We start from the raw sequence: 144,179 nt of genomic DNA on the forward strand, positions 1-144,179 counted from the left end.
CGCCTCCCAGCCACACAGCCCCTCCTTCCTCTAGGTCCCCACAGCCCCTCCTACCCATACGTACCCCCAGCCCCTCCTACCCACACAGCCCCTCCTACCCATACGTACCCCCAGCCCCTCCTACCCACACAGCCCCTCCTACCCATACGTACCCACAGCCCCGCCCAGCCACACAGCCCCTCCTTTCTATAGGTCCCCACAGCCCCTCCCAGCTACACAGCCCCTCCTTCCTATACACCCCCACAGCCCCTCCCAGCCACACAGCCCCTCCTACCCATACGTACCCCCAGCCCCTCCCAGCCACACAGCCCCTCCTACCCATACGTACCCACAGCCCCGCCCAGCCACACAGCCCCTCCTTTCTATAGGTCCCCACAGCCCCTCCCAGCTACACAGCCCCTCCTTCCTATACACCCCCACAGTCCCTCCCAGCCACACAGCCCCTCCTACCTATATGTCCCACAGCCCCTCCCAGCCACACAGCCCCTCCTTCCTCTACGTCCCCACAGCCCCTCCCAGCCACACAGCCCCTCCTTCCTCTACGTCCCCACAGCCCCTCCCAGCCACACAGCCCCTCCTTCCTCTACGTCCCCACAGCCCCTCCCAGCCACACAGCCCCTCCTTCTTCTACGTCCCCATAGCCCCTCCCAGCCACACAGCCCCTCCTTCCTCTACGTCCCCACAGCCCCTCCCAGCCACACAGCCCCTCCTTCTTCTACGTCCCCATAGCCCCTCCCAGCCACACAGCCCCTCCTTCCTCTACGTCCCCACAGCCCCTCCCAGCCACACAGCCCCTCCTTCCTCTACGTCCCCACAGCCCCTCCCAGCCACACAGCCGCTCCTTCCTATACGTCCCCACAGCCCCTCCCAGCCACACAGCCGCTCCTACCTATACGTCCCACAACCCCTCCCAGCCACACAGCCCCTCCTTCCTCTACGTCCCCACAGCTCCTCCCAGCCACACAGCCCCTCCTACCTATACGTTCCCACAGCCCATCCTTCCTGTACATCCCCACAGCCGTCCCATCCACACAGCCCCTCCTTCCTATACATCCCCACAGCCTCTCCCACCCACACAGCCCCTCCTTCCTATACATCCCCACTGCCCCTCCTTTCTATAGGTCCCCACAGCCCCTCCCAGCTACACAGCCCCTCCTTCCTATACACCCCCACAGCCCCTCCCAGCTACACAGCCCCTCCTACCTATACATCCCCCCAGCCCCTCCCAGCTACACAGCCCCTGCACCCCTCCTACCTATACATCCCCACAGCCCCTGTGCCCCTCCCAGCTTCCGATCCCTACAGCCCCTGCGCCCCTTCTAGCTACACAGCCCCATGCCCCTCCCAGCTATGCCACCCTACAGCCCCTGCAGTACTCCTAGCTATACATCTCTACAGCCCCTGCGCCCCTCCCAGCTATACCGTCCTACTGCCCCTGTACATCCCTACAGCCCCTGCGTTCCTCCTGGCTATATAGCCCTATAGCCCCTATACAGCCCCTGCGTTCCTCCTGGCTATATAGCCCTATAGCCCCTATACAGCCCCTGCGCCCCTCCCAGCTATATAGCCCTACAGCCCCTATACATGCCTTCAGCTCCTGTACCTCTTGTAGTTATATACCTCTATAGCCCCTATACATCCCTACAGCCCCTATACCCTCCCTCCTATACATTGTCACAGCCCCTATTCCCCACCTCTCTATAGATTGGTATAGCCCTCCCATCCAAACATTGCTAAAGCCCCTGCACACCTCCGTCTCCTACATCTCTACAGCTCCTGTACAACTCTCTCCCCTACCTTGCTACAACCCCTGTACTCGGCCCTTCTGTACATCATTACAGCCCCATACACTTCCATCCCTTACTTCGCTACAGCCCCTATACACCCCGCATCTACATATGCAATGCCTATATGCTTCCCTCCCCTACATCTCTACAGCCCCAGTACATGTCCCAGAACATGTCACTACAGCCCCTGTACGACTCCCTTTGGTCCTGTATGCCTCCCATCTATACGTCGCTACAGCCCCTCTATGCCTCCCATCTATATGTCACTACAGCCCCTCTATGCCTCACATCTATACATGGCTAAAGCCCCTGTACACCTCCCTTCAGCCCCAGTATGCCTCCATTTGCTGCATCGCTACAACTACTATACACCTCCTTTCCACACATATATCACTACAGCCCTCATACGCCTTGTTCCCCTGTATCACTGTGGCCCCTGTACACCTCCCTTTGCTGTAGCTCCTATATGCCTTCCTTCCCTACATTGCTACAGCCCTTGTGCACCTCCCATCAGCCACTATATGCTTCCCATCCATATAGCACTTCAGTCACCTACATATATTGCTTCAGCTCTATACCCTCCCCTCAGGACATGGCTTCAGCTCCTCTACACTTCCCATCCATGCACTGCTTCAGTCCCCTATCTGCATTGCTTCTGCCTAATACATCTCCCTCCTGTACATCACTTCTGCCCCTATCTACATCACTTCCGTCCCTGCATGGTGTAGAGGCTTTGACCACTTTATTTTTCATGTTTCAGTCCAGTGACTAGGTTATCCACAGTACAGAGCAGTCTCAGCCCTGTGCTAGTTTGCTTTGGCCTTTTCAGGAGCAAGCCCCAAAAGTTTATAAACCCAGGTTAAAAGCAAATAGAAAACTCACCTCTTTGCTTAACCTTACCTGCCCTAGAAAGCTTACCCTGGCTTTATCAGAAGCCCACTAGAGATGCCACAGTTAGTCAGCACTGATGATGTAACCTTTTCCGGTTCTCCACAAACCATGTTTGGTCGCAGCAGTAGTGCAAGCTTCCAGCAATATGTCCACACTCCTGACCTTGAGGCCCTATATCTATGGGATAATGACAGTTCATTCTCCATTCCTTCCGAATTTTTGGGTTTAATGCAGAGACTGACGACAAGAGTATGAATTATGGCAGTGATTTTGACACATGACTTTTGTCCACTGGGAGATAGATTGAACCATTTCTTTACTAGTAAGTACATCTTCACATACATACACGAGCTGTCAAATGTTGTTTCACTAAGGTAAGTATCATCTCATTGTCTCTAATGCTTCACTCGTGCACTCAGTGGCAGTGGGAAGGCTGCTGGAACTCCACAGCCAGGCTTACTCTGTTGGGAGATTTTAAGACTGGAAGGAACCATAGTGATCATCTAGCCTGACCTACATAGCACAGGGTGTGGAATTTCCCTCAAACGCTGCCACACCACTTGCATAGTGATGGAAGGACCACCGGCTTACTCTACCCTTCTGTGAATAATGACGAGAAGCTTTTGTGCATGTACCGAGGTTGACTCTGGAAGTAGCAGGGAGGATTTCTTCCCAGGATGAACTGCACAAGAACACACCTTGACTGAAGCTAGGGAAGAAGACAGGCCATCCTATTCTTCCCATCTCACCAATCAGCACTAGCTATTTCTTCCTTGCAAAGGCATTCTTTTCTCCTTTGGGGGCAAGCTCAGGGATCTAACACACTCCCTTTCTTCCATTTTGTTGCTGTTCCATATGGGTAACAGTAAGAACCTCCATTATTCCAGCATAGAAACAAAGTGAAACATCTGAGGGACAAGGATCTTATTTCCTCAAACTCCGGTATGACTTCGATATATGGTGATGGATACTGTAGATGAGCTCAAGCACAAAGGCCCAGATCCTCCAAGGTAGTTAGGTACCTACATACCTTCAAGGATCTGAGCCTAAGACCCCAAAAAACATTGTGGATCCCACCTGGGTCACTTCAGCCCCATACTCACATCAGAGCAACTAGGCTCAAAATAAGGGCTTGTCAATATTGAAGAGTTTTAACAGTTATTCCAGTATAATCCTATGTTTACACATTTTCAGGTATAAGAATTTTTGTGTGTTTTATTTAGCTTAAACCCCTTCCTGAGCAACATAAGCTAACATGAAAAAGACATACTGGAATAAGAGTCAACAACTATGTTTAGACTGGTATAACTATATTTGTTTAGATTCATACCTTAAGTTATTTTTAAAAAGGATAAATAAGGCCCAAGTCAGTTTATTGAGGCGCTGGCAAGCACAGGTATGAAGTGTTTGTAATCCTACATAAAAGCTGTACTAGGATTGGGCTCCTGTTAAGTATAATTTCAGAGTTCTTGGCCACTCCTCCTGCTATAAGGAGTCCTCAAAAATATAGTGGTGAAAGAACTTCCTTAAAATACTTTAGGCATCTTTGCATATGTATCCTGTAGTTACAGCACATGCAAAAATTGAACATTCAGAGTAAAAGCAGAACTAAAATGTTTTGTAAGAAAGAGATAAGGGCAGTTTTCAAGAATTACTGAAGTAAAAGCTCAATGGATACCAGTTTCTAAAATACAGCTCTGCTAAACACATTTTAATGCTCAATTGCATTGGAAATGTAAAAGATATACAAAGAAGTCATTTAGTAGGCTGTGGTGTGATAAAAGATTGTGGGATAACTTTATTTTTGCTGTCTGGTATTATCAGTTCATCCCTTCTGATATCTCCTTGTGTGCAAACAGTTTGCAAGAAAGTCACTTTGTTTTGGATGACATCAGAAGTAAGACTCTCAGCTAAACTCAAAACATAAGTAGTTTAAAGAATATACTTTATTATGTTGTAAAAAGGTGAAATTATCCTTAAAATTGTATTAAGCAATAAACTTATAGTACAGCCATTGGAAGGAATCAAATTGAAGTATTCTGTTCTTCCTTTCATGTTCACATCTTAAATTAACAGAAGTAAATAAGCATACTTTACAACTAAATTAACATACACCAGTAGAGTAACAGTAACTTCTCCCAAGCTTACATTAGTGAGTTGTCATTTCAAAAGATTTATTTTTTTTAAAAAAGTTAATGTAATGCATATGCATGTAAAGTTGCCAAAACAGTCAGAAATGAAAACTTGTAATCCAGATCCATTTTGGAAATCCACAGGAAATACATTCAACATGAGAAGATGGTTTTGGATATTAAAATGAAGGGCTGATTAAAAATGGTAATTCTGCAATGTTTAGAAAACCATTTTCAGCAAGTCTGTCGCTGTGTACAATTGGATTGACAAAATACATTGTAACAGCAATATTTTTAAAAGAAGAAAATTAGACTTAGAGGATATGTAGCGAATGTACTGTCTTTGAAGTTAGTCTGGCATTAAGAAATAGCCTAAAGCACTGCCTCTGAAACCTTATTCATGCATGCAAAGCTTCTTTGTGATCCACTGGTATCTGTCAGTGGAGTTCACTTAAGTATGATGGATAATTTAATACAGTAAGCATCTCTGTCAAAGGGAGAAATGAAAAATTATGAAGTTTTATGGATTTCACAGGACCAAATAGTTGAGTTCCTATGAATGTTAGAATTTATGAAATTCATAACTACTATGTATAATTAAACACGCTTTGTGACAAATAGTCAAAAGCCAGGAAATTTAGAGTACATGATGATATAGTGTAAATTAAAGCTTGTGAGGGAAAAAAGCCAGCATGAATTAATGACTTACTGTCAGCAGTTGAATTATCTGGCTTGTATCACAATTTTAAATTGCAGGGAAAGTTTTTGTATTGATATCTTAGTTTATGGGATAAGTAGGGTCAATTTCTGACTCCAAGCATCTCCAAGCTAGCATACTTGGGCATATATATTATATTTAATATATATGTCAGTGGGCATATATATTAAAAACACGGGTCTCATAAGCCCCACATCAAATGTTTTGTCTGCAGAGAATCTGCAGAACAGTAGCAACTTGCATTTGAAGGGAGCCTTATTTTGGGGTTGGTGGCCAGAGAGGAACAAGCAAGTTGAAACTGACATTTTGGTTATTCAAGTATGTAAAGTCTAAATCCACTCAGTCGCCAGGTTCCATCAGCAGGATGTCCGCTGTGAGTCCTTGGCTGTGTTAACTCTGCAAGGAGAAGGGTTACTACAGCCATTGATAACTGAAGGCCTTACTCCTTGTGGGACATGGATTCTGATTCAAAGGCCATTGAAGAAAATAGTCTAACAATTTCAGTGGGCTCATTGAACACATGTCCTAGTCAGCCTCTGCAAAACAAGCCTTATAGGAAGATCTTACTGTAATTTGAAGTTGCTTTCCCCTCTATGGCCCCACAGCCTGATGTATGGCAGCAATTCTATCCACTTGCTCTCCCAGGGAGAGCATCCCCCTCCATTGCACCTACCTTCACAGGTAGGTGCTATCTGTGTAGACATCCTGTGCCAGGGGGAGCAAAGATGGCTCCAAGTCAGAACTTGGACCATAATTATTTAACCTGAAAAATGGGGGTAGCTTCCTGCATACTGTTGACTTAGAGTACAAACCACTTACGCGTGTGAGTAATTTAAACAGAACCATTTATTGGCTTCAATAAGACTATTTGGGCAACCCTAAGTTATTCACGTGTTCCCCAATTCAGCAAAGCCCATGTTTAGTTTCTTTGAAGCCAATGGGATTTAGGCATATGCCTAAATGCTTTGCTTATTCAGGGCCATGCAAAGGTGTCTGCAGGATTAGGCCCTATGATGTATCTGCATTTAAGCTTCTTTTTTTCTTTTTTAAAGCTTATGTTTATATTTTGTACTTGCATTTCAGTTTTTCATGAGACCAGAAGTGGCAAGGTATATACATATTTGTTATTCCAATCTATAGAGTAAGCAGATTGGGCAGTTTAAAAATTGTATTGTACATTATATGTGCAAGTAAATCAGTTTTCAAGTATAATAGCATCTGTTTACATTTTTTTCAAAATACTGTACCAAAAGCAATGAGATTGTGTTATGACCTAATTTGTTGTCAATATCAATTTCAGAAATTTAAACAGTTTGAGATATCCAATAAGTTGACATGGACTGTAGTTGACTATTCATATAATTTTGAAAACCCCAATTATTGAAGTTTATATTAACAGTAATTATATTAATATTTACTCCTTGGAAGAAAGTTTCTATGTCATAAATTATGGTCAGTTTATAAATCCCTGAAAATAGGGGATTTAGAACATAATCTCATTGCAATATTACACTGAAGACCTATGTAATATTTCTTAAAATGATGTAACAGTTTCCAGATACAGATTTCTGGAATGCCTATGCTAGAAATCAACATGTATTTTAGGGCCTTTATCTTTAGTGAGAAGTGTCCTAAAGGATGAACTGTCTGTTTTGACAAGAACATCTACTTGTCTAAAGTATCTTATAAAGATAGCTTATGGCTAGCAGGTCACCATGAAATGGTAACGTCAAGAATATTCAAGTCTACATTTTTAAAGGCTTATACATGCAGTATTGTCTTGTTACACATTGTCTAGTTGTTTGCACCAAAATGCATTGTGCCTCAAACACTAGCAAACCTAAAATCATACCATATAAATATATATATGATGCTATATATGTATAGTACCATAGTAAATATCATTCTAACTAAATGGCACAATAGATATGTAGGACCAAATTTAATTCTAATTAAGAAAAAGTATCTTAAATTCATTTTTAAAATTGTATTTCACAGTAGAAGGAGGCAATTCTTCCTTGTTGAATTCCATCCTCCCCTTCAGGAAGAAAAGTTTTTTGTAAACATCATAGCTATTACTATATCAATATAATTGGATATTTTATTCATAATGGTAAATAGCTAACCAACATGAATAAAGTATGTCATAACACAACAACACTTTCAGACAAAACAGGTATTTATTAAAAGAAATGTTTATAAATATTATGTCTTGCATTTTAAACTACATTTTCATAAACAACAATATTTAAAAGTGCTGAATATAGTAGGATAGTCAGCAACGCCACTGTAAACAGAATTTTGTTTTCTGCCTTGCAGAATTTGTTTAAAATCCCATTTTGTCATACACTACAACATTTAAAATATTTGCATAGGGAATAAAGAATAGCCCTTTTAATAATATCCTGAATTCTATATAAGTTACAAAACCAAATGAGTTTAAGAAACAATTCTTCAAATTGTTCATATTCATCCAGAAAAAAACACACAGATTTCAAGTAAAAATGATAATTTAAAAAATTCCCCAAACTGGCTATTTGAAACATATTCTATAAATAAAATAATAATAATAATAATAATTAATAAGTGTGAGAGAGAGGTAGTAAAAAAAGGGAAAAAAGTAACCCGCAGAAAATAAACATCTCCAAATCCTGCAAGTTATTCCATGCAAGCAGATCCCTGTGCCTGTATGAGTCCCATTGACTTCAATAGGGCTCTGTACAGAGGTCGGCCCATCAGAAGTAATTTACAGACTGAGAGGAAGGGCTCAACATTTCAGGGCCAGATTCTGCTCCATTACAAAATGGTATAATCTGTCAACTCCAAAGTTAATGGAGTTACTCCATATTTATATGCATGTAAGGGAGAAGACTCTTGCCTCTCTCTAAGCCTTAGTATAAGGACGATGTTCCCAGTAATAAGGGCATTTTAAACTTCTATTCAAAGTCATTCTATCATTTGTCTTTCAGGATAGTTTGCAGGGGATGCTAGCACTCAGAATATAGTTTAGTGTGCTGTAAGTATGAAGATGGTGTTTTGTAAGTTACAAGTTATGGTATCTTTAAACATCAAAGTGCATATCAAAATAGGACAATTTTTTTAAAAAAGGCCAAGCCAGATATCTGCAAAAAATAGCCTGGCAGCAAGGTGATTTGAGCACTGTGCTGCCTTCTTAGTTCTGATTGTACTGGGCCCTTAATATTCAGAATTCTTTACCCAGGAAAGACACCTGTTAACTTCAACAGTTTTGCCTGGGTAAGGAGTGTAAGATCACAAGCCCTTGAACATTAATCTCCACAACCCCTTGTTTTCAAGGAGTTTTTCAAAATCAAAGAGACTACAAGCGGAGATAAGTCTTCCTTAGCCCCTCTCCCCCTTTGTAAAATACTACTTTAAAAAAAAACAACATCTTTTCACTGGATTTCTCTTTAAAAGAAAAATATCTTACAGGACAGATGCAATTCCTCAAAATGTTCTAAAATGCTCTAAAATGCTACATGTAGGCAATCTTTTATTAAACTTCTTTATTCAAAAACTAAATTATAAACTTTTTTTTTTTTGCTGAAGTACATAACATTAGACAACAGTGTTAGAACTGGATCGCCAGTCTTTAATAAATCAATTACAGTATCTGACATCTGAAGTGTACATTGAAAAACTTTGTTCTTATAACAATTAAACAATATCAGCGCATAAATCGTGTCACCCAGACATGGATCCCTTTAAGTGGTTTGTGCTTTCTTTTTTTTCGACATTGCAGACGCTAATGAAAATGCCAGTTTTGGCAGTGAACAACCAGAGGAATCCCCACTTTGATTTGTTTTAAATAAACAGTGATAAATAGCTCTTTTTCCTATACAGAAATGTTGGCTTCAAAAAGTCAGTGTATTGTACTCAGTAGAGCATGTTGAATAATGCTACATGTGAAAAATTGGCTTTTTTCTGTGTTAGTGATGTTAAAAAAAAAAATGCAAGCCCCTTCCTGGTTTGCTGCAATTATTTCTATGTACCATAAGACTGTATTGCACAAAAAAGTTCTTAAATACAGATATAATTTATGTTATTGAATTAAATATTGCAACAAATAATTGGTATGTGAAGCAATTTTATCTTGCACATGCAGTGTGAGGATACACAAGGAGACTGTTCATAAAACTACAAATACATCATTGCAATCTTGACTGCAGTTAAGTGAAAGGAGTGTGAAACAAACGTATTTTTGGCAAATCCATCGTTCCCCTCCCCCGCAAACTCAAGCAAGGAGGACCTTGGTAAAAATGTAGACAGAGACCACAATATGTATTTGTTTTCTTCACAGTAGCCTGAGTAGTGCTAAACTGTAGTTCTCCAGGAACTCAGCGCCAGATGTTATTAAACTACTTTTATTCCCTCCCACCCACCACAAAAAAACCCAAATTATTTCATCCAAAAATTAGAACTAAGCTTCAGAAGTAGAGCCTACAGTACTTTCGATGAGAGACTTGTACATCTGAGAGTTCAAAAACCTTGGGAAAGAGTCTCTGTGCATTAAGGTGTATATCTGAAGTTGGGCATCTTCATACATGTGTGGACTGGGATCCAACAAGTTTCTGTTGATCACTTCTCGCACCCGAGAATCAAGACTAACCTGAAGAGAATAGAAAGAGATGTCTGTTAAACAACAGATTTGGAAAGGGCCATATAAATATCTATATTTCATAGATCTTCCAAAAAAAAAAATCTACAGTGCACCAAGAGCTAAGTTTCCTTTTGTCAGTTATATTTTTCGTGTACTCGGCTTCTTCAAAAGTCAATTTTATACAAGTCTGAGTAAAACTACAATCTAAGCCTACCAAACACATTTTGATTTGCCCTGCTGTTTGTGTTCACATGAGGCATTATGAGACAAAGATGCCATATCTCACAGCAAAAATGCAGGGCAGTTAAAGCTATACATTAACATGGATCTCTCCATATATATTTCATTTTACATCGATCATTTTACTTAGTTTTTCCAAACTTAAAGATATTCATCCTCGGAAATACTGGATGACTCATTAAGTGGCTGAAATGCTTTCTCCTAGTTGCTTTTGTTCAGTCTTCTGAAATTTTCTGCTTACTGTACCATGGTTGTTGGGGTTTTTTGTTTTATTTTTGACACTATACTTACTAGTCACAAATTGCCAAAAGTGTTTTTTTTTTTTTATTGTTGTGCTAATGTTGCTATTAGTCTTAAGTCTCATTTTTTTTCTTCCATTCAAGGCCTTTTAGATTCTGGTAATTTCCTCTTTTAGGCAATTTTATATTCATATTTAACTTGGTAGCAATTTTGCAATTTCCACTTGAATTTCTGACATATTCCTTTTGTAATGAACTCTGACAGCTAGGAAGGACAGAGGCACATTGCCCCTGATGTTCTAGTAAAACACAAGATTCATATCAGATTAAATAAAATATCGCTACAATAGGGAAAACTAAATGGGTCCAGTTAGGAAAATATTAGTTGTGGAGAAAAAAGATAGAGCATGGATATGGAAGAGCCAAGAACAATTCGTTGCTTTGATCCTTCTATTTGAGCCACGCAATGAACTTCAACAGACCTATGCTATTTAGATCAGCTGAGGATCTGGCTCTATATATCTGCACTTTACCCATATTAAAAAAAAAATTATATTGTCCAAATATATTTAGTCCATATAAACCCAAAAGCAGCAGCGACACCCTGATGTTAGAAGACCGTTAAAGGTGTGTGGTTAAGCATTAAAAAAAAATCAGGAATGAATATTGCATATGCACTGCAATAAAGTCTTTAAATATATTACCAAATACAATACTGGTATAGTTAAGACAGTAAGCAAGTTTTCTTTACAGCCTTACGAGCTACATGGAGCACCTTGTATTTTTTCCATTTTTTGTGTGCTTGTACTATTGTCATAATAGTCTAATACATCTTGATTGGCTTAATCTTTGTATAGAGTAAGTCCTCTTCTCCAAGATGCATTCTATAGTCTAATCATTTGTTAATCACAAGGCACTATTATGATGCCAGCTTAACTGCAAATATCAGATTCCTATGTATGCCAGCAAGTTTTTCCTATTACTTAATTTATTTACTCTGGAGAATATTTTGTCTTGTTTACTATGTACTTTCATATAAATGGCTGTTGTGAACTCTCTCCTATCATGCACACAGCACTGTGTGATGCAACATGCATAGCTAAAGCTGTAGACGAGATAGTGTATTGAATTATAGTACTGAAGAAGCAGCTGCAAAGGGCAGTATTGCAGCCTTGGAATTTGCTTGGGGCAGATTTCAACTCCTGACCAACTGTACTTCTCTATCCTAGACCTGAAATTCTTAGCTTTAAGTGATTTTCCTTTGGGTGATTTGCCTTTGAGTGCATGAAGTTAACAGCATTAGGGTCTCATTTTATGCAGCTAGAAGATTAATCCTCTTTGTTAGAGAAAGTGGCATCAAGTAGTCCTTATTGAAGATATTTGCTGGTGAGTGTTCTGGTGAAAATTGGTTGAGTTTATAGAATTTTAAAAAAGAGTCACCTTTCACACCTGTAGTCTAGTTTGTCTAGAATTTTCTCAATCACCCTGTAAAGTGTGCAGGCAAAGATGACTGCAGTTTATATGGATAACTGATTGCTGGCTGTGACACTCTGTATCTTGAGGGAACACCCTGCACCTCCACATTCATATGATTGTGTGGTATCCAATGCAAAGTTTGTCATGTTGGGTGTCTTCAGAAGGCTCATGATGCACTGAGCATTGTTGTTATTGTAATATTATAGGTTATAATTTCATGTATATAGTTATGAGGCTGAAAATGTGTCCTCCTGGCTTAAAACAAGCCCAGGCAAAACTCTCCAGGAACAGAGGGGCAGTTCACACCTCATCAGGGCATGTATGGGACGAACTCAGCCCAGCCTCACAGGAACAAAGGACACTGGCCTATGCAGCAACAAAGGATCTGTTGGACTCTCGAGGGAGTCACCCCCCTTCCCTTGGTCAGTCAGGGACGATGATGAGGTAATGCTCACCTGATCCCGAAGTGGGGGGGGAGGGGGAAGGGACAAAGCCAAGAGGGAAGAAAGAACATGATAAAAGGGAGAGACGTTTGCCATGCTCTTCCTTTCTCTTCCACCTCCATCTACAGACATCACCACCAAGCGACTGAAGTGCTGATCAAAGGGGAGAGCCTGGCTGAAGAGCAAACAGCCAGCCTGTGGTGAGATGCATCTAAGTATGTAAGGGCACTGAAAGAGTTAAGATCAGCTTAGAATGCGTTTTGCTTTTATTTCATTTGACCAAATCCATTTTGTTGTGTTTTGGCTTATAATCACTTAAAATCTATCTTTTGTAGTTAACAAATTTGTTTGTTTATTCTACCTAAAACAGTGCGTTTGGTTTGAAGTGTGTCAGAGACTCCTGTTGGGATAACAAGCCTGGTACATATCAATTTCTTTGTTAAATTGACAAACTCATATAAGTTTGCATCAGCAAGTGGGCATAACTGGACAATGCAAGACAGAGGTTCCTAGGGTTGTGTCTGGGACCAGAGATATTGGTTAGTGTTATTCAGTTGCACAATCCAAGCAGCTTTCATGCCAGAGGCTGTGCGTGAACAGCTCAGCAGTGGGGGGTTCTCACAGCAGAGTAGGGTAAGTCTGGCTCCCAGAGTCGAGGATTGGAGTGACCTAGCAGATCACCGGTCCAGATAACACCAGGGGAACTTCACACTGGTCTACACAACCTTTGCATTAAAGTGGTTTGTAAACAGCTATAGTTCAGACAAACCCATAGCAGCATAGGGAAAAGGATGCATAGTAGCTGGGGCAAAGGTTCCCAGCCCACATGCCCCGTCTAAGTGATTTCAAGAGGTCCCCTGCTTGCCTCTTAAGATCTACAGTAATGACAGGAGATGATTTGGGATAGCCATTGAAACTGAAGGGCATCTGCATGGAAAACTTTATGTACACTGAGCATGAAATTTGTCACCATTTTTGAGCTATTAAGCATGATGAAACTCAAATGCTACAGCAGACCTAAAAGCTGGAGAGAGCTATGGGCTACATGATGGCTTAGAAAGCCATCTGAATATTAATAAGTGAAAGAGAAAAACATTATTAGCTTACTATACTGACAGTCGTATCACTCAAAAGCAACATAACATACTACAAGACAGAAGAAAGGCAAGATAATGACAATGGAAGCAATTACCTCTAGAAACCATCTTGGAGGATAAATGTATAGGGCTGAGTCCTCAGCTGGTATAAATCACTATAGCTCCATTGACTTAGAGCTAGAATAGTTTACAAAAGCTGAGGATCTTGTTCAAAGTGTAGGGAAAGTAAAGGAACTTATTGTACTTGACACGATCCAAGCATTTATCTAAAATATTGAGAAAAAACAAACAAACCCCAACAGTGATTGCAGGACATCACTCCACACACAACTTTTTAAGTATTATTAGAGATTATTCATGAACATGTCCCATGGCTCCATTTCCAATTAAACACCAGGTATGGGATGTCACAGTTGTTAATTGGCACCATCTCCTCAAGCCTTCTTCCCTGGCTTACTCCCTATCTCTAAAAGGAATTTTCCACTACAAAAGCAGAGAACAACATACCACTGCTGGCCTTGTGATCACTGAGCCTTGCTTCTTTACCCAGAGATTTGAGAAGCTGGAGTGAATGGTACCAAATGCCCCCAACCCCAACTCTGGCCCCTTTTCATTGGCTGGAGAGCCTCAGTGTGAAGAATCTGTCTGATCTAGCACGTCAGGTATGTTTTCTGACCCCACCACATGAACCTGTAGCCCTGCCATCCTTGATTACAGCAAATGAAAGTTCAGTATTTCCAGCTTTACCTCTTTTGGTGAAAGTATAGAAATATAATCTTCATATATAAGCCTCGCCTTTTCTTCAATAACTTTCTTGTTCTGTTCCTTCTTTAGGTCTTCACACGCAAGCCAGAAAAGCAGGTTCTCTTCGCTGTACTCTGTTCGAAGAAACTCTCTGAAAAGGTTCCTACCAGCTGGTGTTTTCATCATCTTGTCAAAATTCTGAGCCCAAGACATAATTTCATCTGCAGTAGGGTTTTGGCTGCAAAAAGAAAGTATCATTAGAATATGCTTCTGTTTTTGTAACAGTGTTTACATACATTGGGCCAAATTCTCCTCAGTTACACTGTAGTCAAGAACTATGAAAGCAATGGGGCTTCAGTAATAACTATAAAGTTTTGCACTGTGTTCACCTCTGTATTCATAATCCCAATAGCAATTAAATTTGTCTTATTTTAAGAGGCAGGGTACCCTGGTTTTCTATTGATTTTTTGCTAATGTTATTTGTTATCCATAGAACTCAAGAATAAAGTGACATACTGCAAAGACACAACAGAATTTAATTACTGCCTCTGTACTTAAAGGAGATTGGATTCTGAATGGTTGATAATGGATTCTCTTTCAAGGCTGGTTTAGGTGACATCTGATGTCACTGCTTGCTTCTGAAGACGCTAGGACAATCAGGTGCATCTGCATTATTTGGTTCAGCAGGGCTGAGAAGAACAAAGAGGTCCTTGACAGCCAAGGGCATACTAATGAGGCCCAACAAAATACCAATTGAGAGATATTTTAAATTAGCATATGTCTCTAGTACCTAAGAGTTGGTAAGCTTCCCTTTGTTTGGTGCTACGGATCTGAACGATAATCTATTAGTACACGATTTGATGGGTAACACCAGATGCTACTGGCAAAATTGGATACAGAAGAAGGGGAAAAAAACCCAAACCATTCCCACCTTTAGAAGAAAGCTATTCCCAGTTTGTTACACTTTAAGCACTGGATAGGAGATCAGAAGACTACATTGTTTAATATATAAATTATAAACTTGAGGGTTAAGTCGTTCAAGTTATTTAACTACTATTAAATTTAGTTAAATTTAATACTGGGTACTCATTCTGTCCTTCCTGCACGATGGAAGCCTCTGAAAGTTCCAGTGTTTAAGAGCTTTTGAGTATACGTGTCACACAATAAGCAGTATTCAACCATATGTCTCATGCTCAAATCCATTTACTCAACCTTTATTTTACAAGCAATACAGGATACATAAGTTATTTAATATTTATACTTCCAGAAAGCTATCCTGAGCAAAATGGGTATAACTTTTTAATTAACCAATACAGACTCCATATTTTCTGTTTTGTCAGTCAGTGATAATTTCTTGGACTCAGAGGCCAGGATTCTCTTCTCAGAATGGTGAAAATAAGAAGCAACTCCACTAAAGCTAAAGGAGTTTGTGGCATGGATACGTGCAGTGTCCACAAGACAGCACTTCCAGGAAGTACTGAAACAGGTAGAAGTAGGATAGAGAGTCTGGAATTTATTCAGACTTTAGGGATTGAGTAGGGCATTGAATCTGGTTTCATCCATTACGTTCCTTTTTTGTAACCATTAACTCATTGCTCTAAAACTGGACACTCCTTGCTTCGTGAATATTACAGTCTGGTGAAGATATTTGAGCAAGATGGCACTATGCCCCAGAGTTACATTAATTTAAGAAGAGAATAATAAGCAGAATCTCAAGTTCAGTAAGTTAAAGCTAAAATCCTTGCTTCAGCATCTATTCCAAATAACTCAGCTGGATGCTAAGGAATTTTGCAGAGAGAAGGAGAAAAATTCCCGCTCCCCAAGGTCTTGGAACAGCAGCATTTGCACTCCAAGTTGGAGCAGCAACTGCATGACCCTTGAATTTGTGTATATGGAAGGAGGGCCAGAAAATATGTAGTGACAGTTCCTCCACTCCCATCTTCTCTCCTCCCCACATGTTTGGGCAACAATGTTTCACAACCGTTATTTAAACAATTATTTTTGTAGGTAAGATAGGACTTGGAATGCCTTTACTCGCATTTCATCATCATGTCCGATTTTACTGCCTTTTATCCAAAGATTTAAGAAGGGAACATCAGATAAGTTCCTAGAAGCCTCAGATCAAGTGAGGTTCTGATATTACTTACAGCCGAGTTAGAAATACAGACATTTGATTTACTGGATAACTATTGTGAGCACTGGAAGACTTAACGTGAGAAACTTACCATTCCTCTATGACTTGGATACTCTCCATTTTGGTTGTATGTGTTGGCCGTCCTGCATTGTCCCCTCTATCTTCATTCCTAACAGTGAGGCTGCAATGTAGTACAACACTTTATTTTGTCTAGAGAAAGTTAATTTAAAACAATGACTGTAGCAATGCTCCAATGAATGGGGTATGTATATATTTAGGGCTACGTTTTCCAAAGTGATTTCACTCCAGCTTCTAAATATGAACCCAGTTTTGGGAGAGTTTTTTGGTCACAAATTTTTGCATGCCCCAGAACTCAGACTAGGAGGTGAAGATGCTATTTCCATATGCAATTTACTATAAGTTCATAGTTGTGCTCCCAAAGACTGGCATAAATTTAGAGGTCACTTTTGGAAAGATTGCCCTAAGTGGAGTCAGAATAATACTGGTAACAAGTAAGAGGAAAGGAAGAAAAAAAAAGAAAAGGGAGAGAGACTTTATTGGGCACTTATAAAAATGCCCCAGTAATGCTGGGGATTCATTCATTCTTTGAGGAACAAGATTTCCCCTACATTAAGATTATGTTGTGTGGTTTCAATTATAAGATTTAGCATGTAGCTGTCCCATAGGAATCCTTTCCTCTTTAACCAAATTTGTGAGGACTCCTGGACACATTACTTTGAAAACTGACTTTTATTTTTAATGTATTGCCAACTTAGCAAATAGTGTGCTAAATGGATCATACCATTAAGTGGTAAGTCCTTTTGTCCATATGCCAAGTACTATTAGTTTTTCAAACCGATAAAACGTATCGGTTTTTCAGTAGAAAGACTTCCGTTAGCCTTCTGTAACTAGGAGCTGAGAGAAGAATGACTTTCCTTTTCTAAAATAAATAAATAAATACATCTTCAAAGCTAGATGAAAATGTAAAAAAAAATCTTCAAATATTTGTTCCTGTTTTGAATCTCATTTGCTTCATTTTTCTTTGCTTTCTATGAACATACTAGCAGGTGAAATTTCGAGCAGGAACATTTACAGAAACAATTAATTGAATACTGGAAGATGCTTACAGGAAGCAAATTTTGAATGGCATCAATATTTGCATGGGAAATCTGATTGTAAGAGTTAGGCTTGGGAACTGGAACATACCACATGAACAGTTTGTCCAATGGAAAAAAAAACCAACAAATGTAGCTCAGATTTTGAATATCAAATATCCACAATGCCCCTGATCATCTTATGTAGCTGCATGTATAAAAAGTTTAAATAAAAAAGTTTCTCCCTCTTCGACTGAATTGAGTACCTTCCATTCACACTGAAAGAGAAATTCAACTCTGAGTCACTCTAACTGTAAATAAGGTTTCCCTCCACCCCTTCTTCACTCAGGTGCGTGATCAACACTTTTATCATCAGTTTGGCAGCGCTTATAAGTGAACTCAAGGGCTCTTTTAAAAATCCAAAATCCAAAATTCCAAATATTGCAGATTACATATTAAGACTTAAACATTACAAAGATATACACTTTCAAACAAAGCTGCTTGAAATCAGTTGCTTCTTCACTTACCTGCCAAGACCTGAGTTCAGGCCCTTGGTTCTGCTTCCCCTGTTACAGCGTAGGAATGCAGCTCCTGTGCTGCTTAAGGTGTTAGGATGTCATCAACTGCTGCAGGAGAAACAACACATCCTGAACTCTGGGGTTGGCAGGTAAAAAGCCTTTTCCATCTCCTTTTGACCCATTTCCTGTCATTCTATAAACGGAGCACCCACCAAAGCCAATGGGAGTTCCATGTATAGAACAAGAACAGAATATGGACCATCCACTTTTTACATCTTGTAATCTTTAAGTCCACACGTGTAACTGCTTGGGGTCAGTTTGTACCTGGTTAGAGCACAAAGGTTTATTGCGGGGGGGAGAAGATGGCACAAGAAGCTTCCCTCCCTCTGTCATGGCCCCTACACTCCTCTAGATCCCAGGGACTTCAGTGCCCCTGTGGTCACAAGTCACTCCATGGAGGAGATACAGAAAGGCAACTGGCAGCTCCCAGAGAACTCCACTGATTGGTGTAGGGTGGGAGCACAAAAGGATCGTATAACAGATGTGCTCTGTTTTGTACTTCTGTGAGGGATTGTACCCAAGGCACAATCCTTCCCAAAGCTCCCCCGGGGACAATACAGCTTTGCATCACAGACATAATCCTGCTTGCTAGGTACATCAAGCCCTTATTAATTTACGATTGCAAACAGTTTTTTAAAAATAGTTAAAAAGCATTATGATTCACCACATCCTACTCATCTTATTCATGCAATTTTAATGGGAGCGCGCGCGTGATGGGTAAGATGAGGAAAATTCAGCCCAAAGAGAAGGAAATGACCTGTCTTTTTTCTTTTGCGATGTGAGCAGTAGTTAAACTGCACTGAGCTCTTCAGCCTGCCTCAGGGCTGAGCCACTCCAAACCACCCACACCCCAGGTTTTAAATGGGGCTCTAGGTTTCTCAGCCGAGAGGTATAAGATTATACTTAGTTTAAGTAGATATTTGGGGTCAAATGCTGCTTGCTTTGCTCATGCAAAGCTTCTGCTGAAGTATGAGAATCAGGACTGGCTACTGAAGTTGGAAAAAAATGAATAGGGTAGTGAGTACAAAAAAGAAATAGGAACCTAGACACCAAAGCTGTTATTTATCAGAGCAGTAACTGGGACAGGAGCTCTATATTTTTCAGATTTACACAGGTGTAACTAAGAGCACTGTTACTATGTTATTGTAATCAGGTGATTAGGCTGATGTCCTGCCCATTCATGGCTGTCATCAATTAGTATTTATACATGCATGATCTCAGTTATCATCTCCAAACAGTTAAGGTATTTTTGAAATCACTACATACCCATCAATGCACATTCTATACCTCTATCAACATAAAATAAGGAAGTTATTAAAACCCTTTCCCTGGTGTCATTCAGTATGCTGCAGAGTATATGGAAAGTAGACGTCAAACTAAGAGAGCATTGTCTAGTGCCATGGTGGGCAACCTGTGGCCTATGGGCCGCATGCAGCCCACCAGGGCAATCTGATTGTGGACCACAAGACATTTTGCTGATGTTGACCACCCATAGGCATGGCCCCGCGCAGCTCCCAGTGGCTGTGGTTTGCTGTTCCTGGCCAATGGGAGCTGCGTGAAGCGGCGGGCCTCAGGGACGTGCTGGCCGCCGCATCCCACAGCTCCCATTGGCTGGGAACGGTGATCCGTGGCCACTGGGAGCTGCGGGGGGACGTGCCTGTGGATGGTCAATGTCAGCAAAATGTCTCATGGCCCTCAATCAGATTACCCTGATGGAACGCAGGTTGCCCACCACTGGTCTAGTGGGAAAAGCACTGGAGTGTCAAGAAATTCGTATTTTATTCCCAGTTCTGCAACCTGGCGCAAAATCCTATCACCTCTCTGCACCTGTTTCCATCTCATCCTTTGTGTTGTATGTTTAGATTGTAGGCTTTTCATGGCAGGGGCTGTCTCTTACTATGCATCTGTATGAGTAGCAAAATGAGACCCTGATCTTGGTGGGACCTCTGGACACTGCTGTAACATAAACAAGAAATTTATCCTCACTGCGGCCTAAGGACCAGATGAAGCTGATGGAACTTACATGCATCCAAGGACAGAATTTAACCCTAAAACTAGAAATCAGTGTTGTATACATTCAGTATCAAGAATAATGTATATTCTCGGCTAAACTTACTGGGGGCAGACAGACATTCTGACATGTTTCTCTGTAACCTTTTTGTTCTCAGGTAGTGTCCGTTTCTCTGGGGTTAAAATTCATAGTATTCACAGACACTTCCTGCTGCTGGGAAGTCTAATTATCACAGAATTAAGAGACTGGCAAAAAAAGACGGTAAGGTCATAGATATATATATTTTAAAGACAGACGGGACCATTGTGATCATCTAGTCTGACCTCCTGTAAAACACAGGCCCTGAATTAATTTCCACTTCAAGTCCAATAGCTGTGGTTGAACTAGAGCATATCTGTTGGAAAAAACATCCACTTTTAATTACAAAAATCACAGTAATAGAGAATACACCACTACCCTTGCTATGTTTCTCCAATGGTTAGTTACCCTCACTGTTTAAAATATTGCACCTTATTTCTAGTTTCATTTTTTCTAGTCTCAGCTTCCAGATGGAGACCTTTGTCCTCCAGTTAGTTACTAGTTCCTGCATTGGCAGGTCGACTAAGAACTATGCCCTGTAGCAAGCAGTAGCGATGGAATGGTCATCCCCAAATCGAGACAAAACTGAATACATCTCACAAGTGACTAGGGGCCAGATTCTGAAGCCACTGGAGCTAGAGATTAATGTAGTGCCATGATATTGCAGTGCATATGAGCAGATGACTATTGGCTTTTTTTTTATACAGTAGAAAAGAGAATTAACACGTTGTCTGGCACCTTACTTGTAAGTCAGCTGGAAGTTTTGAGCCATAGGCTAGTGAAAACTGGGCAGGACAATGTTTATTTAGGAGCAGAGAAGCATGACAATGTTGCTCTATTATATGAAAAGATCACTGAAATACTAGTAAAATCCATTGACAAAGTTGTATAACTATGAATGATACAGCCAAGCAACCTCCAAGCTATGTTTACAGAACCTAGCTTGTCAATAAACCTCTCTCCTACCTCCCTATTGATCTTTGCCAGAAATAAACTTATCTGCTTGAAATTTCACACACTCAATCTTATACAGTGATAGATATTTTGCTTTTGAAAGTGAGAGGCCATAAGGAGAATACCAGTATTAGGTTTAATTCATTTAATATTTTCTGAACTTTTTTGGCTTGTCTCAGTTCCCAAGACCTAGAGACTCCATGTTTATTTGAACTTCATAAGAATTGGTACCCAGTGCTAGTTTTTTGGGTATAGAGGGTTATGGGTATAGAGAGGTTTCTAAGCAAGATTTAGAAATTAAAGTTAGTTCATGCATGCACTTTGGGCTCTGCAGTATTAAATCCTCATGCTGGCTTTTATGGGACTGCTGAAGCCTGCAGCAGCTGAATGCCAACTCTCTGTATCGTGCACCACGTGGTTTTTTAGAACTCTGTATGGTGCAGCTACTCTGGTGCCAGCTTCAGAAAGCTCATGTTAGAGCAGTTCACATTCTCTTCTAATCTAGGTGATGCATGTAGAGATACTTCTCAGAACCTGCCCCTGTTTTCAGTTGCTTATAACTTTGTAAACTTTAACCATTCGAGCTGAAGTTTTCCATACTGAGTGTCTGCCTCACACTGACTTTTCCTGGAAAGTTTCAGCAAAAACCAGTTTCTCCAAACAATTACAGGGGAAACTATATATTTGCCCATGTTAAAAAAAAATCCTACAATCGTTTCACTGAGAAGCTCTGGCACCTCGGTACGTTGAAACAGGAACTAGAAGTTTAGTGGGTTGTTGATGGTCGGAAATTCCTCTGGTGTCAGGGATGTGCCTTTTGCATTCTGAAAATATGCCCCCTTTTGGGCAAATTGTGAGCCTCTGAAAATTTAAGTTCAGACATGCTCAGTAAAGACTTGTTAAGAGTTCAGCAGCTTAATTTTCTGGAGGGCCTATCTGCACTGAGCATGAGCCAGCTCCTGACAGATCCCACTTGCTGACCAGACTGTGCATGCACCATCCTGGGCTGAGCGAGTCTCTTCCTGGAGTTGCTGCTCTGGAGACTGCAGAAAAATCTGCTAGATTTTAATAGTCTGAAAACTAAACTAGGAAACTTCACTCACTCACTAGGAGGACAGCTGAGCAAAGCATTTTTTAAAACAAAGTGTCATGTATTTCACTCCTGATCAGTTATTTTTGCTTAATTCTTCTCAGGAAGGTCTCTTTACAGGTTATATATTTAAGCTGTTCAGCTTCTTCCCTCTTAACATGAGGTTACCAGTCAGGATACTACCCTTTAATGTACATTCAAGGGCCAAACACTGATGTCCATGATCACTTGGGTCTGTGGCTTGTTGTAGTTTTGTACATATATGTTTTGTCTTCCACAATCACTAGTGTATTATTCAAAAAGGCTTGTTGGCCACCTGCTAGAAGACAGCAATTCAGACAGTGAAATATGCATGAACATGCACATCACCATGAACAGGCAAGTCAGTCTTCAGCATGCAGTTAAGAGTCTCCATGATTTTTAGAAAAGTTTTATAAACTTTAAAGGTCACCTCCTACTAGGCAAAACCTAGCAGGTAGCTTGAGGCAGGTTTCATTGTATTAGCATGCAATTAGTTTTGGCTCATGTTCCCTGAGCAAGCTCTCAAATATAATTTGACTTACTCTTCTCTTCCCATTGAGGATAGTGAGAGATTGTCAATTGGCTTCAAGGAGAGTAGGATCATGCCTTTTATTTCTACATGTCAAACTGAAGTATAGTCTCTATTGGATACCTCCTCACCCTAACAGAACCCACAAAAGCAAGAAGTTTTGTTGAATTGTCTTCCTAAACCTGGGGGTAGGGAGGGGTAATGTGGTCTTGCATGAGATTCTGCAAGTCTTTCAATAAACTAGTTACAATGGAATTAATAGAGGAGAGAGTTTTAGCCTCTATTGTGAATTTCCTTGATTTAGACAGTGTTTTAGTTTTAATATGAAGTCGTGTTGGTACCATATATTTGTTATTGCAGTATACAATCTATGTACTTCTATAGAATATGAGTTTAATAAGAGTGTAGGGAAGAATATATTGCTCGGTACATTCATATGCATTTTCCTACTTAGATAACAGAAATTTATATTATAAGAAAATCTGGTTTTAAGTGGAGCCTTTCATACTCTCAGCATCTCAAATCCATGAAGATGTCATTAGATGCTGGTGGTGCTGCTGCCATGGAGGCAGACACAGCAAACATTATGCACCAAGCTACAGTTAGCAGCCGTAGTATTAGACTGTATTTTACTAAGGAACTTTGATCAAAACTCTGAAATTCTATCTCTTCCCACCTCAGCTCTGAATGTGCTCTGGAATCTCTCTGCTGCCAAGATAGCTAAAGATGTGGAGAAGGGACCCCTTTCTCTGTAGTATGGCACCTCTACACTCAACTTGGTACCATGCTGTCAGGTATGAGCCTAGGTGCCGATGTGGTACAGCATCCTAATAGTTTGTTCTACTTAGAAATATGCACTTATTTTCAGGTTTTGATGTTGTTTTTCCATATGTGCCAGTATATTATTACTTCTTGGACTTCTGGCTAAGGGCAATACGTAGATAAATACTTCTCTGATGTACTGTATTTACTGAGGGACAACCAGTCCTAAATGTTCAATGACTGAGGGACAATCTCCACTCATTGCTATATTTGCTTTCTACAACCAACTCTCTGTAAAACTTTTCATGACTGATGTATCCTAATATTTGGATGCTGACACCTAAACTGTATAATTAAATTTATCAATCTACGTTTGGGTTATTGTTGATTATGTACTATATGTATTTTATGATTTTTAAAGCATACTTTGTACTTTTGAATAATTTAAGCCCTATACCCAGATGTACCAATGCAATTCCCTCAACCTGTGCATTATATAATTTTAACATTAGCTTTAATAAAAATTCAGATTGAGAGTTTAGTCTTTTTCAGGTAATTTACAGTCACTATGATCATGTTTATAGAGAAAGATTTGAGTTAAATGGTACAGTTTGGGAGCTATTTTAACAAAATTTAAATTAAGAAATACCTGTTTCTCCTGGGTAATGGTGGGAGATACATTTTGAGGTCATTGATGACAAGTGTGAACTTGAGGACATACAAAAGCACACAAGCATTTTAAAAGGTCTAGTGATACAACACTGTCCACAAGGGGGCTTTACTAAACCCTGCTTATTTCCTAGTTGTCTTTCTCCTCCCAGAATTTCATAGTGAACACTGATGGAAGGAAAAAATTTTCAACGGACCTCAATCATAAAGAAATCACACTGCTTTCATATGGTATTTACAGCAGAAGCTATTAAATCAATATTTTGGGAACTTTTAGTCTTCTCTCAGAAAAAGCATCCTATTTTAGTCTCAAATGTCGAGTGCACTTTAAGAAATCCACGACCGCAATCTGGTGTGCTAAATCCTCTTATCACTGATTTTTAATGGAATTATTCTGGTTCTATTTCACTACAGCAGGGCTGGCCTCTGGTTCATGCCGTAGGCAAATACTGGACTTGGGGTGCCCTTACCGTACTCTGATCCCCGTCCCACCAACTCACCAAATCAGTCCACTTGTCTCCCTGTCAGTTTAATTTCTTCTTTCAAAATATTGTTGCTCTTTATATTCTGTTGCATGCAGTGGGTATGTGTAGTTTCTAGACATGCTCCAGAGACCTTAGTACTGACTGCAGCTATTCTACAAGTGATTAGTATATTTGAAAGGCATAAAGGCACCTGTCGTCTAGGACCCAGAGAACTAGAAAGGATACTAATTTAAAGGGACACGAGGTGAACAGAAGCTTCACCATCAGAGTGGTTTGGAGTAGTCTTTTGGCAGGTGACTTTAGTGATTCCAATGCTATTCCAACAAGTGCACACTGGGTCTCAGGTCTCTGCTGCCTTACACTTTGTATAGCCACTTACATTTGCTTTGCACAGGGTGAATGACTATCCAAGGTATAAGGCAGTGGAGAATTGGAGCCCATTAGCAAGTTGCCAAGCGCATGACGAGAGTTAGCTTTGCTAAGGCCACCAGCTTGTTACACTCTTGTTGCTTCTTTCACAATGGGGAGATATGACAGGAATGTTCCTGCTAAGCTCTCATAGTTTTATTCAAAAGCATTATTAAGTTTTTGGCTTAGGGAGTCTATGTTTTTTATAAAGATTCCTATTATGATATTGAAGAATATACTTCCTTAATAAATAGGATTAAACTGATTTTGCACAGCATTGCATTCTATTTTGTTATGATTTTGAAATAACAGATTAAATGGTTAAGACAGACTTTCAGTCTTCCACTTCCAGAGATACATATTGAAACCTCCCGTAGGTCACCTACAGAGAGGAGCATATAAAATAGCCACCACACAATTTAGTACAGATAGTCTCTAGAAAGAGAGAGAGGTTCAAGACCGGATAAAAGCAGAGGTGTTGCTATTTAGGACCGAGGTGCATTGGCAGAGTTGAGTATGAGTGTTTATACACCTGCCTATACTCTTTTCAAGGCAAATTAGGGATGTTACCCCTTCATTTTCATTCAACCGTTCATTTTTTATTTATTTTTAAACACACTGCTGGGTTGTGATCATCACAGAAGTCTGTATGGATATAGAGAGAAGTTTGCACTGTTTCACAATGGACTTTAATTGCTATTTTTCAAATTTTCCATAGAGCGAAGAGCCCAGTCTTTGAGCCAGCATGTGCTCCCAACACAGAGATGTCAAAGGGAGTTGAGGGCACCCAACGGAGGGGGGTAGTACCAGTACCTAGTTTATAATCACGAATGCTGCCATCTGGCCACGCGTTTGTATTTTTGAATCATATTAAGATGACTAGATAAGACTGTCATCTCCTTTTTTCTGCCTTGATGAGTGACTGGCCTACTTTTAACAGAAGATTCTTCATCTTCTGGGTTTTATCTACTAGGAGTTAGCCTACAGAGACTCATTTCCATGATCTATCCTCATTTTTTATTTAAAAGCCCTAGACATTTATTCCTGTTTCAACTGACATTTTAAACCGATTTGGAATAATACATAGTTACATGATAAACCTTTACCAGTTTGAAGCTATGCTGCTAACAAATTGACTGGAGCCAGTACCTTTTCCCTTTCAGTTAGGAACCAGTGTCTTATTTGGGTAAGAATTTCTCCTGATAAAACTTAAATATTTAATATCCTGTTATATGCCACTGTTGAATAAAATGGAAAACTTACAAAAATTCCCCTTGCTCCTTTAAGGTACCATACAGAGTGTCCTAGTTCCCATTTTATTTTCAACTTAGGCCTATGTTAAGCCTCTCCCCTTGCAGCAGTTTTGTGTTTTTTCCAGGGTCTAAAGTCAATGCATCTTTGTGTAGCTATATAAAAGTCAGATGTGAAAGGAGAAGACAAAGCTTCTTCACAATATGTTCTGGACTGACATGGGGCCAACACTCCTACCCCCTGAAATTCACACGAACTGCAATGTGAGCAGGACTCAGGTGCCCTAGCTCTCCAGTTTCTTTTCCAGCAACACAACTTTGCTCATCTGTCCTGGTGGCAGAAAGTCCACCCGTGACAGGACTATAACACTTCAAGCCTCCCACAGCCCGTACTCCCCAGTCCTAGAGCTGAATGGCATTGCCCAGAAGGTAGGTGAGGTTGGATGTGAAGAGGGAGGGCTAGGATGCCAGCAAGATGTGCTGAATCAGCACATCTCCCTGAGGGTCTTCAAGCTACCCTCTTCTGATGGAGAGGGTACCTCCACTCCTTGCCTTCCTCTCAGGGTTGCATTTCTCCTCAAGGTCAGCTACCCCTACATGCATAAATGGTGCTGCAACAGGCTGGAATCAAGATCATTTTCTAAAATTAACTTGGTTTAGTCTTAGCTCTCCTTCTAAGAAACTACTGCCAGCAGCTTAGGTGTCGCTGAAGAAGATTAAGGGTCATGTGACCCCACGTATTTACTCTTCAAATCAGGGGGTCTGATTTTTTTGCACCCCAATTTTCCCAGCAATGTCCAATTGTTGGTTTCAAATGGGGCCCATCAGATTTTCATTGTGGGGGATTTCAGCTCTCCCTCTTATTTTCTGGGACTTTGCTATCAGAATGATGGGGATTCTGAATTTAGCACTATTGTGTACATAAAGGTCTTTCCATTTTCTTTTGTGACACTTCAGTTTAAGTTATGGACTACCTGCTAATTTCATATATTTAGGTTTTTCCCCTCAGCCCATCCTTACTGGGTTACCACAGATGGACAAGTCACAGTAAATACAGACACAAACCTCAATGCATCTCAGAACTAATGTGAACTTTTGAGGTCAGAAAAATTAGGTTACAGTTTCAGAAACACACCCCTTCCCCCCACTACCCTAACAACTGGCCAATAACAGTGCAACAATTTCCTAGAGTACTGCATTATAGTGTCTGTTCTATATTCCTATATATTAGATTCCTATTCTTGATTCTCCAATTCATCTGAATCAAAACTCAAATTCACAAGTGGAATAGCTTTAAATGCCCCCCCACCCCCCCAAAAAAAACCCAAATCAAATAATTCACTCTTGTTCTGAAGTTATGGTGGAATAGTTACTTAAGTAGTTAAGTAATGCACTTGGTACCCAAGTGAACACCCATCCCTACCTTGTGTAATCATTTACACAAGCACAGAGTGGATATGAAGTACTACTAGTCAGAATAGTACCATTTTACACCCACATTGCACTGGTGTAAGTGACAATAAGGTGCTGGGCAATGATCTGTCATTTTCTTGGGTGTTATCTTTGAAGTTCTTCAGCCCAGATCTCTCTCTTGCTTAAATCACACATGAGAAGTGTTTGTTAATCTCAGGCTACTAATTGCTGGAAGTTTGCCCTTCTCATTAAACCAGAACACATTCTGGCACAGTATATCAGGCAGGGCCCAGGTCCAAAGGTTTGCAAGGCAGATTGCGATGCCCTAGGAGAGTTGTGTAAACAGTGTGCACAGAGCCACCTGTTTCTAGCCCTGTTACAAGCACTAAATATTCATAAGGCTCCAGTAAAATCAGAAGGAAAAATCCTTGCCCCTGCCGAATGATGATTGAAGAGTGAGCATGTTTATTTTTAATGTTACACTCGAGGATTATACATGTTTTCCCCCCATCTGCTGTTTCCCTTTGTGGTACCCTGTACCCTGTTGTGGTACCAGCTTTCTTTCTTTCTTTCTTTCTTTCTTTCTTTCTTTCTTTCTTTCTTTCTTTCTTTCTTTCTTTCTTTCTTTCTTTCTTAGGACAAGTGTTTGGAATATTGCTGAAGTACCATTAATTTAACCAATTAAGGCACGAAAAGAGTACTCTAACAGTCAGAATGTCTTCTTTTTGGTTGTCCAAATGCTGAAAGTTCAGTTTTCCCATTTTAAGTAGTTTGAAGAACCTTGAGTGGGGCCAGTTTTCAGGTGTTTCAAGTAGTTAAATCTCTGCCTTGTCCCCCAAGTCTTGTGATGCAAAAAGAGAATGTTTGCTAGGCAGCTCTGTCTAGTGACCTAGAAACTTTGACAGGTTTCAGAGTAACAGCCGTGTTAGTCTGTATTCACAAAAAGAAAAGGAGTACTTGTGGCACCTTAGAGACTAACCAATTTATTTGAGCATAAGCTTTCGTGAGCTGCAGCTCACTTCATCGGATGCATACTGTGGAAACTGCAGAAGACATTATATACACAGAGACCATGAAACAATACCTCCTCCCACCCCACTCTCCTGCTGGTAATAGCTTATCTAAAGTGATCACTTTCCTTACAATGTGTATGATAATCAAGTTGGGCCATTTCCAGCACAAATCCAGGTTTTCTCACCCTCCCCACAAACTCACTCTCCTTTGAGTTAATGGATCCAAAGAGAAGATAATTTAGAAGACTGTCTGCACAAGAACATTTTCTGCATAGTGTGAGAATTAGGCCCAGATTGTGAGTTTTATTCAGATTTTACTGGTTTCATTGGGAATTTTGCTTGAGAAGGGAAGCTCAGGTGCACTCCCTTATAGTTACTCTGACACAGATCTAACAAGACTGGCCCATGGAGGTAAGAGGCATGAACTGAACCAGCTAAGCCCATTGTGACCTAGAATGAATTAATTCCCATGGAAGAGAGGTGATGTTTCCATCAAGGCATTAGACCTGATCAAAAAATGGAAAAAAAGAACTGTGAACTATTCTGAGTTTGTTTAGCAGGGTTTGAAATGGAACAATTTCTATTCAACATTTTTTTTTAAAAATCAACTTCTCCCCTTTCCCCTCCCACTCCCATAAAATGGAGTAATGTAATAAAATGGAGTAGTGTCCAAATTTCTTTTCCATTCTAAATCTCCAAAGTCAGAAATGTTGACATGAGTGGTGCCTTTCCAATTTCCAGAAGAGGAGGGTTCGGGAGATACCTTCAGAAGCTGTTTGAATGAAGGCTTTAAAAAACAGATAAGGCCTTTCAGCCTGGGAATTTGTATCAAGCTTCAGGACCAAGGACGGCTTTGTGGCTAGCTTACTCTTTCCTGGGGAAGCCATCTTAGAAGGTCTCCCAACTCATGTTACCAGGTTCTCTTGCAGGAGCAGATCTTGGACCAAATCTTTTGGTTTTGGTGTTGAAGGAAGAGGGATTTGCAGACATCATACTTTGGCAGAGTATCTTTCAAAGGTGCAAGTTGTCCTGCTAAATTCACGAGGAACACCTTTTAAAATCCTTTAGATGCACCTGCCAACTTGGGTAAAACCTCAGCAGAAACCAACTAAAAGTAGAAAGACAGCTAACTTCCGTATATGTGTTCAGATTTATAATGTTTTGAACTACGCAATTTACAAATATTTATACTAACATGACAGAAAGGAGTTGGCTCTGTGACTGCTCTGCTAGGTATTAAGTGGAAACAAGGGACTGTTAAAGAAAGTAGGTATGTAACGAGTATGTGTATTTATTGGCATATAAGGATCCAATACCCTAACTGCCAACTATAGCTAAAAATGATTAGTTAGTATAAGAGCTAGGCATGCAGTTCCCACAGCGTGGAGACAACACCAAAAAACTTAATCTCCTGACAGGGTAAGTTAATCATCCTCAGTCTTTACTTGTTGTAAGTTTTGCATCTCTAGGGCCAGTCGAAAAATGAAGTGGTTTATGTTGGCTAAGCCTTTCATTTCTGGTTCTCCAGGTTTCTTGCTGTGCTACCACCATTCCATAGAGCATTAAGACATTCTAGCTACTGTACATTTGACAACACAGCAAGTTTGCCCACAAAGAATCTTTAACTATCCAAGAAGACAGACTATCCTTGCTGGGGATTCTATACTAAGAAGAATCAAATGAACATTCTGCAAGAGACAGGCATGCACTAGGATGATGTATTGTTTTCCTGGAGCCAAGACATGAGATATCACTCTAAGATTGGATGAGCTTTTGAAGTTGATGGGAAAGGATCCATTTGTGATGGTTCTTATCAGCACTAATGACAGTACATCTCGGATGACTTCAGGCAACAGATGACTTCAGGGAAGGGTGCTGAAGAAAAATCATATTCAAACAATCTTCAGGGAGATCCTTCCTGTCCTGTGAGTGAATGAAGACAGAAGGCAGAAGATTCTGGAAGTGAACCACTGGCTAGGTAAGTGGTGTAGGGTGGAGAGTTTTGGTTTTGTGGAACATTGGTTTCCCCTCCTGCTGAGGTGGAGGCCATCCAAACTATACAGTCCCGTCTCCCCATAGAAGGTGGACCAATCTCCTTGGGGACAGGCTGGCTAGATAGTCAGGAGGGTGTTAAATTAACAATAAAAGGGGACGGTAAAAGGCAGAAAGGTATGAGCGCTCAATTAGCACAAAAATGAGATTTGAGAACAAAATTGATCAAGGAACCAAAGGATATGAAGAGAATAAATTTTTTAATTATGTTCACACCAGTATTAAGAGCCTGGATAGCAAACGAGAGGAATTGCTCATTTATGAACATAAGTTTGATCTAGGTAGTTTCACCAAAACCTAGAGGGATGAGTCACATGACTGGAATGTTATAGCCATCCATTTTAACCGCTTTAGGAAGGATCAAGTGGGTAAAAGGATCAAGAGGAGGAATGACACTATGTCAAAAGTGGCATCATCTGTTTCCAAGTCATTGCTAACTCAGAAGAAAATGTTCTTGAATGCTTATGGATCAATATCCTAACAGATAAAGCACAAGATAGGGTAGTAATTGGTGTCTGTTACAGACCATCAAATCACGCTAGGGAACAGGATGACCGCCTGCTTGCGCACCTAACTATCAAGCATAGGGGAAAAAAGCTGAGTGATTGGGGAGGTGGGATTTCAATTTGAGTGACATATGGGGATCTCATGCTGCCAGTATTAAAACATCTTTGGAATTTCTGAGTGTTATAGATGACTATTTCCTAACTCAAAAAGCTTTGTAGCCAACATCTGTGATTTCTATATTGGACCTTGTCTTGACAGAGAAAGAGAAATTGATTACAGAACCAAACATTAATGGTAGTTTAGGTACAAATGATCATAATTTGATCACATTTCTAATGTGCAAAAAGAATAAAGTCCAAACTAATTATATACATTTGGGACTTTAAAATGGCCAATTTCACAAAGCTGAAATTAATTATGAGAGAAATCAACTTAGAGGAAGAATTTAAACCAGAAAAAGTGTGTGTGATAATTGTGAATTATTCAAGAACACTTTACTAGATGCCCCAAAAGCTATAATTCCACAATCAAGGAAGAAGGTCATACTGGTTAAAAACACCTAACTGGTTTAGAGGAGAAGCAAATGCAGTGATCAACCTACCAACCAAACAACTCAATTACATATATATGTATATAACAAATGGATGAAAGGGGAAGTTGGTAGTAATGAATGTAAATCAGAAGCCAGGAATTGTAGAAAATTCATATGGGAATCAAAGAGATACAAGGAGAATTTGATGGTCAGCAGAATTAATGACAATAAGAAGGAGTTTTTTAAGTATATTGTGAACTGAAAGAATCCTAACAATTGTATTGGTCCATTATTAGATGGAAATGGTAGAATTATCAATAATAACACCAAAAAGGCAGAACGGTTCAATAAATATTTATGTTGCGTATTTGGGGGAAAAACAGAAGATGTAGTCATATCATAGGATAAGATTCTTTCCATTCCAATAGTAACTCTGGAGGACATTAAACAGCAGCTACTAATGTTAGACATTTTAAAATAATCGCACCTAGGTAACTTGCATCCAAGAATTTTAAAAAGCGTTGGCTGAGGATCTCATTGGACCACTAATGTTGATTTTCACTAAGTCTTGGAACACTGGGGAAATTCCAAAAGACAGGAAAAAAAATGAATGTTGCACCTATATTGTGAAGGGTAAATGGGATACTTGGTAATTATAGGCTTGTCAGTCTGACATCGATCCGGGGCAAGATAATGGAGTGGCTGATATGGGACTTGATTAATAGAGTAAAGGAGGGTAATAGAGCTGGTGCCAATCAACATTGTTTTATATGAAGTGGGTCTTGTCAAACTAACTTGGTATTTTTTTAATGATATTACAAGTTCAGTTGATAAAAGTAACCGTGGTGATGTAATATACTTAGACTTCTGCAAGGCGTTTGACTGGGTACTGTGCAACATTTTTATTAAAAAATTACAACAAACACCAAATTAACGTGGCGCATGTTAAATAGTTTAAAAATTGGCTAGCTGATAGCTCTCAAAATGCAATTGTAAATGGGAAATCATCATCGAGTGGGTTTACTTCTAGTGGGATCCCCCAGGGATCAGTTCTTGGCCCTGCACTATTTAAAATTTTTATCAGTGACCTGGAAGAAAACATAAAATCACCACTGCTAAAGGTTGCAGATGACACAAAAATTGAGAGTGGTAAATATTTCAGAGGACAGGTCACTGATACAGAGCGATCTGGATTGCCTGGTAAGCTCTATGTAAGCAAACTACACATTTGAATATGGCTAACTGTAAATGCATCCATCTAGAGTGAAAGAACATAGACCGTACTTACATGACGGAGGTGAAAGAGTGACTGAAAGAGACTTGGGGGTCACGTTGGACAAATCAGCGGTACATGAGCTCCCAGTGAGACACTGTGGCCAAAAGGGCTAATGCAATCCTTGGATGCATAAACAGGGGAACTCCAAGTAGAAGTGGAGAGCTTATCTTACCTCTGTTGGGCACTGGTGCTACTGCTGGTGGAATACTGTGTCCATTGCTGGTGTCCACAATTGAAGGATGTTGGTAGGTTAGAGGAGGTTCTGAGAAGAGCCCTGGGAATGCAGGGGGCTTAAATGATTAGAAAAGATACCTTCCAGTGGTAGATTCAAGGAGGTAAGGGGTGACTTGGTTACAGTCTGCAAGTATCTACATGGGGTATAGATGTTTAATGATAGGCTTTTTAATCTAGCAGAGACAGGTATAATACGATCCAATGGCTGGAAGCTGAAGCTAGACAAATTCAGAATGGAAATAAAGCACACATTTTTAACAGTGAGAATAATTAACCACTGGAACTATTTACCAAGGGTTGTGCTGGATTCTCCATCACTGGCAATTTTCAAATCAACATTGGATTTTTTTTTTAAGAGATGCTCAAGTTCAAGAGGAATTATTTTGGGGAAGTTCTATGGCCTGTATTACACAGGAAGCGAAACTAGATGATCACAGTGGTCCATTCCAGCCTTGCACTCTAGGAATGTGTTTTTATTTGGAGTGAAATGGTTAACAGAAAGGGACAGTTTCTCTCCCACCTCTCCCTGTAACAGCCAGCATTGACAACCCACACCAATGACGCTGGAACACTTTTTATAGTGGGGGTGCAGAGAGTCAGCTAACTGTAAAGCAATGGTCCCCAAACTTTTTACCTCATGCCCCCCTTTACCCTGTCTGTGCCCCAGGCCCCCAGAGCTGGGGCCAGGAGTGGGGCCATGGCTCCAGGAGGGGAGGATGCAGATAGGGGCAAGGGGGCTGAGGCTGGGGCCACAGCTGGGGGCAGCATGGGGCCAGTGGCCAGAAGTGGAGCCCCGGGCAGGGGGCCAGCAGCTGGGCGTGGAGCCCCGGGCGGGGCCAGGAGCAGAGACCTGGGGGTGCTTCAGCACTCCCCGCACCTCTAATTCCTGCCCCTATGACCAGCACCCTTTAAATTGCTAATGCTTATTACCACTAGACTTCCAGTGCTATTGGAAATAGCTTCCAAAATTAACAGGTGCCATTTATTTAAAAAATACATAGTTTAAAAAATATAACCCACAACATAACTAATCATTCTCAGAAGGTACACGGAATAGCTTTCTGAATAAAGACCTAATGCTGCTAACAAGTTCTCTATTAGGAAAGATATTATTTCCACAAACAAAGGTGTGGGTATTTGACTAAGTTGCTATGTAAACAGAGTCTTAATCCTCATTTGACTTTAACACTGGGTGGAATGAAAGAAAACTGAAATATCACATGACTCGCTAGGATATTTTTAGAACTGTAATGACTTGTCCAGAGCTGTCAGCTAATGAACTAGCACCTTGAACAGATACAGCCTTGTTATTGACAAAAGTGAAAGCATTCATTATAAGCTGCGCAAGCCATGCTCTGAGGTGGGCAAGTATTGTACTTATTTTTTAACAGCAAGGAGATTGAGGCACAGAGAGGGTAAGCGATCTGAATTGTCTAACGTCACACATGTTGCTGGCAGAGCTGGAAATAGCCAACAGCATCAGTACTGGCAGGTTCTATTAGAGCATTGTCACCAGTAATGAACCCAACAACGTCTCCATAAAGCCATCTGGTGAGATTCATAATACTCCAGATATAAGAACTGATGGAACTGGGGAGAGTCTGGGTAGGTTTAAGGCCAGCATAGTCTGTTATGATAATCTAATATGACTTCCTGCATAATATGGCTCCAGAGAATTTCTTGCCTGCAACCATAATCAGCAAGTCAGGTTTCTCATGTAGTCTTTTTATATATATAAAAGCTATTAGAGACAGTGAGTGAGAGAAAGAAAGTAGCATGCTGGCTCCTTGTAGCCATAAACAAGCTCACAAGACAAATTCCACACCAAAACAAATATTTCATTTTGACTCAAGTTCTAAAAGGGCCAAAATTGCCTTTCAGAAATGACTCCCCCTCAACCCCTCCCACACCTTCTTTGGGCTTCAATCACAGATTCAGAAGTTAGAGATGGGAGACCCATTAGGTCATCATTCTGCCCGTGCAGGATTTATTTTCACCATTGTATTGTTCAGGTTAGTTTTAAGAATCACAAGCAATGGCATTTCCACTACATCCCTCAAGCTAGCCTGTTAGACTTTACTTTTAAGATGGAAACTAGGCTTACCCAGTTCTTCATGCACAATCAAGTCCACATTCAGAAAAAACGTCAGGATATGATCAGCAATAAACACTTCTACAAAAGCAGTTGAGAGTACACCCAACATTGTAATGCAATGATGGATCATATCTCGATTGACTATGCACAAGCTGTTCAAATGTATGGGAACTGCATACTACCCTGAAGGCTCTCCAAGGGAAACAAAGCTCTAAGGATGTGTGAGGAGAACTGATTATTCAAATATCTATCCCAGTGCAGCCTATAAAGATCCATAAGCAAAGTTGATACTTATGGCCCCGCATACCCTTTACACAGGCCAGAGGAGAGCAGAGGCAGCTCAGTGCTTGTCTTCACATTTAAGAGCCTTCAAGCCTCTCTGTGTTGTATGGAGTGAACATATAGCAAGAAGCAGGATAGCTTCCTAATAGCATGTCCTCACTCACTCTTTCTTGTTCCCATGGATCCTCTGGTTCTGTGAGAGCTGGAAGTTTGTGCTGTTCTGTTCCTGCTCCTGTGGCAAAGAGGAGGACGTGGCAGGGAAGAGGTTCAGAAGAGGCTGTGCCATTGTGATATTTGGTACCCTCTGATGTGCATTTTTAGATGCAGGAAAAGGAGCAAATGGCTGACTTAAGTGTAAAATCGGAGAGATGTACACAGAATGGCCAATCCAAAAACACTCAGATGATTATATCTTTGCATAGGCCCTGAACAATTCTGAGAGTAGCTTTATGCTACATTAGGACTAGCCATGTGCGTAAAGTTAAGCATGTATATAAATTGGAGCCTTCTATATTACGGCAACAGACACCTTAGACATACAGTGCAGCGAAATGATTAACTGAAGTTATTTCATAGACTTAAGCTTCAAACTCCGCAATCCAAGTGTTCCTTTAAGAATAGCTGAGTAGCAATGACTTTCCCTGCTAAAATAGTGCTTTTTGCTAGTTGAAAGATCACAGTGGAAATCCATTTTTTTAATGTTCTCAGACTAGAGAATTTAGTTAACAATTTATTAATTGAACAACTAAATTGCTGCAGCTCTATATAGTTCTCATTTCTGCCCATTTACCGCCCAATGAATGCAAAGACAAAGTGTTCTGAAACATTTCTTATAGTTTAGAGGGAACAATTTAAATACTAAAAAATACAAACTGAAACAAGAGTGTCTTAAATGTAAAATTAAGACATTTTCAAGATCATCTGCCCACCTGAGTTTTACACCCGCTACTTCCTCATTTTATGATAGTAACTTTGGAGAGGGGGCAAAATCAAAGTCGTATTTTCAATGCCCACTCCCTCATCTGCAACACAAGCGGCCCAGAAAGAGCAGAGAACTATTTAATAAAATTCTTGTGTCGAAAAATGAAGTCTGACTTTCAGCAGAGCGACTCTCGGAGAATTCCATACATTCCCAGCAACTGGCAGTTTTCACTCTCTTTGTTTACCTGTGTTGGATATGATACCAAGTACACTACGGGACATACCATGAGCAGCTGCAACAACAGCACCAACAAAAGCAACATGTGTTGTTGGGCCTTTGGTTTCCAGGTGCTTGAGACACGGCAGATGTTCCTTCATTTTGTGACTGCTGCCTTTTTCTCATTTCAGCTACTTCGGTACCCAAGCGGCTACAAGAACACAGACAGAAGAGATTTATAGAATTACTACAGACAAACATGAAGTACAATCACATTTTCTACATTAATTGTATCAAGTCTCTCAAAAACTTTTGGCAATGAAGACAAATACCGGTCATCTGTGCTGCCTAAGTAGTAATTTTACAATACAAACATTTTGCTAAAACACTATATTCCAGGGACATGCTTATGCTGCAGTACTTTAGGGTTGCGTCTGTTCTTGTCACTTTGAGTAGAATAAGAGGCTGCTTGTTAGCCTTGCAATCACTAGCACACACCTCACCAATTGTATAGCACTTTGTTAGCCCTTAAAATATCAACAATGATATGACTATTCAACTGGTTTTTTTTGTTTTTTCCATCTCTCTAAAATTATTGCAAGATGGTAATTCACTTAAACCATGAGCCTGGCTTTGATCTTTGTTATTCCAGTGTGAGCTAGAATTAAACTGCCCTGAAGTCTGAACTGGAACATTACAACTAATGCGCTGCGTCAGTCAGGGCCAATACCTATTATTTACCATTAATTAGTCCAGATTAGCATTACCGTGGGTTTGGCTACTGGAGTTATCTGTGCATCCAAGGAAAAGTAAACATTTCAAAATCTTTCCCAGTGTTAGGCTTTTTGGCTAGGCAAGTTTTTCCTTCCCTCATCACCAGTACTTCCCAGATTTTCTTAAACCAAGCTATTTTTTCCTTCCAGTGGTTTGTACTTATTCCAGACGGAATTAATATTCCATGTATTAGCTGAACTTTTCAAACGAGGAGAATAAGAGTAAAGGGATTTTAGATTTTATTAAGGGATTTTTTTCCACTGGTGCACACAATATGACTCAGTTTGCATACACCAAAACAGCAGCAGTGAAAGTTAAATCTTAAATGGCTTCTTTCTAAAATCACTGAAGTATTTTCAGCACTACATTTCGTAACAGTAGCTAAGGGAGTCTGTGGTTATACAGCCACACATTCCCACCTGTCATGTGACAGGGGTATTAATTACATCGGGTCAGGTTGAGAGACTGGGACTTGGAACCATTTCAGTTTTTTGCCAGAATCGATGTGCTTACAGACTCTTGTACCTTTCTTAAGTGAGTTACTCACAAGCTCCATCCCCTCTCCCAATCCCCCCCCCCAGCGCACAATTGTTTACACCAGCAGTTTTAAACCAGAGGTCTGGGGCTCCCTGAGGGGGCTACAAGCAGATGTCAGGGGTCCGCCAAGCAGGACTGGCAGTAGACTCACTGGGACCCAGGGCAGAAAGCCGAAGCCCTGCCGTGCAGGGCTTAAGTCCAGGACTCTAAGTCCACCAACTGCAGCTGAAGCCGAAGCCTGAGCAGTTTAGCTTAGCTTCACGGGGGCCCCCATGGCATGGGGTCACAGGCAATTGCCCTGCTTCCTACCCCCTAACTCCGGCCCTGGCTTTTATACACAGAAAAACAGTTATTGAGGCACAGGTGGGCTGTGGAGTTTTTATCGCATGTTTGGGGGGCTCAGAAAGAAAAAGGTTGAGAACCCCTGGCCTACACTATTATTTAATACAAGTGATTTGGACTAATACAAGGCTTGTGTTTTGCAGGGGGTCGAGAGCATGGTAGATTGACCACACTTGTGTCTTTATAGTTCCAATATAATGTGCAGGGATCTTGGTGGCACAGAGGGTTAGGGCACTATTTGCCCTCTGCAACCCCATCAAGTTAATTTTTGGTCACAGTTGATACAAGTTTGGAGCCTCAACCTCATTTTACAGTATGTTTATCTGAAAATACAAAACATTGCTTTAATTTGACGTGATTGGCTGTCTGCTCTATCGACGTTCAAGACTAGAATAGCAGAGGGTGTTGCTCCCACTGACTGAGGTGCATTTGCAGAGCTTACACAGCACCTGGCTCAAGTCAATGCTATCAGTCCTACACTTCTGTGAGCATGACATTCCCTCAGTTCCTATAAGGGAAAGTCTACAAGCAGTCAGCAAATCCCAAGGGTGGTGGTGCAAGCCAGACATTCATTTACTGAGCACAGTGGTGCGGGGGTGAACAGGAGTCAAGCTTTTCGTCTTTGCTTGCTTTGGCTGTTAACTACTGTATTTGCAAATATTAGACCTGATCCTATTGTCTTCTCTGACAAAACTCCCATTGATTCATTAAGTGTTTAGGCTGTAGGAGAGGGATTATCAAACTCATTCTTTGGATATATTCAGTGATTGAGCTATGGAATGTAAACAGTGACTTAGTCATATGATGGGGATGCCTTTTGTCTGATCCAGGTTATGAAAATGAAGTTTAGAATTCTAAACTCAGATCAATCTAGTGATATGATGGTTTGACTGGAACCAAATGTAAGGGAATGACAATGGAGATCCAAAATTATGCGACCTGATTTTGAACAGAGATTCTGTGATAGTGATGCAAGCTGGAATTACAAATTTTGAGTTTGCATTTTAGCTTTTGAAAGGTCTCACTCTTCCTGAGATCCCAGAGTGAAATTAGCTCTGTGCTGGGCATGAACACTGTGGATAAGGGGCAAAAGTCCATCTCCCCAATAGAAGCAGCATCTCTTCCGAGCACTACAAAGGAGATTAGATAGACTCTCCTATCCCAGGCAGCACACCGTGGGCCCAATTCCCTTCTCACTGTTTTACATCTGGATATTTCCATTTGCTTCAATTTTATGACTTCCAATTTGTGAGATCAGAATCTGGCTCCATTTTACACAAGAGGTTCAGTTCACTTTCTAGGGGTTATCTAGGTACTCTGGCCCTCATCACCATAGCATCTGAGCATCTCATAATAATCAATGGATTTTATCCTCACAGTGCCCCTGTTAGAACTATCCCCATTTTACAGATGCAAAAGTGTGGTACAGGGTAGATTAAGTAACTGAGCAACATGTACATAATTTTTTAAAGCAGCAAAGCAAGAGAAATGTATGTATCCTTTGTGTGCAGTGAGACCCATATTAGTTTAAGATGAAATGAACAAACCCTGTAAAACTTAGTGCCGTCAACTCCATACAACTGACAATGAGCCTGACTCCAAGTCTCCTACTGACATATTTAGGACATAATTACCAAAAACTTCACTGTAATTAGCACAGAAATCCTCTAGCACTCAGAGCAATATCTTGGGAAAATCCCTCCCTCAAAACGAAGGGAATATATTAAATAACATTTGCTTCATTACACACCTTACAACTGAGAAAGCATAATGAATATTGACTGAGGAGTTCAAACCCCAAATGGTTCATGCTAGAGGATGAAGAGAAGATCCTTCACAACCCCTTTCACATTCCTGTCCCCCACCATCTCACATGGGGTTTTCACTTAAGTTCTTAAATCTCTTTCCCAGAAATCCCCAAGATACAGCATTCTTCACTCTCCTGCCTTTTGGACATTGCACCAGACCCAGGCCACATCAACTCAGTTGCTCTCTTGGTTCCTCTCCTCCGATGCATCAAGATCAAGCTTCTTGTCCGTGCTTCAAAGCCACACAGAACCGCCCCTCCTCATATCTGAGCTGTTTTTTTTATATTGTCTCGTCCCCCATCAATTGTTTTGATACCCCATTTACCTGCATCTCCTATAAGTGTCCCTGCACTTTCTTCCACACTTCCCCTTACATTGGAAAGTCCTTCCTGATTTGCAAACTTCCCCCCCTTCCCCAACCCTCACACCTCATTTAAGTCTGTCCCACATCACCCTACGGCTGCAACATCTACAAGAAGTTAACCAAGACATCCATTTAGTCAAATAAAATCCACCCTCTTTATTCCATCATGCAGTGAAATAGTCCTTGTTTGAGGCAGTGTTTGAGGGAGGTTTAGGTTGGACAGAGGAAAAACTTCCTAACTGTCAGGGTGGTTAAGCACTGGAAAAAATTGCCTAGGGATGCTGTAGAATCTCCATCATTGAAGGTTTTTAAGAACAGGTTAGACAAACACCTGTCAGGAATGGTCTAGATAATACTTAGTCCTGCCATGAGTGTAGGGGACTGGACTAGATGACCTCTCGAGGTCCCTTCCAGTCCTATGATTCTATAATTTTAGTGATGTTGCCCCAACCTTCCCTACCCCATTGTGTCTTGTTTCTCTCTCATTATTGTCTAATTTACCAGAGCTCCTAAGGGCATAGATCACGGATGGAACCCCTGCTCCAGCCCCTTTACGCCTCATAAAAGGTCTAGAGAAGTATAAAGGGGCCCTGAGAGCCCTGGAGCCAGCTTGGGAAGGATTTCCCCTAACTCAGGTACTGCAGAAGACAGCTGTACAGCTGTCTCCCAAGGACCACCTTACAACTCTGGAACATGAGGCATGTAGGGGGCAGCAGGGTCATTCTGGAGCAGGGCACCAGCAAACTACACGGCAGAGATTCTGGGCTGTGCAGTGGGCCCCTTGGGCAGTCCCAGGGAGTTTGCCATATCTTAGATATTTCTGGTGGTCATGGGGTATCTACACTATATTGGGGGCCTCTTCAGCCCCTGGAGCAGCCCAGGATTAGGAGGGCACAAAGATATTTTAAAGTCACCTATCCCCATTCTGCCCTAGGCTGAGAATTCTGTGCTGCAGCTCTCAGAAGTGCAGCAGACACTCTCCTCTCCAATGTCTATTTTGGAGAGGCCCTTATGACATGTGGAGGAGCTGACAACCAAGTCACTTTTCTGTGGAATAGGCAGTGAATGATCCTTCTTTTGTGGTAAATTATGAGCAAAACATTGCAGCTTTCAGGATAGGATTGCCACAGAGTCAGTCTAAGTAACATGCCTTTCTCAAGATGCTGAGGGGGAAAAAAGGAATGAGACAGGTAGCAAATTAGGGATGTTCAAAGGATGTTGAGGGTGCTCAGATCTTTGCAGAGTCACATCCTTAGCCCTGAAAAATATTTTCTTTGAATGATCTGACACACCAGCTCTTCTCCACTGCTCTGCTTCCTTTAACTTTACCAATAAAGGACCAAATCTTCAGCTGATTAAGTTAACATAGCTCCACTGACTTCAGAGCAATGCCAGTTAGTACCAGCCAAGGATGTGGTTCTATACATTTCTTATAGCCACACTTCAGATTATTATTTTGGCCTATTTCATATTCTTTAGATACCACTCTTGCTAATCTGTGTGTATTTCATAACATTAGGGATGTTGTAGTTCTCCCCAAACCCAAGCATTAAGATGCATATAAAGATAAAAAGTGTGCATAGTTACGACACCCAGCCAACATTAACGCCCTACCCTATAGTGACGGCATGCAATACCCATACAATGAATGAGGCATTTTAGGGTTTGTGGTCTCAAAATAAAGTCAAGTCTTAAAGAAAAAACATTTAGATTTTCCACATGTCCACCTCCCTCTTCATGACATCACCACAGGGCAGAATTATTTTATAATGCTTCATTTGGAGATAATTACAAAATTCCAATAGTATTTTGTTACTGATATGTATTCAACTTTAACTCTATTACAACGGTTTGCCTGGGATATTTTTAAAGTGACATACAAATGATGACTAACTACTCAAAAAACCCAACAGAGAACGCCAGCATGCAATATTTCTATTTATTTGCTATCTAGCATCAGTCTTAAAATAGTGTTTTATTTAACGGTGGACCCACTGGTGTATCAGAGCAGTGCAAGCCTGCCAGAGTGCACCAGCCTGTTAAGCTGATTTACAGCAGCTTGCGCTGCTCTTGTGATGCAAAGCAGAACAGATCTGGCCCTTCCTTTACAATGTAGTCATGTTTTTAGGGGGCTGTGTTAGTGAGACCAGTGCTAAGTGAAGGCAGGCAGGAAGAATACAGTCCTAGTGTCTGTCCCTGCACTCCTGCCTCCTTTCCACTAGCAGTGCTGCCTCAATGCACAGTGGAGCCAAGGCCGCATGCCATGGGGAACCTTTCAAGCACTGATGCCCAAGCTAGCATGCAGCTACAGAATTTTTAAAGAGCAGTGACAGTTGGCTCAAGTAATCTACCATCGAGAACTCTAGACTTGTGTCCAGTCTCCCTCACACCAACTCATTACAACCAATAGACTTTGCAAGTTAGTTGTAGAGGAAGCGTTGTTGGTTGAATTACCTTCTATGTCACAATGGCCCCACTTGAGTTATCTCGGCCTAGAAGTTAGAAGCAATTAACTTAGCTTAACTGCCACTTAGTTTCTTAAAATATCAATTATGCATAAGATTTAAATGCATTGCAGTTACATAGAAAGTGTTTGCATTATGCCCTAGTTAAGATCATTTGGGAAGAAGAGACTGACAGATGCCAAGTTTCTTAAAGGACCTCTTTAAATTGCAACTCAAACTGATTAACACATTTACTTGTAAGTTCTCCAGAAATTCATTCTGCACTCCATAAGTTCTGTACATTTGAGGATCCACTATTTTGTACTAACCCCCTCATTCACAAACCAAGAGGTTGAATCCCTGCTTTAAGTGCAAAATTAACTGCTTGAGCTACGGAGTTACAAGCTGCAACTACATAATATACAGTGTTAATGTAACGTACCTGTCAGCGTGTTAACATAGAACAAGAGAGGTCAGTCCAGAAGATGTGTATGTGATAGCTCTTGAGCTAGAGAGACAGGCTTTCTAGCTAAGTCCTGGAGACTAATGCTTTATACTTTGAAGGCCTCTCAGTGTTTGCAAAGATGACAGCCATCATATTATGAAGCCATGATTTTCTTTAGTTTTCAGCGGGGTCATGTAAATACCTCATCCTGCCTCAAATACTTGTACTCCCCCAAATTACCTCTTCTCCATTATGAATGACAGGTCTAAACCTCCTCTGGGTCCATCCCTTTTACAGTTCTATGTTGTAAAATACTTGCTTGTCTCCGAGAGCAGACTACTGCTCCGCCGACAAACTTTTCTTCTGAAGGTGTAGCTCTCAAGTAGCTTCATAATAAGTATTATTGCCTCCCCATAACGATAAGTTTTGACTGCAGCTGCTCTTGCTGCACCTAACCCTTGCCCAAATGAAATCCAAGACATGTGAGTTTTCCGCACATAGAACATCTTTCTAATGTCAGACACTTCTATTCTGGATATGTTTGGCCCTTCATCCTGGCTTTTTTAAAACTGGTTGGAACATGGTCATACAACAATCTGAGGTCACACAGAAACTCCCTGGCAGTAATTCATTTCAGCGTTAGATATTCTCAAAAGCAGAGTATTTTTGCTTTCACGCATCACATTGCATCAGTTTTCACTGGCAGTCATACCGTTTGTAGAGCCAGCTCCTACATCGGTCTAGAATGCCTGATCTTTGGCCCCTATTTTAAATTGATCCTAGCTGCTCTGGTACACAAGCCCTGCAAACTCTTGCATTTAAAAGTCTACTCTTCATAGATTTTTGCCTGTTTCCTCTGTTATAAGAGCAAGCATTTCTCAATTTGTGAATCACTGAATATAATAAGTGGAATTGTAGGGAGAGGAAGAATTGCTCTCAGAGAGTTATAATTTGGTCACATCCTAAGCAAGTCAATCTTTTGAAAAAACAAAAACAAAACTGTTTTCCCTAAATGCTAGCCACATGAAGTAGGCATATGCAGCCTCTTTTCAGAACTGGACCCCTTGTGTCCAGGAGCGAAGACAAAGCCTCCTAGGATATTAAGAAATTATATAGAAGCTGTTCAAATACTTAATATTTTATTGGACTATCTGGGAATGCTAACTCAGCCCTACCAAAACCAGCTTGTGTAATTTGTTTGGACACTGTAGAGACCTTGCTCTGTGTACAACAATCCCTTTTTATGAATCTGCCAGACAGAGTTCATGGTTGAGAGGGTTGACTGAGATGTCTTGTTATCATTTTATGGTGAATTGAGTATCCTTACGACGCCCCACTTAAGTCTCTACATTACAGTGCAGCTATGGATTAATACTTCTAAACCAGACAATATTACCCAGCTACTGAAGATTAAGCCTGACAGTAATGCCTTATTTAAAAGTTTGAGATGGGTACATGCACAGTTTTTTGCTTCAGTGTTTAAAAGGAAGCTTAAAACATTAAACAAGCCGTGCTAAAATTATGAGAAACACTCTGCAGCCTTCAGGAGCATTTTATAAGTGCAGGATGTAAAACTCACCTGGAAGCCTTCCATATTTCCGAAGCATATTTTATATTTGTATGTGCGGCACGGCATCGGAGATTCCCATTTGGTGCTTCACTTATCTGTCCTGTTTCTCTGGCTAGTATGAGTGAAGCTGACTTTGCCAAGTGAAGCCGTTGGTTGCAACTGGTGAAAAAGTTATTTTCCCTCCAGAGAGGGCTTGCAGATCCTGACATAAACATCTTTGGTCAAGTGTATAATGTACTGCACTGAGAGCTCACTCATGGGAGCCTTGAATGACACAGAAAGGAAGCAGCTTCTCCTACATAAGCATTAGATTCTCAGTGCACTAAAAAAGCCAGCTCTCATTTCACAGTTCTACTTAGTTTACTGCTTTGTGACCTGCATACAGCCTGTACAATTTAATCAGAAATTTTACAATTAGAATAAGTAGGCCAGTCAAAGAATTTTGACTAGAGTAAGGAAAGCAAGATATGTGTTCAAGATACTTTTTTTAAAAAACACTGATGCACGATCTCTGCAGCATAGAGAGCCATTTTGGTAAGCTACCAGAAGTAACAGCCAATTGGTGTAGATACAGAATTTTAATCAGATAACTGCACACATCTTTCATTTAGAGAGGTTTAAGTACACTGTACAACAGTACACAGACTGCAAAATCAAAGCATGCTTTGGGAAGGAATATCAATGGGACAACAAACTCTCAAACCAATTGAGGGGGCCATACTTTTTATGCAATGAGAGTTAAAGTCTCAGGTGCTAGGCATTTGATTTGTTCAGAGTAACGTTAGAAGATGTCAATCCACAAATATAAGCACTTCTAGAAACGGTTCAATGAACAGCGTCCCACAAATTTTCCTCCAGGGCAGATTGGAAGAGGCCCTGGGGGCTTTTCGCCTTCCTCTGTAGCATAGGGCACGGGTCACTTGCTGGAGGATTCTCTGCACCTTGAAGTCTTTACACCATGATTTGGGGACTTCAATAGCTCAGACATAGGTGAGAGGTTTATCACAGGAGTGGGTGGGTGAGATTCTGTGGCCTGCGTTGTGCAGGAGGTCAGACTAGATGATCATAATGGTCCCTTCTGACCTTAATATCTATGAATCTATGAAAAAAAAAAGATTTTGTCTCTAGTTATGGATTGTAGTTATCAGAGTTCTCAGCTCTAATGTAAGTATTTATTTCCTCTTCTGTTTCTTGGTTTCAGGCAAAAAACAAAACAAAAAACAAAACAAAAACAGTATCTACAGTCTCATTCTATCTGGAGTCACAGTATTGAAACACTTATCAGCTGTTCCAGTGTTTCCGGCATTATTTCTGGCAACAGCATCTCACTCACTTCTCATTCCCTCAAACGAGGTAGTAAAAAAGCTTTACCCTTATTTTTCATCTTTATCCCTAATGGTCAGCTTTGTATGCAGACTCAGTTCTTGCTTCTATAATTATTGAAGGGATTTGTCTGGAAACCCAGTATTCGTTGTGGCCTGAGTTCTTCCATGCTCTGCTTCTAGTTGCTGCTTTGTTTACCTGTTAATTATGCTTCCTGGCCATGGGTCTTGCTAGACTGATCGCTGCCACCATGTTTCATGTGCTGCATGATGGATAACATGGAAGGACTCCATCCTTCTAAAACTAAATTGGCTCTTTATTAAGAGAATTATTTAAAGCAGCATTGCAACTGTAGCTAGCATTCAAACCATGTGCATGCAGACCGACTAACTAATGCCTCCCTCATACTCTTCACTCCTGCAACCTGTGCACCTCCTAAACTCCATGCAGGTTGCTACAGGCTGTGGGCACAGACAAGGGTTATACAATCAGAGACACTGATGAAAGGTCAGATATCGGAGTTAGTCAGAACCATGACAGCAGTACAGGTTTGAGGTGAGTTCTCTCCTCACTTTTCCTGTTAAGGAGCAAACACCAAGCCGCAAAGAAAGCAAAGGCATAGAAATCAAATAGTGACATCATCAAGAAAATGAAAGGGCAGCAGACATCAAAGGATGAGGATAAAGAAGATATCCTTAGATCTAGCTAGCAGAAGGTAATCACTCACCTTTGTCAGGGAATTAACAATGGACAAGGTACAGACAGCAAATGGGGCTGGTTGATAATTTGGAAGTTTCTGCGTTTGTTATGGTACAATCCCTGCCCCACCTTCCCAAATAAACACTTTCTAAAAAAAAAAGAAAAGAAAAGAAAAGAAAAGAAAAAAGGTTTGTTTTGGTTAAAAGTGTGGCTGGAGAAAACAACCAGCTTTCATGACAAGTCAAAGCAGAGCAAGTAAACCTCATGCTCCTGGCCTATGGAGGCAAAGGATGATGAATAAATACTGTTTAGAAAGGTAGAGTTGAAAACCATGGAAAGTCACTAAGTATTTAAAGCATACCCAGACCTTCTTCAGAAATGCTCAGCTGGGTGAGAAAAAGGAAGAATATAAAGTATGAATACAGGGGAAAGCCGACACTGGCAGAATTGGAGAGGTAAATTTTCACATGGGTATAAATTAGGAAGAAGTCAGTTTGCCTCCTCCTGATTTCTCTTCAATTCTTTCAATATAGGCGCTGCTTTAAGAACACTCTTCATTTATTAGTCAAATGTTGGGGAAGGGGTTGCAAATATTTGGCTTACTCCTACAGGAATTTGTTGGAGACTTAGGGTAAAGTTTTTTCAAAAGTGCTTAAGTGACTTTTGAAAATCTAGGAGTTTAAGTGTTACAAACCCTGGGTGAGGTCCCTGGTAAACACTTACCAGGATGAACTACTGGATCCAACCTTCATGTCCCACATGCTTTTGGCTTGTTGGGGCCAGGCAGAGTTTAGGTACTACTTCTTTGGCCCTGGGCACCTAGACTCTCACTTCAGGTGCAGATTCTGTGTCTGACACTGCTCTTGGTTCTGGGGACCCTGTGGTCCACTTTTGTAGGCCCTGAAACCAGAGCTGGATTTCCCAAGCCTCCCTGGTCACTACTACACATTCCCAGAGTTCCACCAAATCTGTGGATTTACTGTTTCCCTCTTCAGGGATTATGACAGTGAAAAAAAGTAACACAGGCTCGACAAGGAATTTCTAAACACAAAGCGATGTAGCAGCACAAGAGATGTACAGATCTATGGGAAAAACAAAACTTGCATGCAAATCCCTGCCTCTCTTTCCTCACCACTCCAAATGCCCTTTGGGGTTTGGTCAGTGTCTGTTCAGGGAGTCCAGGATTCCTCTTCTTCTCAGCCTTGTTTGCTTCTGGTCCTGGCCTGCTCCCCTGGCTTGAGTGAGTCCTTTTTATGAAGTTGCAATTCCCTTTGTCAGATCACCTTGGTGACTTCAAGTCCCTGGCCAGGTAATCTGTTGCTTGGAACCCTTTCTTCCTGGTGAGCTGGTAAACTCCTAGGCATTGTCCTACTAGTGCAAGATTATTTAATTGTTGATGGTCCTTAACTGTCCTGTTTAGGGGCAGACACCCATGTGCCACTCCCTCTGCCCTTAACGTGAGGGATGATGCAAGGATACAGGCATAATCAAACTGGATTTCATAATTTAACGTGGCCAGATTGAGATTTAGTGAGAGATTTTGGCACTGGAAAAAATCAGAGGGACTTGGAGACTAGGAATAGCATTTTTCAAAAGGGCCTAAAACTAGTCATAAAATGAAAGAAGAAGAAGAAGAAAAAAACCCATAGTAGCTGTCATTATACCCTGCCCCACACCATTTTTCATCACATTTTTGCAAAAAAATTGAGATTTCAAACCAGAACTAAATGAAAAATTCTTAGCTGGCAGATCAACTATTTACTCATTTCTTTGCTTCTCACCAATAACTAAGACCAAAACATATCTTCCCAGAGAAAGCAATAGATGTCTTACTATGGAAAGCTTTGAAAATGGTCATATTTGATAACTTCCCAAGCATTTAGGGTTACTCATACAGCATTTTGTTGCATTTTAAAAGACATGTTCAGGTAGAAAATCAAATCTCTTCTTTTAGGGAACACATTTTTTAAAAAAATACAGAATAAGCACAATTATCCGTATGAGAGAATGATATTCATGGAGCCAAGTTTGGTCCCTACTTCCTTTTAAGGCACCATATTCAACACACTGTTTGTTGCTCAGGTAGAATTGAGGGCAGGATTGGTAGTGATGTTTTTGAAAAAGGTGAGAAATTTGATATCTAGAGAGTGAAAATATCTAAGGCAGGAATATTTTGAAGACCATTTATAAGAGAATTATAAACAGACATTTTTATGTAACATCTCACTTTTGATGAAGTTTAACAGAGAGAACTTGAAGCTACTTTTCAGTGATACCAGTTGTGATATATCAGAATCCATTTCTATATATTGTACCAGTATTAAATAGTTTAATGTTCAGAGGCAAAGAAGGAAGAACATGCTCTCAAAACTTGAAACATAGTCTTTCAAAATCCTTTGGGTACATTTAAATTTGAGTGTGACAATGTTTGCTTAGTCAGATCTGTATGTTTCCCAGTTCTCTAATCTTATCCTAAGCATTGTAAATTGTGCTAATCCCTTAGCTGTATTAACATGCAGCAAACCATTAAGTAGTTCTTCCATTCAACTATGCAATGGAATACTGTGAACACATTTAATTTTGATAAACAGGTCCCTAGTGATCAGCAGATGAAACCTCTTAGAACGTGGTCTTTATAGATTACTGAACAAAGCTTGACATGCATATCTGCCACAGATCTTCCTATAAATTGTGTTCCTGGGCAATTGCTGCTTGTTTGATATCCTTATTTACTGCTGCATAGACTATGAGCTTCCTGAGGGAAGTTCATCAGCGCCCTGTCATCTAAACTACTTTACCTAAACTACTTTAAAGTAGAAGAAGAGTTACATACAGCAGCAGTTCTCAACCAGGGGTCTGGGGCCCCCTGTGGGGGCCGCGAGCAGGTTTTTGGCGGTCCACCAAGCAGGGCCAGAGTTACACTCACTGGAGAAAGCTGAAGCCCCACTGTTCAGAGCTGAAGCCTGGGGCCCTACGCCCTGCCACCTGGGGCTGAAGTTGAAGCCTGAGCAACTTACCTTCGCGGGGTCCGCTGTGGCATGGGGTCCCAGGCAATTGTCCTATTTGCTACCCCCTAATGCCAGCCCTGGCTTTGATATGCAGAAAACCAGTTGTGGTGGCACAGGTGGGCCGTGGAGTTTTTATAGCATGTTGTGGGGGCCTCAGAAAGAAAAATGTTGAGAACCCCTGGCATACAGAACTATTTCCTTGAGCCAATGAAACATGGATGTTTACGTGCTGAATTTTAGAAGAGTAAGTTAAAGAATAAGAAGAGGACCATATAATATACATAACTGAGACACCTATACAAGAGCTTTAGATATCCTGACAATTTAATGTTTTAACATTAGCATTACAAAAATACGAAAATAGGAACACAACTCAGTTTGGTGAGCCAGCCCCCAACCAATGCCTTACCAACCCCTCCCCTGCCCTGCCCCCACTCCCCAAACAAAAAAACCCCTGCCATTAAAAAGTTTAATGACAGCATGGATATACAATTTGGACCAGATGCAGACACCTCCCTGGTGGAGGAGTCTCTGCTGGCAATGTAGCTAATGAGTCTGGTGGAGAAGATGCATGTATAAGGACGAAGTTCTGCTCAGTTATAACCAAGTAACTCCATAGTCAGTTGTGACACTCTTGATTTACACCAGTGAAAGATCACAAGCCAGCTGAATACGCACAGCCCCATGTGGCTCCGATCAACCCTGCAGCTGCATGGCTATATTCCCTACAAGGGTGGGATCTGTGCAAGTTTTTATTCCAGCTATTGAGTACACAGCTGTTCTGTTGCTTTAGGTGTAGTGGTATTGGGTAGGGGTGTGGTTCCCAGTATCTAGCCCAGCTACGTGGGCTAAGGAGTAGGCTTAGTACTACTTTAGTCCATTTGAGACGCAAACACAGACGGCTTGAAATAGAGCCCTTTTAGATATGGTCTTGCTCCCATTACTAGCCAAAGTCATATCTAAAGCTCTCTGCTTAGTGCCCCATACAACTTTAATTTAAGTCTATGAGAGCTTGATCAGGCTATAAAAGATGATTTGTCTATTTAGTGACAGGGAGAGTTGGTAGACTTGCATTTATCTCTGGATTCTCATTTTCTGTAGTCATATATATTTTACAAGAGACCAAGAGTGACTCTGCAGTTTTAAACTAAAAGGCCTGTTTTAGTACCTTTCATCCCAAAGCACTTTACAAGTTATGTATGTATTTAAGAACCATTCAGCCACCTCTGCCTATGCTGAGTGAAATGATAAAAAACTACTTCCATTAAATCCAATAGGAGCAATGTTAAGTGCTTTTTAAAATCCCACCTTTAATGTTTGTGCAGGACAAAGGGGACTTTTGGATGAGAGCTTTAAAATAAGAGATCTAAACACAGTGAACTGCATAGGATTCACTTCACCAGCTGGAGATCTATATGTGTTAAAACACAATACTAAACCCACTTATGGGGATGACTGATTATAACATATGCCTTTAAGTACTATAATGCTGATCAATGGCTCCTCTAGTGCTCTAATTTAAAGTAAAAGGCTATTTTGGACAACCACTCACTGAGCAATAGATAACACTATGCCTTCATACAGCTAATGGAAATTACTTTTGCCTTTTCCTATGTGGCAGAAACACAGAAGTATGGTACAGCCATGTGCTGCATCAGGGATCTACTGTAATTCTCTTTCCATGGCTATGCCCTGTTAGAGTGCAGACTTTAAATATGGGCAAAGGTTTTTATAAAAGGACATAAACATTGTGTTTATCAATAAAAGAGGCCACTGTTTTGCTTCAAAACACTTGAGCCAAGTGATGACTTAGTATTACGTTTTATATTTGACCAGCAGTGCAAGTAGGGCTGTCCGGTCCGGTCCACCATACCAGCAAGATATTTATAGTTGGTATGGTGTACCGGAAAGACACAGGAGGAGCAGAACGGGAGCTCCTCCAGTGCAGCTGGACCGCTCCCTGCCCTTCCACGCAGGGTCTCCTCCATCTGTACAGCAGCCCTGCCAGAGGAGCTGCAGCATGAAGCCACCTGGTGGCTCCACGTTCTGTTTCTTTCACCGCTGCCGTTCCCAAGTCTTTTGTGCAGCGGGAGGAGGACAGAGCTCCCCACCAGGTAAAGCGGGTGGATCACGGGGAGGGGACAAGGAGAGTGAGTGGGCCCCAGGCTGCAGGTGAGGAGGAGGCTCATGTGGAGGAGGTCACGTGTCCCTTGTTAGCTGCTCCCCTCCCCCCCGTACCAGTAAGAAATTGATTCCACTTGCACCACTGTATTTGACTCATTCCTCTTACAGACTTCTGGCATATTCAGTAAATGCACAACTGAAAAGCCAAACTCTGTGCTTTTTCCTAACATGTTTGACACAAATCAGTCTGCCTAACTCCAATCTGCCATTCTTTGCTAATAGAGTTCCACTAAAGCTCTCCTGTGTGGAAGGAAGCCATTTGAAAAGACAGTACTAATGAAGAAGTTCCACTAGAGTTTAGAGACTAACAAATTTATTTGGGCATAAGCTTTCGTGGGCTAAAACCCACTTCATCGGATGCATGCAGTGGAAAATACAGTAGGAAGATATATATAGAGAGAGAGAGAACATGAAAAAATGGCGGTTGCCATACCAACTCTAAGAAGACTAACCAATTAAGGTGGGCTATTATCAGCAGGAGAAAAAAAATGTTGTAGTGATAATCAGGATGGCCCATTTCCAACAGTTGACAAGAAGGTGTGAGTAACAGTAGGGGAAAAAATAGCATGGGGAAATAGTTTTTACTTTGTGTCTCTATGCAAAAGAATAAATGGACACAAATCAGACATCAAGAATTATAACATTCAAAAACCAGTCGGAGAACATTTCAATCTCTCTGGTCACTCGATTACAGACCTAAAAGTCACAATTCTTCAACAAAAAAACTTCAAAAACAGACTCCAATGAGAAACTGCAGAATTGGAATTAATTTGCAAACTGGACACCATTAAATTAGACTTGAATAAAGACTGGGAGTGGATGGGTCATTACACAAAGTAAAACTATTTCTCCATGCTAATTTTTTCTCCTGCTGTTACTCACACCTTCTTGTCAACTGTTTGAAATAGGCGGTCCTGATTATCATTACGAAAGTTTTTCTTTCTCCTGCTGATAATAGCCCACCTTAATCAATTAGTCTCGTTAGAGTTGGTATGGCAACCCCCATTTTTTCATGTTCTCTCTCTCTATATATATATCTTCCTACTGTATTTTCTACTGCATGCATCCGATGAAGTGGGTTTTAGCCCACGAAAGCTTATGCCCAAATAAATTTGTTAGTCTCTAAGGTGCCACAAGTACTCCTCATTCCTTTTGCTGATACAGACTAACATGGCTACCACTCTGAAACCACTAGAGTTTGTGGCTTAAGTGCTATGAGATGACTTGCTGAAAGCAACTGCCACTTGATGCACAGCAGTGCTCACATACATGGTAAATACTGAAAATGTAAGCTACTCGCTGATGTACTGAGACTGGTGGCAGAGAGATGTATGCTGCATCTTAATTTGAAGCCACCTGTACCTTAGGGGAGAGTCCACTGGAGGGAGCGTAAGTTATGAGAAACTTTAATTCTTGATGGAGGAATTTCCTGTGGTGTGGAGAACAGATTTGCTTTGCACTGGAATGGACCTTTGTGTTTATAGTCCCTTGAGAAGCAATATCTCCCGAACAAAGTAAACTAGAAAGTGTAGATTTAAATCTTTAAATCAAGTTATTCGTATTATGGACAGGCCCCTATGGACACCAATTCTGCAGCCTGGCATTCTTCCAACATGCCATGGCTTTTTTTTTTTTTTTTTTTGCTACAGAACTTCATTTGGCTCTAGCCAGGTATTGACATGGTTTCCCCATCTCCCTGCCCTGCTAGGACCCGCTTGCAGCTAGATCTTGATTTCCCCAGAAAGGGAAGTTAGTTGTATTACAGTGCATGACCACTACCCTGTTTCATGGAGCTAGGCAGCAGGGAATCTGGGAGCCTAAGCTGGAGCCCAACATGCAGCCAGAGATGAGGGCACCTAGAAGCATAGACTGGCCAGCCTGACGAACAACACAGCAACTGAGGCCATTTCCAAGTTCCCTACTTCCCAGGCACACATGCAGAGTAGAAGTTCTGAGCCCAGTTGCCTAGGCAACAATACAGGAGCCAAGAGCCAGGTAGTGGAGCCAGACCAACTAGCAAGCACAGAAAAAGACCAGACAGTCAAAAGTAATTGAAAATAGACTAAGTCAGAATATTTTCAACAAGGGTCCGCTATTGCACATGTGCGTGAATGAGAATGAAGGTCATTTCATGGGAGCAGAATAAGTTAATATAGCTGAGGAATTCCAGAAATAGGCATGTTAAAAATAACTCAGCTGTTTTTTATTTGCTAATATTGGAAAATTGCTATTAGCCTGTCAAAATGCCATACATTTTTTTAACTCTTCTAATCATTTTAGATTGGTTATAGCAGTTATTTACAAATGAGCTATCCATTCTGCACTGTTTGTTTATAGTTAGCATCACAGCCTAACCCGATGAGGATAATATTCAGGTGAATGGTTTGAACATAAGAGGGCAAGTGCAATGCAAAGAAGAATTTTGGTTTAACTATAAATACAATATTCAAGTGCAATATGGAACCAGATTCTGAATTTAGTCTGGAATGACAACTGTACCCAAGATCAGAATCTAGCTGATGTAATTCAAACCCTTTTAGGCAAGAACACATTTCCAGACTGCAGTAGATCTGAGTTTGGAGAATGTCCACCAACCATGTCCACTAGAATAACTGTTGTGCTCTATCTCCACTTTAGTTTTTGCAGGGCTTTTTTGGGGGGGGGAGGGGGGAGTTGGGTTAAACCATATCTCTCAGGAACTATTATAAACAGCTGTCCATTTACTATTTAAGATCCCAAGTATTATGATCATGGGGTAGACTGAGGGCAGAAGGGACCATTATGATAACCAAGTCTGACTTCCTGCATAACACAGGCCAGGGAATTTCACCCACCACTTCCACTATCTAGCCAAATCTGTGTTGTCAAGCTCTCTAGCATCTCCATTCTTCCCCTCTCCACTCCCTCCCCACAGGACTAAAGAAGAGGACAAGTCTTGGGAAGAGCACATTTAAGATAACAACAACAGATTGTATGTCTGAGAAGACTGAGACTATTGATGAAGACAAATATTCTTTTGCTTCTTTACACTATACCTATGTTTGTTTGCCTCCAAGTGCTGTTAAAGGATGCCTATTGTACAACCATTCTACAGAAAGTGCCAATCTACGAGTGCTCTTAGGGGACAGTATCTGCAGAAGCAAGCAGTTTACACTGCAATATCACAGTGATTTACTGGAAGTCTGTTAAGATAGGTGGACAGTGTGTTGAAAACCCCAGTGGGAAATATACTGAAATACTTATGATGGTACTTTGCTACTTATTAGTGGTCCCATCCTGGATCCCCTTGGCCACTGACTTCAATGCAGTTGCACTATATAACTGTTCCTCACATCCTTCCTGCAGTGGACTCCTCTAATATTTCCTTTGATTTATCTGACCCTTTTCAGACACCATAGGGAAGGCCAGATTCTGCAACCCCTTACTCACACGAGTCTTCTATACTCATGTCTTCAGTGAGACTACCCCATTTTTCAGGGTAAGTTACTCACACACAGTCAGTGGGACTGTCTGAGTAAGCATGACTCACATGAGTACAGGACTGTGAGAACAGGAATATCAATTGAACAAACTGGTCTTCTAATCAGAGAAAGTGACAAAATAAGGGAGATATTTGTCTGTAAATACATCTACCATCTTCTTTCATATGAAGAAAGGAATGTTTACAATGAGGCACCAAACAGGAAGTAATTAAATGCATGTTTTCAGACAATTTAGTCAAGTTGATTAATTCTACCCCTAATCTGACTATAATTAGGCAAAGTGTTACCGTACACAAGCCAGTACTTGTAGAGTCTTTATAGGATAGTATACTGCATCACTGAAGAGATACCACAAATAAACATTAAAGGCCTCTGATAAGTTATGTAGACACTGTAGGTGGCTGTTTTACTTACTCAGACTGTATTAATTATTCAGTCTCTTATGAATTCTATATTTATCCTATTCTCCTGTGCTTGCAGATTCCCAGTCCACTTTTCACACTTCTGAAGAAGTTGTGATTGTCTATTAATATGCACAAATGCCTCTACAAAAGTCTTCCCCATCATAATAAATCTAGGTTAGACAATCATTAGAGAAGTTTAACTATTGATGTGATAGTAGATAAACCTTCAATATTAAGCAGCATCTGCTTATGGTGCCTGATACCTCATTCTCCCCTATGGGCTGGGCTCCTTCACTATATCTTCCATGATGCACTCTGATCTCCCCTGTTACCAGGCCACATGGTACCTCATGAGGAATGTAGTCCAGGCAGAGAACCTGTCCCAGAGGGGAGAATGAGGCACCAAGTGAAGATTCCATTTAACAATGAACTAATTTAAAACATTTCAATTTGGGGATGTCAAAAAGAAGCATTGACACTTAAAGTTCAAACGCTTTTTGTTCTGCAAAAATTGCTCTTCCAGGTTTTCATCCCAATTCAGAACAAACAAATGTTGAAATATATCAGAATTTCCCATGGGATGGGATGGAAATTCTGATTTCTGCTCAGCTCCACTTCTGATTATGTCAGATCCAGAAGAGAGGATGAAAGTTTCTGTTGACACCTATTCCACTTCTGCAGTCTTTCTCCAGTCACTCTTGTCTGCAAACTATTGCTTGAGTAGGTTCTCCACCCTCACAATAGGAACAGTATAGCTCTCCATCATTTTAGTTGCCTTTATTGAAGTGAATACTTTACTTTCATGAATTGTAGTAGTAAGGACACTGGGCCAGATTCTGATCTCACTTACACTGGGGTAAATTTGGAGTAACTTCATTAACTTTGCAAATTGGGAGCAGCTCTAGTACTGGTGTAAGTGAGCTTGGATTTCCTCCCATGTAATGTATCGACCAACAAATTTGACCACTATAACGTTATTACAGCAGTACAGTTGCAGAAGACCCTTTAACTATGTACCCTCCAGACTTTCATTCAGTAGTGAGAAGATCACAGTATACTTTTCTTTGATTGTCCATCTTCTAGGCATTAGTGTATCTGACGTAAATAAAGCCAGGGCTGGCTTGAGGCCCCAGGGGACCCTGCAATCTCCACGTCTTTCTGGCCTCAATAAAAGCAGTTTGTATACCCTTGTTTACTCTCTGCAAGTTAAGTGTGATACACATATACAATGTGATCTAGCCTCCCCCGGATGAGGGCACATAGCTCTCAATAACAACAATAAGAGCTATGCCAACGAGAGTGCTGTACTTCTGGTTTCATTGGTGAAGGAAGGGGTTCTCATGCCACCTTGTTAAAGAAACAGAGATTTGGTTTCTGTCTCATTTACACCATACAAATCTTGTGCTGCAGCCCCTATTGTTCTAGCAGACTGAGTCTCAAAAGGAGTTCTGTCCAGTCTATGGATCTTTCTCCTTAATTTAGATATGGTACACTCCCTCTCATGAAGAGCTTGTTCCTAGAGGGGTTTTTTTAATGAAGATTCATTCAATATTTTCCTATGTACCTATTTGCATGTTCAAATTGAGCAATCTGTAGTGCTGAATAAATCTCTCACAGATATCTTCTGAGGAAGAGAGCTTTAGGCTCTCTCACTCAAGCTCTCTTCCTCAGAGAATGCATATCTCTCATGTGCTCTCAAGTACAGTGGTCTCATTAACATAAATTATCTACTACCCAAAATGGCTGGGGATAGAAAGCTAAAATTTCAGAAGGAAATAGTTGTCAGTGTTACCTTGCTACATTCTGGTGACAAAAAATTTGTTTTGATTGGACAGTCTGAAGGATTTGAAGACTGAAGTCCCTACATAAGCAGTATCTTCCTTCATGCATTGTGCACTCACGGGGGCAAGGTGTTTTGGTAGTTTCTAGTCAAGAGTTCCAGAATATAGAATTCTCCCCCCTTTAAAAAGGCTAGGTAATTCCATTAAATATTATGTTGTGACAATTAAGCTGTACAATGCACTCTGATTACGTGGTCCCCTGCAGCCTTCCTGCAATGTTGTAACATGCAGCATGTAAGGTGTTTAGCGGGCCTTGCCTCATTCACGGGGGATATTTTATGAAGCACAATGAATACTGGATTGTGACTGACTTTCAGGCAAAATGGGGGAGAATAGAGCATACTAAGAAGCACAAGTTTCCCTCTGCCCCAATACAGACTTATTGGGCTGAGGCAAACTCCACCCATTTGGTCCCCTTGCTGTCACCACATATAAGAGAAATCAGTAATGGTCTGAGTTCCCTATGAAATCTTAGTGGGAAAAGAAGCTCCTTTATGTTGCATCACCTTAACGGTTATGCCCACAGCCTCCAGCTTCCTTTTCAACTCCCAGCTGCCCAAATATCATGTTTCCTTAGCACAGGGTCCAGTTGCCAACCATTTCCTATATCAGTCTGGACATGGAGCCAGACTGCGTATGAACCAGTTGTCAGGGTCTATAGTAGATTAGAACTAGGATAAAATACTCTTAAGATAAGATTTGTTTCTCATTTGCCTATAACTCTCTAGTTCCAGCCATATTCCTCCCCCTTCTCCCAGCCCAATTTACCTATTTTTCATGCAGCTGTGATAAAAATACCTTGAATGTTCACATGGAAGTGGGGAGGAGGACTGCTGTGGCATGATTAAACAGGAGAAGACAACTGAAAGGAAAATCAGATCCTGAGCAGCAGTATCCATAAATATTTGGCTGTGAAAAGGCAAATACATACATTTGTTATTATTAACTGAGTGCCTTCCTGGTGTGTCAATACCCTGGGTTTCTTGAGAAATGAACAAACACTGCCAACCTGGCTGTAATTAAGTGACTGCTACTGTTTTGAAATGCTATTTATAGATAGCCAGGTACAAAGCATTGCCTAATAGCCAGTTATTTATTTTAAGTCAAATACAAATAACAGCTTCTCACGTTACCAAAGTTTCTCCAGCTAATACAATCATTACTACTGAATGATGAACTACACACAAAGTTGTACTCTTTTCTCAGTTGCAGGCAAATCTGTAGTAGCTAGTGAAGCAAATTAGTTACTTCAGATTTACAATGGTGAACCAAAAAGAAAAGGAGGACTTGTGGCACCTTAGAGACTAACAAATTTATTTGAGCATAAGCTTTCGTGAGCTACAGCTTACTTCATCGGATGCATTCAGTGGAAAATACAGTGGGGAGATTTATATACATAGAGAACATGAAACAATGGGTGTTACCATACACACTGTAACCAGAGTGATTACTTAAGGTGAGCTATTACCAGCAGGAGAGCGGGGGGAGAGGGGGAACCTTTTGTAGTGATAATCAAGGTGGGCCATTTCCAGCAGTTGACAAGAACGTCTGAGGAACAGTGGGGGTGTGGGGGGGGGGAATAAACATGGGGAAATAGTTTTACTTTGTGTAATGACCCATCCACTCCCAGTCTCTATTCAAGCCTAAGTTAATTGTATCCAGTTTGCAAATTAATCCAATTCAGCAGTCTCTCGCTGGAGTCTGTTTTTGAAGTTTTTTGTTGACGTATTGCCACTTTTAGGTCTGTAATCAAGTGACCAAAGAGATTGAAATGTTCTCCGACTGGTTTTTGAATGTTATAATTCTTGATGTCTGATTTGTGTCCATTTATTCTTTTACGTAGAGACTGTCCAGTTTGACCAATGTCCATGGCAGAGGGACATTGCTGGCACACGATGGCATATATCACATTGGTAGATGTGCAGGTGAACAAGCCTCTGATAGTGTGGTGAACCAGAAACTGGTCCTTGAACTCCAAGTAGGAGGAGTTTTTTTCTGTACATTAATAGCATCATAACTTACATATTTAGGGGCATTACAATTATTTCAACTCTTTTGCTAAAGGCATCTAGCAGCAGCCTTGGCAACAGGATTCCAGACTACCGTAGATTAACTATTGCTCTGTTCCAGTTTGGTGGTAACTGTGTTCTGAAAAGAAGGTATGCTGTGTAGTTTTAACCACGTCAGTCCTAGGATATTAGAGAGACAAGGTGGGTGAGGTAATATCTTTTATTGGACCAACATCTGTTGGTGAGAGAGAAGACCTTTCTAGCCACACAGAGCTCTTCTGCAGCTCTGAAGAAGAGACCTGAAGAGCTCTGTATAACTCAAAAGCTTGTCTCTCTCTCACTAACAGAAGTTGGTCCAATAAAAGATATTACCTCACCTTGTTTCTCAAAAGAATGTCAGTGTAAGGTAGTTGAATTGGATGTGTGGCTATACACATCCCTGCTTGTGTCAGATGTCTTCTACACACTAACAGCAATACCCCAGGATACCGTTTTGGGGGATGGAAGCAGCAAGAGGATACCATGGAGCCTGGTAATAGGTCTTTCTAATCCTCTCCACTCCATATAAGGTGAGTGGATGGCATGGAATATAACCTTTAGCAGATGCCTTTTGCTTTCCCCCCAAGACAGCTTAATCCACCATGGTCTGAACTAGGCATTTAATGTGGCAACATGCTTTAGTCTTAAATACAAAATTTGCCTCCTGTGAATTGACATCCATTCCAGATTATAAAGATGTCAATGGAGAAGCTGGAGGAAATAAGAGGACCCATTTCCTTTACCCCGAAGGGTCACTAATGTGGTGAGAAGTGAGAATGTGAGAAGATTCTAGGAATCTTCTAAAACGTGAGAAGATTGTCAGCTTTCTAATGTACTAGCAAGTAGAGCCCTGCAGAGTTCTACTCCCACTTGGAAGACACAAGTTATGGGCAAGTAAAATTTTGTTAGTTCTTTCCCTTGATGTGATAATGAAAGAGGTGGCAGGTTGATTTTGTATGCATCCTGAATATATACCAGACGACTGCTTTCTCTTGGATGAGATAAGGCTTGCTCAGAAGTTTGTGATTATCGTGGTCTCTAGTGGCCAACCCACAGAGAGGCTATAAAGCCATATTGTTACTGGCTGCCACCACCTCTGCATTTGGTATCAAATGGTAAGCTCTCTTGTAGTCTATATAGCAGACAAGCCAGACACTGAATGGACCTGGAGACTACACACTTATTCCTGGATATGCTCACTCTAGAGCAGACATTGACAGGGCTGCACACAGAGGCTTGCAGTGTTACTACCTGTGCTTCATATTGCATGACTGTGAAGAGGCTCAATTTCCCCATCAACCTGGCACCTGCCTAGCAGGGGCGCTGGAACAATTTCTATAGTGGGGGAGCTGAGAGCCATTGAACCAAACTGTAAACCCTGTGTATGATTGAAATCATTTCAAACCAGGGGTTGCACCCCCAGAACCCCTAGTTCTAGTACTTATACAGCACAAAGTGCTAGACATTCATTAAGAGCTTTTTTTTATCCCCCAGGATAGCTGCTGCTTACCTGCCTGTTTAAGTTTACCGACACACTTTACATAGTATAACCAAGAGTTGATTAACATGTCTGTGTAGATGTCTCTCCCATGCAAATAGAATAATGGCACATATGGCTACTTCCTTCTATCAGATCTGTAGAGGTTATGACAGTTTACTGAAGATAACATGAGATTGTTTTTTTTCTGGATTTAAATTTGTTTAAGCTGTCTAACAAGATTCCTGTCAGGACACTATTCTACAGCAAGTATGAGTGATCTGCAGGGATGGTCTCCTGAAAGTTATAGTTCAGGGAAAGAAGAAAGAAAGAACTCTCATTTTTATTTAATAAGAGATACATGTCTATTGTTAGCATTGCTGCTTTTTTTAAAGTTGGAATTAAACCTTGAACCACAAATACTAAATGTTTTACCAGCCAATTTGTCCTCCCTGTAGTAAGTATTATGCTGGACAGGCTATCGGAACAAGGGTCTTAAAAAAATGACACGACTAACCAGTGAGGAGTGTTCCATGTGTGATCTGGTATAGAGATGCATCATTTAAACTCACTTTCTTTACTGTTCGGTAGGTTTCCTGGTTTATATCTGTTTGAGCTATTGTAGTACAGCTCTTTGTTCTGTAAAAAAGCAGGATTACACACTGTACTCCATCTAGTATCTTTTATGCAATAATAAGACTTTGCACTTACCTAGCCACTTTCATCAGCCTCAGAGCATTTCAAAAACATTAATGAATCAAGTCTCACAAGAGCCCTGCAAGGATGGCAAATCTTACGTCCCTCAATTCTCACATGCAGATGGATAAATTGTGGAAAAGAGGTAAAGTTTTTTTGTTTTTAGGCAAGGTCACACAGTGAGCCTGTAGCTTAGCCAAGAATAAGATCCTGGCTTCCAGTTCTCTTCTCTGATCATTAGGCCACATTGCCTTTTAGCAATTTGTCAAGTGACGGTTCCACGCAGTTGATGTTCATTACTGAAAAGAGAGAAAATTCCATACACAAAACGAGGGCTAGACTGTGGTTTTGATGATGCAAAGGAGTGAGGGGCAACAAGAACCCCCTCTATACCGTAGAATGGACTACCCATGCCTGCTTCCTTGCCTGTGGAAAAGGGGAGTGCACAGAGCCGTGGGTCTGCACTCTTCACTGCCTTGCCAGTGTGGATGAACCAGCATGGGGCATGCTGCTATATAGACTAGTAGCAAGACTGCTACTCCTACTGAGAGGAAGGTAGATGCCTGGGGGGTGCTATGATTCAGAAGTCCCTCAGGGTCACTCCTGGGGAGATGCAGAGCAGTGTGAATTGTGCACCACCCCTTGCTCAAACTGTCGGCCCATGCCCAGGCATGGGAGTGTGCCTTTGTGGAATTTGTTTTCCATTTTCAAAGACACTGTCTTCTTCTTCCTTCCCCCATCCTACAACCTCCATCTAATCCCACCACATCATCTCAGTCAGTGCTCATGTTCCACTCACAGACACACCCACTGAGGTTCTAGTGAATAATTCACAGCCAGTCAGTAAAGGGAAAGTGGAGCTGTATTTACGCTGCTAGTCAAGAAATCACTGAGTAACTGAAATTCTAAAGCAATGTAGTTTCTTTGACAGTCCAGCCTACAGGTTTTGAGTCATTTTTAAGTTAGCTATCTAAGAAATTATTCCTCAATGTGGTTCCCTGCAGCAGCATTTTATCTTTCTAGTAGCTGAGTTCTTGCCAAGTTCATTAGCTCCAGTGAATTTATGGAGTCTACTCTGCACTTAGATGGAGAACACCATGGTCCTTACCACCCAGATAAAGTCTATTATAGAACTGAGATGGAAGAGATCTAAAGTCTTCCAGTCCATTTCTGCTTGTACAATAGTGTTCTTTTAGGTGTTTTCTGCAGTTAATTCTGTCCAGACAAATATTAATGATCTTATAATTACACTAGTGATTTCTTTATGCCAGTTTGAGGAAAGGTAACTAGTGAAAGACTTTTTTAAAAAAAATAAAAATAAAGTATAGCTTCTTGGAAGGCAGAGTCCCTGTAGTCTAGGTTAGCTAATCCAAGACTTTCCTTCAATAAATAATTATACTGACTCACAAGATGTACTACTTTCTAAGATACCTAAGATAAAAATCTGTTTTTGTCAAATCTAATGGGTTATGTATTAGCCTCCAAATGATACAAAAAATTTAAAACTATCACAGGAAGTCAGACCAGCAACGGATGCAGGACCATATGCTGAAACACTCTGACAGTCATTTTTAGGCAGGTCTGGCAACTTTTTCTGGTCAGTTTGGAAAGTGAAACAGGCCTCATTTTAGTGAAAGTAAGTTCACCCCTAATGGTATCTCTAGTGTAACAGGGTTGACATGGCTCTATTCAAGACAGATGCTCTGTTTTTCTAGTTTTACTATAATCAACTTTATGCTGCTTCTTTCAAGAACCAGCCCCTAAAATCCATTAGAAGCATTTTATTCACTTGACACACATAGCAAAATGTAGGAATTTGTCTTCTGAAAGCTCCTCCACTCAAAAGGACACAGAACACTTATCCCGGGAATTTCTAGCTTTTATAGCTTCAAGCACAAGATGAACACAGTACTAAATAAATAGATATTTATTTATTGCCATTTTCTTTTCCATGCTGTTTTTCACCAAACATATTGCGTACAATGGGAAGGGGATATTCCTTCCCCATTTGATTAGTTTATTCCTGGTTTTGTGCATTTGTGTCACTTGCACAGGAAGCTTGAAAAATTTACCAAAGCCCATTAGCCAGGGTGAAAGACCTCTACCATCATATCATGCCTTTTACTTAAAGGAATAAGAGTTCTGTGCTCCAATTGTGACACTGGCAATTAAAATTTTACTTAAGAGCTGTAGCTCATTAAGTCTCTTTCTTTGTTTTACTGTTGTTCCCTTCCTGAATTCACTCCACCTTCTCTTTCCTACTATAGATCATGGTGCATCTTTTTACAATTTGTCTTCCAGTGCCCATTTCCTCTTCTCTCCCCTTCCACTCCCTTAAATCCAACAGTGTATAAGCTCATTTGGTGGCTATTTCTTTCTGGAGAATCAGCTGCACAAGAATTAGTGTTTACATCTAAAATAACTAGGCTTTGCGAAATATCCCATTGATATGAATGAGGGCACTTCATATCCCTCAGAGCTATTCTTTCACTTTGTCTACATGCTCCAGAAGGCAATACTGCCATGATTCACATTTACCAGTTTGTCAGATAAGACACACTTTTTAAATGAAAAGTTTAAATTTCACAAAAAATAATGACTTTTAAGTGCTCTGCAAACCATAGAGGACTACCTATTTTATTTAATGAACAAGGCCAAGTCAGCATCCTTGGCTACTGGGCTGGAGATTTGAGCTACAGGGACAAGGAAGTTGTTCTCAGTTCAGAAAACATCCCCTCTACAGCTGCTGTGTACCACACTAGGTGCCACGTCTACACTAAGCATTCACATTGCAGAGATATAGACTGTAGTCAGTCATTGGCTGCAACACTGTAGCCTGTCCAAATAGGAACTTAAAAAAAAATGTTTTGGAGCATCCAAGTACAGCATGTGTTGTTCTAGTGTGTTCTGGGACAACTGAAGCAAACACCTATCATCACCACTATAGCTCTCTGGAGCAGGGGCTGATGGAGAATTTTCAAATATTTTGTAGAATTCCCTGTAAGGATCCTAAATCCTCCAGGTACTTTACAGTTGCCAGCATGGACCTCTGTCAAGGTTCCTCCCCCACTCTGAACTCTAGGGTACAGATGTGGGGACCTGCATGAAAAACCTCCTAAGCTTATCTTTACCAGCTTAGGTCAAAACTTCCCCAAGGTACAAAATATTACCCCCGTTATCCTTGGAATGGCCGCTACCACCACCAAACTAATACTGGTTACTGGGGAAGAGCTGTTTGGACGCGTCCTTCCCCCCAAAATACTTCCCAAAACCTTGCACCCTACTTCCTGGACAAGGTTTGGTAAAAAGCCTCACCAATTCGCCTAGGTGACTACAGACCCAGACCCTTGGATCTTAAGAACAATGAACAATCCTCCCAACACTTGCACTCCCCCTTTCCTGGGAAATGTTGGATAAAAAGCCTCACCAATTTGCATAGGTGACCACAGACCCAAACCCTTGGATCTGAGAACAATGAAAAAGCATTCAGTGTTTTACAAGAAGACTTTTAATAAAAAATAGAAGTAAATAGAAATAAAGAAATCCCCCCTGTAAAATCAGGATGGTAGATATCTTACAGGGTAATTAGATTCAAAAACATAGAGAACCCCTCTAGGCAAAACCTTAAGTTACAAAAAAGATACACAGACAGAAATAGTTATTCTATTCAGCACAATTCTTTTCTCAGCCATTTAAAGAAATCATAATCTAACACATACCTAGCTAGATTACTTACTAAAAGTTCTAAGGCTCCATTCCTGTTCTGTCCCTGGCCAAGACGACTACAGACAGACACACAAACCCTTTGTTTCTCTCCCTCCTCCCAGCTTTTGAAAGTATCTTGTCTCCTCATTGGTCATTTTGGTCAGGTGCCAGCGAGGTTACCTTTAGCTTCTTAACCCTTTACAGGTGAGAGGAGCTTTCCCCTGGCCAGGAGGGATTTCAAAGGGGTTTACCCTTCCCTTTATATTTATGACACGCCCCCCAAATCTCAGCTAGGGTGAAACACTGGCTGGGATTTCTTCCTGGAGCTCTAGGAAAACAGAGTTAATAAGACACATGCATCTCTAAATATACTACCAAGTACATAAAGACTAACAATATTTTCCACATCTCAAGGACGATTTTAACCAGTTGATTCTGGGAAACTTTCATGGGAGAGTGCATCAGCCACTTTGTTAGAAGCTCCTGAGATGTGTTGGATGTCGAAATCAAAATCTTGGAGAGCTAAACTCCACCGAAGAAGTTTTCTGTTAGTTTCTTTGACGGTGTGAAGCCACTTTAGTGCAGCATGGTCGGTTTGCAGGTGGAAACGCCGTCCCCAAACATATGGGCGTAGCTTTTCCAGAGCGTAGACAATGGCATAACATTCTTTTTCAGTGACTGACCAGTTGCTTTCCCTCTCAGACAGTTTTTTGCTGAGAAACACTACAGGGTGGAATTCTTGATCAGGTCCTTTCTGCATTAAAACTGCTCCCACACCACGCTCGGATGCATCTGTGGTTACTAGGAACGGTTTGTCAAAGTCTGGGGCCCTTAGTACAGGGTCAGACATGAGTGTCGCTTTAAGCTTGTTAAAGGCCTTCTGACACCTTCCGGTCCACTGAACAGCATTTGGCTGTTTCTTTTTGGTTAGGTCTGTCAGTGGGGCAGCGATTTGGCTGTAGTGCGGTACAAATCGTCTGTAATAACCGGCCAAGCCTAAGAAGGATTGAACCTGTTTCTTTGACTTTGGGACAGGCCACTTTTGGATAGCATCCACTTTGGCCTGTAGGGGGCTGATAGTTCCTTGACCCACCTGGTGTCCAAGGTAAGTCACTCTGTTTAGGCCTATTTGACACTTCTTAGCCTTAACAGTTAGTCCTGCCTCCCTTATGCGCTCAAGGACTTTTTGTAGATGTTCCAGGTGGTCTGCCCAGGAATCCGAAAATATGGCCACATCGTCAAGGTAGGCGACTGCATATTCTCCTAATCCCGCTAGGAGACCATCTACAAGTCTTTGGAAAGTGGCGCTGCATTTCGCAGCCCGAAAGGGAGTACATTAAATTCATACAGCCCGAGATGTGTGATGAAGGCTGACCTTTCCTTGGCAGATTCATCTAGCGGTACCTGCCAGTACCCCTTGGTTAAGTCCAAGGTAGAGATGAACTGGGCCCTTCCCAGTTTCTCTAATAGTTCATCTGTGCGTGGCATGGGATAGTTGTCTGGGCGAGTTACAGCATTTAGCTTACGGTAGTCCACGCAAAAACGTATTTCCCCATCTGGTTTGGGAACTAGAACCACTGGAGATGCCCATGCACTTTCAGAGGGGCGGATTACACCCATCTGTAACATATCCTGGATCTCCCGTTCTATAGCAGTTTTAGCTTGAGGAGACACCCGGTAAGGGTGGACCCTAATTGGGTGAGCATTACCTGTGTCAATGGAGTGGTATGCCCGTTCAGTCAGTCCTGGGGTGGCTGAGAACGTTGGCGCGTAGCTAGTGCACAGCTCCTGGATCTGCTGTCGCTGCATACGCCCAAGGGTCATGGAGAGGTTCACCTCTTCCACACCACCAGCACATTTCCCTTCGTAGTAAACACCTTCAGGCCACTCAGCGTCGTCTCCTCCCTGGGCTGTAAACTGACAAACCTTTAATTCTCTGGAATAAAAGGGCTTTAGAGAATTAATATGGTACACCTTAGGCTTTCGGTTGGAGGTGGGGAATGCTATGAGATAATTAACAGCTCCCAGGCGCTCCTGGACCACGAATGGCCCTTCCCACGATGCTTCCATTTTATGGGCCTGGAGCGCCTTTAAGACCATGACCTGGTCTCCTACTTTGAAGGAACGCTCTCTGGCATGTTTATCATACCAGGCTTTTTGCTCTTTTTGAGCATCCTGTAAGTTTTCTCTAGCAAGGGCTAAAGAGGTTCGGAGGGTGTTTTGTAGGTTGGTTACAAAGTCCAGAATGTTAGTTCCTGGAGAAGGTGTAAATCCCTCCCATTGCTGCTTCACCAACTGCAATGGCCCCTTAACCTCACGGCCATATACAAGTTCAAATGGGGAAAACCCTAAACTGGGATGTGGTACAGCTCTGTAGGCAAAGAGCAACTGCTGCAATACTAGGTCCCAATCATTGGAGTGCTCATTTACGAATTTACGTATCATGGCCCCCAAAGTTCCATTAAACTTCTCCACCATGCCATTTGTTTGATGATGGTAAGGAGTGGCAACCAAGTGATTTACCCCATGAGCTTCCCAAAGGTTTTTCATAGTTCCTGCCAGGAAATTAGTCCCTGCATCTGTGAGGATGTCGGAGGGCCAACCTACCCTGGCAAAAATGTCTGCTAGTGCCTGGCACACACTTTTAGCCCTGGTGTTGCTTAGAGCTACTGCTTCCGGCCATCGGGTGGCAAAATCCATGAAAGTCAGTATGTACTGCTTTCCTCTGGGTGTCTTTTTCGGAAAAGGACCCAGAATATCCACAGCTACTCGCTGAAATGGAACTTCAATGATGGGGAGTGGCTGGAGAGGAGCTTTGACCTGGTCTTGGGGTTTTCCCACTCTTTGGCACACCTCACAAGACTGGACATAGGTAGAAACATCCTTGCCCATTCCCTCCCAGTGGAATGACCCCCCCAAACGGTCTTTGGTCCTGTTCACCCCAGCATGGCCACTAGGGTGATCATGGGCTAAGCTCAAGAGCTTGGCCCGGTATTTAGTTGGAACTACCAACTGTCTCTGAGGATGCCAGTCTTCCTGGTGTCCCCCAGAAAGAGTTTCCTGGTATAAAAGTCCTCTTTCTACAACAAACCTGGATCGATTAGAAGAGCTGAGAGGCGGTGGGTTGCTCCGTGCCGCCGTCCAAGCTCTCTGGAGGCTTTCATCTGCTTCCTGTTCGGTCTGGAACTGTTCCCTTGATGCTGGAGACATCAGTTCCTCATGGGATTGTGGACCTAGGCTTGGTCCCTCTGGAAGCGATATAGGGGATGGAGCTGTTTCTGTTGACTGTGAACCGCTCTCCGCTGGTGCACTATGTTGGGATTCAGGCTCCGGCTGAGCCTCTTGTGTAGGGTTATCGGCTGCTGCCAGTTCAGGTTCGGTGGGGCCCTCTGGTGTTGAGGTTGCAAGTACTGGATTCAGTGCTGACACGGGGTCTGGTGTTGGTTGTTCGGCTGGTTCCGGTTCTGGGACTGGTTCCGTCTGGGTCTCTGGGACTGGATCCACTACTGCTGTTGCAGACATTGGCCTGGGGTCCAGGTCCATCACCTCTGACTGGGTCCTGATAGAAGTTTCCGGAACAGAGCTAGGCCTCACGGCTTGTTTAGCCTGGTTGCGGGTGACCATTCCCACCCTCTTGGCCTGCTTCACATGATTGGCCAAGTCTTCCCCCAACAGCATGGGGATGGGATAATCATCATAGACTGCAAAAGTCCACATTCCTGACCAGCCCTTGTACTGGACAGGCAACTTGGCTGTAGGCAAATTGAAAGAGTTGGACTTGAAGGGTTGAATCGTCACTTGGATCTCTGGGTTGATTAAATTGGGGTCCACTAAGGAAGCATGGATAGCTGACACTTGTGCTCCGGTGTCCCTCCACGCGGTGACCTTCTTCCCGCCCACACTCACAGTTTCCCTCCGCTCCAAGGGTATCTGGGAGGTATCTGGGCCTGTGGACCTCTGGTGTGATTCCGGTGCAATGAACTGTAATCTGTTGGGGTTCTTGGGCAGTTGGCCTTTACATGCCCCAGCTCGTTACACTTAAAACATCGTCCAGCTGACGGGTCACTGGGACGAGGAGGGTTGCTGGAGAACGGGGTGGTGGGACGATAAGGGGTCTGGAGGGTTCTTTGGGAGGTAGGTGGGGCTTTGGGCGGCCCCCGGTAATAGGGTGTGGTCTGGGGTGGTCCCTTCTGGTCTCCGCTCCAACTGCGACCAGTTTTCTTCTTCTCTGCCACCTCCACCCATCTGGCTCCAATCTCTCCTGCCTCGATTACAGTTTTGGGTTTCCCATCTAGGATGTATCTTTCTATTTCCTCAGGAACACCCTCTAAGAATTGTTCCATTTGCATTAGGAAGGGCAAATTTACTGGAGATTCAACACTTGCTCCTGATATCCAGGCATCCCAATGTTTCACAATGTGGTAGGCATGTCGGGTAAATGACATGTCTGGTTTCCACCTTAGGGCTCTGAACCTCCGACGAGACTGCTCGGGTGTTATCCCCATTCTGACTCTCGCCTTGGATTTAAACAGTTCATACTTGTTCATGTGTTCTTTAGGCATTTCAGCTGCCACCTCAGCTAAGGGTCCACTGAGCTGCGGCCTCAGCTCTACCATGTATTGGTCAGTAGAGATGTTGTACCCAAGGCAGGCCCTTTCGAAGTTTTCTAAGAAGGCCTCAGTATCATCACCTGCCTTGTAGGTGGGGAACTTTCTGGGATGGGAAGTGGTACCTGGAGAAGGATTGTTAGGGTTTGTTGGTATGTTCTGCTGGGCCTTTATTCTCTCCATCTCCTCCACATGCTTCCTCGCCTCCATTTCCCTCTTGTGGGCAGCCTCCTGTACCTCCTTCTCCAGCCGCATGAGTTCTATCTGTCTTTCATGTTCCCTTTGTTTTTCCTCAGCCTGAAATTTGGCTAATTCCAGCTGTAGTCGAGCCGAGGATTTGGCCATTCTAACCTCTCTGTTTTTAACTAACTTTACACCCGAGGTTTAGAAATAAACAAACAAAACTTGGCTGTAATTTTTTGCTGTGCTGGAATAGAATACCTATTCTCTGATAGTGATTGTCAGCCTACAGAAAAAGACAATTCCCTTGTCTCTGCTCTGGGCCCAAATTAAAGCAAAAAACCTCGAACTACTTGGGAACCTGCTTACCCAGCCCAACGAAGAAAAAAAAAAAAATTTCTTTTCAAACCTGTGCTCCTTGTAAAACAAAAAAAAAAAATCAAAATCCTAAAAAAAACCCTGCCACTTTTGTCTCCAGGCAAATGGGTAGAGCACACACCCCCTATTTACTTTTAGGAAGAAAAGAAAAAAAAAACAAACCTCTGGGTTGGAAGACTGTGAATTTCCCTGCAGGAGTTAAGTACCCTGCCTCCAGGCAAATGAAACCTGCAATTCACAAGATAATCCCCTTTTGTCTCTGCTTGGCCACAAAGCAGAGAGAAACCAAGCTGCTTTCAGTTTCAAAGCTGCCTTCTGGACTTCCTAAAAATTCCTTTTTAAAATCTGTATTTCTAGTTCAAAAAATCTCAACTGGATCTCAAAATGATTTCAGGTTAATCCCACCACTGTGCCACCATGTCAAGGTTCCTCCCCCACTCTGAACTCTAGGGTACAGATGTGGGGACCTGCATGAAAAACCTCCTAAGCTTATCTTTACCAGCTTAGGTCAAAACTTCCCCAAGGTACAAAATATTACCCCCGTTATCCTTGGAATGGCCGCTACCACCACCAAACTAATACTGGTTACTGGGGAAGAGCTGTTTGGACGCGTCCTTCCCCCCAAAATACTTCCCAAAACCTTGCACCCTACTTCCTGGACAAGGTTTGGTAAAAAGCCTCACCAATTCGCCTAGGTGACTACAGACCCAGACCCTTGGATCTTAAGAACAATGAACAATCCTCCCAACACTTGCACTCCCCCTTTCCTGGGAAATGTTGGATAAAAAGCCTCACCAATTTGCATAGGTGACCACAGACCCAAACCCTTGGATCTGAGAACAATGAAAAAGCATTCAGTGTTTTACAAGAAGACTTTTAATAAAAAATAGAAGTAAATAGAAATAAAGAAATCCCCCCTGTAAAATCAGGATGGTAGATATCTTACAGGGTAATTAGATTCAAAAACATAGAGAACCCCTCTAGGCAAAACCTTAAGTTACAAAAAAGATACACAGACAGAAATAGTTATTCTATTCAGCACAATTCTTTTCTCAGCCATTTAAAGAAATCATAATCTAACACATACCTAGCTAGATTACTTACTAAAAGTTCTAAGGCTCCATTCCTGTTCTGTCCCTGGCCAAGACGACTACAGACAGACACACAAACCCTTTGTTTCTCTCCCTCCTCCCAGCTTTTGAAAGTATCTTGTCTCCTCATTGGTCATTTTGGTCAGGTGCCAGCGAGGTTACCTTTAGCTTCTTAACCCTTTACAGGTGAGAGGAGCTTTCCCCTGGCCAGGAGGGATTTCAAAGGGGTTTACCCTTCCCTTTATATTTATGACAACCTCTCTTAACACATGGTTCTTAACATTGGAAAACAAGCCAGTTTTTCTGGCATGGGAAGAGTCACAGGACAGCTGAGGGTTAGAAGTGGCAGACAGATTCAGCAGAAAGCAAGTATCTCAGAATTGCTGTTATGGGATACAAATCTATGACAAGCCCAGAAGGAAGCCATCCCCCCATGCTCTGTGTCCTGGGAAATTCTCAGGATGTGAGGCCTGCCCTCATTGGCCAATTTACCTATTTTGTAGCCATGGACAACATCCAACTGAAGCACCAGTATTTGATGAGGATCACACACATTCAAAAAAAGGGGGGAATTACTATTTATTGGGAGCCTGAGATGACCAAATAGCTACAGAACTTCCAAGTAAGGAAGGATACCTTTTTGGCTGTCTGGCCAGGGTGAGAGCCCATTTAGATAACAACTTCAGTCCCCACAGAGAGAGCTCATCAACTATTTGTGTCCAATAATATTCATCATGAATTTAGCTTTTATTCTAGCTAGAGACCCAGTCCTGATTTTCTTGAAAGATATTCATTAGTTATTATTGGCCTAATAGTTTGGACAAGCCATTTTCAGGCCCTGGGTCTCTGCAGATTATTTGCTGCAGCTACTCGGTGTGTATTAATCGCATTATTATGTGCGATAATCCAAGGTGCATCTTGTTGTTTAGGCTCTCCAGTTCAGTGGGAAAGTTTAAACATGAGAACCACCAACAAGCTTCTAGAAGGAGTTTTCAAATGCAGTTGCCAAAATCCTCCCAGTCTCATGAATCAAACTGAATCCAGTGCTATTATTTCTGAGCCACAGTTGCTATTCAGCCAGCTCTGCCCATGGCTTAGAGAAGAGTTATTGCTCTGGTGAGGCTTCTGCAGATATAACTTAGTGCCGCATGTTCAGTAATGGCAAGTATAAGGAGGAGGGCTGGGACAAAACCAGCCAGGGCTGTAGCAGACATAGACATTTCTACACACCTATGTAAAGGTTATGCTTTGGTTCAGTGAAATTCATTGTAAAATAGCAAAGAAAAGATCACTTTTTAGACCCTTCAAATTATCCTGCCCAACTTTCCACTCTGGACTCTACTCTTTTCCTTCACACATCCCATGCTCTGCCACATCCACTTGCCTTAATCCTTCTACCTTTCCTAAATATATGCCCTTTTACACACTGCCCCTTAAGCGTGGAATTGCTTGCTCAACTGGAGAACTGGGGCAGCCAGTTCTGAGGTGGGCCCACTAGACAATCTCCCTGTAGGTTGTCTCTATAAATAATTCAGACTCTCTGCTCCTCCAGTTCAGCAACTCTTGCCTCAGGATGTGAGCTGGAAGACTGCTGGAGAGACAGAGGCAGAAGGCCCTGTCTGAGTGTGACCAATTGTGACATAAACATTTTCCAAGCTCATATGGTATGGCTATGCAGGAGACAAAGAAGGAAGCATCTGCAAAATCTCGAATAAAAGATTTATCCCATTTAATGAATAGCCTGCTTAATTCAAGCTGCATTCTCCTAGGAGCTGATTCAAGTATTTCCCGCTGTCAGGAAATTTCTTGTTATTTTTCAGAGAACATTGGTTAATTTCAGGCTCAGATCAACTGTTTTCAACTATGGTAGCAGCGGAGGATCTTGAGGGGGCAGAGGCTCCTCTGCTTCAGTTTAGGTTTGTGTTGCTTATGGAGGTTCTGGAAATGCAGGAAGAAGTTTGTTTTGTAATTTTTGCTTTGGGCCCATATACTTCCTCCCTGTTGAAGGCTTGAGATCATTTTTCAGTGGAGATTCTCAATGCTTCATTTAAGGAGAACAGAGTGTGATAAGCATTCTTAAGGAAGTATGTGCCCTTCACTTAAGAAAAAAGAAAAGGAGGACTTGTGGCACCCTAGAGACTAACCAATTTATTTGAGCATAAGCTTTCGTGAGCTACAGCTCACTTCAACGGAGCTGTAGCTCACGAAAGCTTATGCTCAAATAAATTGGTTAGTCTCTAAGGTGCCACAAGTACTCCTTTTCTTTTTGCGAATACAGACTAACACGGCTGTTACTCTGAAACCTGCCACTTAAGAAACTATCTCTTGACACTGACAATCTAGCCAACTACATGCCTATCTCTAACCTTCCACTTCCAGGCAAAACTATGTAGACAGTTGTAGTGAGATATGTCTCACCCTATCTAGTTGCCTCAGATCTCCTTGCGCCTTGTTGATCTGACTTCACACCTGATTATGGCATTAAGCCTGTCATGGTAACTCTCGCTGATGATCTCTTCAGAGTGATGGATAAAGATCAGATGTCCTTGCTGACATTATTAGAACCTTTAGAAACTGTTGATCCTGAAGTGTTGCTGAGTTGTGTGAAGACCTAACAAAGGGCTGCTTTGTGGACACTTCCTTCTTGTCTCTCCAAGAGACCCCCAGAGGGTAACTACTTTTCTGTCCCAAGGGCTCTCTCACATGCAGAGTTCCATCTTGTCACCTCCCTGTATGTTGGCCTTTGGAAGGGATATCAAGGAGGCATAAGGTGAAGTGCTTTCCATATGCTGATGGTGCTAAGCTTTATCTCTCCATTTCATCCTTCTCAGAGATGTGGTTAAGTTTGTCTCATTGTATAGTTGTGGATGGAGCATGGATGACCACCACCTGGTTGAGAGTCATCCCAGAAAAGACTGAGCTGATGTTAGTAGGACAGTGGAATCAACCATAAGATATGTGAAAGGTCACTTTGATTAAGGGTCTGTGTCTCTGTTTGTCCACTGAGTTAGCAATTTAAAGTTCTTGTTAACAAGTTAGACTCCCAGATGATCATTTTCAATCAGAAAATGCTTATTTGTCACAACCTAAACTGATTGTGGGAAAGGTTCAGTGTTGACTCATTTCCCAGTTCAATTTTTTAATTTTTAAAAAAATGTTGAAATGTCCATTTTGACATTTTCAAAACAAAAGAGTTTTGTTTTCGATTCAGAACAACTTTGTTTTAGTTGAAATTGAAACCAAATGTTTTGAAATTATCAAAATGAAATGTTTCAATTGACCTGATACTATTTTTTTTTTTGGATTATCAGTTCAAGAAAAATTAAGAAAGTTTGACTTTTCACCCTGATTCAGGATGCAATTTTTTTTTTTTAAAGCTCAACTCTTGTGGGATGGAATAATTGTTTGCTGCCCAGCTCTAAAGAAGGCCTCGCTCCCAGGTGAATGATTTGGTGATTCATCCAAGGAGCCTGAATTTGTCCACCATCTATGTGATTTGATTTTTTACTAAGAAGGGGATCTGAATAGCCTCAGATCAAAGAGAGTGACACCTTGTCTATCCTTGTCTGTCTTCAGTTGATGTAGGTGAAGCCAACGCAGTTGTCTCACACAGTCATTATTGCTGGGATCATGATCCTGTTGGCAAAGAGCATATGGTCCTAATTTCTAGCTAGGTTATGTCTACTTATCTGATTTATCTAGTGCTATAAGGTGCACACATAGATAGTGTGGTGCTGAGCACAGGAGAGACAAAAGTCTCTTATGAGTAGCTTATGAAGAAGACTAGATTTATTGAAAAATAAATTTTTCATATTGATGTTGAAGTATCATTAATTTTTGCCTTAAGTGTGTCATCTTGGAAAGCATTAACTATTGTTTTTGGGGTGACAAGGGAAAGAATCTTTAGACTGTAATAAATCCACTTGCCATCAAGAAGAAACTCTGGATTCTCTGGGCAACCTTATCCAGAATTTCATCACAACAGATTTTTAGCTGTTAACTTAGTAAGACCCTGTTTTGTTGCTCTCTTTATTAACTTTGCAATATCTTTAAAACAACTCTAATGGCTGTTTAAGAAATTTGATCTATCCAACTTTCATGAAGCCAGCAGTAGTTTGCTTGCATAAGTAAATTTCATAGATTGATTAGAATCCTGTTTGTCTGTGTTATATCTAAATATCCTCCCAGTTTGTTTATACTTCCATTTCTTTTTTATTTCTCTTTTTGTTTATTTGGAACTTTATTGTTGCATAGCTGGGAAACCATATACAAAACGGAAGATACTGTCATTTATTTCTTTTCTACCAGGCAATGGTAAGTGTCATATTGTTGTGTTTCTTTGTATTTTATATGATGTAATTAGTAATTACATTGATTACGTGCCAGATTCTGTCACCTTTACTCATGTTAAGTAATGACATTCACATAAATAGTAGTCAATTGGATTATTCACGGAATAAGTTACTACTCCAAGTAAGAGTGGCAGAATATGGCTCTAATTTAGGGCTAGACTGCAGTCCTCACTCATATTGGTGTGCACTCTCTTACCTGAGTAGTCTCATTTAATTCAGTGTCACTATTCATGTGAGTAAATGCACAATTTGAGGAAGGGTTCCACAGCCTAGCTTTAAGTAAACAGAAAGGGCCCAATTACTACTCCTGTGGAAAAACCTGTGGGAGGCAGCTAACATGGAAGAAATCTCTTCTTGCAGAGACTTTCCCCCATAATTGTTTCTTTGCAGGTAGGTACAACAGGCTCAACTACAAACCTCATGGATCCTCTGGGATCCCCAAAGCCCTGGCTGGGATGATTTAGTTCGGATTGGTCCTGCTTTGAGCAGGGGGTTGGACTAGATGACCTCCTGTAGTCTCTTCCAACACTAATCTTCTATGATTCTATGACCCTAGGGGATCAGCAGGAAGCTGTGCCCCTATGATAGTTCTGTGTCCCAACCCGTGGCAGCACAGTTCTAGCCAGGGAGATTTCCTCAGATGACAGCTGCCCTAGAAAGCGTCTTAAAAATGGATCCTCACTATGTAAAAGGGGATGGGGAGAGACCTGTGGAAATGTAACACAGCCTATTAAACTTTCATTGTGAGTGCCACTAGGCCCAGGTGAGGGAATGATATAGCCTCTCTCTTGCATCACATCCCTTCCCCAACCCCTCTCCCCACAATCACCTGAGGAACTTGATCCACTGAGGGCCTTTTTCATGGTCAGGTGGGGAGAAGGGATGCTGCTATCGAGGGGTCTGAGCCAACTGTCTGTGTAAGAAGGGGAGGTCTGCACCACAGAGGTTTCATTCCATCCGTGGATCTCAGAAGCACAACTGGGCCAAATGTTATCTAAAGTTCTTTTCTAGGCCATCCGTTGAAGGTGGGCATGTACATCAGAAGTGATCTAATCCATTGAGATGTTGTCAGCCTTGTGAGGCTGAATTCAATAAGAGCTGAATCATTCAGCACCTCACTGGATACACTCAGTACCTTGCAGGACTTGGTTCTAACATAGTCTATGGCTACCTCTACAAAAAAATCCCAAAGTTGGCCTGGGTCAGCTGACTCAGGCTTGAGGGGCTTGGGCTCCGGCATTCCAAAAAATCGCTGTGTAGATGTTTGGGCTGGGTGTGGAGTCCGAGCTCTGGGGCCCTCCACTGTCGCAGGGTTCCAGAGCTTGGGCTCCAGTCCCAGCCCAAAAGTCTACATTGAGTTTTAGCCCCACAGCCCGAGCCCCTCAAGCTGCAATCTGTGTCCAGGCTACAGGTTTTTTATCCCTGTGTAGACCTACCCTAACACGCACACTGTAGCATGCTCTAAATCAGTCACTAACCTGCTTGCCTTTGGGTTTAACACAGAAAAAACAAACTTTAGCTGTTTAAACATTATGTGTCTTGGTTAAATGAAAACCATAAAAGTTCTGCCTTCTACTTGTTAGACTCACATTAAGTCCCCTGGCCAGCAAAGTGCTGTGCACCCTCAGCTTCACTAACTGTGCTGGGGGTTGCTGGTGCTCAGCACCTTACAGCACTGGACCCTATAAGAGGAAGAAAAACAGTTTGCATTAAGTAACATCTGGGCTCCCATTCATTCCTTGTCACAAATGATGTTACTTTTCAGCAATGTGGCTGCTGCCTACAGGGAGATCAGATATACTTTTGTAATTATAAAGCTAAATGTATAACATAAATTGGTGACTTATACTGTGTAGGGGGAGACTGTTTTTCATTGTGGTCTAGTCCCACTCCACTGATGTCAACGGAAAGACTCCTGTAGACTTTAATGGGAGTTGGATCAGGCCCCATATGGACTTTCAAAACACCAGCTAGCCTTATGGGTGCAGTTTTTAAAATAATTACACACAAGCTACAGTTGTGTCTTCAATGGGTCACACATCCAGATAAAATACATCTAGCCTTCTTACAGCAGTTGTTTTATATATTAATTGCTAGAACTTAGCCATAGATCAATCTGTTACTCCTGTCTATTGTAAACAATTGCACACATTTCTAGCTGTGCCATATATATATATATATATATAGTGACTGCAATATTATGGGATGTTCTATCACAAAAGCTAACAATGAAGACAAAGGAAATTTGCAGCATATTATTTTATACATAAATTTGCCAAAGCTAGGACAGATCTTATTTAACTAACTTTAACTGTCTTGGTGTTGTCTGCATAAAAAAGAGGGAGATCAACAGGCTAAGTTTTAATGAATCCCCAAAGAGGCAGATTGTGTTAAAGAACTGATCAAAGAGAAGCTGAATATTCTGACACAAACACAGCAAGTATCAGGCTGTCTACTGTAAAATTTCCAGTATTTATAGCTTAATTCCTACATTACAAAATTTACAGAGACATTGTTAAAAGTGATCCCGAGCCTCCAAATTTTGTAAGTCACCTACTCACTATGGATTTTGATGTTAATGTAGTTTTTCAATTGCAAATTTATATTCATTTTTTCAAGTTGATATTCAGGTTACATGATCAGATGAAAAAAGGAATAAATATACTGAATGAAAATGGTTGGTGTTTTGTTCTAGTTATTTTCAAAATTATTGAAACAATGGAGTGAATGGAGAGACCAATCGTGTTTACTTCGCTGGAAATCGTCTTGCTTTGTTTTTAACTGGACCTTTTAGGTATCTTCAGCTATCGACAGTGTTTTTATACAGGGAGTGTTTGGTGGTATTTCTCCACAGGGAGTGCTGTCTAGTGAGACTGGCAGTCAAGACTCTTGAGGTGAAATCCTGTCTCCAGCTAAATCAATGAGAGCTTTGTCACTGACTTCACTGGGGCCAGGATTTCACCCTAGGATTCTATTCCTCACTCTGCCATTGCTTTGCTCTGTGATCCTGGACAATCGCTTAACTGTTCTGGGACTGATTTTACCCATCTGTCAAATAAACACAAAGCTGTTTACTGTGTCCCAGAGTGCTGTGAGGAGTAATTAATGTTTGAAAAGTGCTTTGGGATTCTTTGATGAAAAGGTGATACTTATAGGCAAAGTCTTCTGGTATTATTATACTAATACATTATGTTAATTCTGAAACCACAAACCAATACCTATAAAGATAATAAATAATAAATACTACTGCTACTACTACTAATAATAATGGCCAATTGGATTATTTATTTTGTAATTGTTCTCAGTATTTACTAAATTGTCTATATGTTCAAGATTACTGCGCTTGCTAGAAGAAAGCTCCTTTCCTCTGGGGATAAATATTTTTCCTCTTGTTCTGTCACTGATATTTTCCTATTGCTGTTTTGGTCTCCATTTTTTTGGGTTCTCTGTAGCTTTTCTCAAGCCCTCATGAAATACTACTAAGTTTTACATATAATATATCTCATACAATATCATTAGGATTCCTTTTGTTTGTTAATCAGATTGAAAACAGGTCACTGTGTTTTGTCGTGGAATGAAATGCCTGACCCAGAAAACCACCAGTGGAAGTAAGGACACAAAGTATACCAGCTTGATTTTCACATTGCATCACACACATATAATATGTCACTCCCTGATCCTAAACTATAATGCTGTCCTGGTGAATATGCTTAAACAATTCTCTCTGCTGTATTATATGAAGGATGGTGAATACAGAACATAAAAGCATAACCATTTCTTAAAAATTGTTGTGGCTACAAAAAGGGATTAGCATTACAAACATCTGTCATAATCAGCTGAGAAACCAAATCTGTTGTCATTTGGAAGTCAAGAATAGTAAGACCTAAAATACAAAAGGACAAAAAGGGACAAATACTGTCTACTTTTAATGGGCATGTAGATGATCTAAAGGAACAAGAACTGCTGTGTTTCCACTGCACAGAGGGTAAACTGGGGAGAGGTTGAGTAGAGGGACTTGCTCTATCCGTGTTGCAACAGAGCGGATCTACTCTGTGCTCCTCAACATGGCATATGAACATCTCAGTGGTTCTCTCTACAACTATGCAGATGGGGCTTGGAGCAAGGGAGTGATATGGGCATGGCCAGTGGTGAGCTGGAGCCGGTTCACACCGGTTCGTGTGAACCGGTTGTTAAATTTTGAAGCAGTTTTAGAACCAGTTGTTAACCCGCTTCCCTGCAGGGGGCGCTGAGGCTTTGATGGGCTCCGGCCGGGAAGTGATGCAATTCCTCCTCCGGCCGCCGGGGGCGCTGCGCTGCGGGAGCCATGTGGGCTGCTGCCTGGCCCTGGGCATGAGCCCTGTTGCTGCTGCTGCTCCCCTGGCCCTGGGGCTCCCGCTGCTGCCTGGTGGGTCCCCGGCTGCTCTGCTGGGCCTGGGCTGCGTCCTGCTGCTCGGGCTGCTCCGAGCCGCTCTCCCCGTGAGCACCCACCACCCCGCCCGGAGCCAGCCCCTGCCTCCAGCCACCCCCGCACCTCCCGCCCGCAGCCAGCCCCTGCCTCCAGCCAACCCCGCACCCCCTGCCCACAGCCAGCCCCCCCGCGTCCCCGCCCGCAGCCAGCCTCCGTCTCCAGCCACCCCCGCACTGCCTTCAGCCACCCCCGCCTGCAGCAGCCCCTGCTGCACCCCTTGCCCTGCCCGCAGCCAGCCCCTTCCTTCAGCCCCCCAGCACCCCTTGCCCGCAGCCAGCCCCCGTCTCCAGCCACCCCCTGCTCTGCCTCCAGCCACCCCCACACCCCCTGCCCACAGCCAGCCACTACCTCCAGCCCCCCCACACCCTCTGCCCGCAACCAGCTCCTGCTGCACCCCCTGCCTGCAGCCAGCCCCTGTCCGCAGCCAGCCCCTGCACACCCTGTCCGCAGCCACCCCTGTACCCCCTGCCCTGCCTCCAGCCACCCCCGCACTCCCTGCCTGCAGCCAGCCTCTGCCGCACCCCCTGCCCTGCCTCCAGCCAGCCCCGCACCCCCTTGCCTCCAGCCAGCCCCGCACCCTCCTGTCTCCAGCCAGCTCCGCACCCCTTGCCCTACCCGCAGCCAGCCCCGCACCCCCTGCCCCATGCCCCTGTCTGCAGCTGGCTCCACGTCCACTGGTGCCCTGCAGTTCCCAGGGCAGTAACCCTTCACCCCTGCTTCAATGAGGGGGGCAGGGAGCAGCTGGGACCCACACATGTGCACACCCTAGGGTGACTAGACAGCAAGTGTGAAAAATCAGGACAGGCGGGGGGTGGGTAATAGGAGCCTATATAAGAAAAAGACCCCAAAATTGGGACTGTCCCTATAAAATTGGGACATCTGGTCACCCTAGCACATCCCCAGGGAGTGGCGGGGACCCACACATGTGAAACGGAGCTCATTTCTAGTTCAGGCCCATCTTTTTAAAAAAAGAACTTTAGGCAGGGTTAACATACATCCGTATTTTCCCGGACAGGTCAGGCTTTTTGGTTCTTAAATTGCCGTCTGGGAGGAATTTTTGCATTTTAAAAATTCCTCCCGGGAAAATACAGAGGTATGGTAACCCTGTTGGTACAAAAAATACATACTGGGGCACATCCCTTAAATCAGAACTTTTTATAGGGAACCGGTTGTTAAGATTTTGGCAGCTCCTCAGTGGGCAAGGCCAATGAGTTTTCAAATACATTAATTCACGGACCAACCCAACTCCCACTCCTGTATGAAGTTACTGAGAACAGTTGCCACTACTACAGCATCCACATTTGTGAAATGACTGCACCATTGCTCTAGCCAGTGTGTGGAGGGTTAACCTCCATAAAACACATTTATTTGGATGTGGTGGAAAATTCCAGGATTTGGCCTTAAGTGTAAAATAATCCAATATAATGTTTGATAGTTATTATCCTCTGCTCTGTTCTTGTATGCTGCTTACTTTTACGGTTAAAGATCTGTCAGAATTTCTTAGCCCCAGTTTCTTATATTAGGAAGATTAGTTAGATTTGTAAAATGTTCTGAACACATTTAACACACTACATAAATATGAAGTATTATTACCAGATGTTCAGGCTGCTATATTACAGACACATTAAATCCTATTGGTTTGAATCTAGGTGCACAAATATTTTTGTACCCATTTTTAAACCACTGTGTGACTGAGTGGCAAAAAATACCTTACATGTCTGTTCCCACGCAATGATAACTTTTGCAAGTTGCTGATTGTTATTAATGTTTTGCCATTTCTGAATAAATTAAAACAACAGACTTACAAAACTAACTAGCAGGTGCTGAGTAACTAGGACTACATTTACCACCTTACTTATGTTCAATTTAATGGGGCTACTCATGGCGTAAGATATTATGCAGTGGGCTAGATCCCCAGCTGAGATAGTTGGCATAGAACATTGATTTGACAACCATTTACAGTAGCTGAATATCTGGCCCAATGTGAGTAAAGATGGCAGAATCTAGCCTATAATGATTTTGCAATAATGTGAACTTTACACTGGATGAGGAGTTCATCATTTCAGAAAGTGATGTCAACAGAGTAATACAACCACTAGGCAATGACCATGAAATTTGTCATTCATTATACCTTTTCTCTCATGGAAGTGCTCAGATCAATATGTAGGTAACGTTTTTATTGGTCAGAAACAAAGCAAAAAATACAGGGACTTCTTGGTAAGCCTTCTTGCCTCAAGCCTGCTGTGTGCCAAGGAATGTGTGACAAGGCATCATCCTACTCCTGTCTCTTTTCTAGACACAAACTGCTCGGAGACCTTCTGGTCAAATGCCTTGTGCAATGTATTTACAGTGCTCTCCCCACCACCTTTACAAACTTGTGCAGCTCTGTATTTATAAACATGCAAACCTTAACTCATTCAGCCAAGGAGTGGGGGAGACAGTGATCTTCAGGAAAAACTTCCTAACTGTAAGAACAGTAGGACAATGGAACAGATGCCTCAGGAGGTGGTGGAAGTTCCTTCGCTGGAGGTTCTCAAAAGGAGGCTGGAGAGCCATCTGGCTTGGATGGTTTAGACACAACAAATCCCGCATCGTGGCAGGGACATTATACTAGATGACCCTTGCAGTCTTTTCTAACCCTGTGATCCTAGGATTCCCCCTGAGAGCTCTCTCCTGGCTCTGACTCTCAAAAGCTTGCCTGTCTCTCTCTCTTTCCTTTGACCACTTCCTTCCTGTGTCTTTTCTACTTTCTGGGCTAGTTAGCCTTTGGGGCTCTCCTCAGCCTATACCAATCTATAAGTTAGGCACAGTTTGGCCCCCCAGATTTAGTCCAGGGCGATTTAATTGATGATCCAGTGATCAGAGTGCTGGTACAGCTGTCTTTGTCCAGCACTCTGTCACAGAATGGCAGAACAGGTTATATATCAGAGCATCCTGTGCTTTGAGATCCCCTGATAGGAGCCCTCTGAGCTGCAATACCTAGGCATGTAGGGGCTGAGTTAAGGATACCGTGCAGCCTTCAGCCATAATTTATGTAGTTTAGCTACTTTGTCTCAGACTCTTTAATATTATTTTACTGACACTATTCAGTGATAAACAGCTTTTGCTATACCCTAGGCTAGACCTATTTATACAGTGTGGCGCTGACTATGCCAGTTTTATCATGTTTCCTTTTTTTAAAATTAAAAATGAGTCTCACACAAAATAACAAATCTGTCTCTGTCAGAGATCCAGCCATATTCTATTTTCCTAAAGTCAAATGAAAGTGAAGGCCTGCACAGAATCATATTCAAATAACGATCCACAGGGAGGGGGAATATTCAGTAATTCATATCATATTCAGTATCAACTGTTTCATAACGGATCCATAGTTTTTCTTTAAACAGAGTGGGCCGGTTTTTCTGGTCCGCTCCACACTTTTTGCTCTGACCAGGTGATGCCAAAGGAGTGAGACTGCACATAAATCCCCAGCTGGACATACCCCTGGCATGATGGAGGCTCAGTGGGAACAGAGCTGGTATAGTTGACACTTGTCCTTCCCTCCCCACAGTTGCGCCCTAGCATAGGGGGGAAGTCCAGGGTGGGAAGAGGTGTATCAGTGATGAGGAGTGGCCAGAGCACACAGTGCTTCTGCTAACCCCAGCTTGTGGATAATCCTTTGGGGACCAATTCCAGCCAGCCAGTTAGAATGACCCCCAGGCTGCTCTCATCTGTGCCAGCATTAGGGCTGAGATATTATCCCCCCACTCTGCTGCGATCACCAGAAACAGCACAGCAAAGAATCAGGCCCAGTGAAAGTTTCACCTTCATTTTTCAACATTTTACAGAAATTGAGAAAAAATGTCCAGGTGTATGGGCATTAGAGGTCCCTGGACTGTCCAATATATAATTGTTATAATAAATGAGGTAGCATGAAGACATTTCTCTCCTGATTCCCCTCTTAATGACTGCCAACTACTACTAATTCCCAGACCAAAAAATGTGCATTTCTATAGAGTTACAGTTGAGAGCATGTCTTAGTAACTTAAGGGTAAAAAAAAACAACACATTACAGGGATGTTGTCATCACCCCAAAGCCAAGCATTACAAACGCAAGAACTGCATAATTAAGGTTACACTTAAAAGAAATCCAGACATAGTAAGGTGAGAAATGCACAATTAAGATACCCAAACAAACTTAACTCTGCCCTGTACTGATGTCATGCAATAACCATACAGTTATGATTAAGCTATTGTAGTATTTGTGGTCTCATATTAGTTCCAATTGATTTTAGACATATTAGAGTTTTTCATATTTTTCCCCTTCCTGTTATCACAACAAGGCATAGTTAAGGTTGTCTAAGTACTATAACTGTGCATTTCTTACTTGAACATGTTTAGATTTCTTTTAAGTGTAACCTTAATTATGTATGTTCCTAGATTTGTAATCATCCCCAGATCAAGCATTACAACAGGCCCGTAATGTTTTTTACCTGTTGGTTTCTGATACATACTCTCAACTTTAACTCTATCTTAACACTGATTTTTTTTGTATGGTCATTTTCTTATTTTTAAGAAATTATTAAACATTTCATATATGAAAAGTAAACAGGAAACCCAAAAAGAATGCTCAGAGAGAACACATGCCCTGAGACTCAATGTTGGTGCAGTTTATCATCTTACCCTGGACTGCTGCCCCAGTTACCACCCCATCAGTGCTGCCTCTGTGCACAGAGGAGCTGAGATTGCAGTACTGCAGATAGGAAGCTGTTCAAGTTCTGATGCCCAAACTAGCATGCAGACATTAAATCTTTAAAGAACAGTGACAGCTGAACCAAGTAAGCTACCAGTGAGGACTCCTGACACATGCATCCAGTCTCCCTCATACTGATGACTCATTACAACCAATAGAATTGTTCCATGCAAATTTACAGCAGAGGAAGGGTGATGATTGGTTGAGTTACCTCTAGAGTCACAATGGCCCCCCTTAAGAGTTACCTGAGCTGTTGACCTGCACCTGTCTGCAGCCTATATATTCATAAGTTATTAACAGTTGCATCTAATTGTTATCTTAATTGCAATTTAATTTGCTCAGATACAGCCTATGCAAAAGCTTCCAATTAATTCTAACAATATGGAAAGTTTGAAGTACCTGTGTTATTTCATTATTAAGATAATTCAGCAGAAAGAATAGATTGACATGAGATGTGAAATTTCTTAAAGGACCTAGTTTTTAATGAATTTTAACTCAACCGAATTAACAGATTGATTTGTAAATTCTCAGAAAATTCATTCTACACTCAAAGAGAAAACACTGTAAATATGGGGAGGATATGTTGTATTGTTCATATGAAAAAGAAGTTGAGTCCCTGCTTTAAGTACTAAATATACCTCTACCTTAACTACGGTGTAATAACTGCACTTCCATACTAACTAACATTGTTTCACTGGGTACATTTTTATAACACAAATATTTCCACATTTTTCACATTCAAAGATCTCTGCAAAGTAGATAAATGACAAGGCCCTATTTGCTTGTTATAGAAGAGTGGAGAGGCTAATGTTAGATGATTGTAGAGGGAGCACTGAATTTTTTTCAAGCCACCATATTTACCTTGAAGAAAAGTTTACATACAGATGCTATTGCTGAAGTGGCAGGCCACACTGATGTCTAGCTGGCTTTACTTTCAGATCAGCTGGTATCTTCTCTCCTATGTCTTAATGTGCAGTTTGCTTTAATCTCCTCTTCAGCTCTTGGGAGAGGAGTATTCCAGCATCCTGCATCAATGTTTTATTTGTTATGGAGGGACCCTCCATTCAGATGAGTTTCTGCTATACTACCTTGCACCTCATCCATGTTGTTTCTGCTGACAGTCATGTTCCAGTGTCATGTGGACACTGCTGCTGACAGCGCTTTTCCAATAATGTGGCAGTAGGTCATGATGTCTCTGTTCCTCTACAGTTCCTGAGAGATAAATTGAAGCACCCCTACTTGTGATCCTATCGCAAGATTGGCAAGCATTTTCCTAAGCAAGCCTGATCAATTCTACTGCTCTTTATGCATGATCCTCACTCAAGTCCTACTCTCTGGTAGAAGCAATTAGTCAGAGGGCCTTCACTGCTGTCTTGCTTTTGGTAAGAGAGTTCTATCGTACTTTTCAAACAATGCACATTACACACAATGAACCATAACTTAAGGCAATCAGCAACAAAGCCATGTCTATATAGCTTTGTATGTTGCATTTAAATTAGTTTTTGAGAAAAACCAAACCAAACCAAACCAAAAACAATAGTTGGAGAACAATGCGCTCCCCCTCCTCCCCAAGGCTCCCAGGAACCAGGTAGTTCAGATAACAGGAATAGGATAGGGATTTTTTACCAGGATGCCAGGTCTAAATTTGGTCTAATCGTTAGTGAAGGAAAGTTATTACCACTGAATGACTGCTCAGTAGACTTTATGAACTGAGTTGATGATTTCAGGTAAGTTCTGTGTGTCCATCTCTCTCTCTCTCTCACATACACACACACAAAATCAAGCCCTCATCACTGCAATTCTTATTTGTAGTCTCAGCAGCAAGACCAAGGACTGGCAGAGTGGGAGACTGAAGTGCCTTTGCATCTATAAGGAGAGGACACTGCTAGGCTCTAGTGCTGTCAACCCAGCACCTTTTATAAACACAACAATCACTTAATGTATATTTTAAGTACACATTTTCCATTTCTGCTGCTCAGAAGCATCTTACTTCTCAGGGCTGGGACTGTGTCTTCCTGTATATATAGATGGTGCCTTGCACATTTGGGTGCTGATGAAATTCAAATAAATAATTATTAGCAATAATAATATCTTAGGTAACAATGTTTCTTACAAACCTCAAACAATGGATTATTCCCATTCATTTACTTACATAGATGCCAATTTTTCATGATGACACTAATTATGTATCTTATAATGTGGCTGATGACACTAGCTTCCATTGATGTGAATAAGGAATTAACTTCCTTTTAAAAACCTGTAAAAATAGACAGTAGTATGCATTCATTTTGCAGAGTTACTTATTATTTCTCTATAAAACCTACCAACAGCTAATAAATTTACCTACTTATATTTTCCAGCTTTTTAAAAATAATGCAATCTATTATTGCATTTGGGATTTCATCCATTTGCCCAACACTTGATAAGCTAAACAAAAAACAAGGTTTATGTATGTATGTATTGGTAAATATAATAATATGCATCCCAGCTGCAAAGCTGATGACTGGTTAGCCCAAATCTTTAGCAATGCGGAAGATAAGGATCCCCTCTCAATACTGGAAACCCTAACACATAGTTATGCCAGTTCTAAGCTCATTATAATGGAGTACTCAGATAGTATGGTGATGAGCGCTCTGGAAATAAACTGGATAAACTAGAGCTTGTTGGTTTTCTTCATATTCTAGCGATTTTATTGGTGATAAAGTTAAGACCTCACGTTTTTTAATCCCGGATTTTAGGAGCTAAATGCAATCAAATCCCTCAAAAACAATGTCGAATGGAAAGGAACCATTCCAGACAGGGTCTTTCTTGCGCTCTCTTCCTTAGGAAGCTGGGCATCTGTACAGTGTCTGTCCTGTGTCAGAGAAAGTCCTCGCCAGGGGCTCAGGGCGGTGGGCTTGATCTCCTTTGCCAGAGAGTTGGCTTGTGAGCGCCCCTCTGCTGAGCGCGCTGCGCTGTTCATAACTTGGTGCCAGCCGGGAAGGATCCGCTATTGCTAGCAGCCACTAACCAGCCTCCTGCTTCCTGAGCCTCATTCTAAACCATCTGTAGCCGCCTGCTTTTCCCCATAGGTTCTGTCCTTCCTCCAGCCTCCGACATTTTCACACACACACACACACAGAGAGAGAGAAAGGCAGGGGGAGCAGAACCCGGCCAAACCCCAGCTCCCTGCTGATGCCGCAGAATAATGAGGGGGGAGGATGGATGGGTGACATGAAAGACTATGGAGAGAGTGGAAAGAAAATCCATAACTCATCAGAATAATGAACAGCAAGGATGGTGCCTGTGAGCCACCTCTTCGTTTGCCCTGCACCGAAGCAGCTTCTACAGACTTAGTGGGGGCCTCGTCCTTTTATTATTAATTATTATTATTATTATTTTATTATCGTCCCCCCCCCCTTTCCCTCAGCCAGCAGTCTGCACTGTATTACATGCCTCTGTTCAGGTCTTACAGGGAATCACTTCCATTTCCAAGGAACCCAGACAAACGGTGCGTGTGGTTTCCACAAGGCCACGGTCTCCGATTGTTTCAAATCAGTGCAAAACGCAAGGGTGCATCGTCCCCACTCCCCTGCCCAGAAGAGACCCTGCCTTAAGGGAGCCAGAGGAGAAGGTCAAGAGGAAAGGTACGATCCCCCCGCCATCCCCAGCAGCCCCCCAAACACATCTGCAAACGATATTCCCCCTCCTTTCCCCCAATATGGTAGGAACCCCCCGCCCGGACAGATCAGGATTCCTTGATGCAGCCGATGCCCAGCAGCAGCAGCATCGCTCCACAGAGCCACAGCCCAGGAGCCAATATCTGGGGAGTCCAGTGGAGCCACCGCGCTCCCTTTCCCCACCCCTTTGTGCATCACTGGAGAGGAGCGACACTCGCTCGGACCCCACCTTGCAGCTCAGCCCCCGGGCCACCGCGGCTGACCCCCCGCCCCGCTACACACACACCCCTTCCCTCCCCACCCCCCGTGTGAGTGCATTTGCAGTTGTACTCCCTCTCCCCCCCCCGCCACCCCCCCCACCCCTTCTCTCTAAACCAGGCACCAGGATACAGCAGACATGTTGGTGCCATTTAACAAGGTTCAGGTTCAAAATAATGATAAAAAACACCACAGCGGTCTGGCTTACCCACCCCCGCCTGGCTGCGTGTGCTTGGCACTGAGCGATCCCGGGGAAGGGCTCGTGCAGCTGGTCCCTAGCGGAGCTGGTTTGCTGCCATCCGCCCAACTTCAGCACCCAGCCTGCAGGGAGAGAGAGCGGGGAGGGAGGAGAAGGGAGGCAGGGAGCGAGCGCACATGCGCCCTGCCACTCGCGCTGGACCCGGCCGAGCAGCTGGAGTTTCCCCGCTTCTCCCCGGCGTGACTCACTCCCAGTCCCCTGCCTCCGCTTCCTCCCCGGGGAGCTTGCCCGCAGCGGGCTGGCGGAGAGCAAGGGGCCAGGCAAAGAGGCCCGAGGAGGGAGTGGTCCCCAGGGGATGCACTGGGAGAGCCGGTGCTCGTGGTCCTAGGGCTCTAGGAATGAGTCTCCAGCCAAACATGGCTGCTTTGGGGAGGGAGACTCGATGTCTGGCGCTGGGTTTTTAAATCACCTGGCTCTGGGGAGGAGTGAGCTGGGGCTGTGTGCCAGAGGGGCGCTGGCCACCTCACTCATTCCAGCTGTGCTTTGTGCGGAGAGCAGGGGCAGCTTGGGACAGGCGCCTCCTTTTCTGGTTCTGAAATGGAAATAAATGTCATGGATAAATGTCGAAGTTAATAGTCCCACTATAAAAAAATATTACCTCAGCCACCTTGTGTCCCATGGATAAATACAGCCAGAGGGGGGAAAGGTAACAGCTAGCTCCATCTGGATCCTGCTTGTTTTTGTACCTTAACCTCCAAACTGGACTAGGCACAGTGACAAAAGGTCAAGCTGCTCCGACTGCACACACAGAAAAGACCACCCAGACCCTGATGCAGCCCAATACAAGTGACACAAAAAACATCTGGATAACTTTTGAATTCCATGCACCCAAGTTCTAATGCCTCAATAGACAACCAGTGTGGGTGCTCCAAGTGCAAAGACAAAACCAAGACCATGATTCACCCTGTGGAACAGTGATACAAAAACCTGGACCCTGCCAACTTTTGGCCAAACTTTCAAATTCCACTGCCTAAACAAGGACACATTTAGTCATTTTTGCTGCACCTTACAAAATCCGGCCCCTGATGTGTTCCAGTGCAATAGCCCCACAATAGCTCAGAGCTGACAACTAGATCCTACTGAATCTTGTCACAAATCCAGAAATTCTAACATCAAAATTGAAAACAAGTGTTCTTTCTACTAGCCAACCAAAACAAACTGTTCCCCAACACATTATGGTATAAGGAAAGTGTAAAACCTTTAATTTGGCACCTGTACCCTGCTGGATCCAGGTAATTTTTGGTTGCATATCTCTCACACAGACACCCCTCCCCCCACTTCCCAGTTTTAATGCCTATGCAGCTTTTCTGAGTCCATCAGATAATCTAGATCCCGAAGTCTTGTGGTGGAACAGTGTTAAAAATACTGGTGAGGTCTTAACACAGCTGAAATAAAGGAAAGGTAAGCAGCCCAGGAGGACTAGCCTCACAATAGCATAAGCATCAAACACTTTGTTTCCTTTTACAATAAAAAACTGACTAACTATAGCCAAATTACAGATTAAATCTACAACTATAGTAATCATATGCCTCTGTTCCTGAATTCTGGGAAGAGGCACTTCAAGCTCCTAATGATGAGGGCTGAAGTTAATCAGAGTCAATGCTCAGCACCTTTAAAATCAGGCCACTTAGACACCTAAATAAGGATGCAGGCACCTAACTTTATGTATTTACATTTGACAATTTTGGCCTACATTAAAACAAAACAAACAAACAAAGTACCCAAACAAGCAGAAAAGCTGATATTTGAAGTGTCCTGGTTACTGCGTGTGCTCCAAATCCAACTGCAATAGATTCATGACTAGGGGGTGGAACAAGAGTCACTACTTTTGCGAAGATGATGAGTTTGTGCATTGGGATTTGCTTATTCTTAAGAGTGGGGATCCATATGGAAAATTCAGGAAGGAGAAGATAGCTTTACTACTCAAAATAAGTGTGTGTTTGTGTGCACGGACAAGTGTGCAAGTGATGGGAGAGTGAAGAGGAGGTTGATTAGAATATGTATTTTCCTATGACAACACCTACTCATTTCTCACTAATCCCATGTTTAGGGAACTTTAGCTGAGTATATTCTTCAGAACACCAGTACCAACAGGATTTGCCAATTGTGGATTCTTTCTCCTCCACCATGAAGTCCCTTGAATAGAGAATGGGGATTTTCTTACTTGCTGTTTTGACCTATATATATATATATATATATTGCACATTTTAGGAGGGAAATGTAAGTTTCATTACGTTTTGGGAGTCAATAGGATTGATAGTACTAGTGAGCGGCAAAGGATGATGGGACAGTGGGAACTGTCTGCATTCCATATTTGTTCATATTCAGGATTCTTAAAGTGAGAGTAGGTGAATCTGTATAATTTTCATAAAGAAAGTAATATTGTTTTGGGGGTGTTTGCTGGATTCCATTGAAGCATATGTTCAACTGTAATGTTATTTTTAAATAAAAGCTTTTTTTTAAGATCGTCCTATATTTTTTAATGAGCAACACAATTTTAAGGCTTCATTTTAGGAAAGCATCCTGTTTAGGAGAAACTCTTAAGCATATGCCTAACTTTGAAGTTAAGCATATCAAGATGCATGTTGATAAGTTGGAGAGGGTTCAGAAAGAGCCACAAGAATAATTAACAGATCAGAAAATTTACCTTATAGTGATAGCCTCAGTGAGCTCGATCTATTTAGCTTAACAAAGAGAAGGTTAAGGGATGGCTTGATTACAGTCTAGAAGTACTTACATAGGGAACAAATACTTAATAATGGGTTCTGCAGTTGAGCAGAGAAAGATATAACATGATCCAATGGCAGGAAGTTGAAGCTAGACAAATTCAGACTGGAACTAAGGTGTAATTTTTTAACAGTGAGAGTAATTAACCTTTGGAATAATTTAGCAAGGGCTGCCACCCAATCCCAGTCACTCCCAGGGCCTCTTCCAATGGCCCAGAATCATCAGCTTGCTGCACATGGCCAAGGAAAAGGGTCATCCTTCTTCAATGTCAGGGCAGGAACAGAAGTAATAGCCAGTGCAGAGGCCAGAGTGGTGGCTCTACACTCGTACACATTTCCCCTACTCAAAGCTACTCCTGTTAGGTGCTGAGCACCCTCAACTCCACTTTCAGTGGGAAAAGAGTGCTCAGCACCTGCCAGGAGCAGGCCCTGGGATTCAGTGCAATTAGACCATGCACATAGCTCTGCAATCCTCTACATTGCTGCCTGTCCTCACATGTTTGTATTTAAATTGATTAAGATGACAGAGATAGGATAGCTGTACTTTGTAAGGGCTAAAGGGAGTCTGCACAGCAGATTGTCCGCTCATCAATAACGCAGGACCACTGCCTAAAAAGGTTTACGCTTTAACTACTGTCGATCTTTGCCAAGACTGACCACGATCACAGGCAATTTTTAACTTAAGATTGGATGCTTGTCTACAATATATGATCTAGGAATTATTTTGGGGAAGTTCTATGATTTGTATTACAAGAGGTCAGATTAAGTAATCCCTTCTGGCCTGGGAAGCTACGAGTTCATTCTCTCATCCACAGAAATCAACGAGACTTAAATGCATGTGATTTCCTGAACTGGAGCCTAAATCAGGTTTGCTTATGAGTTTCTCAGGAGGGGATCCCTGCTATGACAGGTATTTTGAAGCTATCAAAGCAAGGTTCCCCAGCTGCAGACTTGGCAGGCTCATAGTAGGTATGTGTGATGACAGAAGTTATGCCTTGGTGGAGGTGGTGGTCATGCAGAGGCAACACATGGGGGGCAGGGGTTGTGGGGTCATTCCCCCCCATTTGCACAGGTTGTCTCTGGGGTAATGGACAGTGGAGGGAAATGGAGGGGGAGCTTTTATCCACATATCTGCAGAGAAAACTTCCATGGCTTCAAGTTTTATATCTGGAAAATCTGAAGTGTTGACAGTTTTGGTGTGACTGAAATACTTCACCTTTCTATGTCTCCTTTTATGCCTCCCAGTCTCTAGCAAACCCATCCATCTGTATCTACCCTGGTTCCATGTACACATACCCTCACCTCCTGTGGTCTCCTGATCTTCCCTCCATACATCCCAGTCTTGTCCATTCACTCTCTTTATCTTACTTTAGATCACTGACTACTTATTTTCATGACTCTTGCAGTCCCCTGCACTCCATTCCATGACTTCTCTTTCAGGCCCTTCTCTCACTTGTCCTCATTTCTATGTCCCCTCTTCCTTCCTCCTTTCATATCCTATCCAGTCCCACATACCTCAGTACCCTAAATCCCCTTCCATGACTCCCTTTCCATGTTTGTGAAACATCTATGGGATTATTTTCTCTAATTCCCCCCCCCACATAATCAGGGGTTTTGGTTTTTGAACTTCTGTGGCACTCTGAAGTATTCATACAAAGTATTTGATTTTCTTTTACATTTTAGAATTAGAAACATTTTAGTCAGTGAATGAAATATATTCTAAAAGGTTAAAAGGCAAATGATGAGAACACCCAAGTTATTGTTTTGTCTACTAGCCCTATTAGGAAGTAAAATAAATATAACCATCTTCAGTACCCCAAAAATGGCAAAGATCAATGATGATTATGCTAGAAAGACGCCCGAAAAGACAAAATCTTGAACTGGATCAGAAAGCTGTGACCTTTGTTAATGCCCACAACACTACTTTCAGTGTAGTATAAAATCAATAACTGAAAGAAATAATTGAAGCATGGACCGATTATATAACCTTACTTCTCTTTAATATTTGGGAGTAAGACACAGCATCGCAACAGCTGAAAGATGCTAAAGTTGTAGATACCATCTACTAGCCAAAGGATTAAAGAAGAGCTGTGATAATTCCAAAAGTACCAGTATAGCCTTATTGTAAACTTCATGTAAAACATTGGTAGCTGGCATCTCAGGATGTTGCCCGTGACCTGTTTACATCTTGACACTGTTTTCAAGGATTATGGGTATTTTTCTGTCTGTCAATTTTATACTGCTTCCCATAACCAGAATATGTGAGCACCTTTCTTGTAAAATCAGTAGCAATCGTGGTGTTTCTAGCGGACTTCCTGGGGTTTCTGGCAATTCTCCCTTTATGGCATAAAAATCTGCTTGAGATAGGAATTAGATTTTTTTAAAAATATGTATTAATCTGCTGGTTTGTTTCAGGCTTTTTTCTTTGTTGGGTGGAATTTTTAGGATAGAAAGGGCTGTCAGTGGGGTGAGCATCATTCTTGGCCATTTTCTAAAGAACGTCACACTCTGGATTCACTTAATTTCCTCTGGAAGTCTGGGCAGGTTGTTTCTGGGTCATATGGCTTTCCCCACTGAGGTCTAAGTAATTTACATGCTCTGTCACCAGTGTGAGAATCCATTATTGTTTCATCCCTAATTACTTTTAAAGATAACTGGACAAATACTAATGTCATGATTCAAAACTCATTAAGGTTTTGTCTGAATAAGAACGGAGTAAAAAATGAATAAGGATTTCAGAATTTGGCCCAAGTATACTTAAGAAATACCTAAAGCACATGCCTACCTTTCAGGTAATAGTGCTGATGGAATGTACTTAGACTTCTGCAAGGCATTTGACTTGGTATGCATGACATGTTGATTAAAAAACTAGAGCAATATACAGCTAACATGGCTTACATTAAAAGTGGCTAACTGACAGGTCTCAAAATATAACTGTAACAGGGAATCATCACTGAGTGGGTGTGTTTCTAGTGGGGTCCTGCAGGGATCAGTTCTTGGGCCTACTCTGTTTAACATTTTTATCAGTGCCTGGAAGAAAACAAAATCATCACTGATAAAGTATGCATATGACACAAAGATCAGGGAAGTGGCAAATAATAAAAAGAGGAAAGGTCACTGATACAGAGTGATCTGGATCGCTTGGTAAACTGGACATAAGAAAATAATATGCATTTCAATATGGCCAAATGTAAACAACAAAGAATGCAAGACTGGGGATTCTATCCTGGGAAGCAGTGACTCTGAAAAAGAGTTGGGGATCATGGAGAGTTGGGGGTCATGGTGGATAATCAGCTGAACATGAGCTTCCAGTGTGATGCTGTGGCCAAATGGTGTCATGAGATCTTGGATGTATAAACAGGAGAATACCGAGTTAGGGGTAGAAAGGTTATATTGCCTCTGTATTTGGGGCATGTGCGACCTCTGTGGGAATACTGTGTCCGGTTCTGGTGTCCAGAATACAAGATGGCTGTTAATACATTGGAGAGGGTTCAGAGCAGACCCATGAGAATGATTAAAGGATTAGAAAACATGCCTTATTGTGATAGAGGAAGGAGCTGAATCTATATAGATTAACAAAGAGAAGTCTGGGGGGGCGGGGGAGGGGTGTCATTTGATCACAGTTTATAAGTGCATTAAGTACATGGGGAACAAATATTTGATGATGAGCTCTTCAGTCTAGCAGGCAAAAGTATAAATAAATCCAATGGCTGGAAGTTGATACTAGACAAATTCAGAATGGAAATAAGGCACAAGTTTTTTCACAGTTAGGGTAATTATCCATTGGAACAAGTTTATCAAGGTTTGTGGTGAATTCTCCATCACTGGCAATTTTAATATCAAGATTAGATGTTTTTCTACAAGATACACACTAGTTCAAACAGGAATTAATTGAGGAACGTTCTATGGCTTGTGTTATATAGAATATCAGACTAAGATGTTCACAATGGCCTTCTGATCTTATAATATATGAGTGTGCTTAACTCCTGTTGAAGTTAATGGGATTTAAGCACATGCTTAAAGGATTTTTTCTGAATGGGGTAGACTTAAGCACATGCTTTGAAGTTTTTATGAATGGGGGTCTGTCACAGGAGAGCTGGCCCCTGAGGATGGTCAGACTCTCAGCCTTCTTGTGACAGGCTCTGCCAAAGGGAATGAGTCAGCCCAGATCCTTCTGAGGATAAATGATTACCTAAGGATCTGGGCCTAACTAGTTAATTAGTTAAGGAACACCTGGGCCTTATAAAGGGTTATGTGGGCTCAGGCAAGAGAAAAGACAAGAGAAGAAGAGCCTGAGGAAATAACTCCTCAGGGGAGCTGGCTAGGAAGCTGCTCCCAGTGGGGTCTCCCTAGAGAACGGAGGTTCCTGGGGAGAGGAACTGTCCCTAGAAAGAAGAAGTTCCCAAGGGGAGGGCTTCTCAGGGGGAGCCTGGTGAAGGGGTTCACCAGAAAAGGAAACGAAGGAAGAAAGTTCTGAGGTGGGAGAGGCTCTGAAAGGAAGGAGCTATGAATGCCAAGTCTTAGGGGAGCCTGGCCCCATGGAAGGGCTTCACCATGTAGCAGCAGAAGCCCCAGATCATAGGAAGGGTTGTTGCAGTTTGATCTCTGTGGGGACCTGGTTCCAAGAGGAGAAACCCTTTCCCAGGTGATAAGAAGCCCTGGCTCCAGAAGAGGATATCAGTGAGGCTTAAGAGGGCATAAGTCAGGTTGATGGTTAACTCAACCCCTTTCCCCTGCAGCTAGGGCACTGGAGTGGAAACCTGTTTGTGTAACATTCCACCTTTGGGTTAAATAAACTATACCCCTGAAGGGGCACTGTTCAGTTTAAGTCAGCCTCATTAGACTTATTGAAAGTCCACTGGGGAAACTGAGGGAGGGATGTACTTGCAGTAAACCTTTACACCAGGTGAGGCCAAACTGTGGCTTGTGAGCTGCATGCAGCTCTTTTACAGTTCAAGTGCAGTCCCCCAGAGATCCTCCCATTCTCCGCCTACAAGACTGGGCAGGGGGCAGCTCAGGGCTTCTGCCCTGTGGGGGTGGTGGGACTACCAGCTTCTGCCCTTCAGGGGGTGGGGTCTAAGGGCTTTAGTCCAGTGGGAGGGGGCATCAGGGCAGAAGCCCTGCATCCTGGCAGGCACTACCCCACGGGGCAGGTTGTGAGTGTCTTGTAGCTCTCGAACTTCTGAAGATTATTGTGTGCAGCTCAGAGGGTCAGTAAGTTTGGCCACTCCTGCTTTATACACACAGTTTTATTTCTACTTAATATTATGTGTTCATGCTCCCAACGGACTTTATTAAACTGGAGTTATAGTTGAGAGTACAAACTGGTAATTCACTGGGGAGGAACCTCAGAAGAACATGGCAGTGACAAACAAAACAAAACAAGACAACCTGAGGAAACTCAGAAAATTCAAAGGTTAAACTTAAAAGAAACCCAAATATTTGAAGATAGAGAATACAAGAGAAAAAAAGTGATTGGACCATCTCTAAAAACAAGCATAAATTTCATTTGAAGTCTTGTAGGTGGAGTAAAGCAAGTTATTTTATTTCACCTAAGGGTGATATATCAACCATGAGAACAGAACTTGAACGGAAATGAAAAGCCTACGATGATGAGACAAATCTAACTTCATATCCAGTAACTAACTTCAGCCCATTCCTCCGCCCCCACCCCACACCCAATTATTTCCCACAGTATATGTTACCGTTTTGCCAAGTGTTGTCAACAGCAACAAGAGCCAGGTTCTTAAATAAGTGCTACTGGCTTGAGCCCTCACCTTGAATTTCTGGGATCATTAAATATCTTCCCTGAATATCCCCAAAGGGCAATATTTCCCTGTCTATAATCACTGAGTCTGCGTATGGAACAAGGAGAACTTTACTAGGGGAAAAGGCAACATAGCATTACTTTGAGGAAAAAGTAGCAACAGTATCTGTATGAATGATAAATAAATACTCCCCCAGAGTACCTTTGGCAATTGTTCATTAACTCTGTTACTCACCTATTGGCATGATCATTCAGTCGGCAAGTGTCCCTTTTCCATGTCACCTCCCCATGTGCTAAACCCTACTCACAGTTTGGGGTCAGTGGTAGTGTGGTCCCAGAGTCCCGAGGTGTACCTGTGCAGCAGGCCTGTCTCCAGTCCCTTGGTAAGTGCTGCCTTGTACTGTCTTGAGGCTCCACAACCCAACTCAGGTTCAGTGATTTCAGCTTTATGTAGAGGTTAGAGAACGTGTGTGTAGGGGGTGGGGCTTACTCACCAGAGTCACCTCTTTCTGCTGGGTTTCAGTAAAGAGTCCTCTTCAACTATACCTTTTTGAGGAGCTGCTTCTGTATCGTTGCCTGTGTATTCCCATAGCACAGGATCCTTAATGGATGGGATCCAGGATCACATAGAGCACTTGAGCAGACTCCTTGACACTGAAGATGAATCCCCTTGCTGTAAAGTAGAAGTCTTCTTCCCCTTTCTCTTGTTCAGTTCCATTACCTGACCAATTCTGAATCTGCATACTCTTATGGTGACTCCCAAATGAGTCACTGGAAGTATGCTGGGTTGAAAGCTTATACTTTGAAGCTCTGCCTGTAGCTATACTTCTCCCTGTTCACCAATAGATGGGAGCAGAGAGCTCCCTACCTTCTCTAGAGCTTCAGGCCACAGGGCTTACCTATATGAATTAGAACCGGACAATAGAAGAAAAATAGCTTAACTGTTTGGTCTGCCCATGTTCATCATTCACTATCCAAGAACATTTGTGCCAATGGGTTTTCTCTGCGCAAGTGTTTGGAGAACAGTTGTTCTGTCTGCAAAAAATTCTATTTGCATGTGAGCAAGGGTATTCATAGCAAACAAGCGTATTCTCTGTTTGATACTCACTATTCAATATTTGCTGTTTGTTACTAGTAAATGCCTCTTCTTAAAAAAGTTTATCTAATCAGAGTAGAAACAAAATCACATGACTTTGCTAACTAATCACTGAGCCCAAATAAAGAGAGAACTCTGTGTGAATGGACACCCCACTCGGCTAACATTTGTCCTCTTAAACAATTCATCAGATATTTGTGAGTAACCAATACATCTGCAGGGTGCCTGGCAAAATAATTAACAAATGGGAAAAGAAGGTACATTCTTTGGCTATTTTATCTGACACCAATAACCTGTCTACCTTTACTAGAAATACAATATTTTTAAAGAAATTATATTTTAAATGTTTGTCAATACAAGTGTGATAATAACAGCGGGAACTTTAAAAAATGTTGAGGGGTTTTCAACCACTATTGGAGTCAGTTATTTAGTTGGCAATTATCAGCTTTTTATGATGACTTGTCTGTCTGGAAAAAGACAATCAGTTGTCCTGATGTCAGATCAAAAGATTATGCTTTTATGATGTAAGAACAATTGATTATGGACACTGTTCAGGTTGACAAGCTCAACATTTGCATTTCCAAAACATGGTATTTTCTATTTTAAAATATTATTCTAATAAAAGACATTACAATGAAACCCATCAGTCCTTCCAAAGCAAGAACTCAGCAGACTTAAAACAGAGCTCCTAAAGTGGGCAATAGACAACAAATTTTGCAGATGTGAATGCGGTGCTCTCCTGCTGCTGTCTGTGCCAGATTTACTCTTGTGAGAGGCTTACAAATGGAAGTAATTTTCATTCTCTGCGCACTTGAGACAGGATTCTTGTCAATTTCAGTCCCCTGGCATCTCATAGAAATAGAGCTGAGAGGAAAAGGGGACAGATATGTCATGACATACATGGTTGCACAATATTCAAGCACAGTTCCACCATCCCAATCAACTCAGCATAGGAGATGGGATTTTTCATTATGCCCTTTTTTGGGAAAATGCTGCTATTTAAACCTACCAGAGACACATTTTAAAACAGAATATGTCATTTTTAAAGTTGAAGTGTTGACGATTGTCATTTTTGACAATGTACCTTCAAGTACATTTATCATAATCAATTGTTCTGAACACAGGAAGTTACTATGCAAAAATTGTCATGCTCTATCTTCTACAAATGGCATCGATGTATATTAAGGTTCAAACTTGTATTGCAAAAGATCAGGACACACAAAGTTAATTTTCCTGCAGTGACTAACTCTTTCTTCTTGTTTATATACATTATGACAGGACAATGACTCTCAAGCAGTAGTTGCTCCCCCGGGACAGACTGTAAACATTTCCCAGAGGCTTCTGAGTAGAGCTGCTTGAAATTTTTCATGTAGGAAGTTTTTCCACTGAACAATTTGCCTGTGTTGTATGTAACCAAAAATTTGTTTAAATGGAAATCAATACTGATTAAAAATGTCTATTTTCCCAAGGGAAATGTCAAAACAAATGTTTTTGTGAAAAGTTTTGTTTTGGCTTTTTGGTGTAAAGAAACCAAAACAAATCAACCTTTTATGTAAACTAAATAAAAGTTATCATTTTGTTTCAAAATGTCTATTCAAAACAGAAAATTTTTGTTTTGGTTTGAAATTTCTTGCTAGAAAACTGAATTTTTGACCCTCCCCCCTCAGTTTTCTATTTGAAATTTCTAATGGCAGTTTCCCAGCCAGCTCTACCTCTGAGCTCAGTGCAGGCCCTGGGAGCTTGCAAACATGCCGCTCAATCTATCTGCTGCAAGGAGCTAGACTGCCTCCTAAATCCGCCCCGGGCCACTTCTGGATGAGGATCCCATCACTCCCATTGGAGAGTGGAATGGGGCAGATGGAGGCTTATCTGTATGTGGTGTATGTGGCTAGCAATGCCTGAATAGTATCACATATACTACGCTACCTCTCCTCAGTCCAAGGAGTAGCTAGCCACTGTGGTTTGGCTGTGCTGAGTTCAGTCCAGGAGTGCTACCTGTGCTTCTGGCATAGTGGCAGAACAGAGGATAGGGAAATAGGCATAATTCAATAACAAGTTGCTTTGAAAGTGCACCCTTTCCTGCTCATTATGGAGTCTCTGTGGCTCCTCATATTCTCATTATGTTTTCAACAAGTTTGTTGTGGCCTTTGCTTATTTTCTAGTTTATTTGATACCTTTTCTTTATGCTGCTATCTTCTGGCCAACCCTTCTGAATCTTCATCATATTGGTCACTATCCCAGCAAGTCCTTGTGAAATGCTGGTACTTCCCTCTTCACTATTTAACAAACAGAGTAAGAGCGTCCTTCCGCTTCAGCGAAATGAACTAAACCCAGAACCCAGCACGGAGACTGCAGCCATGTACACTTAACACTGCCAACCAGTGACAATTTAAATGAGTTGTTTTGCAGCTTCACACTTGGCTACTGGACAAGACTTCTGAATTTTACTCCCAAACTTGTCTTGCTTTCTAGGAGAGGACCAGCGTGGAGGCAACGTGCTTGATCTCTGAGGACAAGAAATACCTTCAATCACTACCAGACTCTCAGAGAACAGCTCATATTAAGGAGAACTAAACTCCAAAAATCTGGGAAAAGTACGGTTTACAGTGGGCTGTATCTGAAGCATTCTGAACAGACCCCCTTGCAGTAAAGACACATATGTTCAAGTATCTAGTAGGGTACCTAATTTGTGGGTTAATGAGCTGCTTATCCCACTAGTTGGAATTGGCTCTTTTGGGCAGATTTAGCATGTGCTCATTCTTTCTTGTTTTTATTAGCGTGATTCAGATAGTGAAAAACCCAGTGCTTTCCCCACACTGAACAGATACAGCAAAGTGGCAGAGAGGCAGAGGCGGGGGGGGGGGGGGGAGAGTATCATTCCTTGTTCCCTGCAAAGGCAATAGGGTGCCATGGGGTTAGTTGGTGGCATGTTTAGGGTTCTTTAGACATGTCAACCTGCTCACTCTACACATATTATTTCTAGTCAGGGAAGAAAATATCACTTTCCAGATGACAACGACACTGGTGTCAGACTAAACATCAACATATGGTTTGATTGTGTCCTTCATGTTGTCCTTCCACACTCACCTGTATATCTCCTTTTAATAAGCCTTCTGCACCTGGGCATGAGGGCTCAGCTCACCACGCCTCCACTTCCTCCTTCCATCCTTCTCAAAACCCATTTCTCCAAAGAGGTTTGTAAACTACAGTCCTTACATAGTAATTTAAACAGAACAAGAACCCCAACGATGCATGCCACACTCATCTAAGCAGCCATATACACTTACTGTTTTCATCTTCCTCCTCTTCTCACAAACTTTCCCTGTATTTGTTCTCTCCTTCTGGCATTTTTTTAAAATGGTCAGCTCCTTGGGGCAGAGACTCCTTCTTTGTTTTGTAAAGGACCATGCTCATCTTCTGCACTATGTAAATTATAACTATAAAAGTTCACAGTGAGCTCAGTTATTTAACATTATGCCATCTGATGGACTTATCTATAATTCGCAGACGTGCTAACAATAATATTACACAGAATGACATACTACACAAAGGCCAAACTGTGTTTTAGATATTAATACACAACTACTAACTTCAGAGGGAGTTTCATGACTATATGAGAGCAAAATCTGGACGAAAGTTTTTTTTCATCCATGAAACACAACGGGTTAACAACTCTAATTAGTCTAGAAGCAAATGAAGATAGCAATATAACCTTATATATGGAGGAGGTAGTGAATCCAGTTTTTGCATAGCATAAAATCCTGGCTCTTCAGATCAATGGCTTGTTTGCCAGCCCTGTCTGAAGTTTAATGTTTCAATAAATGAGATGTAGCCAAAGTTGTCCTGCAAAAGACTGCAGAGAAAATAAATAAATAACTGGATGTTCCTTTAGAAAAGAATTATTATTGTTGTTTATCTGTTAGGAGCATTTCAGTGCCTGCCACAATCCAGAAGACAATAGACCAGAACTTAAAGAGCAAATTTACTCTGAAAATTGACTATTTTGAAATGTCACCCTCTAGCCAAAAAAGCCTAATAGCTGCTAAAGAGCACTACAAGGAATTTGTATGTACTATTTTATGAATTAAATCGAAGTGCACATGATAAAATAATAACAGAGCATCTTAGATTGCAATGCATCTCTTCCATTGACCAACTGTTATTTAAAGGTCTAGGCAGTTACTCATGACTCATGTGTTGTCAGAGGAAGGCAAAGCCGACGTGCTGAGATATAAGCTAAAATTTTCCAAAGTGACCAGTGATTTAGAGTGCCTTAGGTTTCTGGCTGCCCAGCTTGAGATACCATAAAGGGCCTGATTTTTAGAGAGGGGGGTCTCCTTTGTATTTTCTGACAATCAAGTTCCTTTAAGGCATCTCAAGTTGATTGCCCTGAAGCGGAGGCACCCAAAATCACTTGCTACCTTAGAAAATCTTGGCCCCAGTTTGATTTCTGGTGTAAATCTAAAGAAACTCCCTTGAGTTTCACAGAGTTAACACAGGATTACACCACAGTAACTCAGTTCCGGACATGGTTCACAGAACCAGTTTTAGAGCCTGTGGGCAGAAGTGTACAACCAGTTAATTTTCTCACAAAGCCCCAGCGTGGAGGGATATGGCCGAAGGAGGGGTGCTCAGGAGGGCAATATGTTTTTAAAACAAAACAATAAAGTCCTTTCTCCCTTGGCACCAGCTTGGTAACATTGCTGATAGGAAGAAAAGGCAAACATAAGCATCACCTGCATTTTTAAAATAACTTCTGCTCTCTTTGCCACACCGTCATACAGTGCTACAGAAAGAAACAGCATCTACAAGGTATATGTAGTCACTGGCTACAGGAAAAAATAAAACAAATCATATTGTGCATGCACACACTGATCCAGATACATATGCAGCAGTACCTTCACTGCTGCAAGCTTCAGGGGAAAATATGCTCATAAAACAACTAAAGCAAGTGGCTAAGCCATTGCTTTAATGGATTGCTGTGTATTGAACCAACTGAACTTTCAATTTCACCAGTATCATTTTAAAGTAACCCTGTTGACTTCGGTGGAGACATTTCAGATTTAAACAAGGGCAACTGAGAACAGGATTTGGTCCCTTGAGGGTGGACTAGCTCCTTTATCAATGACTTTTTACACCTGAAAGTAACTACAGTGAGGTCTAGTCATTTAGAAGTCATCCTGCATTTCAAACCTTTTTCATATATGGACAGGCCCAGTATCCTCAGCTTCCTTATAACCAAGCTTGACCTTGTCATCAACAGGTATCTGGGATGGAATCTTTTCGAGGTTGTTTGTTAGACTGTGTGCTATTGTGGAACGCAATATGGGGTAATATGTCTGAGTTTTCTGGTGACAAAGGCTGTTAGAATGTTGTTTGTAAGAGTTTGTGCAGCACTGGATACTCTGCATGTGTGTGCAGGAAAGTTTTACCTACCACAGCCCCTTAGCCATGGCCAGACCTTTCAATATGTTGAGGGCCAAATGCAGGACAAATTCCTCTGATGGGGGCAAGGTGGAAAATAATAGTGAAAAAAGCGCAAAGTGATGTTGGATCCATTTTTCTAGCATAAAATACAAAGGGTAAAATCCTGCCTCCAGTGAACTCAATGGGAATTTTGCCATTGACTTCAGATGGATCCAAAGATTTCACTCCAGGTCTTATTCAGCATTCCTTAGGGCCACTGGCACTACGTGTACTGCGGGGTGCAAGAACAATAATAACTGAAAGCGTGGCCTCCATCAGAAACAGGGCTTACCGTTTTGTTTAATGCCTTTCAGCATCCCCACTAGAAAAATTGTTCCAGCACTCCTGGCGTTCCTTACTCAAGCAAAACTCCCCCTGACTCCAATAGGATTGCTCTGGATTTACATGGCTCTAACTGGCAGCAGAATTTTGTTTCAAAATTAGGAGGGAAGGGCTGGGGGTCGTCTAGTGTTCACAGGCAATGACAACACCACAATTATCTAACAGTGCTTGTGGGAATGACAGCCTGGCTGCCGTGTGAGGAGGGAAGGGAGGCACAGGAGTCAAATGAGTGAAAAGGTTTGTAACCCCGTCTAAAACGATTCCCATTGCAGCGGTTCCACAATCCATTTTTTTGTTTTAAACTCTTGTTTTAGTTCATTTCGGAGGGTTTTGTTCTCTAGCCCAAGGGATTGTGAAGCAGAGGTGTCATCATCATTGCTGACAGAAAGCTTGAAAAGTCCGAGTGCAGGAACCAGCCAAAGCAGAGTGGTTAAAAGAGGCCATCCAAATAGTTAGCTCTGCATATTTACAGGATGGTTATTGAGCAATAACTGTGCCAGTCTCTTCCTATGACTGGCTAAAAGTGGGCATCAACACACTCAAAAGTTTGGCATTTGGTATGGTTATTGAAATTCCAAACCAACCCTAGTTCAGGTTGCATAACTTGCAATAAAACTGTATGATTTTGCTTCAGTAACTGTTCAGCATCCCTGCCCTCTGACTGACTGAGAAAATGACATCTCAACATAAGTAGGTGATGTCGTGTGCCCTGTTAAAAAATTACTGCATTTCTCTTACACAAGAAGACCTGTTTGGAGAGCATAACTCCGAGATACGACATTGTCTGTGCTGGTGTGCCCAGGGGTGGGAATGTTCACAGTGTCCTACCAGGATTATCTCAGTGCGAAGATCTCCTTCTCCTTCTGTGACATTAGGCTGCTTTTGCTTACCCACAGAATCTTCCCTGGCCTGCAGAATTAACTGCATACAAAAGCTGAGGGGCAGAGCCCTCAGCTGGTGTGAACTGCTGATGACTTCAATGAAGTCATGATAGCTTACACCAGCTAAGGATTTGCCCTGAGTACTTGCAATTCTACCTACCTAGATGTATGGTTAGAAATGCTCATACTTAGATTTGTACCTGCATTTCAGCTGTGGGTGCAAAGAATGAAATGATGGTCCATGCTGGAGAACATGAAAATGTCTTCAAGATTATCATTTTTCCTTTTATCCAAAAAAAAAAAAAGGTTGGCTGTAACCCTTCAGAAAAAATGTGGATGCTTAAAATGTTTTCATATTTCAAGGCTTTGAGTGTTCATTTCTTCTCCTTTCTAAATGTATACAATTTAGAGGCCACATTTTCAGTCCTGCCTTAACCAGACTTCAATTTTTGTTCTTGCAAGATTATGTGAGCAAAAACAGACTGGTGTTTGAAAATCTAGCTCATAGAACAGGATCTTAGAATGGTAACAAGCCTCATTACTTTCCAGTCCAAATGCGAAGTTATCACCTTCAATTTACTTTCCCAATAAGCAGCACATAGCATATATGAATCTCTCTCTCTCTCTCTCTCTCTCTCTCTCACTATACACACATATAACATTTTTAAAAACAACATCCTCCCACACTACATCCACTTAACTTTTCCCTCTCGGGGAGGAATGGAGAGAAAACTTCATGACAGACACTAATCTTGTTTATTCTTAATCCTGGTAGGCACTGAGATGCTATGGTGATAGAATAATTCTGCCTGCAGTGGCACCCGAACAATCCCATTAAAGTCAATAAGCTGTAACTGAGGGTAGAATTTGGCTCAACACTTCAAAAGTAGTGTATAATTAAGGCCTGATCCTGCTCCCACTGAAGGGAAATGGTGAAACTCCCATTGACTTCAGTGGAGCTGGATCAAGCCCTTAATGTGAAGAAGAATGTGAAGCAGGAAAGCAAATATTTATCATCCCCATTTTGCAGATAGATTCTGAGACATGTAGAAGTTAAGTGACTTGCCCAAAGGCTAGACAGGTAATAGAACTCAGGAGTTCCTCACTGCTAGTTCTTTGCTCAGTCCACTAAACCACAATGCCTATTTGCGTGAGAAATATTTCCCTGGAGCCCATTATCAATTGGATTTCTAACTGATGATAAAATCCTGAGCTACTCAAACTTGCATTTTATATATGACAAAATGGTAGGTCCATCTTTTTTAAATGAACCACAAGTATGGTAAATTCTGTAGGCATTAAAAATGCTGAATATAGACCAGGGGCACCTCTTAGTTTGCCCAGAGGGATAATTAACTATATTTTAGACACTTACTTTTAGTGGGAAAATAGTATAGTTGGCATGTTCTTTTTGGAAATGACAAGATTTTTACCTCTTTTTTCCCCACCTGTACAGAGCACAAAATGTCTATTCCCCCCTGATATATTAATGTCCTTAGTAACTGTGCTGAGTTGAAAGCACTGTGAACTTAAAAACAAATATCGTAAGAAACAAATGTTCTTACCTATGTAACTAATAGCACCTTGGGTGATTAAAACTGAAAGAATTTTAAATATCCAATTTACGTTCCAGTATTTATTTTCTGTTTGCTTTTTGGGTCTCTTTCTGCTGCCACCATGAGAAAGAAGAAATGAAGTCCCCCTTAGTATAGTTTATATAGTCTTACATTTCCAGACTCTCAGTGCTGCTGGGAGCTAGGCACTTAGAAGACTTATCCAGCAAGGCACTGAATACATCCTTGGAGGTGCTGGACTCCTACTCACAGGGAAGTTTGGGGCCCTGTGAGCAGAAAGGAGATCAATTTGGAAATAAACAGTGTTCACTTTCTCAGTTGTTATTGCAGCGGATTTTTCCAAGCACAATGCGATGTATGGTCTGTTTGATGTAGTCCTTTCCAGTATTCCTGGGGACAGTTAAAGCTTAATAAATCTATCCGACTGTAACACTATGAGTTCATGAAACAGAGGGGAGAGGCATACCCTCTCTGATAAAGCCTGCTCCCTGAAAGAGGCCCACTACCTTCAGAAATCAAGCCAAAAAGCAGAGTGAGAAAAATGAGTGAAACCAAAAGGAATTTAAAAAGCAAATGCTACATCAAAGGGACAGGAAGGAACTGCAATAACATTGCTGAGATTGCAACTGGGCAAAGACCCAGAAGCTTGAGCAAGCAGTACCTCCAATATACTGAATTGTTTCTGTATCAAACAGTTACAAAGTGCTTGGAGAAAAATGAAATATGCTTAGCCAAAGGTGGTGATTATGCATAGAGCCCCTCCTTACAAATGCTGACCAGTTATTCCCAATAGAAGTAAAAAAACACTGGAATCCAGTTAGCCTCTTGCCACTTACCACTGGTGATCTAAGCAAGAAGCTATTTCAACAGGGTGCTTTGCAGAAATAATTTTTATACAGCCAAAGGTGTTCAGACATGGTGATAGGCATGCTATAAGATCCTATTTCAGAATTGCATAATAGAATTGAAAAGATACGTATTTTGTTCTATGCCCCTTTGTCTCAGTTTAATTCCCCTTAATTGCAGAAAAAACATATCTAAGAATAGTCATTTCTGACCACACAAACATCAACAAAGGTACGTTTCCTATTGGGCTATTTATTGTGGGCTGAGCTAACCCTACAAGTCAGACCAAGTATGGGGTAGTGCATAATTCTGAGTCAGAGTTTAATTTATACTTTAACCCTGAAGTAAGGGGAAAGCAATCTGTACCAGCTATTTTTCAGGTGAAGATTACTTCCTCCTCTGGGCCAACTCCCGTCCAACAGCCCTGTCAGAGAGTAGCAGCCTGCTGGTTCCTGTTCTCCCCAGGATGTGGGAAGCTCATGTCTCTGGAGTGCTAGGTTAGTACCCTAACCACTGGCCAATCCTTTCTTGCATTTCAGGGGCCTCATTTCTGGTACTCTGTCCCCAACTGTGTCAGTCAGTCCTTCCATCGCTACTTTGAAAATTCAGTGCAAGGCCCTTCTACTCAGCTCAATTCCTTCCTGATGTTTTGACCTCCTTTTTACATTACCTTTTCCAATGGAGTTTTGGTGCTCCTTTGCTTTTCTTCCCCAGATTCCTGGGTCTCTTTTATCATAAAATTCATGCACCATCTTAGCCCATGATCCTGCAGTTCTGCCTGTGCTTAACTGACACACATGCTTGACTTCAGTGGGACCACCCATCTGCTTAAAGTTATGCATATGAAACAACATACATGTAACATTAAGCATGTGCATAACCATTTGCAAGGTAAAGGGCTTAGATACCTACATTGTGCACAATATAAGAAAGGACTCAGCTATGATCACTGCTGTGCGGCCATGCAGCGCAATAAGGGGGCATATGAAATTCCTTTACTAACCTTGATTCCCCATAATTGTACTTCCCCTCCCTTATAGGGGTCCTGTGAGGATAAATACAGTAAAGACTGTGAGGTGATCTGACAATAAGTTTATGGGGGCCATGTAAATACCTAAGGTAGGTACTTAGGAATGAGAATCCCATGGCTCAAAGCAAGTTGAACATAACACTATGAGATGTTCCCTGTGTGGATAAGGTTTTATATGCTGCTCTTTTAGTATTGTATTGTGACTGAATTAGGAAAGGTAGAAAGTTAAAAAGGCTGCAAGCTGAGTTTCTGAATGTCAAGTATTGTGAAACTAAAGCTGCATGTGTGGAAAAAAGTGAACTTTCCAGAGGGAGCTTGCTATGCCAGACTGTTTCTAAGGCTCTAGTTAGCCAAAGCGTTTTTTGAAGAAATAGAACAAATAGAACATAAACATTGATCAGCCAAAAGCAAAATTCTCCTCTTTGATCTGTGCTCCAGATCTTTTCTTTGCAATATGGGTATGTATCAGTGGCATATTCCGCACTTATTCAGTGTAGCATATGCAATAGACAACTTCAGTGTTGATCAAAGAGGAGACCTTCCCAGAATTGATAAGGAGGATTAAAGCAGGATTACACACCCATATGCTCCTCCTTTGCACAAATACATATTAATACAAACATTCTGCACATTTATTGAGTTTGGTCTGCAGGGCTGGCAGGGAGTGTGGAATGAGTAGCGTCAGGATCAGCAAAGGAACCAAAGGCTGGAACCCTCTGGATATCAGTGGCCCCAGCGCTGTCGATATCTAGTTAGCCATTTACACTGAATCTACGACTGCATTCTCCTTGCCACCTGTCCCCCAACTGTGTCAACAAAACTGTGCCAGTAGCCATTCTGCCATTGGCTGTTGACCCATGATGGCATTCTAAGACTCCACTAATGGGGGTGACAGAGTGCACAAGGCAGGTAACATTGTTTGAAGCAACATTAGCATTATGTCCCTCTTATTGTGGAGGAGAAAATACTTTTAAGTCTGTCTCTTCCCATGGCCAGGCCCCCTTTTCCCGTACAATATCTTTTGCAGAGGGGTGATTACATGGAATAAGAAAGATGCTGCACAATTGCCTTGGCCCTCTGCATTGACTCACCCCAGCTTCCTTTGTAGTTTATGCCCATCTGAAAATTGCAGCAGTGAGGGGAGACTATAGAAAGCAAAATAAGAATTGGAAATGACTTTCCCCATCATTGAAACACTTTGCTCTGAGCTTGAAGATTTGGCAGCCATGGTGGTTTCGGACCCAGACACTTGTACTGATGCACCAATGCTGGATGAAGCGAAACGCGCCATTTGCAAACTGGAAAACGGACATGCAGCTGATGCTGATGCCATCCCCCTAGAACTGCTAATGTGTGCTTTTCATCCTGGAGCAGAATCACTTTTGGTCATCTTTTGCCTAGTGTGGAGAGTTGGAAGGACAGTATTGTGATGTCACTTTATAAGGGCAAGGGACTGCACAGCAAATGTAAGAGTTACAGGTCTATCACCTTGTTGTCCGTGTCAGAGAAGGTGTTTGCATATGTTCTGCTGGTGCATTTGGAGCCCATGCTACATCAGAAGCATTGCCCCCAACAGTCAGGCTCTATGAGGAACAGGTCCACATACCATTTTGGCCCCGTTTGCTGTCCGAGATACACAGTGAGTTCAAGAAGCTTCTGTACATAGCATATGTCAATCTTAAGGCTGGGTTTGATGCAGTTGACAGAGTAGCACTATGGAAAGCCTTAAAGTATGTAGGTGTCCCAACTACTCTGCCGGACTTGATTAGCAAGTTGCATAATGGAACAACTGCCAGTGTGTGTCTCGGGAATCGGATGTCGGCACTTTTTAAAGAAGTATGTGGTGTCAGGCAGGGCTGTGTCTTGGCCCTTGCACTCTTTTGTCAGGCAATGGATTTCATAATGTAGTATTCCATCAGACCATGACTATGCGGATGTTGTTGTTCTTCTAGTACAAAGCCCTGACAGGTTTTGCGAGGTACTCCAGCAAATGGAGGAGGAGCTTGTGGTCAAAGACAAAGTTGGAAAACCTAGGATAAAGTCTACTCATGACTCCAGTCTCTTTGAATAATAAAACAGTTGAAGCAGTCTCCAGCTTTTGCTATTTGGGCTCAATACTCACCAGTTCCTCCAACTCTCATATGGAGGTTCTTCACGGGATTGGCATCCGCCATGGGTCATTTGCCAAAAATATGGAATCAATATCATCTTGGCACAGTAACCAAGTTCAGGATCTATTTGAGCTCAATATTCTCCATACTGCTGTATGGCTGCGAAACAGACACTATGCTGCTCAGACTGGGCAAAGCTGGAGGCTTTCCACACAAAATGCCAACATCGTATATTGGGCATAAAGTGGAATGACTTCATTTGTGATGTAGACATTTACGGTTGCTCCGATCTACAGACTACAGGGGCCATTATCCGCAGCTGGCGTCTTATGCTTTTTGGACATGTTGCCAGAATGCCGTAAGTTCTCCAGATGGCTGTAACATCTGGGATAAAATTCCACCAACCAAGGGGTGGAGGCAGCCCAAAGGCACACCCCCTATTACCTGTGTGCATGAAGTCTGTTCCGATGTTGCTTTTTCGGCCTGTCAAGCCCTTGCGGCCACACAGGAATGGATCAAATGGTGAAAGATCACTATGGCCGAGCGTTCAGCTAACTGTTGAAGAAGAAGATGATCACTGAATTTGCCCCCTGCTAGGGATACTGTTACCCAAGCTAAGGGACAAAGAACTATTAAAAAAAATCCATTGTGCTGTGGAACATGTTGGTAAATCACATCACAGGCCCACGCAATTATTTCTTATGAGTTGACCTTTTCCCCTGGCTTTCTTTTTAAAGGAGAATGTGAATGCATGCTTAAGTTAAAGGCACATTAAACAATGAACACTGTGGGTCTGGCTTTCAAAAGAGTAGCCTCTTCTTTTTTTCTGACAAGCACCATTTACCCCTGAAAAATGTCTCTCTTCAGTTTACACCTTCAATTTAATTGTGGGTGCAAGTGAATTAATAAGAGGCACCAGTACTCAGATTTGTACCCACAATTTATTCTCTTGGAGGAACAAAACAAAAGTTTGTCAGCCTTTTGTAAATGCACTCTACAAGTTTAACATTTATATTTCTTTAACATGAAAATTCTGGTTGCACCTCCTACTTTATGACTTATTAACTTTAATCTTGACACTTCAAGGAATCATGCCCGATCTTGTGTCTTATTCCCTTCAGATGTGAGCAATCAGACATTAATAGACATTGCTTTGTGCAACCTACAGAGCGTGTCTATATTTCAGACACTATAAGAAATAGAGAGGCTAAAGAGTTCAGCTGGTTCAGAAAAGTTAATATATATGTTGTAATTGGAAAGTAAGAAAGTTATATGATTGGAAATTGAGCATACTGGGGCTTTCCAACCACACTATTATTATGGAGCCAATGAAAAGTTCCTTCCTCTCAGCACGTGCTGAGACAATTCATTTCATTCCTCTTCTCCAGTGTTATTTTTCTTCTTAGCACATGAAAATGATATCTGTCCTCTCCATGCATGGACAAACAGAGATCTAGAAATTCAGTGACTCCAATCAATCACTTTGTAGCTGGGATATACCTGAGCAGAGTGCATATGTCCACTATAGAAAGCAGAGTTGAGCAATTTTGTTACCTAAAATACAAACAGGGTGACACAGTATGCATATGCAAGCATAACAGTATTTTGAACATCTCTAGCACTTTCTATCCCAGGATCTTAACACCATTTAAAAACATTAATGAATTAAGTTCAGAAAACTTCTGCAAGATCAGTAAGTTATTACAGCTGGTCAGCAAATGGTATTTTCTTTAAAATACGCAAAATAAATTATTTTCCCCCCCAAAAAAATGTTTTACAGGTTTTTTTATGCTAAAAAAATATCAAGAAATATTTCAGTTGCTGAAAACTTAGAACAACTAAAATGTTTTTCATAAAAAAAAACAAAAAAGGAACTTTTTTCATCATTTTGATCAAAGCATTTCAACCAGCTCTAATGTGTATTATTGGTCCAAATTCATCCCTGGTGTAACTCTGATGAAGCCAGGATGTGGTTTTTTATTAATTAAAAAAAGATGATCTAAAGTATCTTCTCCTGGATCTCCCAGCGAGTCTTGTCTTTTGCATGAGACTTCTAGATTTTAAAGGTCTTCGGGGCAGTGAAGTGCCTTAATATCTGTATCCTATACTAACACATGGTCAGTACTTAATTAATATAGAATCCAGTAGTGATACTTACATATTTAGTGGGTGAAATTCACCGCTGAACAGAGGCCCAGCACAAGGCCTATGTTATGTCCTGTTTAAGTCCCCAAAATAGTAGAGCTGGGTGGAAAAATCAGTAAACAAATTTCACTGATTTTTGTCAAACATTTTCACTGTTTCTTGAACTTTGGAAAAATGTTGACTTTTTTTCCCAAATCACCCACGATTTCCAACTAGTTTTATAGCTCATCAGAATTTCTGCAAAAGTTTTTGCTGAAAAATTTTTCCATAAAAAGTACAATTTTCAAAAACGTGAAATTCAGAAAATTTTGACCAGCTCTAAAGCTCAAGCTAGACAAGTAAATGGTGAGTAAACTTTGTGCTGGTCCCTCTGCACAGAGGTGAATGTCCCCAGTGCAATAACTGAGAAATAACCAGAGTGATTGCGCAAACCTTTATACTCTGATTGGTCAGTTAATCAGAGTGCACATATACTATAAGAGTTGTCAGAATTATGCAAATCAGACACCCACAATCAGAATACTACTGGAACAGACTATACACTTATGCTTCTTCATCTATAACATCCTTGTTCTCGAACTGGAGAACACACTTTCATTTCAGAAGAGTATATTTGTATTGCAATTTTCTGCCTTGGTCCCAAAATCTAGTGGAGCAAGGGTCTTCTAGGAGACATTGGAGAGACAACATTCCACAGCATGAGGTACCCGCTTTCTAAAATTAGATGGCATGGAATGTTCAGTCATCCATGCACTCTAATTGGCTGAACACTCCTAAGCGCTTTATCACATTATTTCCAAGGGTCACCATAAATGCCAGGACATGAACCATAGTTCCAGTGCATGGGGCCAGAAATTTTAATGTTAATTACAATTGGATTCCATCACAATGTCAGTATAGCTACTGGTTATTTGCAAGGAACTCCAAAAATAGAAAGTTGAAGGAACCAATTAAAAATCCAATTACTTACATTATGAATCTCTGACCAATTAAAAACAAAGGTTGATCACACAGTCTTTCACAGTTGTTAAAAATAGCATGGATAAAAGAATCATTTTATTGTTACAACTGTGATAATACAACAGAAAATATTGTGCAGATAACATGACACACAGATAACATTCAGGCCAGGCAAGGAAAATATAGATTATACTAACTTGATGGTTACATATAATTTCAGAAATGTGATTTGACAAGCATAAATTGTAAAAATAATTTCTATAAAAACACGTAAAATCTTGTGTGGTTTCACGCCTGAGATTTTCTTTTCATTTGTTGCAACTCTGTAGAAACTGTATGCATCAGGAATAATCAATCTCAATCAATTTGCAAATGTCTTGCATTCAAATTGAAAAGTACCAACTTATCAAATTATTTTCAAATATATGCAAATGCTGTGGGATTGGTTACCACCTAAGTCTCTTTTAGATGCTTAGACACATGGATAAACCTAGTGCAGATTATCCAGGCCTGACTGTAATTTTTACAACTGTTAAGACTTTAATTTATGTAATATTTTCACATTCTAAAAACCCCAGAACTCATACTACATCTAGCCTGCATAGACATACTTGTGCTAGCTCTCATCTAAGCTAGTGTGTTAAAAGCAACAGCGTATCTGAGGTAGCCTGGACAGTGGCAGTGGAAGCACAGGCTAGACATGCCACGTATGTCCTCAGGGGGTTCAGACAGGTTTGTATTCAGCATGGCAAGCCCGTGCCACCGCCGCCATCGCTGCTAAGGTCAAGTCCTAAGGTCTTTATTCAGGTTCTATTCAATGGTCATTCAGCTTTATTCATGCAAACTCCTCCCGAAGTCAATAGAAGTTTGCCTGACTAAAATAAAAAGCTGACTGAACAAAAACGCTGACTAATATTTCTGGATTTGACTCCAGATGTTTTGGTTTGGTCTTTGAGATGATATATGTAACCACCCAAATATATAAAACCTGCTAAATGAAATCTAGCTATACAATGTATTTATTTATTTACTTATCTGAGGTTTGTACTAGTGACATAAAAGCATGTCCATCCCAGGATCTGGCCATCCATGACAAACTCTTAAAAGTACAGTTAAGACATAATAAATTCAACAATTCACTGCACTGAGTCAACGGGAGACCCTCTACAGTCAACTTCCCTTATTCTTCTTGGAGAGCTGGAGTACCAGGGTTGACCGGAGAGCACTCTGCCATTGATTTAATGGGTTTTCACTAGACCTGCATAATTGATACATCCATCTTCCCGTAGTAGAGACCAGCCCCGAGAATGCCCTGCCAGTAGCCCCTTCCTTTTTTTTCCAGTGGAACGGTAGCTCAGGTGCCTCCACTGACCATTACTGTGGCTGCATCTTATGAAAAGAGAGGTAGATCTTAGGCTTTACTAGTGGGAAAAAAAAATCTTAAAAATCTGCCCAGAAACCAACACGCAGCAAGTGCAGATCGTAGAGCATTGATTTAATGGACTCACAAAATGGCACACAGCTTAAGTGGGAAGCTAAATTCTGCATCAGCTTCAATCCCAGATTAATTTAAGGTGTAGCCCTGTCATAAATATAAAGGGAAGGGTAAACCCCTTTGAAATCCCTCCTGGCCAGGGGAAAGCTCCTCTCACCTGTAAAGGGTTAAGAAGCTAAAGGTAACCTCGCTGGCACCTGACCAAAATGACCAATGAGGAGACAAGATACTTTCAAAAGCTGGGAGGAGGGAGAGAAACAAAGGGTCTGTGTCTGTCTGTATGCTGGTTTCTGCCAGGGATAGACCAGGAATGGAGCCTTAGAACTTTTAGTAAGTAATCTGGCTAGGTATGTGTTAGATTATGATTTCTTTAAATGGCTGAGAAAAGAATTGTGCTGAATAGAATAACTATTTCTGTCTGTGTATCTTTTTTGTAACTTAAGGTTTTGCCTAGAGGGGTTCTCTATGTTTTTGAATCTAATTACCCTGTAAGATATCTACCATCCTGATTTTACAGGGGGGATTTCTTTATTTCTATTTACTTCTATTTTTTATTAAAAGTCTTCTTGTAAAACACTGAATGCTTTTTCATTGTTTTCAGATCCAAGGGTTTGGGTCTGTGGTCACCTATGCAAATTGGTGAGGCTTTTTACCAAACCTTGTCCAGGAAGTGGGGTGCAAGGTTTTGGGAAGTATTTTGGGGGGAAGGACGCGTCCAAACAGCTCTTCCCCAGTAACCAGTATTAGTTTGGTGGTGGTAGCGGCCAGTCCAAGGATAACGGGGGTAATATTTTGTACCTTGGGGAAGTTTTGACCTAAGCTGGTAAAGATAAGCTTAGGAGGTTTTTCATGCAGGTCCCCACATCTGTACCCTAGAGTTCAGAGTGGGGGAGGAACCGTGACATGGTGGCACAGTGGTGGGATTAACCTGAAATCATGTTGAGATCCAGTTGAGATTTTTTGAACTAGAAATACAGATTTTAAAAAGGAATTTTTAGGAAGTCCAGAAAGCAGCTTTGAAACTGAAAGCAGCTTGGTTTCTCTCTGCTTTGTGGCCAAGCAGAGACAAAAGGGGATTATCTTGTGAATTGCAGGTTTTCTTTGCCTGGAGGCAGGGTACTTTTAACTCCTGCAGGGAAATTCACAGTCTTCCAACCCAGAGGTTTTTTTTCTTTTCTTCCTAAAAGTAAATAGGGGGTGTGTGCTCTACCCATTTGCCTGGAGACAAAAGTGGCAGGGTTTTTTTTAGGATTTTGATTTTTTTTTGTTTTACAAGGAGCACAGGTTTGAAAAGAAATTTTTTTTTCTTTGGGCTGGGTAAGCAGGTTTCCAAGTAGTTGGAGGTTTTTTGCTTTGATTTGGGCCCAGAGCAGAGACAAGGGAATTGTCTTTTTCTGTAGGCTGACAATCACTATCAGAGAATAGGTATTCTATTCCAGCACAGCAAAATTTTACAGCCAAGTTTTGTTTGTTTATTTCTAAACCTCGGGTGTAAAGTTAGTTAAAAACAGAGAGGTTAGAATGGCCAAATCCTCGGCTCGACTACAGCTGGAATTAGCCAAATTTCAGGCTGAGGAAAAACAAAGGGAACATGAAAGACAGATAGAACTCATGCGGCTGGAGAAGGAGGTACAGGAGGCTGCCCACAAGAGGGAAATGGAGGCAAGGAAGCATGTGGAGGAGATGGAGAGGATAAAGGCCCAGCAGAATATACCAACAAACCCTAGCAATCCTTTTCCAGGTACCACTTCCCATCCCAGAAAGTTCCCCACCTACAAGGCAGGTGATGATACTGAGGCCTTCTTAGAAAACTTCGAAAGGGCCTGCCTTGGGTACAACATCTCTACTGACCAATACATGGTAGAGCTGAGGCCGCAGCTCAGTGGACCCTTAGCTGAGGTGGCAGCTGAAATGCCTAAAGAACATATGAACAAGTATGAACTGTTTAAATCCAAGGCGAGAGTCAGAATGGGGATAACACCCGAGCAGTCTCGTCGGAGGTTCCGAGTCCTAAGGTGGAAACCAGACATGTCATTTACCCGACATGCCTACCACATTGTGAAACATTGGGATGCCTGGATATCAGGAGCAAGTGTTGAATCTCCAGTAAATTTGCCCTTCCTAATGCAAATGGAACAATTCTTAGAGGGTGTTCCTGAGGAAATAGAAAGATACATCCTAGATGGGAAACCCAAAACTGTAATCGAGGCAGGAGAGATTGGAGCCAGATGGGTGGAGGTGGCAGAGAAGAAGAAAACTGGTCGCAGTTGGAGCGGAGACCAGAAGGGACCACCCCAGACCACACCCTATTACCGGGGGCCACCCAAAGCCCCACCTACCTCCCAAAGAACCCTCCAGACCCCTTATCGTCCCACCACCCCGTTCTCCAGCAACCCACCTCGCCCCGGTGACCCGTCAGCTGGACGATGTTTTAAATGTAATGAGCTGGGGCATGTAAAGGCCAACTGCCCCAAGAACCCCAACAGATTACAGTTCATTGCACCGGAATCACACCAGAGGTCCACAGGCCCAGATACCTCCCAGATACCCTTGGAGCGGAGGGAAACTGTGAGTGTGGGCGGGAAGAAGGTCACCGCGTGGAGGGACACCGGAGCACAAGTGTCAGCTATCCATGCTTCCTTAGTGGACCCCAATTTAATCAACCCAGAGATCCAAGTGACGATTCAACCCTTCAAGTCCAACTCTTTCAATTTGCCTACAGCCAAGTTGCCTGTCCAGTACAAGGGCTGGTCAGGAATGTGGACTTTTGCAGTCTATGATGATTATCCCATCCCCATGCTGTTGGGGGAAGACTTGGCCAATCACGTGAAGCAGGCCAAGAGGGTGGGAACGGTCACCCGCAGCCAGGCTAAACAAGCCATGGGGCCTAGCTCTGTTCCGGAAACTTCTATCAGGGCCCGGTCAGAGGTGATGGACCCGGACCCCAGGCCAATGTCTGCAACAGCAGTAGTGGATCCAGTCCCAGAGACCCAGACGGAACCAGTCCCAGAACCGGAACCAGCCAAACAACCAACACCAGACCCCGTGCCAGCACTGAATCCAGTACTTGCAACCTCAACACCAGAGGGCCCCACCGAACCTGAACTGGCAGCAGCCGATAACCCTACACAAGAGGCTCAGCCGGAGCCTGAATCCCAACATCGTGCACCAGCGGAGAGCGGTTCACAGTCAACAGAAACAGCTCCATCCCCTATATCACTTCCAGAGGGACCAAGCCTATGTCCCCAATCCAATGAGGAACTGATGTCTCCAGCATCAAGGGAACAGTTCCAGACCGAACAGGAAGCAGATGAAAGCCTCCAGAGAGCGTGGACGGCGGCACGGAGCAACCCACCGCCTCTCAGCTCTTCTAATCGATCCAGGTTTGTTGTAGAAAGAGGACTTTTATACAAGGAAACTCTTTCTGGGGGACACCAGGAAGACTGGCATCCTCAGAGACAGTTGGTAGTTCCAACTAAATACCGGGCCAAGCTCTTGAGCTTAGCCCATGATCACCCTAGTGGCCATGCTGGGGTGAACAGGACCAAAGACCGTTTGGGGGGGTCATTCCACTGGGAGGGAATGGGCAAGGATGTTTCTACCTATGTCCAGTCTTGTGAGGTGTGCCAAAGAGTGGGAAAACCCCAAGACCAGGTCAAAGCTCCTCTCCAGCCACTCCCCATCATTGAAGTTCCATTTCAGCGAGTAGCTGTGGATATTCTGGGTCCTTTTCCGAAAAAGACACCCAGAGGAAAGCAGTACATACTGACTTTCATGGATTTTGCCACCCGATGGCCGGAAGCAGTAGCTCTAAGCAACACCAGGGCTAAAAGTGTGTGCCAGGCACTAGCAGACATTTTTGCCAGGGTAGGTTGGCCCTCCGACATCCTCACAGATGCAGGGACTAATTTCCTGGCAGGAACTATGAAAAACCTTTGGGAAGCTCATGGGGTAAATCACTTGGTTGCCACTCCTTACCATCATCAAACAAATGGCATGGTGGAGAAGTTTAATGGAACTTTGGGGGCCATGATACGTAAATTCGTAAATGAGCACTCCAATGATTGGGACCTAGTATTGCAGCAGTTGCTCTTTGCCTACAGAGCTGTACCACATCCCAGTTTAGGGTTTTCCCCATTTGAACTTGTATATGGCCGTGAGGTTAAGGGGCCATTGCAGTTGGTGAAGCAGCAATGGGAGGGATTTACACCTTCTCCAGGAACTAACATTCTGGACTTTGTAACCAACCTACAAAACACCCTCCGAACCTCTTTAGCCCTTGCTAGAGAAAACTTACAGGATGCTCAAAAAGAGCAAAAAGCCTGGTATGATAAACATGCCAGAGAGCGTTCCTTCAAAGTAGGAGACCAGGTCATGGTCTTAAAGGCGCTCCAGGCCCATAAAATGGAAGCATCGTGGGAAGGGCCATTCGTGGTCCAGGAGCACCTGGGAGCTGTTAATTATCTCATAGCATTCCCCACCTCCAACCGAAAGCCTAAGGTGTATCATATTAATTCTCTAAAGCCCTTTTATTCCAGAGAATTAAAGGTTTGTCAGTTTACAGCCCAGGGAGGAGACGACACTGAGTGGCCTGAAGGTGTCTATTACGAAGGGAAATGTGCTGGTGGTGTGGAAGAGGTGAACCTCTCCATGACCCTTGGGCGTATGCAGCGACAGCAGATCCAGGAGCTGTGCACTAGCTACGCGCCAACGTTCTCAGCCACCCCAGGACTGACTGAACGGGCATACCACTCCATTGACACAGGTAATGCTCACCCAATTAGGGTCCACCCTTACCGGGTGTCTCCTCAAGCTAAAACTGCTATAGAACGGGAGATCCAGGATATGTTACAGATGGGTGTAATCCGCCCCTCTGAAAGTGCATGGGCATCTCCAGTGGTTCTAGTTCCCAAACCAGATGGGGAAATACGTTTTTGCGTGGACTACCGTAAGCTAAATGCTGTAACTCGCCCAGACAACTATCCAATGCCACGCACTGATGAACTATTAGAGAAACTGGGACGGGCCCAGTTCATCTCTACCTTGGACTTAACCAAGGGGTACTGGCAGGTACCGCTAGATGAATCTGCCAAGGAAAGGTCAGCCTTCATCACACATCTCGGGCTGTATGAATTTAATGTACTCCCTTTCGGGCTGCGAAATGCACCCGCCACTTTCCAAAGACTTGTAGATGGTCTCCTAGCGGGATTAGGAGAATATGCAGTCGCCTACCTTGACGATGTGGCCATATTTTCGGATTCCTGGGCAGACCACCTGGAACATCTACAAAAAGTCCTTGAGCGCATAAGGGAGGCAGGACTAACTGTTAAGGCTAAGAAGTGTCAAATAGGCCTAAACAGAGTGACTTACCTTGGACACCAGGTGGGTCAAGGAATTATCAGCCCCCTACAGGCCAAAGTGGATGCTATCCAAAAGTGGCCTGTCCCAAAGTCAAAGAAACAGGTTCAATCCTTCTTAGGCTTGGCCGGTTATTACAGACGATTTGTACCGCACTACAGCCAAATCGCTGCCCCACTGACAGACCTAACCAAAAAGAAACAGCCAAATGCTGTTCAGTGGACCGGAAAGTGTCAGAAGGCCTTTAACAAGCTTAAAGCGACACTCATGTCTGACCCTGTACTAAGGGCCCCAGACTTTGACAAACCGTTCCTAGTAACCACAGATGCATCCGAGCGTGGTGTGGGAGCAGTTTTAATGCAGAAAGGACCTGATCAAGAATTCCACCCTGTAGTGTTTCTCAGCAAAAAACTGTCTGAGAGGGAAAGCAACTGGTCAGTCACTGAAAAAGAATGTTATGCCATTGTCTACGCTCTGGAAAAGCTACGCCCATATGTTTGGGGACGGCGTTTCCACCTGCAAACCAACCATGCTGCACTAAAGTGGCTTCACACCGTCAAAGAAACTAACAAAAAACTTCTTCGGTGGAGTTTAGCTCTCCAAGATTTTGATTTCGACATCCAACACATCTCAGGAGCTTCTAACAAAGTGGCTGATGCACTCTCCTGTGAAAGTTTCCCAGAATCAACTGGTTAAAATCGTCCTTGAGATGTGGAAAATATTGTTAGTCTTTATGTACTTGGTAGTATATTTAGAGATGCATGTGTCTTATTAACTCTGTTTTCCTAGAGCTCCAGGAAGAAATCCCAGCCAGTGTTTCACCCTAGCTGAGATTTGGGGGGCGTGTCATAAATATAAAGGGAAGGGTAAACCCCTTTGAAATCCCTCCTGGCCAGGGGAAAGCTCCTCTCACCTGTAAAGGGTTAAGAAGCTAAAGGTAACCTCGCTGGCACCTGACCAAAATGACCAATGAGGAGACAAGATACTTTCAAAAGCTGGGAGGAGGGAGAGAAACAAAGGGTCTGTGTCTGTCTGTATGCTGGTTTCTGCCAGGGATAGACCAGGAATGGAGCCTTAGAACTTTTAGTAAGTAATCTAGCTAGGTATGTGTTAGATTATGATTTCTTTAAATGGCTGAGAAAAGAATTGTGCTGAATAGAATAACTATTTCTGTCTGTGTATCTTTTTTGTAACTTAAGGTTTTGCCTAGAGGGGTTCTCTATGTTTTTGAATCTAATTACCCTGTAAGATATCTACCATCCTGATTTTACAGGGGGGATTTCTTTATTTCTATTTACTTCTATTTTTTATTAAAAGTCTTCTTGTAAAACACTGAATGCTTTTTCATTGTTTTCAGATCCAAGGGTTTGGGTCTGTGGTCACCTATGCAAATTGGTGAGGCTTTTTACCAAACCTTGTCCAGGAAGTGGGGTGCAAGGTTTTGGGAAGTATTTTGGGGGGAAGGACGCGTCCAAACAGCTCTTCCCCAGTAACCAGTATTAGTTTGGTGGTGGTAGCGGCCAGTCCAAGGATAACGGGGGTAATATTTTGTACCTTGGGGAAGTTTTGACCTAAGCTGGTAAAGATAAGCTTAGGAGGTTTTTCATGCAGGTCCCCACATCTGTACCCTAGAGTTCAGAGTGGGGGAGGAACCGTTACAAGCCCCATGGAGGGTGATTTAGAAAAGCCTGATTTGGAGGTCACAAAGGATAACGGTTGCAAGGGCCACATACAAAAGAAATGGGCATAATCTCCTGACCATTAAGAGATGAAAAAATGCTGACCTGGTTGTAGCAGATACCTGTTCTTCTAATAGCAGTGGGAGGTTGAGCCTGGTCCCCTGACTGAAAATTTAAATCACAAATGATAGACACCAACCTTTAATCAAAAGGACCAATGTTATTCTGGTTAGGAGAAACTGCATAAGAAGTATTTGTCCTTCATGAACAGACCATCAGAACAGGTCCTTTGGTCCAGCATGAGGGATATGTAGTTATGAGAGTGTGTGAAATTTTGAGAGAGAGTTTTTCTTGGGTATATATTTAGTATGGTGTTGTTTGAAGCACTAATTTAGTATTACATGCCTAATAAAAATCTTATTTTAAAAAGTTGCTTTCCAGTTTCAACATTAAAAAAAAGTTTACTTGTCTCTAATAATTAACTATAATAATGCCACATAGAGTTTTACTTCTTTAAAGCACGGTACAGACATTAACTAATCCATTAATAAAGCTGAACATTTTTTATGCAACTTGTTTGTGTTGGAAAATGCTGTTTCATCAAAACCAAAATATGTTATGGGAAATGTATCAATTTTGATGGAAATGTTCCTGAGATCCAGCATAGATTCTGATCAATTCCAAAGAGGTAGAGACCTGAATCCAAACCTGACTTTTTCACTCTGAAAATGGACATGTTGTTAAAATTCCATCTCACAAAAGCTTTCAAAGAGTTTGGGGTTATGTGCTGATGTAGAACAAAAACAAATTTAGGAACCTCAAAAGGCTTTAGGAAATGGAATGGTCAGCCTCTGGAAGGCTCTATTTATGAGTCATGTAGTAGATTCCCAAATCATTTCATTGAAACCAGAGAATCTACCTTCACAGTCTGATTCTGAAAACCTGTAGGGAAGATGATAGAGTCAAGGACAGAATAGTTGTCAGGTTATTCAAGCGTAGCAAATCTGTAGATGGAAGGGAAGGAGCTATATGAAAGGTTACATCTGAGTAATTATTTCCTTACTTTGCCTAGGGTCTGAACAGTTACCAAGCTTATGCTCAAATAAATTTGTGAGCTGTAGCTCACGAAAGCTTATGCTCAAATAAATTTGTTAGTCTCTAAGGTGTCACAAGTACTCCTTTTCTTTTTAAGGTGCCACAAGTACTCCTTTTCTTTTTGCATATTAATAGATTGGCTTTACAAAAGCACTTTAATTACTTGGTGAAGGAAGACCAAAATGCCAGCCTTTGAGTGGCAAGACAAAATGTCTAAACATAAACCAACAAAATTTGATAATTAGTGAAATTTATGCTCTTTAAATGTGGATATTACTCACCAATCTCCCACTTAGTATTTCTGCAGACTCTTGGGAGCTCAACCCAAAGTGTCAATTCAAGACTTTAAAACCTTGTAGTGTGTGTCCATACCACAATAAATATCTATTAGCTGACAGTGTTAAAATATTATGCCTCATTTTTTGCTATCAAAGACCAGTTTGCTACTAATCCCTCTTCTCTTTTTCCCTGCTAAAGACTTCCATTAACGCTGAATCTATAATGTATCACTGAAAACATTAAGAGCAAGTGCCACTCAGAGGCAAGGGCCATGCTATATCTACTGTTTCTCCAGATATTTTTTTGTTTTTATTTTTGACAGATCTGTTAGATAGAGATAGATAGGGTCAAGCTGCAAAGTTAAGACTAAGTTAGACCTTCATGGCTTGGTCTTCAATGTTTTGTTTCGCAGAGATGAGGCTCACAAGATTATTTAGCTACACTTTCTTAAATCGTCTTGTCGTGTTCTCATACTGCTTCCCGGCACAACTGTGTGTGATGCTGGCAGACCAGGTCATGCCAGAGTGTATTCAGGCCAATTCACTTGTCTATTAGTTTAGATCAAAGTGATTGTTAAAGGTAGAAGAATGCATTTCGTGTTTAGACTTCATAAAACTAATCGGACGTTACTTGCATTGTTTTCATTTGTCTGTATCATGTTTTCATGCAGCAGCAAACATTTACATTGTTTATACCCCTGTACCTAAATAACCCACCAAAGAAGCCTTGTGGAATGCTGATGAAGGACTTCAACAGAAAAGAGCTAATTTCAAAGCAAGTGGCCATTGTGTGTGATGATCCGAGGTCAAAGATTCAAAATGCATTCCTTACTCACCGTCATAAAAAAAAAAAAAAAAAGCCCACGTGGATAGATATACTGTCAGCATGCTTTATGTCAGAAGAAGTTATACATACAGATTCAAGGAAAGATCCTTCATCTCTGGATTGTTTGGACTCTTACAGGGAAGTGTACCAGGTGCAAAGTGGAGATCCCCAGAGACAATCTGAGTACTCTGAAAAGATTTTTGGGAAACTGGCAGTTTATTACATCACTGCCACCATTTGGAATTACAAGCTGTGTTTTATCTGTTAATATATTTTACCTGCTTTAACCTCTCAATAACTCTCACTTCCTTTTCTTAGCCAATAAACCTTTAGTTAGTTTACTATAGAATTGACAACCAGCATTGTCTTTCTTTGGTATAAGATCTGGAGTACCAGTTGATCTGGGTAAGTGACTGGTCTCTTGGGACTGGGAGCAGCCTGATGTGGTGTGATTTTTGGTTTAAGTGACCTTTTATCATAAAATCCAGTTTGTCTGGCTGGTAGGAGAGACTGGAGAGTCTAAGGGGACTGTCTGTGACTCTATGGTAAGACTGTTATAGTGATCCAGGAGTTCACGTTTGTCACTGTCTTGGTGGAATCTAATTTCTAGAACACACCAACAGCGTGGGGTGTCTGCCCTGTTTTCTGACAGTCTGCTGTGATGTAGGCACTCACAGTTGTGAGCCACTCCAGACAGCATATGACACTGTCCACATGCCATTGCCCAATCATTGCACTCCGCCAGGTCACTGGAAGAGTATTTTCACTGAAGTAGCTGGCATCACAGAAGATGCTTCATATTTTGAGGCTCTCTGCCACAGTCACAGGTGTTTGGGCCAGTAATGTAGCACAACTTGATCATTACATCTCTAGACTGGCCAACTCCAGTGCACAGTCAATTAAGGCAATGCCATACAGCCCAAGGCTACTCTGCAGCACGTCGTAGGTGCTTGACTTGTGGAAGCCAGAGCACCCAGGCTACAGGGATGTTCTCTACTGGTTTGCCATAACTGAACCCTTTTTGGAACCAGGGCTGACTGTTCTCTCCATAAACACTGAATGACTTGGAGTTGCAGCTAGCAAGGGATGTTAAAAGTAACAAGAAGGGCTTCTTCAGGCATGTTAGCAACAAGAAGGTGGTCAAGGAAAGTGTGGGCCCCTTACTGAATGAGGGAGCCAACCTAGTGACAGAGGATGTGGAAAAAGCTAATGTCAGCTCCCAGACAACTGTACTGGGCAGCACAGTATGGGGAGGAGGTGACCAGCCCTCTGTGGAGAAAGAAGTGGTTTGGGACTATTTAGAAAAGCTGGACGAGCACAAGGCCCTGGGGCCGGATGCGCTGCATCCAAGGGTGCTAAAAGAGTTGGCTGATGTGATTGCAGAGCCATTGGCTATTATCTTTGAAAACTCATGGTGATCGGGGGAGGTCCCGGATGACTGGAAAAAGGCTAATGTAGTGCCAATCTTTAAAAAAAGGGAAGGAGGAGGATCCGGGGAAATACAGGCCAGTCAGCCTCACCTCAGTCCCTGGAAAAATCGTGGAGCAGATCCTCAAGGAATCAATTCTGAAGCACTTAAAGGAGAGGAAAGTGATCAGGAACCATCAGCATCGATTCACCGAGGGAAGTCATGCCTGACTAACCTAATTGCCTTCTATGACAAGATAACTGGCTCTGTGGATGAGGGGAAAGCAGTGGACGTGTTATTCCTGGACTTTAGCAAAGCTTTTGATACAGTCTCCCACAGTATTCTTGCAAGCAAGCTGAAGAAGTATGGGCTGGATGAATGGACGATAACGTGGATAGAAAGCTGGCTAGATCATCGGGCTCAATGGACAGTGATCAATGGCTCCATGTCTAGTTGGCAGCCAGTATTAAGCGGAGTGCCCCAAGGGTCAGTCCTGGGGCTGGTTTTGTTCAATATCTTCATTAATGATCTGGAAGATGGCGTGGATTGCACCCTCAGCAAGTTTGCAGATGACACTAAACTGGGAGGAGTGGTAGATATGCTGGAAGGTAGGGATAGGATACAAAGGGACCTAGACAAATTAGAGGATTGGGCTAAAAGAAATCTGATGAGGTTCAACAAGGACAAGTGCAGAGTCCTGAACTGAGGACAGAAAAATCCCATGCACTACTACAGACTAGGGACCGAGCGGCTAGGCAGCAGTTCTGCAGAAAAGGATGTAGGGGTTACAGTGGACGAGAAGCTGGATATGAGTCAACAGTGTGCCCTTGTTGCCAAGAAGGCAAACGGCATTTTGGGCTGTATAAGTAGGAGCCTTGCCAGCAGATCGAGAGACGTGATCCTTTTCCTCTATTCAGCATTTGTCAGGCCTCATCTGGAGTACTGTGTCCAGTTTTGGGCCCCACACTACAAGAAGGATGTGGAAAAACTGGAAAGAGTCCAGCGGAGGGCAACAAAAATGATTAGGGGGCTGGAGCACGTGACTTATGAGGAGAGGCTGAGGGAACTGGGATTGTTTAGTCTGCAGAAGAGAAGAATGAGGGGGGATTTGATAGCTGCTTTCAACTATCTGAAAGGGGGTTCCAAAGAGGATGGATCTAGACTGTTCTCAGTGGTACCAGATGACAGAACGAGGAGTAATGGTTTCAAGTTTAGGGGGAGGTTTAGGTTGGATATTAGAGAAAAAAAAAATCACTAGGAGGGTGGTGAAGCACTGGAATGGGTTACCTAGGGAGGAGGTGGAATCTCCTTCCTTAGAGGTTTTTAAGGTCAGGCTTGACAAAGCCCTGGGTGGGATGATTTAGTTGGGGATTGGTCCTGCTTTGAGCAGGGGATTGGACTAGATGACCTCCTGAGGTCCCTTCCAACCCTGATATTCTATGATTCTATGACTGTCAGCTCCTAAACAGGAAATGATTGCTGGATTTTCTTTAGTTTCTGGATCTAAGAAATGGGAGCATGGCATAATATTTTTATCCATCAGGAGATAGGATTCCACTTAAAACTGTGAATGCTGGTTTCTTACAGATAAGTGTGCAAATGAATTACAGTATCATACCAGAGAATCAATTTTCTCAAGTTGGGTTGGCTTGAACTAGAACACTGGAATTTAAAGTTTACAAGCTTCAAAGAAATCTGAGCTTCACTTTGATTGCCAAAAAGATTAGCAAGATGCTGCTACTGAAGAAATATCTAATACATATGTAAAAACACCACCCTGTTATTCTTAGAAAAAAATCTCTTTGCTGCTGAATTTATGATGAAAAATTTAAAGAGGATTAAAAAATCAGAATCACAGTCAGAAAATGTAAGTCACTGAGATGGAGGAGCCACTAGAAACAAGACTCTCAGTAGATTTTCATCTAACTGGATTTCAGTGCACAATCCCGCTTCTGTGGTTCAGGATTTAACACTATGGCTGATCTCTTGCCACCACTTTGCTACAGCAGCTCACACACTCTGGGACAAGAACACAATGGCCATTTACCAGGCATGGATGATTAGTGCTGCCAGAGAGCTGAAAATTATGTCTTTACAAGTGTTGAAGCATTTGTGGGAAAGAGAATCTGACACATTACGTAAATTCAGGGCAGCATTGCTGCACTTCTTCCTTGTCCACTTGATCATAGATCCTGGACCAGGCTCAGAGGCTACTCCCTGGCTTGATCAGATTTGCCACAACTATGTACTGGCTTGGCCTGTTTTCCTCTCCATGACGTGATTATGGGGCAGCATCTCAGACAATAACTCATGTGGTAGAAGAGTGCCCAACCCAATATGTGGAGAGTGGTCTACAATGCCTGCCCTCCCTTGATACAGAGGCCATACTCTGGTTACAAAACTCGACATGGATCTCAACAGAGGTGCTGGAACTAGGGGTGCTGGTGCCCTTAGGGTTAGGGTGGTGAAGTGGTTTCCATCATTTAAAGGGTTTACAGTTTGGTTCAATGGCTCTCAGCACCTCCACTATACAAATTGTTCCAGCACCCCCATCTCTGATATCTGCATATATGTGAGTGAGAGAGAGAGAGAGAGTGCGTGAAGAACTCCTGGTTAGCATTAGAGCTCCTACTCACATATACTAGAAAACAAGGTATACAATAGACTATGGCAGGGATTCCCAAACCGTGGTACACATACCACTGGGGTGTATACAGCTGAAATTGTGTAATCATAGAATCATAGAATATCAGGGTTGGAAGGGACCTCAGGAGGTCATCTAGTCCAACCCCCTGCTCAAAAGCAGGACCCATCCCCAATTAAATCATCCCAGCCAGGGCTTTGTCAAGCCTGACCTTAAAAACTTCTAAGGAAGGAGATTCCACCACCTCCCTAGGCAACGCATTCCAGTGTTTCACCACCCTCCTAGTGAAAAAGTTTTTCCTAATATCCAACCTAAACCTCCCCCACTGCAACTTGAGACCATTACTCCTTGTCCTGTCCTCTTCCACCACTGAGAATAGTCTAGAACCATCCTCTCTGGAACTACCTCTCAGATAGTTGAAAGCAGCTATCAAATCCCCCCTCATTCTTCTCTTCCGCAGACTAAACAATCCCAGTTCCCTCAGCCTCTCCTTATAACTCATGTGTTCCAGCCCCCTAATCATTTTTGTTGCCCTTCGCTGGACTCTCTCCAATTTATCCACATCCTTCTTGTAGTGTGGGGCCCAAAACTGGACACAGTACTCCAGATGAGGCCTCACCAATGTCGAATAGAGGGGGACGATCACGTCCCTCGATCTGCTGGCTATGCCTCTACTTATACATCCCAAAATGCCATTGGCCTTCATATCCAGCTTCTCGTCCACTGTCACCCCTAGGTCCTTTTCCGCAGAACTGCTGCCTAGCCATTCGGTCCCAAGTCTGTAGCTGTGCATTGGGTTCTTCTGTCCTAAGTGCAGGACCCTGCACTTATCCTTATTGAACCTCATCAGATTTCTTTTGGCCCAATCCTCCAATTTGTCTAGGTCCCTCTGTATCCTATCCCTGCCCTCCAGCGTATCTACCACTCCTCCCAGTTTAGTATCATCCGCAAATTTGCTGAGAGTGCAATCCACACCATTCTCCAGATCATTTATGAAGATATTGAACAAAACCGGCCCCAGGACTGATCCCTGGGGCACTCCACTTGACACCGGCTGCCAACTAGACATGGAGCCATTGATCACTACCCGTTGAGCCCGACAATCTAGCCAACTTTCTACCCACCTTATAGTGCATTCATCCAGCCCATACTTCTTTAACTTGCTGACAAGAATACCGTGGGAGACCGTGTCAAAAGCTTTGCTAAAGTCAAGATACAATACATCCACTGCTTTCCCTTCATCCACAGAACCAGTAATCTCATCATAGAAGGCGATTAGATTAGTCAGGCATGACCTTCCCTTGGTGAATCCATGCTGACTGTTCCTGATCACTTTCCTCTCATGTAAGTGCTTCAGGATTGATTCTTTGAGGACCTGCTCCATGATTTTTCCAGGGACTGAAGTGAGACTCACTGGCCTGTAGTTCCCAGGATCCTCCTTCTTCCCTTTTTTAAAGATTGGCACTACATTAGCCTTTTTCCAGTCATCTGGGACTTCCCCCATTCGCCACGAGTTTTCAAAGATAATGGCCAATGGCTCTGCAATCACAGCCGCCAGTTCCTTTAGCACTCTTGGATGCAACTCATCTGGCCCCATGGACTTGTGCATGTCCAGCTTTTCTAAATAGTTCCTAACCACCTCTTTCTCCACAGAGGGCTGGCCATCTATTCCCCATGTTGTGATGCCTAGCGCAGCAGTCTGGGAGCTGACCTTGTTCGTGAAGACAGAGGCAAAAAAAGCATTGAGTACATTAGCTTTTTCCACACCCTCTGTCACTAGGTTACCTCTCTCATTCATTAAGGGGCCCACACTTTCCTTGGCTTTCTTCTTGTTGCCAACATACCTGAAGAAACCCTTCTTGTTACTCTTAACTTCTCTCGCTAGCTTCAGCTCCAGGTGCGATTTGGTCCTCCTAATTTCATTCCTACATGCCCGAGCAATATTTTTATACTCTTCCCTGGTCATATGTCTAACCTTCCACTTCTTGTAAGCTTCTTTTTTATGCTTAAGATCCGCTAGGATTTCACCATTAAGCCAAGCTGGTCGCCTGCCATATTTACTATTCTTTCGACACATTGGGATGGTTTGTCCCTGTAACCTCAACAGGGATTCCTTGAAATACAGCCAGCTCTCCTGGACTCCTTTCCCCTTCATGTTAGTCCCCCAGGGGATCCTATCCATCCGTTCCCTGAGGGAGTCGAAGTCTGCTTTCCTGAAGTCCAGGGTCTGTATCCTGGATACGGTGGTGGATAATGGTGGATTTTATTTATTATTTTATTTATTGCATTTTCATAATAGGCTACTCAGACAAAGCTTTAAAACTCTGTGGGAATTTGTTATATAAAATATGGTAGTTAATTTACGTCAAGATATATGAATTAAAACCACAGATACCCAGAGACGCTGATGTACAGAGCCCTCACCTCCGATCACCGTAGAGCATGGGCTCAGTTGTCCAGCAACTTTCTAGCCAAATTGAGTTCAGAACTTAGGGAGTTTTTTCAGCTGTTTTTTATAGTTGCACCATAACTATATCTGTATGCAACAGTGAAATACAGACAGATGACTAAAGACAGGTAGCATTAAGAAGAACATATAACGTATCAGTGATGATAAGGATAGGGGTACATGGGCAGCTCGCAGATGGAAGGGGGTATGCAGGCAGCTGGTAGAGCTGGAAGGGGGTACATGATAAGAAAAGTTTGGAAACCTCTGGACTATGGTAAGGATTCTGGAGAAACTCACTTTTATTCTCTTAGGCAAGCAACTATTTTCTTTAAACAGTAGTTTGTGAACTAGAGCTCATTTAAAAAAAAGACTTGTCTCAATCAATTCTATTGACTTGGAACTCCTCAAGGAAAGGGGACACAGACTCAAATTAGAACATAGGAACGTAAGAATGGCCATATTGGGTCAAACCAAAGGTCCATCCAGCCCAGTATCCTGTCTTCCAACAGTGGCCAATGCCAGGTGCCCCCGAGGGAGTGAACCTAACAGGCAATGATCAAGTGTTCTCTCTCCTGCCATCCATCTCCACCCTCTGACAAACAGAGGCTAGGGACACCATTCCTTACCTATCCTGGCTAATAGCCATTAATGGACTTAACCTCCATGAATTTATCCAGTTCTCTTTTAAACCCTGTTATAGTCCTAGCCTTCACAACCTCCTCAGGCAAGGAGTTCCACAGGTTGATTGTGTACTGTGTGAAGCACTTCCTTTTATTTGTTTTAAACCTGCTGCCCATTCATTTCATTTGGTGGCCCCTAGTTCTTATATTATGGGAACAAGTAAATAACTTTTCCTTATTCACTTTCTCCACACCATTCATGATTTTATATACCTCTATCATATCTCCCCTTAGTCTCCTCTTTTCCAAGCTGAAAAGTTCTAGCCTCTTTAATCTCTCCTCATATGGGACCCTTTCCAAACCCCTAATCATTTTAGTTGTCTTTTCTGATGCCAGTATATCTTTTTTGAGATGAGGAGACTACATCTGTATGCAGTATTCAAGATGTGGTCATAGCATGGATTTATATAAGGGCAATAAGATATTCTCCATCTTATTCTCTATCCCCTTTTTAATGATTCCTAACATCCCGTTTGCTCCTTTTAGTTCCACTGCACACTGCGTGGACATCTTTCGAGAACTATCCATGATGACACCAAGATCTTTCTCCTGATTAGTTGTAGCTAAATTAGCCCCCATCATATTGTATGTATAGTTGCGGTTATTTTTTCCAATGTGCATTACTTTACATTTATCCACATTAAATTTCATTTGCCATTTTGTTGCCCAGTCACTTAGTTTGGTGAGATCTTTTTGAAGTTCTTCACAGTCTGCTTTGGTCTTAACTATCTTGAGCAGTTTAGTATCGTCTGCAAACTTTGCCACCTCACTGTTTACTCCTTTCTCCAGATCATTTATGAATAAATTGAATAGGATTGGTCCTAGGACTGACCCTTGGGGAACACCACTAGTTACCCTTCTCCATTCTGAAAATTTACCATTTATTCCTATGCTTTGTTCCCTGTCTCAGTTCTCATGAAAGAACTGCTTATCCCATGACAACTTAATTTACCTAAAAGCCTTTGGTGAGGGACTTTGTCAAAGGCTTTCTGGAAATCTAAGTACACTATGTCCACTAGATCCCCCTTGTCCACATGTTTGCTGACCCCTTCAAAGAACTCTAATAGGTTAGTAAGACATGATTTCCCTTTACAGAAAACATGTTGACTTTTGCCCAACAATATATGTTCTTCTATGTGTCTGACAATTTTATTCTTTACTATTGTTTCAACTAATTTGCCCAGTACTGACGTTAGACTTACTGGTCTGTAATTGCAGGGATCGCCTCTAGAGCCCATTTTAAATATTAGCGTTACATTAGCTATTTTCCAATCATTGGGTACAGAAGCTGATTTAAAGGACAGGTTACAAACCATAGTTAATAGTTCCCCAATTTTACATTTGAGTTCTTTCAGAACTTTTGGGTGAATGCCATCTGGTCCCGGTGACTTGTTACTGTTGAGTTTATCAATTAATTCCAAAACCTCCTCTAGTGACACTTCAATCTGTGACAATTCCTCAGATCTGTCACCTATAAAAGATGCTTCAGGTTTGGGAATCTCCCTAACATCCTCAGCCGTGAAGACTGAAGAAAACAATTCATTACTTTCTCTGCGATGACTTTATCGTCTTTAAGTGCTCCTTTTATCTCTATCGAACAGGGGCCACACTGGTTGTTTAGCAGGCTTCCTGCTTCTGACGTACTTAAAAAACATTTTGTTATTAGCCAAAAACTCAAAAGGTATCTGTTCTTCAAACTCCTTTTTGGCTTTTCTTATTACATTTTTACACTTAATTTGGCAGCGTTTATGCTCCTTTCTATTTACCTTACTAGGATTTCACTTCCACTTTTTAAAAGATGCCTTTTTATCTCTCACTGCTTCTTTTACATGATTGTTAAGCCAGTATATCTTTTTTGAGATGAGTTCTTTTATATGTTTATTAGGTTGCAAATTCTGATTTAGATAAAATCCACCAAAATTCTGCATTTTATTATCTAAAATTGGATTCCATTTTATTAATCTTCTTGTTCAGAATTATTAGTAAGTTGTGTTTTTTCTTTTTCCATGATATATCATCATAGATCACTCTTTGCATGAATGGGCAGGAATGGCAGCAGAGCTAATACTGCAGGATTAGACATTTCCCCCTGTTAATTATGAAAGAAATAATTGTCCTTTATTTGGTGTTTTATATTTTGGGGATTAATTAAATCTTGCTCATAGGATGGTAGTGTACTTTCACATGATTTTGCGCTTTGGGAACACAGTTCCTTTAGATGGTTTTGATAGATATTACAGTGGGATGGTGGGAAGATAAAACATTTATCCTCTTCTAAGCGCAACAAATACTTGCAGCAATGTACAGCGTGTATTTTGATCAGACCTAAAATATTAATTATTAATGCTAGATAACCCAATCTTGAATTCCATGCCTGGGCAAATCTCTCATTAAATTCCAATTTAAGTTAGTCTCAGTAGGGATGTCACAGGGTGATCCCCTCAGAGTCCTTTTGGGCATTAACCACAGACCACAACCACTCCTGGTCTCCTTCACCACCATGTTTTATTGCATTCCAGCAGGCCACAGCCTGTAGTGTCATTTACACATATTTACAGTCCATGGCCAGCTTCCCCACTTGCTTCTAGGGAAGGGTATAGTATTTGTGGCATAGTGCTGCCTACTCCAGGTTTCCTTCCCCTGAGCACTTCTTTCCTGTCAATTTATATAATCTCACCTACTGGAGTTGCTTCCACTTCAATTAGCTTTAACTGAGTAGAGCTACAGCTGGTGAGCGATCTGTTTTCCCGTTAGGTCCCAATTAATATATACTGGTGGGCCGTAGAGTGACAGTGTGCTGAATTAGCTCCTGACTCAGCACACCATGTTACAAGGGGCTCTAAGAGATTACCCAGAATAATTAGTTTCCAGGCCAAAAGAACTTGCATAATCACTTTTGTACATATATAGTGGGTAAAATTAACCATCCAACATGAGATTTACTTAATTGCAAGTGCACATGAGAAGATAAAGAAGAAATGGATCAGGGAACGTCACCATTTTCCTAGCAGACTGGAAAGAAGAGGTGTTGAAACATCAATCTAACTGTAATGACAGATGAAATCACAATCAAATTCTGTATTGACTTACAGTTTGCACAATCTCACAGTAGTATAAATTGCAGCAGAATAGAATCTCAGGTTCTAATGAAATCAATGGAAATTAGATGCCTAGTACTTTTGAAAATCCTACTACATGCCTATCTGTTTCTTTAGGCACCTAACTATCTCTAAAATTTGTCTTTAAGTGCTTACATCACTTCTAAAAATGGGACTAGTGACTTCTAAGTCACTAAGGCATTTGAATGTTGGGTGTAGCAACTCCTCAATAACTTTAAAACTCTGGGCTTAATTACTCAGTTGGTTTGTAGTACTACAGAGTAATGGTGACTATCAAGCAAATGAATGGTTTATCAGTGCTGTTTACATCAATCTATTATGCTAAATGGGGCATTCAATAGATGCCTTCTAGAAGCACAGCAGTTTACATTAGTCTCATATGACTGGCTAATGGGGTTAGATGGGGTATAAATCAGTGCAGAATTTAGCCCACTGACTCTTAAGAATAATATTTGTAATGTTTGGGGGGGGGAATAGATGATATAGTCTCATCATATTGGTGAAGATAATCTTTCCGTTCTACTAGTATCTCTGGAGGATGTTAAACAGAAGCAACTAAAGTTAGACTAAAATTGGGGACTGGTAAATAATTAAGAGGACAGGTCATGGATTCAGAGTGATGTGGTTTGCTTGGTAAACGTGTGCAAGCAAAAATATGCATTTTAATATGGCTCAATGTAAATGTATCCACCTAGGAATAAATAATGTAGGTCATACTTATACAATGGGGGACTCTACCCTAGGAAACAGTGAATCTGAAAAAGATTTAGGGGTTGTGGTGGATAATCAACTGAAGATGAGCTTTCAGTGTGACACTGTGGCCAAAAGGGATCATGAAATCCTTGAACGCATAAACAGGGAAATCTCGAGTACGAGTAGAGAGGTTATTTTACCTCTATATTTGGTACTGGTGCGACCACTGTTGGAATACTGTGTCCAGTTCTGGTGCTCACAATTAAAGAGGGATGTGGATAAATTGGAAAGGGTTCAGAGACTAAAGGATTAGAAAACATGCCTTACAGTGACAGTCTTAAGGAGCTCAATCTGTTTATTTTAACAAAGAGAAGATTAAGTGGTGACTTGATTAAGTACCTACATGGACAACACATATTATTTAATAATGGACTCTTCAGTCTAGCAGAGACAGGTATAACATCATCCAACAGCTGGACGTTGAAGCTAGACAAATTCAGACTGGAAATAAGGGGTACTTTTTAATGGTGAGAATAAGTAACCACTGGAAGAATTTACCAAGGGTCATGGTGGATTCTCCATCACTGAATTTTTAAAATCAAGGTTGGATGTTTTATTAAAAAAGATATAATCTAGGAATTATTTGGTGGAAGTTCTGTGGTCTGTATTATACAGGAGGTCAGGCTAGATGATCTCAGTGGTCCCTTCTGGTGTTGCAGGTAAGGCTGGTCCCACTAACTGAACCTGTACCTCTGGAGCAGGGACAGACATATTTGTTAAAAACTATGTTTTCCTTTTAGTGGCAAATACACAGGGTAAACGAGCATTCGTAAGTGAGAATTATATTGCTTTGACTGTGAAGTGCTGTTCAAGTGCTAGGCCTCACAAATTGCATTCTAGGTACTGCACAAGTTTATAAATGACGAACAACCTGTGGTTATTTAGGTCCATCATTCATGCTGTGGAACAGTATTTTTTCCAAAGGGACACCATTCTATTTTGGGTTAGATATGCTGCAAAATCTTGGTGCTGACTGAGAAAAAGATATGATCACAGTTTCAGACCATGACTCTGTTAGATTAATGTGACAGTTTGGGGTATCTGTCTATGTACAATTTAGGAATTCTGTGTGAGATTGTGAACTGTCTGTTTGCGCCTTTGTCGAGCTGCAAACTGGATTTTGAACATGCAACTTGTTTTCCTTCTCTTGTATTTTTACCTTCAGGTTGGACTGAAATTAAAGGGGGTAGTGACATAGGGCTGACAATGGGAAGTTATTAACCTAAATGATTGCCCATTTATATAGAGCACCTTGGACAGAGAAATAGCTGCTGCTCAGGGCGCACTAGTTTTCTGAGTGCAAATTCTGGGGAAAGAGGTAATTAAGCAACGGATCACCCGGTGAAGGACTTTTATCACATGATGAGTCTGATTCATTGGCTGGAGGCTGTAAAAGAAAGGCTCTCTCAGCAGCCACTTAAAGAGAGGAAGAAGAGATTCCATGGTCTGGATGAGAAGCCATGTGCAGGAGGGCAGGGAGCAGAGGAAGGATTCTGGACTCCCTAGACAACTCTGGCCCATGCCCAAAGAACTCTTGAGAGTGGTGAGGAAACCAAACCAGAGAAAATACATATGACTGTAGTTATTATTTTGTCTAGATCTGTGCATGTCTCATGCTAAGTAAATAGAAATTATGTTTAGAATCCTATGCAAAGTTTGTCTGTTTGCTTCTTTATCATGTGACCCTGAAGAAATGAACTGTAAACACAGAGCACCAAATTGGCTGGAGTTCTGGGCGAGGGATGGGGTGTACTTAAACTACAGGAGGGTCTCAGGGGTTAGCATTAGTCCCAGGGTCTAGGCAGTTAGACTGTTGGGTCCCAGGTCTTAGAAGGGGGTGCTAAACAGATGATCTGCCCTCAGAGAGTGCTTAGAAACCCCAGTCATGGCAGTGCCGGACTCTGTTCAGACTTAAAGGAGGCTTAAAGCACACAGGACCTAGTGAAGTGAGCCCCAAACACAAGTCTGGTGAACGTCAAGCCAGCAGAGGGGTCTTTACCAGGCATGTGACACAGTCAGTAATTTTTTCCCATGTGAATCATGTTTCAACAGTTGCTTTGCCAACAGACTGTGATTGCAGGATGCTCTGGAGTTAGCACATGCGTCTCACTTGACAAGTACCTTCCTCAAAATGATACTCCTGCAACAGAGGTGGGCCTACTGTGGGATGTCACTAAAATCATTATTAAGAATAAACTTTTTGCCTCCTGGTGGAAAAATTAAAAAAAAAGAGTCAGATAAAAAAAAAAAGAGAACCGTAGAAATGGAATAGTTTTACTAGGAAACCAGTAAAAATAGAAGTTGCTTCATGAAATTATTCTTACAAGAAGTGAAATAAATACCTCTGAAATTCCTATGAATGAACAAACACTTCCTTGATTGTAGACATTTAGCTATGATCAGCAATAATATTGGAGAAACTTCCTGAGAGATAACCACAATAGCATGGAATGCAGCTTTACTTGGAAATTATAACTAGGATATGATTCAAATTAAAATAAAAACTAGGACATGAATTCATATCTGACTGGAATTCTTGCACTTATCTGAAGCTGAATAGCACAACACAAATACCAGAAATTGATGATAAACTTAGCCAATGTTCCAATTTGGCACTAGCTGCATCCAAAATATTGAAAGCTGAAATTACAACATACAACACTGAAGGAGCTAACATATTTCTGGGTAAATAGGAAACTACAGAATCTGATGTGCTCTGTGATCTCTTTTATAAGATCACTGGCAAGTAAGAATCTTTATCTGACAAAAATATCCAGCAGAACCAGGGAAACTGAAGAAACCATACATCATGCTCACATCACCTCCTGCCTGAGGAAGTCTAGGCCACCAGTGGACTGCACTAATTAAGCTTATTGATTAGATTGCCTAATACTTTGAATGCTCTGAAGAGCTGAGAAAACCATTTAGCCACAGAAATAAAAATGTTATACAGAAACTCATTAAATGGAACTAACTTAATATTGGGTTGCTCTAGTGCTGATAACGCATGGAGATTGGTTAATGTTCTCTAATTCGGCCTGATTTTGTGACCCTTAGATGCTAGGAAGCCTTTTTCTTGGTCAAGCAAAGTACCTTTTAGAAGAAAGGAGCAGAATTGCCTGTAAAAAAAAACAACTTCATCCAATAAATACAAGCCACTTACATAGCTCCTACATCAGCACTTATAGGTAACTGATCCTGCATGGATCCTTTCTACCTGAAGAGAGGAAATCATAAGGAGTGCTCACTTATATCTACATAATTAACATGCACATTTAAGAATGATACTTTACTTGGAGCTCAAAGTGGAATCCTTATCCTCTCCCCTTACTGTTTGCAAGTGGTGCATTGTCCCTCTTTTGTACAGATGAGCAAAACTCCATTGGGGATTTTTACATCTGTAATGGCCTCTTGCTTTCAGGTGAGCAGGGAGACAACTTCACTTCACTACAGGCAGACAGCAAGTAACAGTCTATAGAGGAAACTCTGGCCCTCTCCGGAGGGGCAGAGCCACAAACAGTCTTTAGGCAGCAGCCGCCTATCTGAGGCAAACAGCAATAAACCGTCCATAGGGGAGTTGGCTGCCACCACAGGGGTGGGATTGGCAGCAGGGGTCGGGGGGCCCACCCTACTCCAGCAGGTGCCAGCCCAGGGCCCTAATAGTGGGTCAGCAGGGATCCACTTGAAACATGCTGTCTCAGTCTCTGGCTCCAAAACCAAAATAAAGTCTGGTTCCCCGGGGCTACTTCCTACCACAGTCTGGGTGTAGGGCTCCATAGTTCAAAGGTCCTTGGTCTCCTCAGGGTACTTGGCTGCTGGCAGTCCCCACAGCTTCTCAGAGCATTCGTCTGATGGTGGTAATGGCAGCTCCTTGGGCTACTAGTCTGTCCTCTGACCGCAGGGCACAGCTCCACTCAGGGGATAGTCCAGGATCCTGTAGAGATCTTCAAAAAGAAAAGGAGTACTTGTGGCACCTTAGAGACTAACAAATTTATTTGAGCGTAAGCTTTCGTGAGCTACAGCTCACTTCATCGGATGCATTCAGCGGAAAATACAGTGGGGATATTTATATACACAGAGAACATGAAACAATGGGTGTTACCATACACACTGTAACAAGAGTGATAAGGAAGGTGATCTTGGCTCCCTGGAAGAGACGTCTGCTCTCTGTGGCAGTCCACTACCAACTGAGCTCCAGGCCTCTTCTTTTATACTTTCTGTCCCGTCCTGGGACTTCTTGTGCCAGGAGTGGGGTGGATTCGGCTCCACCCACGAGGGAGAGTGTAGTGGTCCCTCGCTCTCCAGTTCAGAGAATCCACTCCACCTCACTGCAATGACCCAATACAAAAAGAAAAAGGATAAAACACTCCGTCCAAACAAATGAGCTGTAACTTAGACTATTCATGCTAAGCACCTGCTGATCCTGATGCAAACACTAGCAAGAACCTTCAGCTTAAGAGTCTTAAGGCCCAAATTTTTAAAGATTTTTTTGAAATAACAACCAACTATGCCTTAGAGATAGCATGGCCTAGCACAGGGATCTCAAACTCAAATCACCATGAGTGTCACATGGGAACTAGTACATTGGCCCGAGGGCCGCATCACTGAAATCTTTTCATACAATGATACAAAAGTATTGTAACAAATGAAGAGTAATATAGTATGCTATTAAAAGTCAGGTTTCAGAGTAACAGCTGTGTTAGTCTGTATTTGCAAAAAGAAAAGGAGTACTTGTGGCACCTTAGAGACTAACCAATTTATTTGAGCATGAGCTTTCGTGAGCTACAGCTCACTTCATCGGATGCATGCCGTGGAAACTGTAGCAGACTTTATATATACACAGAGAATATGAAAAAATACCTCCTCCCACCCCACTGTCCAGCTGGTAATAGCTTATCTAAAGTGATCATCAGGTGGGCCATTTCCAGGACAAATCCAGGTTTTCTCACCCTCCACCCCCCCACAAAAATTCACTCTCCTGCTGGTGATAGCCCATCCAAAGTGACAACTCTTTACACAATGTGCATGATAATAAAGTTGGGCCATTTCCTGCACAAATCCAGGTTCTCTCACCCCCTCCCCCCCCTCCCAAAAACCACACACACAAACTCACTATCCTGCTGGTAATAGCTCATCCAAAGTGACCATTCTCCCTACAATGTGCATAATTAAGGTGGGCCATTTCCAGCACAAATCCAGGTTTTCTCACATCCCCCCCACCCCCATACACACACAAACTCACTCTCCTGCTGGTAATAGCTCATCCAAACTGACCACTCTCGAAGTTTAAATCCAAGTTAAACCAGAACATCTGGGGGGGGGGGGGTTAGGAAAAAAACAAGAGGAAATAGATTCATAGATTCATAGATTCATAGATATTTAGGTCAGAAGGGACCATTATGATCATCCAGTCTGACCTCCTGCACAATGCAGGCCACAGAATTTCACCCACCACTCCTAAAAAAGACCTCACACCTATATCTGTGCTATTGAAGTCCTCAAATTGTAGTTTGAAGACCTCAAGGAGCAGAGAATCCTCCAGCAAGTGACCCGTGCCCCATGCTACAGAGGAAGGCGAAAAACCTCCAGGGCCTTCCAATCTGCCCTGGAGGAAAATTCCTTCCCGACCCCAAATATGGCGATCAGCTAAACCCTGAGCATATGGGCAAGATTCATCAGCCAGATACTACAGAAAATTCTTTCCTGGGTAACTTGGATCTTACCCCATCTAAAAACCCATCACAGGCCATTGGGCCTATTTACCATGAATATTTAATTACCAAAACCATGTTATCCCATCATACCATCTCCTCCATAAACTTATCGAGTTTAATCTTAAAGCAAGATAGATCTTTTGCCCCCACTACTTCCCTCGGAAGGCTATTCCAAAACTTCACTCCTCTGATGGTTAGAAACCTTCGTCTAATTTCTAATCTAAATTTCCTAGTGGCCAGTTTATATCCATTTGTTCTTGTGTCCACATTGGTATTGAGTTTAAATAATTCCTCTCCCTCTCTGGTATTTATCCCTCTGATATATTTATAGAGAGCAATCATATCTCCCCTCAACCTTCTTTTAGTTAGGCTAAACAAGCCAAGCTCCCTGAGTCTCCTTTCATAAGACAAGTTTTCCATTCCTCGGATCATCCTAGTAGCCCTTCTCTGTACCTGTTCCAGTTTGAATTCATCCTTCTTAAACATGGGAGACCAGAACTGCACACAGTATTCCAGGTGAGGTCTCACCAGTGCCTTATATAACGGTACTAAAACCTCCTTATCCCTACTGGAAATACCTCTCCTGATGCATCCCAAGACGACATTAGCTTTTTTCACAGCCATATCACATTGGCAGCTCATAGTCAACCTATGATCAACCAATACTCCAAGGTCCTTTTCCTCCTCCGTTACTTCTAGTTGATGCGTCCCTAGCTTATAACTAAAATTCTTGTTATTAATCCCTAAATGCATGACCTTACACTTCTCACTATTAAATTTCATCCTATTCCTATTACTCCAGTTTACAAGGTCATCCAGATCCTCCTGTAGGGTATCCCTGTCCTTCTCTAAATTAGCAATACCTCCCAGCTTTGTATCATCTGCAAACTTTATTAGCACACTCCCACTTTTTGTGCCCAGGTCAGTAATAAAAAGATTAAATAAGATTGGTCCCAAAACTGATCCTTGAGGAACTCCACTGGTAACCTCCCTCCAACTTGACAGTTCACCTTTCAGTAGGACCCGTTGTAGTCTCCCCTTTAACCAATTCCCTATCCACCTTTCAATTTTCCTATTGATGCCCATCTTATCCAATTTAACTAATAATTCCCCATGTGGCACAGTATCAAACGCCTTACTAAAATCTAAATAAATTAGATCCACTGCGTTTCCTTTATCTAAAAAATCTGTTACTCTCTCAAAGAAGGAAATCAGGTTGGTTTGGCACGATCTACCTTTTGTAAAACCAATAGGCTACCTTGCATAATGACTTAGCCACTCCCAGTCTCTATTTAAGCCTAAATTAATAGTATCCAATTTGCAAATGAATTCCAATTCAGCAGTTTCTCGCTGGAGTCTGGATTTGAAGTTCTTTTGTTTTAAGATAGCAACTTTCATGTCTGTGATTGCGTGACCAGAGAGATTGAAGTGTTCTCCGACTGGTTTATGAATGTTATAATTCTTGACATCTGATTTGTGTCCATTTATTCTTTTACGTAGAGACTGTCCAGTTTGACCAATGTACGTGAAGAGGGGTTTTAATAAAATATAACCCCCTCAGTAATGTTTGAAGCTTGGCTGTCGATGGAGTTGGTGCCTATGCGGGCTGCAG

At 42.0% G+C, this 144,179-nt stretch overlaps 1 protein-coding gene across 3 annotated transcripts; it reads right to left on the reverse strand.

Moving 5' to 3' along the window:
• Positions 1-9,943: 9,943 nt before the first annotated feature.
• RGS17 (regulator of G protein signaling 17) lies at positions 9,944-90,207 on the reverse strand. 3 transcript variants are annotated; one of them, XM_073335230.1, is made up of 5 exons: positions 90,079-90,207; positions 37,058-37,201; positions 16,611-16,700; positions 14,389-14,623; positions 9,944-10,155 (listed from the first exon to the last, which is right to left on the reverse strand). In XM_073335230.1, exons 2-5 carry the CDS (start codon positions 37,174-37,176, stop codon positions 9,967-9,969), a joined length of 633 nt encoding a protein of 210 aa, XP_073191331.1. In that variant the 5' UTR covers positions 37,177-37,201; positions 90,079-90,207; the 3' UTR covers positions 9,944-9,966. The 3 variants fall into 3 exon arrangements, with proteins under 3 accessions (XP_073191331.1, XP_073191332.1, XP_073191329.1); XM_073335231.1 differs by having other exon boundaries at positions 16,611-16,688; positions 90,075-90,207; XM_073335228.1 differs by having other exon boundaries at positions 90,075-90,207.
• Between the last annotated feature and the right edge of the window lie 53,972 nt (positions 90,208-144,179).

This window comes from Lepidochelys kempii, chromosome 3, assembly GCF_965140285.1.
Source record: "Lepidochelys kempii isolate rLepKem1 chromosome 3, rLepKem1.hap1, whole genome shotgun sequence".
NCBI lineage: Eukaryota > Metazoa > Chordata > Testudines > Cheloniidae > Lepidochelys > Lepidochelys kempii.

What these genes read in the sequence shown, in the direction of transcription:
- RGS17 (XM_073335230.1), bottom strand. Translation starts at nt 37,176, where the DNA reads ATGAGAAAAAGGCAGCAGTCACAAAATGAAGGAACATCTGCCGTGTCT. An exon ending in TGTTGTTGCAGCTGCTCATG is followed by an intron (nt 16,701 to 37,057) that starts GTATGTCCCGTA and finishes ACTACATTGCAG; the next exon opens with CCTCACTGTTAGGAATGAAG. An exon ending in ATCCAAGTCATAGAGGAATG is followed by an intron (nt 14,624 to 16,610) that starts GTAAGTTTCTCA and finishes TTCTTTTTGCAG; the next exon opens with CCAAAACCCTACTGCAGATG.